Raw genomic sequence first — 144,179 nt, 5'->3', positions numbered from 1 at the left:
ATAGTCACTTGAGTTACCACGATTTGACTTCTTTTTGTCCCTTTAAGTAAAAAAAGAACAGGTTGGTAAGTATTTACATCACCTCAAGATGCTGAGTCCTTCCAAAGTCATGTTTTTGTGGTTCCAACTTTAGAACAGAAAAAAAAGTTTCCAGAACCTTTTCTAGTGATGACCAAAGTGTATAAATTTCAAAGACAAATATTTTGAGAAACAATGAAATAGTTTGCGCAAAAAAATGTTGATGACATTATTTTTGTAGAAAACCTAAAAGGCTGCCCTCAAATTTTGCTGCCAGCTGGTATTGCTGTCTCCCATGATCATTACTGTGGAGTAATGTAAACATTAATTTAAATGTAAAAAACGCTACCATAATCAGTCTATATATGGTTTCAAAAGGAAGGAGTTAAAAGTACTATTACTCTAGAAAGTATAATGTCCAAAGTAACAGATGTAATGGGTTATGGAAAGGGAGAGAACATATTTAAATACACAGAGTACCACTTGTTTCTGAACTGTTCTTTAATGTCCTTCATTGCAACCATACTGGATACAACAAAAGCATTTAATTTGTGTTCTTTACGCAATGTTCCACAGAAAGCCCTGTCATCCAAAAAGCAAACAAACGTTGACACACATTCCTCCACATAGACAGTGCAATTAAACTTAGGATGACTACATGAGAGTGGATGCTATAAATTAAGTACTACAGATTTCTAGTATGCTGTAAAAAGGCTCAGTATCAAAAAGTGTAAAGAACACTTAAAAAATAAAGATATATTCTAGTCTTTTTTTCCGGGTGACTTGTGCAAACATTGTTTTAAAAAGCTAAGCACTCTCAAAAATATGACTACATACATACTCTCAGTAACAAAACAAACAGTACCAAAATATTAAACTTTGGTGCGTGAAGAAACTACATGATTCAGACACTTTGGTTAAACATTGTAAGCATCTGGATCACAAAAGGCAGCAATGAATAAATAAATTTGTAGATAAAAGAAACAAATTGACACTCTTGTGCCCCATTGTTCCCTGGTATGTTGTAATGCAACCGAATAGTCCAGCAGAATATGATTTAACATTTCTCATATCAGTCAACAACCAACAATGAACAGTAAATAGTTCCTCTTAAGTAACAATGTCAAACAATCACTTCCATTATTATTTCATTCTCCTAGTCAGTATATTTCAATCTGCAACAACCATGCATAAAAACTACAACCAACACTCACTCACTCACTCACTCACTCACTCACTCACTCTCCACGTCACACCAGCCGTTTTCCAAAAACTAAAATGAACACATTGCACATGGTTGCATAAACATTTGCCAAAAGGCAGCTAAACACTACCAGAGCCAAAATAAGTGACCTCATTTACACATTTCAGACATTTCCTAAAAAGCTGGAATACTTTTCAGAGATAATTTAAGCATAATTGCTTTGTTAAGTTAGCATTTGTACTGTTAATATAAAGCAAAAGGAACAGTGGCCGAGACACGGCAATTCTTGCTCGCATTCCCTCGTAACATGAGCACAGCGACAGGAAGACGTTGCAGCCTTCAGCCCACCAGAGATTATTTTCACTTCTTTATCATTTCCGTCATTTTATTAAACAGCCACTAAAAACAGAAATATTGAATGACTAATTACTATACAGTAAGTCTAATACAGTTACAACATTTATTAATACATGAAACAAAGTCTTAAGGAATTAAAATTGTTCAGTCTCTGAAAATTTTAGAAACCAATCTTCTACAGAAATCTAAAAAACTGACTGATACAATTACAGTGATGCAACAGTTTAAGAGACAACAAATAAACAAAAACATGGCTACAAACTGTGTGCAAGAAGAGAAAGTACCAATAAGAATTCTAAAATGTTGAAGATGACACAATTTTAGTTCCCTACATTGTGGAGTTTCTTTGTCAGCCACTGCTGTACACTGGCAAGAACCAGGAGCCCTGATATTGGGCAGGTTAAAAGCATATTTACACCGGGATGCAGGTTAAAATGTGTGTTTTTTACGTAAGTACTGTTTCTAAACATGGCCACTGCAAAGCTGCAGACAACAATGCAAACTGAGTGCTTGCAAGTGTTAGCTATCCTCCAACACCATTCTGCAGATATATCTCCGAGTATAGTGAAATGTGTGGAGAAAATGCTACAAGTAATTGAATGCTAAGAAAATGGCTTACAGTGTTCAAATGTTCACGATGAAGTGCAAAGTGGGCTACAATCTGTCATCACTGATGGTTCGGTGCAGAAAGTTCATGCAAAAGTTTGAGAAAACTAACACTTTACAATTCTGTCCTCATCTAAAGAATTTCCTAAATTCGAAAATTTTTCTTTACGAAATTCTTACAGAACACCTGAACTACCAGAAGTTGTATACATACTGTTCTGAAAATGCCGGGTGAGGAACACAAAAGTGATCAAGTAGTCAATACTCTGAATTTTCTTGAGCAGTATAGTAATAAAGGTGTTGAATGTTTAAATCCAGTTGTAGCTGGAAATGAAATATAGATGGCTCATATTAAACCAGAATCCAGACAATAACTCATAGAATGAAGGATTTCAAGAGCACCAATAAAAGTGGATTTCAATCGAATAACTGGAGTGCAAAAAAATTATGCACACATTGCTTTGTGATGTGATATGGTTGCTCGTGGATTTTTTTCCACAGGCTAACATAATTAATTCAATATTGTACGACATTATGTAATATGTATGGAGCAGTCAAAACACTTGATATGGAAAGCTCAATAGGGAGATTTATTTTGGTTCACTGCCTGTCTACATACAGCTGAACAAACACAAGACCTCATTGCTTATACAGCTGGGAACAACTTTATAAACCTACAACCTCATCTGGTGCCTAGTGATTACCACTAGTTCCTGCATAAAAAATTAAAAAAAATGATTCAGAGACCAGGTTCCATGACAATGGCATTTAGCAATACTTGCCAAACCAGATGGTGGATTTTTTTGAAAATGGAATTCAGGAGCCAGTTTTTCAGGATGATAAACACACTGAACAAACAAATTTGGTCACCCCCACATATATCACATTAATACTGTGGAACACCATCTCCAGACCCAATAATGTCCCCAGTTGGAAGTAAGAGCATTTGCAAGTACAGGGTTTCAACAAATAGTTTTACTAACTATGGCAACCCGGTTCCTTAGGTCTGCAAAAATGAACCATTTGCAATATAATTGCGACTTTGTTATTACCAGTCATTACTAACATGATTCTGTGTAAACATCACATAGTGGTCTGTGGTGTGGTCTTTGTTTATATACTTGAGATGTGGAACTGTAAACAGAATGGATATGACAGTACAGTACACAGAGTGGCACTCACGACAGCTGTCTACCGAGCAACAGTTGCATCGTACATGTTGCTGGTAACATGGAAAATTACAGTAATGAGGAATATGTAGATATGCATTTCACATATGGTAGGGCTAACAGCAATGTATGGGAGGCTGCACGCTTGCACCGAGACGCATATTCTGCTCTAAGGCACTCCAAGAGTCAAATGTTTACGTGGGTGCATCAACATCTCTGAGAAACTGTTAGCTTCGCACATGCAGTGGGAGTGGGTAGGTCTGCACACATTATATCTGCACTTGTAAAATGCTTGAAACAGCAGCACATTCTATAGCAGTCCCGACAAGAAGGCTTTACGGTCCTGTCAGTGGATGCAACAACATTCTGTATGCAATCCTACATTTGACAAAAACAGATGAAGTAGGATTTACTCATGATAGTGTGATCCATTATCACAACTACAAGTTTGGAGTCATCTGGTCTCCAACCTCGTGCACGACTCCTGGGTCATGAACATTACCAAACAATCTCAGTGCATAGAATTACTTTCAATTTCTGTTGTGTCATCTTGCAGAAGTATTTGAGGATGTTTCCTTAGAGCGATGTCAGATGATGTGGTACACGTATAATGGAGCACCAGCATGTTTTGCTGCTACGGTGAGATGACTAATGCACTGATATGGCAAAAGATGTGATTGGGTGAGGAGAACCTGTACTGTGGTCTCTAAGATCCCCTTCTGTGAACCCCACATATTTCTTTGTTTGGAGCCACCTTAAGGATACAGTGACTGCCACTTGGTTAACACAGTTGAAGAATTGGAGTAGATACTTGTTAATGCTTGTCAAGATTTTCAAAGTGATCCAGATGCGTTTGAAGGACTTTAAATTCTTTGTGGGGATGGGTACCGGCCTGCATCCAGGCAGAAGGACGACGCTGAACACCACCTTTAACTACGAGTAGTCGTGTTCATTCAACACACTTGTACTTCAACTAAACTGTCTCTAATAACTTTTCTTCATGTTGTACAGTATTCTTACCTTTTCATAACCTGGATGATGATTACGCAGAATCAAGTTAGTGCTACCTAGTGGCCACAAAGTCACAATTATCTTGCAAATGGGTTGTTTGCAGACCTGTATACTTAAGATTCTTTGCTACTAGTATCACATACTTCAACTGCATGTGTTTACACCATTAATTATGATATACCCTTTAAGTCTGAAAATCCTTCATTTTTGAGTTATTAATCAACATATACAATTTAGGTGACTGGAGCTCGGCAACATATAAGCTAATAATAAATGCTCGAAATGTCCACCTTTTGCTTTTAAAAATGCATGCACTCATTGCATTAGCTGTTAGACCATATCAAATAATCGCCGACCGTTTTAAATGGTTTCACAGGTGTCTACAAGACGTTAATGAAGAGTTTCTGCATCTAGATGGTCTACTGCATAGACCAATTCTTTAAGGTGCTGCCAGAGATAATAATCCACTGAATTGAGGTCAGGGGAATACGCAGGCCACAGAACTGGTACTCCTCTACCCATTAATCTGTCGTCACCAATGGAACCTTTACAGCAGAGCGGTACGTCGGCAATATTCTACACCCAGTTTTGTTGCCCTTTGTGAGGAGCCATCCCGGACTCACATTTCTGCAAGATAATGCCCACCCGCACACAGCGAGAGTTTCTACTGTGTCTCTGTGCTTGTCAAATCCTACCTTAGCCAGCAAGGTCATCGGATTCTCCCTCCCGACTGAGGAGGTTTGGAGCATTATGGATTTTGATGATCTAATGCATCAGTTGGACAGATTTCGGTACGACATCCGTCAGGAGGATATCTAACAACTCTATTAATCAAATGTGTGAGAATTCCTAAGGGACTAAACAGCTAAGGTTGTCAGTCACTAGACTTAGACACTACTTAAGGGGGGTAGGACGTCAAACAGGCCGACTTGGAGCAGGAGAGGCACCACAGGACATTTTAATTTCCTCTGCCTATACTTTTACAAATAAATTCATAAAATGTTAACAGCATGACCAGGAAGCATTCAGGATTCATACTCATAGCAGTGGAAGCTCAAAAACGTAACAAAACACATTTTTTTTTTTACATGTGAAATTTCATCACTTTTTTCACTTACGACTGGCTGCATTTGTTGCTATAGGTACACTTTTCATCCTAAGTAAGAGAGATATTTTGATGACTTTTGCACAGCATACAAACCATAGTTACAGGTGTATGAAACTCTAGAAGTTATTTAATTTATGAAAAAATGAATGAACTGTTACATTTTAAACTTCATGTTTACAAAAATTCAAGTTTTACAGTTAATTATCTCAATTTTTTCCACAGTTTTTTAATAGATTTGGAAAAATTCTACAGTTTCATACACCTGTAAATACTGTTTGTATGTTATGAAAAATTCATTGAAGAATCTCTCTTACTTAGGAAGAAAAGTGTACCTATAGTAACAAATGCAGCCAGTAATAAGTGAAAAGATGATGAAATTTCACATGTAAAAAAAAGGTATTTTGCTATGTTTTTGAACTTTTACTGCAATGAGAGTGAGTCCTCAATCCTTCCTGGTCATGGTGACAAAGTTTTATGAATTTATTTGTAAAAGTATAGACAGTAGAAATCAAAATGTCCTGTGGTGACTCTCCTGCTCCAAGTCGGCCCATTTGACGTCCTACCCTCCTTAAACTAATTTATGCTAAGAACAAAACAAAACACACACACACACACACACACACACACACACACACACACACACACACATGAGGGATGACTTGAACCTCTGGTGGGAGGGGCTGCACTTCTATCAATCAATGCCGAGCTGAACAACTGCTTGCAAAAGGGCACAGGTTGACAAACGTGTTACAGACTTACTCAATGTCCGCAGCTCGTGGTTGTGCGGTAGCATTCTCGCTTCCCACGCCCAGGTTCCCGGGTTGGATTCCCGGTGGGATCAGGGATTTTCTCTGCCTCGTGATGACTGGATGTTGTGTGATGTCCTTAGGTTAGTTAGGTTTAAGTAGTTCTAAGTTCTAGGGGACTGATGACCATAGATGTTAAGTCCCATAGTGCTCAGAGCCATTTTTTGAACTCGCTCAATTTGCGAAGCCCTTTCTCTCGAATAAATTATCCAATTTTTCTGATATCAGTGTCTGCCACACGCTGTTGGAAAGTTGGGTGCACTCAGTCCTTGTGAGGCCAAACTAGAAGAAGCAGTGGCTTCGGTCACAAAAATGGACAATGACTGGGGGAGTGGTGTGCTGACCACACATGCCTCCCTACGTGTATCCAGGGCCACCTATCGGCTGAGGAAGATACAGTGACTGGTCGGTACCCGTGCGATTTCCAAGGTCTGTTCGGATGGAATTAGGAGTGTACTTCCTCCATCCTCTTTACATTAAATGCCTGCACTGGGCCATCAGTGCACTTCACACCTCGCACCATTTGAAAAGTAGCAAAATCGTTTCTCGCTGGCCGATACTGTGAGGGTGGTTTGAAAAGTTCTCTGAACTACCACAAGAGGTGAGTGCCAGCTCAACAAGTTGTTCACGTGATATTCATTGGACTCTTACCTGTAAACGTGTACCACGTCAGTGCTCTCAGAAGAGAGCTGCTGTGGCAGTGACACGGTTCTGTTGTTCCTGCTCAGGGATTGCAGAGATGGGGGGAGGGAAGAAAATAAATCGAGATTTTAGCACCGATGAAGTATTTCGTAAAGAAAGGTGTGAAAGCAAAGGACGTTCGTGCTGATTTCCACAATACACTGGGGGTCTCTGCTCTGCTCCTTCGTGTTCGACTGTTGCCAATTGGACAGATGAATTTAAATTTGGTCGGGACAGCTTGGACGGTTATATGCACAGTGGTCAGCCGAGATGTGTCACTACTCCAGAAATCACTGCAAAAGTGCACAAGATGGTCACAGATGATTGCCAATTGAAAGTGCATAAAATTGCTCGTGCTTGCCAGATGTCATCCAAAATGGTTTATCACATTTTAACTGAAGAATTAGAAATGAAAAAATTATCTGCAAGATGGGTGCTGAGACTCTTGACACTGAATCAAAAACACGTGCCGTTGCTATGGCAAAATTACACAAACTAAGGAATGAATTGTTGCCACACCCGCCTTATTCACCTGATATGGCTCCATCAGACTTCCATCTCTTCCCAAAACTGAAAATTTTTCTCGGTGCATGAAGATCCACTTCAAAAGAAGAACTGACAGCTGGATCTGACAACTATTCGGCAGGCCTGGAGGAAACTCATTTTCGAGATGGGATCGAGGCACTGGAACACCGTTGGGCTGAGTGCATTGATCTACAAGGAGACTTCATTGTAAAATAAAAAAAGTTTCAGTGATGTAAGTACTTTTTTCCCATTCCGTTCTGAGAACTTTTCAAACCACCCTCGCATACACCTCCAGTCAGCTGCTGTCCAGTTTCTCTGTTGTTTGACCCACAGTAGTACTGCAGCTTTACGTGCTGCTGTGAACACTAGCCTTTTACGAGGTATAGGGGATGGACAAAAATACGTAAACACCACAATAAATGCGCACCTGACCATAAATGCTTATGCTAGCCAAGCCTGCAGGTTGCTCTGTCGTATTTGACCTCAAACAACACCTGTGCAATGTTCTCAGTAAGTTGCAAGTGTCATTCACGGTCAGAACAGTGTTCTGCATAGTTGCGAGTGCACTGTGTTAGAGCTAAATGAATTCAAAAGTGGGCAAATTGTTGTGTTCATATGATAACTAAGGAAGTTGGAGTGTCTGGTATTTGCAGATTAATCCCATCAATGAATTATTTTGCATACAGGAAACATTACCTGCTAAGATGCAGTGTGGATGAAAGTGCACACATGTCGAGTGATTGTAAGGATGGTCAGTAAAGAGGACTGTGACAAAATACTAGAGGATGACGATAGCTGCCAGACACTGCCAGACACTGTCATAACACAAAGGAAGCTTCGTAAAATAGAAACTGCAGGGTAAGCTGGAATTCCAAAACCATTAATCAGTGAAGGAAATGCCCGTAACAGGATAATGTGCTACCACAACCATAAAATCTGGATTATGGAGTAGTAGAAAAACATCATTTGGTTCGACAAGTCTCGTTTCACAGTGTTTCTGATGTCTGGCCGAGTGTTTGTCCCAAGAGATCAGTGATAATTTGGGCAGCCGTAGTGTGGTACTCCACAGGTCCATAGTTTCTCTGCAAAAGGTCACATTATTGCTAAGGGTTGTGTGACCATTTTGGCCAATCTGGCCCACCACACAGTAAAATGTTTGTTCCACAATCTCCACAGTTCCGTGATGACAGGTCACCTATTCACACTGCTCTCTTCATCCAGAACTCGTTTTTGTGAGCACAGTGATGAATTTATGCATTTCCCTTGGTCATCACAGTGACTTCAAATGTCCAGTGCATGAAGCTGCTTTCACAATCTACATGTGGGAACTATTTGAGATGGAGCTGTATTCACTGACAGCAGGAATTTCACACTTGTTTGAAACCAAGTATCACTGACAAAGCATAAACATTTGTCTCTAGTCCTCGTAGATTAGGACCTTTTTTTGACCAGGGATCTTACACAGTGTTATGTGTCTGCAAGTGATACACTTTTTCTTGTAGACACACTGGACAGTTTGTGTTGACATACCATCAAAATTAGCAACTTTATTCATGGTGTGGTTAGGAGCACATCCAAACACCATAGCTCATTTCTGCCATTCTGTAGCATCTCTGCATATGAGATGTGGCAATAAAATAATGGGGTAGATACTGCAAAAGAATAAGTACACATGTGTCCATATTGAATGACCAATAGCTGTGAAGTGTGAAGCTTTCTCCACGGAATGCGGCATCTCTGGTGCCTGTAGAGCCACACGGCTGTAGACTACGTTTGTGTAAGAACTGTTATTTTGTTTTGCCAAAAACATGATAAGTGTAATAACAGAGCAACAAATTGCCATGAAGTTTCACATGAAGCTTGCAAATACTGCGACTGAAACCTATCTGCAATTAATAGAAGTGTATGATGAAGACTATCATGTAAGCGAGTTTCTGAGTGGTTTCCAAGATGGCTCAGAAGACACCGAATGTAACACACACTTGGGACACTCTTCAACATCAAAAATAGATACAAAATGAAAAAGTAGGTAATCTTATTCATTATGACCGTCGGTGGAGTTTTCGATCGACTGCAGAAACTGTAGATATTTACACAGAATGCGTAAGGCATATTTTACATATCCAATTTAAGATGAGGAAGTGGGGCTGAAAATTCTCACAATCAAACAAAAATAAGCTCCTGAAAGTACTTGAACTGACTCTTTCGATACCACTGAAAATTATCCTAATTTCTTGCAAAGAGGGATAACGTGATGAATCTTTGTTTTTCTGTTATTATCCATAAACTAAGTGCCAATCCATTCACCAAGACTGAAAAAACTCTAAGAATCAAATTGAGATTAAAAGCGGTATATTTTTATCTACACTAGGTTCCTCGAGGTCAAACTACTAATCAACATTACTGTCTTGAAGTACTTGCTCAACTGCATCGCAACAACACACCGGCTCATACCAAATTGTCTGTTAACAGGTTTTTAGTGAAGTGCAGCATCTCAGCATTAGGCTGCCCTCCTTGTTTGCCTAACCTAGCACCAAGTGCCTTTCATCTATTCCCCAAGGTCAAATGTGCACTAAAAGGAACAAGATTTCAGTCAGCTGAAGTAGTGAAAGAGAAGGCGGCACGCACAATGAAGGAGCTCACAGAGGAAGACATTCAGCACTGTTTCTCTCAATGGATCATTGTATGGATATAGAAGGGGAGTATATGGAGGGTGACAGTAACTAAATATATATGTTTTTGAAAACGTTTTACAGCAATAGCCTCTTATTACCACGACTTTACCAGCAGTGGAGGGCCACATGAGCACAAGGTAGCAATTCTCCACCATCTACATACTCTAATTTTTATGCTCGTTTACGGAGTGATTTATATTTCATCTGATGAGCTAAGTGCTGTAATATTAGTGGAAATAATGTAAGGCGTCTGCACTATTTGTTATGCCACAGTGGCAGTACAATACCACAGCTACACGAGCGACCACAGTCTTCTCCCCTCACCGATACAAATTCAGCCCATCGCTATTCCCCTTCTAAACTCACATCAGTATTGCCAAATGGATAGAGTATCTGCTTAGTAAGCAGGAGACCCAGATTTGAATCCTGGCACTGGTACAAATTTTAATTCATTGCTTCAGCCTACATCATTATCATAGGTACAAGTGAGACTCAATATGTCTCAGGAATATCAACTATATACAGGGTTATTACAAATGATTGAAGCGATTTCACAGTTCTACAATAACTTTATTATTTGAGATATTTTCACAATGCTTTGCACACACATACAAAAACTCAAAAAGTTTTTTTAGGCATTCACAAATGTTTGATATGTGCCCCTTTAGTGATTCGGCAGACATCAAGCCGATAATCAAGTTCCTCCCACACTCGGCGCAGCATGTCCCCATCAATGAGTTCGAAAGCATCGTTGATGCGAGCTCACAGTTCTGGCACGTTTCTTGGTAGAGGAGGTTTAAACACTGAACCTTTCACATAACCCCACAGAAAGAAATCGCATGGGGTTAAGTCGGGAGAGCGTGGAGGCCGTGACATGAATTGCTCATCATGATCTCCACCACGACCGATCCATCGGTTTTCCAATCTCCTGTTTAAGAAATGCTGAACATCATGATGGAAGTGCGGTGGAGCACCATCCTGTTGAAATATGAAGTCGGCGCTGTCGGTCTCCAGTTGTGGCATGAGCCAATTTTCCAGCATGTCCAGATACACGTGTCCTGTAACGTTTTTTTCGCAGAAGAATAAGGGGCCGTAAACTTTAAACCATGAGATTGCACAAAACATGTTAACTTTTGGTGAATTGCGAATTTGCTGCACGAATGCGTGAGGATTCTCTACCACCCAGATTTGCACATTGTGTCTGTTCACTTCACCATTAAGAAAAAATGTTGCTTCATCACTGAAAACAAGTTTCGCACTGAACGCATCCTCTTCCATGAGCTGTTGCAACCGCGCCGAAAATTTGAAGCGTTTGACTTTGTCATCGGGTGTCAGGGCTTGTAGCAATTGTAAACGGTAAGGCTTCTGCATTAGCCTTTTCCGTAAGATTTTCCAAACCGTCGGCTGTGGTACGTTTAGCTCCCAGCTTGCTTTATTCGTCGACTTCCGCGGGCTACGCGTGAAACTTGTCCGCACGCGTTCAACCGTTTCTTCGCTCACTGCAGGCCGACCCGTTGATTTCCCCTTACAGAGGCATCCAGAAGCTTTAAACTGCGCATACCATCACCAAATGGAGTTAGCAGTTGGTGGATCTTTGTTGAACTTCGTCCTGAAGTGTCGTTGCACTGTTATGACTGACTGATGTGAGTGCATTTCAAGCAGGACATACGCTTTCTCAGCTCCTGTCGCCATTTTGTCTCACTGTGCTCTCGAGCACTCTGGCGGCAGAAACCTGAAGTGTGGCTTCAGCCGAACAAAACTTTATGAGTTTTTCTACGTATGTGTAGTGTGTCGTGACCATATGTCAATGAATGGAGCTACAGTGAATTTATGAAATCGCTTCAATCATTTGTAATAGCCCTGTATTAATGAAAATGATGTTGAAAGTTGCTTTAAACATGTAGGCTGTCACATAACAATAAAATTGTTTTACAGATTCACTTCACATGTTTATGAGGGGTGCCCAAAAAGCATCCAGCTTATATTTATAAAATCAGTTTTTAATCATATACAACTCTTTGACACTAGTCACCTTCAAAGTAATCCCTTGCAGCTTCTACACACCTCTCTCGATGCTGCTGCCACTGCCCGAAGTATCACCAGAAAGCCTTTTTCAGTAAGGGGCACAGCTGCGCCATCTAATTCTGCGCAATGTCATCCCTGTTCTGAAATCCTTTCAGTCTTTTTCAGGTTATGGAAAAGCTAGCAATCACTCTGAGCTAGGTCATGGAACAGGGAGGCTGTAGAACACAGCCAGTTTGCGTTTGAGCAAAAAACTCTAAAAGAATTGAGAATGACGAGTGGGTGCATTACAATGGTGAAGGTCCCAACAGCCTGCTGCCCTCTAGTGTGGCCATTTGCATCTCACTGCTTCACAAAGGTGGCACAGAAACTTTTGATAATACTCCTTATTGACGTCAATACCTTCTGGGATGTACTCGTGATGGACAACGTCAATGGAGGGGGGAACTGTCGCGTTACTTTCACACTGCCACAGACCTGCCTCGCTTTTTTGTGTCTTGGGAATAATGGATGCTTCCATTGAAATTAGTAGAAATTTGTTTCTGGGTCGTACCCATAAACCCAGGAATCATCATCAGTGTTCACTGTGTTAAGAAAGTTGGGAATGCTGTTCACAGCGTCCAACACGTTCTGTGCAATCTCTCGAATGACATTGCTTCTGCTCAGTCAATCGCAACTTTGCCACAAATTTTGCCGAGATCCTCCCGACGTCCAAACATTTTGTTAAAATGAAATGAATGGATCTACTACTAATTTTAACCTTTTATGCAAGTTCTCTGATTGTGATTCATCTACCCTGAATTACCAGAGTCCTTACACGACCAGTAACAACTCCATTTGCACGTGTTGAGGGCCTACCTAAATACGCATCACTCTTCACTGATGAGCACCATCTTTGAAGCAGTTGCACCACTCTTTATGTGTATGGTACCCACTGCTTCCTCCCCAAACACTTGCCAAATCTTGCGGTCTGGTCGAACTTCAGAATCGCCAAGCTCAAACAAAATTTGGTGCGACAATTTTGTTCCACTTTTTTCCACAATAGAAGATCGAACGACTAACATTACCACATGTTTACTTGTCAACAGCTAGCCAACAGCTGTTCCATTTCTGCAGTCGTGGCAAAAAAAAAAAAAAAAAAAAAAAAAAAAAAAAAAAAAAAAAAAAAAAAAAAAAAAAAAAAAAAAAATCAGGCTTATGGTCTGTGTATGCCAACAGACAGAGAGCATGTGGGCACTGATACCACAGTTGGTTTCAACAATAAAAAATAAGGTTGGATACTTTTAGAACAGCCCTCATATTATTGAAACAATACTTATTTAAAAAACACAACTCATATTTTCGATGACCGGAGCACTCACCTGCCGCCGCTCGGGCTCCTTGATGAGCAGCATCTTCCACTGTCCCTCGAGCTGAAAAATGTGCGGAGCCTCTTATGAACTCCGACAGAACATATCAAAAGACCCTTCTCGATGAATCGTGGTTCTGCTAAGATCTCCCAAGGGTATCCCCATTCAACCTGGAAGGCCATTTACTTTATGATAGATGATGCATAATGTCAACTTTAATCAGGAATGCAGTATGTTAAATTTATAGTCAGCACTGAAAAATAAGTGCAAGTGGAAAATAAAACAAAATTAAATGATTAGCTATTTACTTGCCACGCTCCAAATAGGTCGTGCACTATGTACATTATCCTTTTATCCATCAGAAGAACAACATCTTTCTCGATAGTCATGTGGGCGACATAAGTATCAGTTGATACGTATTTATTTTTTTCCACTTCCTGGAACACACAGAGAGTGTAAACATCAGACAGTTTTCAGTTTGACATGTGAACAAATAATTTTCACCTCACGAAAGGGCAGAACAAGATGGCACTCACAGACAAATCAGGATACACCTAACTATTGTCATAAATTTGAGTTAAATTGTTACTTACATGATACTGGAAAGTACTGAGTGGAATACAAATAATGGAAAGAGTAAAAGTAATGTCTCATTGTGTAGCTGACATATTGAGCACACAGGAAGAACACAAGACTGAAAACATATCTCAGCTTTCCAGAAGTCATCAATTATAAAAATTTGCTAAGATTGTAAAAAAGGAAACAACAAACCAGTTGCAGGACCTGTGTCCCACCTTCAGGTGTCTCAGCAAAAACATTCACTAATTAGCGACTCAAAATCTGCACAGTATGTCCAGATTTTATCAACGGTTACAAATAATAACAGTTGTCAATGTCCCGTGAAGAGAAATGTGTGTCAAATGATTCCTAGCATGGGCATTGGGACATACAATGCTATTTGAATTTGCATAGCAAATTAGTGAATCTTTGCGCAGATGCACCTTAAGATGGGACACAGGTCCATAAACTGGTTGTACTTTCCTTTTTAGAAACAAATCATTTTTAAAACTGTAGTGGATTTTACTGTTGATGATGAATACCAACAGTTGTGGACGTACCATCAAGAGAAACAGGTGTCCTTTCCGAATTGTCTGATATATTTCAAAGGAGGAGGAAAATTATGTTGATGGTATGGACAAAATGAATAATTCTCAGAAAATATGGCACCATTCAGGATAAAACAGGACAAGACACTACCACTACAGGCCATTCTTTTACAACTGCAGGTCTTACCAACTCGGGTAAGAGGGAGAATAATCCTGTACCACAAATGCAGTCACATACAATTACTGTCATGACAAAGCACATGGAAATGAATGCAGAGTTAGGGAAATGTACAGAGAACTTTGTAATTTTTTTATTATATTGTTGAGTTACTGTGTAATATATTCAAATAATCTGACGATGACTTAGAAATAAGGTGAAAACTGCTAATGATAGCATATCGACACCTCAGGCTGAAGCATATAATAAAAGTTGGCCAAGTGTGAGCACAACTCGTGCACAGAAGGTGCTGTACAAACCGAACTGTTACAGTGCGAAAGCACTGTAAAAATATGTCTGATAAGGCCACACACAGAATCGTAGTTTGAGGGGGGGGATGTGTCTTGGCACTCTCTTCCTATTTGAGTTATGAACATTGGGTGACAAGTTTTTGGTTTAACCTAGGCCAGTGGCCATTTGCCATTTGTATAGCCATTCAAAGATGTCTTAGTGTAGCTATGTTACGGTATATTAACAATGTTCTGATTAATGGAGATGGGGTGGTGCCCAGGCAAATAGGGCAAACTAATTAATTTGTTTTGTAAAATATTTTAATTGGGCAAAAATTAATGTTCAGCCGGCATGTGTGTACCATTAGGATTTTACATGCAAAAACAGGCACCCTTATATTACTCCGGACTGAAGTGAGACTGGCAGCTCAAATTTTGGCCACCGGTGCATGGGACCTACATAAAAATAAGTCATAACAGTTTGAAAAAAATCTTACTTTGTTTGGAGTTACATATAAAAAACATGTTCTTCTGGTAGGTTTTTGAAGCTCACCATTTCTATACTTTAAACTTGTATGGTCTAGCTTTTTTTTATTTTACATAAAAAATTTTTTTTTGAGTTTTTTACGGATGTCTCTTCAATATTTGAGACTTTTGTGAATCAGTTCAAATTTTTTAAGAATGTAGACAAATACTGCTTACTTGTCGTCTTGTTTTGTGAAAGCTTTATCAGTTGCCCACAACATAAGAAACATGGTTCAAAAGGCAATTAAAAATCCTATACTGTATCAGTTTTCACCCAAAACAACAAAGATCTTAGAAAATGTAACAGACCTACTAAGGAGACTGCCTACACTATGCTTGTCCGTCCTCTTTTAGGATATGCTGCATGGTGTGGGATCCTTACTACACAGGGCTTACTGAGTACATCAAAAAAGTTCAAAGAAAGGCAGCAAGTTTTGTATTATCACGAAATATGGGAGAGAGTTTCAGAGAAATGATACACGATTTGGGCTGGAAATCATTAAAAGAAAGGCATTTTTCACTGTGACGGACTCTTCTCACAAAATTCCAATCATCAACTTTCTCCTCCAAATGCAAAAATATTTTGTTGACACTAACCTACATAGGGAGAAACAATCGCCACAATAAAATAAGGAAAATCAGAGATCATACGGAAAGATGTGTGTGTTCATTCTTTCCATGTTTTATACGAGACTGGAATAATACAGAACTGTGGAGGTGGTTCGATGAACCCTCTGCCAGGCACTCGAATATGATTTGCAGAGTATCCACGTAGATGTAGATGTAGGTTTAATGTCAAAACTGTGGTAGAGTAGAAGCTGAAAACCAGTCCGAGAGATGGACAACAATGTGATCCTATAAGGGTTTTGTTTTTACCAAGTGAGGTATGGAACACTAAAAACTAAATAAAATGTGGAAACTAGTGCCACAGTCGGCTCAATCAGGTGCCAGCTGTCAGGGCAATTCACAGGGTGTGCATAAAGACCCAATATTTGAATGTATGCTTCACTCATCACTCACAAAACACAGAAGCAAATAGAGAGTTCTGCCTACGTACGAATCAGTATTGCGGTGTCAACAGTTCCAATTGTTTCATTGCTTTGTGAAGAAAGAATAATGCGATCACTGTCTCACGTTAAATAAACACGTTTCTCGACACACACCCGGCAAAAGAAGTCTTAATGGCCTGACATCAGGGGAGGCCAGGGAACGTGAGGTGCGACGCTCATGATCCGTGTTGACTGGATACTGTCTTTCAAATTCTGAAGATACACTGTGTGATCAAAAGTATCCACACACCCCCAAAACGTGTTTTTCAAATTAGGTGCATTGTGCTGCCACCTACTGCCAGGTACTCCATATCAGCGACGTCAGTAGTCATTAGACATCGTGAGAGAGCAGAATGGGGCGCTCCAAGGAACTCACGAATGTGATCAGGTCATTGGATGTCACTTGTGTCATATGTCTGTACGCGAGATTTCCGCACTCCTAAAAATCCCTAGGTCCACTGTTTCCGATGTGATAGTGAAGTGGAAATGTGAGGGACACGTACAGCACAAAAGTGTACAGGCCGACCTCGTCTGTTGACTGACAGAGACTGCCGACAGTTGAAGAGGGTCGTGATGTGTAATTGGCAGACATCTATCCAGACCACCACACAGGAATTCCAAACTGCATCAGGATCCACTGCAAGTACTATGACAGATAGGCGATAAAACTTTGATTTCATGGTTGAGTGGCTGGTGATAAACCACAAATCACGCCAGTAAATGCCAAACGATGCCTCGCTTGGTGTAAGGAGCATACATTGTATGGCGAATTCCCGATGAACATCATCTCGCAGTGTGGGTAGTGCCAACAGTAAAATTCGGAGGTGGCGGTGGTGTTATGGTGTGATCATGCTTTTCATGAAGGGGACTTGCACCCCTCGTTGTTTTGCATGGGACTATCACAGCACAGGCCTACACTGATGTTTTAAGCACCTTCTTGCTTCCCAATGTTGAAGAGCAATTCGTGGATGGCAATTGCATCTTTCAACACCATCGAGCACCTGTTCATGCTGCATGGCCTGTGTCAGAGTGGTTACACGACAATAAAATCATTGCAATGGACTGGCCTCCGCGAAGTCCTGACCTGAATGCTACAGATTTGGGATGTTTTGGAGCACTGACTTCATGCCAGGCCTCACCGACCGACATCGATAGCTCTCCTCAGTGCAGCACTCCGTGAAGAATGGGCTGCCATTCCCAAAGAAAACTTCCAGCAGCAGAGGGAACATATGCGTGTGAGAGTGGAAGCTGTCATCAAGGGTAAGGGTGGTTGGTTGGTCGGTTTGGGGAAGGAGACCAGGCAGCGTGGTCATCGGTCTCATCGGATTAGGGAAGGATTGGGAAGGAAGTTGGCCGTGCCCTTTCAGAGGAACCATCCCGGCATTTGCCTGGAGTGATTTAGGGAAATCACGGAAAACCTAAATCAGGATGGCCGGACGGGGGATTGAACCGTCGTCCTCCCGAATGCGAGTTCAGTGTGGGTAAGGGTGGGCCAACACCATACTGAATTCCAGCATTACCAATGGAGGGCACCACAGATTTGTAAGTCATTTTCAGCCAGGTATCCAGATAATTTTGATCAGCAGGGAACACATACAGGGAGCAAAAGGCTACTTACAACTTATACAAAAACCAGACCGCAGCTATCAGAGTTGAGGGGTATAAAAGAGAAGCGAGATTGAGAAGGGAGTGAGACAGGGTTGTATCCTACCCCCAAAGTCATTCAGTCTATACACTCAACAGGCAGTAAAGGAAACCAGTGAAAAATATGGAGAAGAAACTAAAATTCAGGAAGAAGAAATAAAAAAACAAAGGTTTGCCCATGACATAGCAATGGTCAGAGACAGCAAAGGACTTTAAAGAGCAGTTGAACAGAGCAGAGCAGATAGTGTCTTTAAAGGAAGATATGATATGAACATCAAGAAAAGCAAAACAAGGATAAATGAATTCAGTCAAACTAGATCAGATGATGCTGAGAGAATTAGACCAGGAAATTTATAGCTGAAGTAGAGAGGATATAAAATGTAGACTGGCAATGGGAAGGAAAGAGTTTCTGAAGAAGAGAAATTTGTTAACATCAAATACAAGTGTTAGGAAGCCTTTTCTGAAGGTATTTGTCCATAGTGTTGCCAAGTATGGGAGGAAATTTGGATGATAAATAGTTTAGACAGAAAGAGAACACGAGGCTTTCTATAAATGGTATTTGGTGCCAGATGGGTCAAACACATAACTATTCAGTATGGCCTGTTTATACATTGCCCTAAATTTAGTGAATTAAAGACAATCAAAAATCTTAGAAGTCAATTTTCTCGGGAATTATTGATAGTTGCACTGAAGTGTTTTGGGGAAATTGCTATTTGAGTTCTGAACCTCATGCAGCATAAATATATAACATTAGAAAAACCCGATTGCCATGTGGTTTTCTTGTCAGTCACTGCTATTACATGGATTGTCAATTTCACAGCATAATAATGTCTCCAATTATTGTGCTTCACAATTGACACTTTCATTCTCAGCTACTATAGCTCCTCACTTTACTCCTTTATCTGATGTATTGATAACCCTTTTAATCTCCAAATTCTGTGGTTTCTGAGATTCTGGGAAGTTCAATACTATTTTTCTGCATACAGAGAAACCTCTTTTTTTCCAGGAAAATAGACACAATACACACAATCGTCACAAACAAACATGTTTCCATTTATTGAACACATGTAAATTGAGAGCCTTTATAAATGTTAAGAAATATTATGTTCCCAGACTTTTATCCAGTATTCACATTAGAGGGGGCAGCTGCCAGTAACCACCGATCCCTACACAGGTTTCCTTAACGATAGCAACACACAGGGTATGGACGGGTGGAACTTGCCTGCAGTAGCTTATTGCCCTCTGCCTCCTCACGGATGTATGGCCGCAGCAGGCCGTCCGGCCAGAAGAAGCGCGGCGGGCGTAACCTCAGCACCTCGTCACCCACTTCGGTGACACTGCAATGTGGGAAAATGTGTCAACACTATGACATTACAAAATGTTACAAACAACTTAATTTTTCCACAGATACACAAATAGCAATGTATCCTTTACATAATATGTCATTATTCCATCCTGGATTTTCCATTTTTTATGAATATTTATTTATATTCGTAGGTTATAAATATGTGAGTGAAGTGTGCTTTGACATGAGTGTCAGATGTGGCAAAATATACGCATTTAAGTATTATTTGAGGTATTGAAATTGTGCATGTATGTTTTATCAAGAGGTCACAAAGTGGCTGGATGGATTTATAAAATGTTGCATCATACGAGATGTGACAATAAAGTAGTGGGTCTGATGTGGAAAAAAATATTGCTTATCATTTTAGTCAAGTTTAGTGCTGTCTCCTTCAAAGTAGTTCCCTTCTGATTGCACACACCTTTTCCAGCGCTTCTGCCACTGATGGTAACATTTCTGGAACTCATCTTCTGTAATATCCTCCAAGACACTCATCACAGTTTTTTGGACATCTTGTATTGCTTGAAAATGGTGTCCCTTGACCGCCGTTTTGACTCTTGGAAACAGAAAAAATTCGCACAGAGGGATATCTGGCTGTGGTTGTACTGAAACTTGTTTTGAGGTTAAAAACTGCTGTACTGATGGAGCTGTACGGGATGGCGCATTATCATGATGCAGAATCCAATTATCAGGTATGTTGGCATGGACGTGAAGAACTCTTTTACGAAGTATTTCTAAAATTTCTCTGTAGTACCGTATTCACTCGAATCTAAGCTGCACCCAAAAAATGAGACTCGAAACTGAGGGAAAAAAATTTTCCCGAATCTAAGCCGCACCTGAAATATGAGACTCGAAATTCAAGGGGAGAAAAAAGTTTTAGGCCGCACCTCCAAATCGAAACAAAGTTGGTCCACTGTAACATGAGACACAATTTAGGCCAAATGAATGACAATACAGCTACAGTAGTTCGGTTCGAGTCGTAAGCTTAGAAGTTAAGCTTTACCAGGTAGCCATTGCTATGTGACAGGTGCTCCGTCCGTATTTATACGGGTACTCTTCCTTTTTCACATGTTTCGACTACTTTGAATTCATTACTTATTTTTCTTTGATCTGATAAGTGCCGTTCTCTTTGTTATAGGTGTTTACATCACTCTAAACTGAAAATGCATTACTGTACTGTGTCATGCATTGTTTGTCGCATTCTGCAGCTCGCGGCATGGCTTGCTTTTGTGCGCGCTACCGCCGCTTACAATTTAAAAAAAAGGAGAGGAATTGTCTCATTAGCGAAACAATGGCAAGAGACTGCTATTTGTTGTTACTTACACTGCTGCTTTCTTTGATAATGATCAACAAGAACCAAATAATAGACTGCGTATGATGGATGATGTTCTAAACGAGAGTTTAGTGAAAAATTTTCTCCGTTTGAAAATCTTTGCAGACGCCTCTTTAATACATTACATTCTGCACAGAGCCATTTTAGATTTAAAAATCTAGTCAATTTCCGTGCTTCATTTCTGACTGTATCACTATTAGGCACACGAATAATACAAATATAAACATGACATGACATGTATATTCTTCCGCGTCTGCTGTTGTCTCACTCTAGTTTTGCAGTTTATTAGGCAGACAGGATTTAAATGAGATAGCAGCAAACATGAAACACATACATAGCAAAATGTTTATATTTGAATTATTCTTATGGTGAAGAGAATACTGCATGTGATTCACAATTCATAAAAGTTCCTATTAGCAACCATCTCTTCTCACAGGTAGGAAAAAATTCAAATCGTAGAGTTGGCCATATTGACAAACATCCCAAACAGTCTTGCCAGTCGGATTTTTGTTGTACATTGAAATGCTGCTACATTCGAAGATGAATAATATGGAATTTGTATTTACTTCATTGGATAATGTATGAAAATGCAGTGGTCGGAACTCAGGGCGGCAAAAAAAAAAGCTCGTCTTCCACCTTTTTTTAAAAATTTATTTACCGACGCAGAGGTTTTGGCACCAGTACTTATTTTTGTGCCTGCAAAGCATGCCTGTGTAGCACTACATATATTCGATGGCAGAAGTTAGTTGTGGCGGCAACTACCAAATTTTTCAGAACTTCCGCTTACTTTGCTCTCGATTCTAAGCCGCAGGCAGTTTTTTGGATCACAAAAACGGAAAAAAAGCGCAGCTTAGATTCGAGTAAATACGGTAATATTGGTTAACTGTTTGTTCAGGAGGCACCAACTCTTTATGAACAATTCCCTCGGAATTGGAAGTTGGTGGTCGTCCACTGCGGTCTTCATCTTCAACATTCATTCTGCCTTCACTGAACATTTTATGCAAACAAAAAACTTGAGCTCTTGGCATAACCTCCTCTCTAAAAGCCTTCTGAAGCTTACTGTAAATTGTCATCACGTTTTTACCCAATTTAATGCAAAAAGAAATGGCATACCATTGCGCAATATTATGCAGTTCCATTTCCGTGGCAAGGGACACAAACACGTGTTAACTTATTACAACACAACTCACGACTGAGCAGTTGCATCGATGTGCCGCTTGGACTAGAAGCAGCTTATAGACCACAGTCAAAGATATTGTGCCTCCACAAGCCTGCAGGGTTGCCACATCTTGCAAAGAAAATCAGTCTCATTACTTTATTGTCGCACCTCGTGTGTTTATACATCATACATATAAATAAAAATGTAAATGTTCATTTGTTCAAAATTGTGTGTCTCCAAACGTTCTTGAACATTTGACACAATTCTACATGTAAATACATGCATGTCCTTACATAACTTGTAAGGACATTATGTGTACAATAAGCTAAAATACTGTTTTGTGTAGCAGATGTTATGATTGTGACTTTATTTTCATCGGTTATAGGCCTATTTTGGCTCAAAGGCCATTTTCAAGCACTCTGCAACACACAGTATGGTATTTAGATCATATATCTGTGAGTTTTCATAATAAATAATTATTTTGTACATTTAGTTCAAATTTTGATGAGGAGCGGGAGGAGGTAGATGGAGATGGGAAGGGAAAGAGGAGGAGAAAGGGGTGGAGGGGAGGGGGAGGAGGCGGTTTCATCTGCAGTGGGTTGGCAGTGTGGTAAGATATTATGCAGCTCGTGTGTCCACAATTTGCTCTATGAGCACGGGGGACTCTGAATTATTTCGAAATTGTGAATGAAACTTGTGGATGTTTGTGGACTCTTGATTTCAGTCAGGTCATAGAATTTCTCAAGTTATTTGAAAAGCATTTACAACTTAAAAGCAAATACACCAATGGCTGGGATGACATCTCAGCTGAATTCCTGACAGAATGCAGTATATTGGATAAACTTGATTATGGAAACAAAGTTATTGGCACCTTTCCAGACCCATCCAGGGCCTCCGACTCTATAAATCATTCCATTCTTCTACATAAATTAGAAACTTACGGAGTCAGAGGAGTGGCATTAGATTTGTTAAGATCCTGCCTTGCTGACAGGAGACGATGTGTTGAGCTGTATCATACAAGTGGGGGATATACACAAACAGTAAAATCATCTTATAAAATTATTAACTGTGGAGTCCCTCAGAGAATCATTATTGGGTCGTTTTTGCTTATTGTGTACATCAATGATATAATAATTCCACAAAATTCAAACCTTGTAAATAATGCCGACATATCTCTTTTTAAGCTGGGATTATACGAAACAGTTAGCAGTGCAAAACAATACAGAAAACATTAGCCTCACCATAGAACATCTCACCAAAAAGAAAAGGCACTAAATAAGGATAAGACAATTCTGATAGATTTTCAGCCAAATTATAAATCAAGACAAGTGGATACTTAGCCAGACTTATCAGTTGAAACAACTGATAAACACAGATTCCTGGGTACTACAACAGATGAACATCTTACAGGGAAGGAGCTCATCAGCTATATGTGTAAAAAAATCTCCTGTAGCACCTACCTGCTAAAACACCTTTCTAGCATAATAGCACCACCTGTCTTAAGACAAATCTATTTCGGGATCATAAACTCCCACCTACCGTATGGTATCGAGATTTGGGGTGGGGCACCAATGGTATACGTGGATAGGGCTTTCAGAGCACAGAAAAAAACCATTAGCATAATAGCTAATATTAGTAGACATCAGTCCTCTAGAGAATACTTCATTACGTATAACATATTAACATGTATTCATTGTATGTTCTCAAAACTATACTGCTTGTAAAAGAAAATATGGAACATAGTATAACCAATAGTGAAATCGATAACTATGATACAAGAAAAACAGAGGATTACCACATAAAATTTATTAATAAAAGAGCAACAGATCATAGTCCATTTCCTTCTGGAAGAAATTTTTATAACAGACTGTCAAATAAAATAAAATGGTTAAATGGAAACATATTTAAGACAAAATTAAAGCAACTGTTAATTGCTAAATGTTTGTACTCCCATCAAGATCTTTTAATGTTGTTGTGCATAATTTATCTTTATTTCCAAACAGTTATTAATGTTTATATGGCTATAAACAGACCATGTCCACAACTATAAAAGTCATTATGGACAAATAAACAATTTATTCATTTGTTTATTATTATTATTATTATTATTATTATACACATAGTACACCCTTTGTGAATCATGTGAAGCTTCTACAGTTCTTCCTGCGGTTTTTCCACAAGACCATTTTCTCACTCATGGCTTTCTTTCTTTCATCCGTCCACTCTGTACTGGTCCTTTTTGGCTCTTGTCTCTGGCTGGACTTCCCGCTTGTCTATTTTGCTTCTGTAGATGTAACAGTCTGCAGTGAGTGTCCTGAATGGTAAGTTGAGCATCAGTAAGGTCTCTTCGTACTTGTTCGGCCCATGTCATACCTTTCCGTGGCTGTGAGTATATGGCGTGTGAGTCTATACTCTGGGAGTCTGTGTATGTGTCCATAGAATTTAAGGCATCTGTTTCTAATGTAAGTAGCAATATTTGAAATTTTCTCTGCAGTTTTGTTGCATTGTAGTCTATATCCAGGTTCAGTTTTTTTGTGGTTCACGGATTCTCCTAATGATCTTTCTTTCTTCTTTTTGTAGAAGAATCTTGTTATGGAGTGACAATGTTTCTGCTGCGTATAGCACCTCGGGTTTAATGACAGTGCTGTAGTGCCTGATTTTTGTATGCATGGACATGCACTTTTTGTTGTAAGGTTGGTGTATTCAAACGTAGGCTCTCTTTAGTTTCTTTGATCAAGTTCCTTGAAAAAATTTTTCTAGTCCAGTGGGTTCCAAAATTACCCTCAGGTATTTAAAATGTGGAACTGTTTTTATCCATCCATATTTTGTGGTGAGATTCTGTATGTTTAAGAGTGTATACATAAATTCCATTTTCTCAAAACACATTTGCAAGCCAACATACTCTGCGCATTCCTCGAGTGTTTCTATTTGGTGTATTGCATTTTGTTCACTGTCTGTCAAAACTGCAAGGTCATCAGCAAATTACCTGTAATCGTGATGTGACACAAATACTATTGCAGGCTACTGAGTACAAATTCACTGATGATCATAGAGTCCATACCAATGATCATTAAGCATTACATCGTGGGTGTGTTCATGTGGAAAAAGTGTATAGTTATTTGGATTGTGCTGTTTGTAAATATGCTCTCTGCACAAAGATATTATAAATTTTGTACAGTTCATTCAGATATTAATCAGTGATACATTCAGTTTTGAGTATATGAGGCCAAAATTAACATAATTATATTGTGGTTATCTGAAATAAACATTTAAAGCTATCAAAAACAATCTGGCTTGGCCAATATTGTTATCTCTGGGGATTTTATTTAACCATTTCACCCTCAGTTCAATTATTATACATTTCACTAAACTGACTCACCAGTGGTGTAAGGGTTTGTATGAACATTATTGCGATAAATATTTGGGCATCAGTGTGACTATGTACAGCTACCCCTATTGATAATAGTGAGCCATGTTGAAAGTTGTAGGCTGCACATTCGCAACACTGTTGTCTTGTTGTATAGCAAGGTGATCTTATATCACAAGTGAGATACGCATAAGTAGAGTAGAAGCATCCAATGGGTGAAGTTGTAATACTTCCCATGTTTTGTGACTGGCTGTATAAAGTTACAAGTACTACACAATACTGAAGTAGACTAGGATTTGATGAGTATGTGTCTGGACACGCAATTATATGAGAAAGTGGCTGCCATCTAGAATAGACTGTTAGATCTCAAATTTTCCAGACAACGTTAAATGATGACATATAATGACTGACTAGTGCTGACAAATATATTTTATGGTTCATAAATCTTTGAAGAACATCATGACTTACCGCCAAGAGCTGCTGATAAAATTTCTTTATTGGACAACAAGTTTCAGTCCATAGACCACCATCAGGTTCATAAAAATATTTACATCATCACGCTAGGTGACATCAAGTCAATGGTGTCACAAATGAAAGCCATAAATACGTCACTTTTGTTATACAGTAATTGAAAAACACATCATCAGTCATAAAATGTGCTGAACAATGGATTATTCATTCTGCACTAACCATCAGCATTATTCTTATCAGCTGATGCTCAACAGCCAGAGTTTGTAGAATGCCTCTGCTCGTAATGTTAATGCTGAAAAACTTCCCAACAGACTAAAACTGTGTGCCGGACCGAGGCTGGAACTCGGGACCTTTGCCTTTCACGAGCAAGCGCTCTACCAACGGAGCCACCCAAGCATGACTCACACCCCATCCTCACAGCTTCAATTCTGCCAGTACCTTGTCTCCTACCTACTACATCTACACGATTACTCTGCAATTCACATTTAAGTGCTTGGCAGAGGGTTCATCGAATCACAATCATACTATCTCCCTACCATTCCACTCCCGAACAGTGCGCGGGAAAAACGAACACCTAAACGTTTCTGTTCAAGCTCTGATTTCTCTTATTTTATTTTGATGATCATTCCTACCTATGTAGGTTGGCCTCAACAAAATATTTTCGCATTCGGAAGAGAAAGTTGGTAACTGAAATTTCGTAAATAGATCTCGCTGCGTCGAAAATGTCTGTGCTTTAATGACTTCCATCCCAACTCGCGTATGATATCTGTCACACTCTCCCCCCTATTATGCGATAATACAAAACGAACTGCCCTCTTTTGCACCCTTTCAATGTCCTCCGTCAGTCCCACCTGGTAAGGATCCCACACCGCGCAGCAATATTCTAAGAGAGGACGAACGAGTGTAGTGTAAGCTGTCTTGTTGCATCTTCTAAGTGTCCTGTCAATGAAACGCAACCTTTGGCTCGCCTTCCCTACAATATTATCTATGTGGTCTTTCCAACTGAAGTTGTTCGTAATTTTAACACCCAGGTACTTAGTTGAATTGACAGCCTTGGGAATTGTACTATTTATCGAGTAATCGAATTCCAACGGATTTCTTTTGGAACGTGTGTGGATCACCTCACACTTTTCGTTATTTAGCGTCAACTGCCACCTGCCACACCATACAGCAATCTTTTCTAAATCGCTTTGCAACCGATACTGGTCTTCAGATGACCTTACTAGACGGTAAATTACAGCATCATCTGCGAACAACCTAAGAGAACTGCTCAGATTGTCACCCAGGTCATTTACATAGATCAGGAACAGCAGAGGTCCCAGGATGTTTCCCTGGGGAACACCTGATATCACTTCAGTTTTACTCGATGATTTGCCTTTTATTACCATGAACTGCGACCTTCCTGACAGGAAATCACGAATCCAGTCGCACAACTCAGACAATACCCCATAGGCCTGCAGCTTGATTAGAAGTTGCTTGTGAGGAACGGTGTCAAAAGCTTTCCGGAAATCTGGAAATACAGAATCAACTTTAGATCCCCTGTCGATAGCGGCCATTACTTCGTGCGAATAAAGAGCTAGCTGCTTTGCACAAGAATGATGTTTTCTGAAACCATTCTGATTACGTATCAATAGATTGTTCCCTTCAAGGTGATTCATAATGTTTGAATACAGTATATGCTCCAAAACCCTACTGCAAACCGACGTCAGTGATATAGGTCTGTAGTTCTACGGATTACTCCTACTACCCTTCTTAAACACTGGTGTGACCTGCACAATTTTCCAATCTGTAGGTACAGATCTATCGGCGAGCGAGCGGTTGTATATGAAACGTCACAGAAGTTTATCTGTGAACCTTGCAGAGCTAGCACTCCTGGGAGAAAGGCAAAGGCCCTGAGTTCGACTCTCGGTCCGGCACACAGTTTTAATCTGTCCGGAAGTTTCACACCAGCACACACACTGCTGCAGAGTGAAAATCTCATTCCTAGTGCTGACTGTTGATACAGCATGCATAAGTACAATGTTTATTAAGTTTTATGACTGATGATGTTACTTCTATCACTATGTGGCAACAGTGAGGAATTAATGGATTTTATTATGTGAGACAATTTATTTTATGTTGGCTAGAATCACGCTGTAAATATTTTTATGAATAAGACGATGGTATGTCGACCAAAACTGGTTGTTCAATATGAAAAATTTTATCAGCAGCTCTTCGCAGCGAATCACGATTTTGTTCTGCCACTGCAGTCAGCCGGCTTCTCGGTCAGTTGCACTAGTCACTTCTGTGTCGTGATGCCCAGGTGGGCACTGTGGCTGCTTTTTCATGTTGTGAGTCACCCCACAACTTACTGATCCAACTGCCACATATTTGTGTTTCTATGATTACTTGGTGGCATCTGAAGTTGAATCTTTAGGTTTCTAAATGGGTTGTACAATAAATAAGGAATTATTGGCAACTGAAAAGGACTTTTTATATCTGTATCACAAAAAGATTATTAGAAAAGGTGCATACATATGCCCCAATGTAGAAAAGTATTGAAACAACATTTTAGTAACACTTACATAAGAAATATGTAAATGAGCGTTATACGAGGGTTGACTGAAAAGTAATACCTCCACCTTTGTAACTCTTCAACAGTTGGCAGCATTAGTATGCGGCACTTACTGGCTTGTTCCGTAGTGTCTTCTCTACAACTCCAGTTGGCCTTAGCATTGAATGGTTGTGTTGTTACAGTGTAAAGTATGGAACCCTGTGCAGACGGTCAGTCAATGCGATTGCAGCAACGTGCAGTCACTGAATTCTTGACAGCAGAAGGTGTCACCCCAAGGAAGATTCATCAAAGAATGAAAGCAGTTTATGGTGATTGTGTTGAAATGAGTACTGTGCATCATCGAGCAAGTAAGTTTAAATATGTTGATGCGGGAACACCTGACCTGCGTGACAAAGAACTGGACATCCCGTGACAGCAACCACCAAGTTTCACAAACAAAATGTTGACAGATCGATTCATGACAATCGTCATATCACTCAGAGAGAAACTGCAAGCACAATTGGCACTTCACAAGAATGTGTGGGTCACATTATTGCTTCGCCTTTCTATCAGAAGATCTGTGCACATTAGGTACGCCAGATGCTGACTCTCGAAATGAAACGGCACAGACTTGAAGGAACTCCTCTCGCATTACAAGAGTGAAGGTGACTCCTTTCTCCATTCAGTTGTGAAAGGAGACAAAACATGGGTACACCAAACTTCAGTCTATGGAATATAGACACAAAGACTCGCCCCAGAAAAAGAAATTCAAGACGCAGCCCTCAGCTGGAAAATTCACGGCCACAGTGTTCTGAGAAGCAGACGGTGTTATCCGTGTTGATTTCCTTCATCGTGGAACAACAATAAATTCATAGCATTACATCACAATGCTGCGAACTCTGAAACAAGAATGCCAAACCACACACTTCACGTGCCACCACAGCAGAACTTCAGAGACTGAATCTCACCACCGTACAGCATCCTCCATACAGTCCAGATTTAGCACCGTCCGAGTTCCATCTGTTCCCGATAATGAAAGATGATCTACGGAGACATCATTATGCTCCTGTTGAAGATGTTGAGAGAACTGTGAGACTGTGAGTGATGACTACTTCCGTGACAGTTTCAGATAACTTGTTCATTGTTGGCAGTAATGTATATAATTGGCTGGTGGTTATGTGGAAAAGTGAATATTGGTAATTAAAGATCACATTCTAAGGTTTACTTCTGCATTTGATTTATTAAAATATTCCCATCCAAACCTAATTAATGAAGGTGGGGGCATTACTTACCATTCAACCCTCGTACATAAACTACTTTTAGAAAATGTTAACCATTACATAGTACTATGAATACAAAACGTGTCAAAAGTCACATACAGTATGTCACATGTAAATACAGTTATTATACAAACTATTCTACTTCAGAACATATGTATTTTGTTTTTTGTGATTATCTTTTCTTTGTGATACAGATAACCTAAAGATGGCCCTAAAATGATTTAAACTGGATGCCAACTAAAGAAGAATACAGATGTGTTGACATATGAGAACACCACATATGTCATTCATCTTCAACATCACCACCTGATGCAATAATACAGACACTTTCTTTTTTGCTACATTGAGAAAGTACAATATAATTAACAATTCCAGCTTCCTGTATCAGGAGCATTACAAATAAATAGTCCAAGGGGCAGGGGATGTCATGTGGTTGTGACTCACTCCTTCCTTCCCCCCCCCACCCCCCCCCCACCCCCCCCCCACCCCCTCCCCGCCAGACAGTAGACTCACTGTACTAGCCAATGATTGTTATGATTTTATGTTATCATTATAAATTTTTGTTGTCACTGTCATAATCCTAGGACAAATGTGGTGTGATGATTACACACACACACACACACACACACACACACACACACACACACACACACACTCACTCACTCACTCTTTTATTTGCAGGTTAGAGGGTGTTGGTGGTGGGAGATTAAGTCAAAAACTGCTACCCTTCCCTCCCCACAACTGAGCTCTAGATCCACACCTATCGGAAATGAACTTTAAACTTGGCGGTGGATATGTTATGAAGTGACCAGAACTGCTTAGGAATTAACTGCCACACACTCACCGCCTGACAGCATCTAGTGAGCCACTGGCAAAATCGATGACACCGGCCATGGGTCTCGTGACCAGGCCGACCATGCCCTTGCCGACACCCTAGAAGAAACCTTCTACGCCTTCCTCCCTGGCTCCTGAGATGGGTTTGGTAAACACACCAGTCACTCCATCAACTACACCCTGCAAAAGGAAAGCAATTGTTTTATCTTACACCGATACAGTCTGTCAAGTAAGACCACGATCGGCATTACACAGCCGGAAAAAGATATCATCTTATTTCTTTCAGAGCCTGATAAAAGAAACCTTTGTCCTTCATGCAACGTCCATAAAGCATTAGTTTACTCTAAATTCTTGACTGAGATTTAAGTGCTGTGCACTGTCAAAGTTGTGCATCTTTTTAACCAATTTATAGCATGTTGCCTACTTTTGTACAAATAACTTTCATTTCTTCACATATTTAGATGCTGCGGCATGACTATTTTCAGACTTTTGGCTGGCTACAGAGAAACACAGACTCAAAATGGGACACGTAAGCTGCACTCACATCTCTTCTTGTGTCCGTTAGTCAAGAATTCAGAATAAACAAATGCTTTATGAACATTGTGTTAAGGACAAAGGTTCCTTCTCTTTGGCAGTGAAAGAAGAGAGGTGATGTTTTTTAGCATCTGTGTGCAATTCCGACAACACTTTTCCTTACCACGCTGTGTATGGAACTAGTTTGTGATTTATAAGTCTTTGCAAAGTTTCCAAACCACTAGTCCACCATCTGTCACAATCATGGTAAAATTACCCTCTCATTAGTAGAATGAGAAATTCTGTGAATGGTACTTCAAGGTACATCTTTTGAAAATATTTTTTACATTTGTAAAACATTTTATATTTTGGTTTTCACATGTGCATTGCACATCTACATATACTAGAGAAATACAAAATGAAATAGCGTGGTATTATAACATCTCTGTTATAAATAAATGTTAATTTTCCTTTCAATTTAGTTTCTGACAACAATTACCTACTAAATATCCAAACAAATTCACAGGCTATCTTTCCCAACTTCTTTTAAGTATACAAAATTTTTAGTTTTCTGTTTCCTACTCTACATTTAGTTTTCAAGTGAATTTTTGCTGTACAGAAGAGCAAGAGCTTTAAAATTTAAGTCTGATGTGTCTTAAAAATTTCAAACAACTAATAATGTTTTGCTGACCATTATATACAGATTTAAAGGACTAAGTTTCCTGGTTACATAACCGTGTTTTATTTTATCTAATATGCAATCACACAGAAGGTTTTTTTTTTTAATTTAAAGATTTTAATGCTACTGTAAAATAATAATAATAATAATAATAATAATAATAATAATACATATGGATACAGCTTAAATTCTCTGCAAATAACCAAGAGCTGGGTAATTATTAGAGATACCACTGAATATGTGTTAATTACATTACTTTATTAATGCAGATTACCTTAGCCTAAATTGTGTGAAAAAGTCTTCTTATAACAACTTCTGAATCATCAGCATAAATATCCTTCAACTTATATCATATATACAGGGTGTACCTCTTAAATGTTTCAGTGCAAATATCTCTGGAACAACATCAGATATTGAAAATCGACTTTCACATGTATGAAAGTAAGGCAGGGACTCATGAAAGTACACACTATGAGGCATTCTAAAATGTCAGCAATTATTATTTCAATGCAAACTTATGTTTTTTTTTTTTTAAATGGGCACACTATAACATTTCCAATGCTATCAATAACATGAGAAATCACAAAAAGAATGGCATTGATTGCATCACAATATGTCAATTACATCCTGAGAAATTGCACAGCGAAGTCAATGTTCAAGATAAATGAAACATGCCATTATTGTGCATCCTGAGATGCAAGCGTGAACCCCATGTTGCTTATAATCACAATATGATTGACATACTACGATGCAACAAATGCTATTTACACTGCTATTAAGTGGTCTGGAAACAACACACATGTCCAGTCACGCACAATAAAAAATAAAGGATTTGCAAGTTTGTGCTTTATTGATATACTGCAATACTATAATGGACATATTGGTAACAAAAAACCAAATATCAACAGCCAGGGAACAGAGGGTTAAGCATTACAGGCCACTTAGGCAAACGACATTTCCCACAGTCTATTTATGACGAGGGAAGATGATTGTGACAAAATTGTAAAGTAATATTAGGTAGGGAATAGTCAAAAAACACATACTGTGGGCAATCATTGTGTTTCACATTTCTGCAGTGTTTCAAGGGAGAAGCGTGCAATTCGAGTAATTGGCATGGCACAATGGCGAGTAAACATCGTCACCTGCTGTGGGTGAGCCTTTTATGTTTCTACATCGCAGTCTGGTGGTATCTCGACTGTCAAGGAGCTGACAGACTCTCAAAGAAGTGGTGGTGGTGGTGTGTTGGGGCTTATGGGCGCTCAACATCGAGGTCATCAGTGCCCTGACACACATTAAAAGGAACGAATGTGAACAGACCTAAGAAAACTAAAGCACACACTCAAAGAAAGCAGGAAAAGAAGGAAAATGCTACATAAGAAAGTAAAACCTAGGGAAAGGGGAAACATAGCAACAAGAATGTCACAGGAAATTGTTATTGGCTGGCCACTTACATAAAATATGGGCGAGCTTGTCACACAGTGAGCAAATTAAAATCCTCTCCCTAAAATCTTTGTAAAAACATTTGACAGGGCACAGAACTTTAAAACTTTAACCACATTCGTCCGAGTGTTGCCTAAAAGAGATGGCAGGTCCGCCGGCAAGTCAGCCGCGACCCGCTGGTCAGAAAATAAAACGCAATCCAATAAAACGTGGCGCACAGTGACCTGGACGCCGCAAGCACCACACATTGGAGGCTCCTCTCGCCGGAGCAGGAAGCCGTGCGTCATAGGGCTGTGGCCTATCCGAAGCCGCGTGAGGAGAACCTCGTTCCATCGACGGGGCTGAAGGGAAGTACACCACACACGCGTTGTGGGCTTGACTATACGGAGCTTATTGTCAGTCACTTCCAGCCACTCATCCTCCCACCGATGCATGACCAGTGAGCTCAACAGCGAGGTGAGTGCGTGCAGGGGGAATGCACACTGAGATACTTGTGGGGCGAGACACGCCTCCTTGGCTGCGAGATCTGCCCTGTCATTCCCAGCAATGCCGACATGCCCCGGAACCCAGCAGAAAGCTACAACCTTCCCCAGTCGCTGTAGTCAGAGGAGGGCATCCTGGATGGTCTGGACAATTTTGTCTGCCGGATACAAACATTGCAATGAGTGAAGGGCACCGAGTGAATCGGAACGGACAAGAAATTTAGGAGAGGAAGAATGTCTCATGTGCTCCAGTGCCCGCAAGATCGCAAACAATTCTGCATCAAAGACAGTAAAAGTCTGAGGCAGTCGGACCTTGAGGACACGATATGGAAAAACAACTGAGCAACCAACAGAATCCCCTTGTTTCGACCCATCTGTAAAAACAGTTACATAGTCGTGGTGCTCAGATAAGATGGCAGAAAATGCTGCATTAAAAACGGTGGCAGGAGGGAAAGAAGGGAAACAACAATGAACAAAGGAAGCTCAAAAATGAAATGTCACTTACTTCTTGTCGAGCTTTTGAGGTGGATGTTATATTTAATTTATATCTGCTCCAAGTTACAAAGAAAGTGTCATCTGTATATCCACTGGAACAAATACCAGTCAGCCAATGATGAAGTCATTGATTGTTTTTCCTTCCACCAATAACAGCTGCAAAGGGAAAGAGTTCAACTTTTTCCATGCTGAGCACGGTTCTACAGAGATCTGCTTTGCAGGACCTCCACATAAAGAAGATCATTAACAGTTACCAAGTTACAATAAAGGTAAATTAACACGATGAATCGAGCGACACATCAAATTTGAGTCTTCTAACTTGGCTCCAAACACAAAACATTTCAAGGGGTAAAGAGTAGTTGTGTGACTGGATATCTGTTTTGTTTCCAGTCCACTGAATAACATTGAAAACAGGAATTTTGTTGCATTGTAGTATGTCAATCACATCGTAATTATGAGCAACTTGGGACTCGTGCTTGTATCTCAGGGTGTGCAACAGTGGGACATCTCATTTATTTCAAGTTTCAACTTCACTTTGGAATTTCTCGGGTGGTAACTGACATATTGTGATGCAAACCAATGCCATTCTATTTGTGATTCTTTATGTTATTGATGCCATAAGAAATAATTAGTGGCATCCATTTTAAAAACATAAGTTTGTGATGAAAGTAATATTTGCTCACGTTTTAGAATGCCTTATAGTATTTACTTTCATGAGCCCCAATCTTACATTCCATCCCTGAAATTCTATTTTCAATATCTATTATTGTTCCAGAGATACCAGAGATATTTTTGCTTAAACATTTGAATGGATCATGCTGTATAGAACCATGAAACAAGGTGGGGGTCACTATTGAGAGTTCAGTTGTTATTGAGGTGTGTGTGTGTGTGTGTGTGTGTGTGTGTGTGTGTGTGTGTGTGTGTGTGCAACGCCTCACGCCTCTTGCGCTGGTACTCCTTGTCGAACGTTAGTGCTGCTAGGCCTTTCCCTGCAGCGTAACATTTCTGGATGTTCACAGTGAAATATAATCACAACAGCATCTTCAGGCATTTATGTTATCAGGGTCGAAATTGTAAATGAAACACTGTCTTATGCTTCGTTCTTACTTTCTGTTCATTAATACTCTTCCAGTTCGCACATCTTTTTTAATTCCCTAATTTTAATCCATGTATGCACTCTGGAAACTACCCAGAAATGTCTTATATAGCATCACTGATTTAATTGTAGAGGGGAAAAAAAGAAAAGAAAAGAAAAGAAAAGGTATATTATGCATATATTGTTTCAGTAGTTAAGAACAGATTAATTTTTTTGGGAGGGGGCGGGGGTTTGGGAAAACTAACCAGCTCAAAGATTTTAGTCTAAAAAAAAAATCTGTGCCTTAGTGGGAGCTAAAAAGCAACACACAAGTCATTATTTGAAAAGCTACATCGAATGTCTATCATCCATCCCAAGCATGCGTATACAGGGCGAGTCAGGAGGAGAGGTACATGCTTTGAGGGTTGATACTAGTGGTGATTCTGAACAAAAAACTCCTCATAAACTTCTGCCCTTTTCTTAACTGTTTCCAGAAAACCAATGAAAACAACTAGTAATGGGAAACATGTGGCACCATCCTTACTAACCGCGTCAGTACACAGTTCACTTGTGCATGGTGCAGTTGTTTACCACAAGTCTCAGTCCAACAGTGCTTGTCATAGTGCACGGTACCACAGTGTTATTACAAGAACAATAAATACAGTTTTGTGTAGTGAAAGTGCCACGGATCTTCACACATGCAGAGTATGCTGACGTGGTGCTTGTCTACGGTTTGTCTCGTTGGAATTCCAGACCTGCTCTGCAATAATACCAACAAAGTTTTCCAAATTGCAGAGTGCCAGATAGCAGGGTGTTTAGCGTGAATGTGGTATACTTCTCAGCATAAATGTTGTCTCTGAACGTCCCAGACAACAAACTCTTAATGAAGTTGAAAATGTTCTTCAAGTAGTGTAACACAACCCTACTACTAGCTCTAGAAGAATTGTTGTGCAGCTTGGTATTCTAGAAACACGAGTGGCATGCACAGTACACGAGCATGGTCTGTATCCCTTTCACTGGCAGAGTGTACAACCAGAATGAGATTTTCACTCTGCAGCGGAGTGTGCGCTGATATGAAACTTCCGGGCAGATTAAAACTGTGTGCCCGACCGAGACTCGAACTCGGGACCTTTGCCTTTCGCGGGCAAGTGCTCTACCATTTGAGCTACCGAAGCACGACTCATGCCCGGTACTCACAGCTTTACTTCTGCCAGTATCTCGTCTCCTACCTTCCAAACTTTACAGAAGCTCTCCTGCGAACCTTGCAGAACTAGCACTCCTGAAAGAAAGGATACAGTGGAGACATGGCTTAGCCACAGCCTGGGGGATGTTTCCAGAATGAGATTTTCACTCTGCAGCGGAGTGTGCACTGATATGAAACTTCCTGGCCGATTAAAACTGTGTGCCCGACCGAGACTCGAACTCGGGACCTTTGCCTTTCGCGGGCAAGTGCTCTACCATTTGAGCTACCGAAGCATGACTCACGCCCGGTACTCACTTTGGAAGGTAGGAGACGAGATACTGGCAGAAGTAAAGCTGTGAGTACTGGGCGTGAGTCGTGCTTCAGTAGCTCAAATGGTAGAGCACTTGCCCACGAAAGGCAAAGGTCCCGAGTTCGAGTCTCGGTCGAGCACACAGTTTTAATCTGCCAGGAAGTTTCAGAGTGTACAACATCTGCATGAAGTAGATGCTGCCGCCCAGCAAGAATTCTGTCAGTGGATAATTGCCAACGATCGACTAAGTCCACATATTATGTTCACTGACGAGTCAACATTTACCCGCAATGGAATCAACAACACGCTCATCTCTCATGTGTGGACAAATCAAAATGTGCAGACTACTATGGAAATGAATTTTCAATGTTGTTTCTCAGTCAATGTGTGATGTCGTATTATTGATGACCCAACTCATCAGTCCAGTTGCTTTAGATAACTGTCTTACTGGGACACGGTATCTTGCGTTTCTTCAAAATGTGTTACCAGAATACATGGGGAATATCCCTTTGGCAACACGAGCTTGTTTGTACTTTCAGCATGACAGAGTTCCTACACATGCTGTACAGCCAGTGACACAGTATCTCCACACAACGTATCCCGGTCGTGGGATCGGTCACCGTGGGGTCATTGCTTGTCCACAGAGGTCACCCGATCTTACACCATTGGATTACTGTTTGTGGGGGTGGCGGAAGAGCGATGTTTACAAGTACAGAGTGGACACAAGAGAGGAACTTCTCACTCATATTTTACATGATTGTGCCCAGGTAAAGGAATGCAAAACTGAGCTCTGATCGGTGACATGACACCTGTCTACAAGAGCAGCAACATGTGTTGAAGTTGGCGGTGGACTGTCTGAACACCTTCCGTGAGGAAACGTTCACAATTAAACAAACCATATTATAACAGTATCTTAATTTACCAGTAGTATCACCCGGCCAGTAGCATTATCCCCCCCCCCCCCCCCCGCCCCGCCCCACCAAACACACACACACAAAGAAAATTTGTGCATTTCATTGAAAAATATTTCAAGAAAGTTTGGAATACTGTCTGTTTGAGGTGTACAAAAACCAGTGTGCAAATATTAATAAGTGACAGGAAAGAAGAAAGCACAGCTAAAAAAGTCATATAGATTTCCATTAGAATTGTACACAGCATATAATCATTGTCAGAAGAATGGCAAAATCTGCCACCTCCAAAGAAAAGGAAAACTTTATTGGACACCATTTATAATCTTGGCTACATGGCGTGTTAAAATATGGGAAGGAGTGGTAAATTCAGCTTTAAAGACAACTGTAAAAATGTACATTAGTTCCTTGTAATATTAATCCTCCCTGGGAGGAAAGCCATTTCTTTCTCTCTACACATACTAAGGTGACTATTTCTTATGTGATCAGGAACTTCAAATGTTCCCATATGTAGCCGAGTCACACACAGTCAAAGGATTTCTTGATGTCCACAAAAACAGTTTTCAGTGTTTTATTTTTCTCCAAATATTTCTCATAGCACATTATTGTGCATCAAGTATAGACTCAACAGCCTTTTTTATCTTTTTTTCAAGGACAGGCACTTAGATTTTTAGTCCACAAGATAACAGTGATACCTCAGTGGCCCATGATATGTGACACGAAGTTAACATAGTCTGTTCGAGTGTCACTTACCCATGGCACCAGTGATACGGGAGATGGCACCTGCAGCCCCGCCAACCGTGTGTCCGAACAGGCTGCGCACACCCAAAACCAGACCCTCGGCAAACTCCCCTGGACCTTCGATGGCTCCCTGTAGAAAAAGCATTTCAGATGTAAAAAAGATGTATAGTAGGTCAAGCAAGAAGAAGTAGTCCTTTATACTTTGCACACAGTGGACGAGGGTAGCATTTCTCTTTTTCTGTGCTAATAAAATGAGAAAATTGATAAAGTCCCTTGAGACAAAGAAAGATATACATTGAATTAAAGCACAGCAAGACAGAGATTCTGAAATCAGGTATGGATTGCGAGGTATATCAGGAGCAGATATAAACTCAGATCATTAATTAGTAATGAAGGAGAGAAGGCTGAAGTTAAACAGAATATTACGGAAGAATCAATGTCCAAAAGCAGTGAAATACTGAATAGTCAGCATGGTGAAGTGCATTTGAAATTCTCTGAGGCTATAGGCAGCGTTATATTGAATAGCACAGCAAGCAGTTCAGTTGAAGAGGAATTGATATACCTAAAACGGGAAATGAAAGAAGTGGGACAAATGTAGGTATGTGGAAGGTAATTGTGGAGGATCCTCATGTAACAGAAGAAATACTTTTCTGTGCTAATAAATGAAAAAATTGATAAAGTCCCTTGAGACAAAGAAAGATATACATTGAATTAAAGCACGGCAAGACAGAGATTCTGAAATCGGGTATGGATTGCGAGGTATATCAGGAACAGATATAAACTCAGATCATTATTTAGTAATGAAGGAGAGAAGGCTGAAGTTAAAGAGAATTTCATACTTGGAACATTCAGCTATAAGTTGGTATGTAAAAGTATTTTCTTTTGTTCACAAGTGAGCCATAATGGACCGTGAAGTAGTTGTCAGGTTGCGACAACGGTCAGTGATGGAGTTCCTCTTGGAGACCACACACACACACACACACACACACACACACACACACACACACACACACACACACACATACACAGTCTGGCCTCGGCAGAAAGAGACTGTGGTCATGCACGCGTGGGTAGCATTTGCAATGAAGGTCATTTTTGGCTGAAAGCATACTTGTTTGACAGTCTTTTCATTGTTTCTATCTGTGAATCGGCATTTCCGCTGTATGCCAAGTAGCAACTTCTCTTTTCACAATATTGTCATTATTTTATACTGGATTTTCCCTTGTTTGATTTTCAGGAGAAAATATAAATATAGCAAGACAAGTCACTAAGGAACAAAATTAGTAGAAAGTGCAGGGAAATGAAACGGGCAGCAGGAAAATTATATCAACGTTGAGAGTACAAGAGGGAAAACACTGTCGAAGAAAGAGAAGAGAGCAGATAGGTGGAATGAGTACACTAAAGGCTTCTACTAGGAGTGAAGAACTGTCAGGCCATATGATATATGAGGAAATGGAAGTTGATAAGGAAGATATAGAGGATCCAGTATTAAAGTCAGAGTTTGACAAAGGTTTGGAAGATCTGTGAAGGAATGAGGTGGAAGGGATCTACACTCCTGGAAATGGAAAAAAGAACACATTGACACCGGTGTGTCAGACCCACCATACTTGCTCCGGACACTGCGAGAGGGCTGTACAAGCAATGATCACACGCACGGCACAGCGGACACACCAGGAACCACGGTGTTGGCCGTCGAATGGCGCTAGCTGCGCAGCATTTGTGCACCGCCGCCGTCAGTGTCAGCCAGTTTGCTGTGGCATACTTAGCTCCATCGCAGTCTTTAACACTGGTAGCATGCCGCGACAGCGTGGACGTGAACCGTATGTGCAGTTGACGGACTTTGAGCGAGGGCGTATAGTGCGCATGCGGGAGGCCGGGTGGACGTACCGCCGAATTGCTCAACACGTGGGGCATGAGGTCTCCACAGTACATCGATGTTGTCGCCAGTGGTCGGCGAAAGGTGCACGTGCCCGTCGACCTGGGACCGGACCGCAGCGACGCACGGATGCACTCCAAGACCGTAGGATCCTACGCAGTGCCGTAGGGGACCGCACCGCCACTTTCCAGCAAATTAGGGACACTGTTGCTCCTGGGGTATCGGCGAGGACCATTCGCAACCGTCTCCATGAACCTGGGCTACGGTCCCGCACACCGTTAGGCCGTCTTCCGCTCACGCCCCAACATCGTGCAGCCCGCCTCCAGTGGTGTCGTGACAGGCGTGAATGGAGGGATGAATGGAGACGTGTCGTCTTCAGCGATGAGAGTCGCTTCTGCCTTGATGTCAATGATGCTCGTATGCGTGTTTGGCGCCGTGCAGGTGAGCGCCACAATCAGGACTGCATACGACCGAGGCACACAGGGCCAATACCCGGCATCATGGTGTGGGGAGCAATCTCCTACACTGGCCGTACACCACTGGTGATCGTCAAGGGGTCACTGAATAGTGCACGGTACATCCAAACCGTCATCGAACCCATCGTTCTACCATTCCTAGACCGGCAAGGGAACTTGCTGTTCCAACAGGACAATGCACGTCCGCATGTATCCTGTGCCACCCAACGTGCTCTAGAAGGTGTAAGTCAACTACCCTGGCCAGCAAGATCTCCGGATCTGTCCCCCATTGAGCATGTTTGGGACTGGATGAAGCGTCGTCTCACGCGGTCTGCACGTCCAGCACGAACGCTGGTCAAACTGAGGCACCAGGTGGAAATGGCATGGCAAGCCGTTCCACAGGACTACATCCAGCATCTCTACGATCGTCTCCATGGGAGAATAGCAGCCTGCATTGCTGCGAAAGGTGGATATACACTGTACTAGTGCCGACATTGTGCATGCTCTGTTGCCTGTGTCTATGTGCCTGTGGTTCTGTCAGTGTGATCATGTGATGTATCTGACCCCAGGAATGTGTCAATAAAGTTTCCCCTTCCTGGGACAATGAATTCACGGTGTTCTTATTTCAATTTCCAGGAGTGTATAATACTCTCTTGAAATTTCTAAAATAATTGGGAGGAGTGACAACCAAATGACTATACAAGTTAGTGTGTTGAGTCTATGAGATTGAAGAAATACTGTTCGAGTTCTGGAAAAATTAATGATTAGATACTCCCAAAGATAGCATCAAAGTTTTGAAAAATGTTGTCCAGAAAACAGCATTGTTTAAAAACAGTCTCCAGGAGCTTCTGACGTGAACCACTAGATTACTTATACACTGACAGAAAAAATATTGCATCACCAAAAAGGAGTTGTGTGACACAAACACTTTCTACATATGAAACATGATGTCTATTCAGATTTCAGGGCAGCCACATAAGAGTGGCACTTGTAGCAGCACTATGAGAATGCAAATCAGGTTTACTTCAAATACAAAGGGCATTCAAAAAGTTTTGCACAGTCGTCTCTAATTTTTTTATTTTTTGCAGGAGGAGAATGTTCACAAAAAATTTCACACTTGGAACATTCAGCTATAAGTTGGTATATAAAAGTATTTTCTTTTGTTCACAAGTGAGCCATAATGGACCGGGAAGTAGTTGTCAGGTTGCGACAACGGTCGGTGATGGAGTTCCTCTTCGAGACCGGCGATGACTCTGCCCCATCGATTCACAGGAAGCTGCTCCCTGTTTGTGGGGAGGACACAGTGGATCACAGCAGTATCCAGCGATGGTTGCAGAGGTTTAAAGAAGGCGATTTCTCTCTACTGGACAATCCACGATGCGGTAGACCATCGATGGCAGTGAGTGATGTGAATAAGGAGACCACTGATCAAATCATCCAAAATGACAGATGTGTGACGACACGAGAGCTTGCTGAAATGACTCATTTGTCATTGGGTAATGTGGTATCACTGGTACAGTCAATCATTATCATCATCAGTTATCTGCTATATTAGCAGGTCCTTTGCCTCTCCATTTTCTGCGATCCATTGCTTCCTTCTTAATGCTGCTGTATGTTGTACCGTCCATCACGTCATCCAGTATCTGGAATCTCTTCCTTCCTCGCTTACTTTTCCCTTCTACATAACCTTCTAAAACTGTTTTTATCAGTCCGTCATTCTTTTTTAATATATGCCCAATCCAATTTCTTTTTCTTCTCTTTATTACATCTAGTAACTGTCTTTTCTCTCCCACACTTCTCAGTACCTCTTCATTTTTTACTCTGTCCATCCAACTTATTCTTTCCATCCTCTGCCATGTCCAGATCTCAAAAGCCTCCAGCCTTTCTCTGTCTTTTTTCCTTATAGTCCATGTTTCAGCACCATATAGAAGAACACTCCATACAAGACATTTTATGAGTCTCTTTCTGAGTTCTCTGTCCAGACCGCTGCAGAAAATTCTCCTTTTCTTATAATACACCTCTTTTGCCATTACTATCCTTGTTTTAATTTCTGTGGTGCACTTCCAGTCGGTGTCTATCATGCTTCCAAGATACTTAAAGTTTTGCACCTGTTCTAGTATTTCTCCATTCAGCATAATTTTTATTTCCTTATTTCCTCATCAGCAAATCTCAAACACCCTACTCTTCTTCCTCCAATTTCTACTCCTTTGTCATCTAATGAGCATTGGTCAATCATATTTTCCAAGTAGAGGTTGAAAAGAGTAGGTAATAGACAGCATCCTTGTCTAACTCCTTTCCCTAGTCTGATCCAGTTTGTACTTTCTCCTCTCACTTTAACTGAAACTTTTTGATTAAGATATAATAAGTTTATAAGTCTTCTGGTTTTCCAGTCCACTCTCTTTTCCCTCATTATAGTCACCAGCTTGTCCCAAACCACAATGTCAAATGCCTTTTCTAGATCGATGAAGCACATATATAGGTCTCTTCCTTTTTCAATAAACCTTTCTCCCAAGATTCGTAGGAGCCCTATTGCATCTCTGGTGCCCGTATTCCATCTAAAGCCAAACTGCTCCTCACCAAGATTCTCCTCCATTACTTTTTCAAGTCTTTTATTAATTATTCTTAACATCACTTTGGCTGCATGTGAAATGAGGCTGATTGTCCTGTGCTCGCTGCATTTCTTGGTTCCTTGTTTTTTCAGTAATGGAATCATTACTGTTGTCAGAAAGTCCTCAGGCCATTCACCACTGTCATATTTTATTACATAACCTCAATATTTCTCTTATTCCATCTTGGTTCAAGTATTTTAGTATTTCTCCTGGTATTGTATCTGTACCTACCGCTTTGCCATTTTTCATTGCAGCAATGGCAGACTTTACTTCTTCCATTATGATGGTTGGTCCTTTCTCGTCATCACTTACACTGTCATGTGATTCAAGTTCCAGAGTTTCTGGTTTGCTATTTGTGTCATATAGCTCTTTTAGATATTCTTCCCACCTCTGGAGGATATCGTCACGATCTTTGTACACTACCTCTTCGTCTTTACTCAAAATTTCCATAGTAGCCCTTCCTGCTCTGTTTTGTTCCCATGCCATAGTCTTTACTCTGTTGTATAGTAAGTCGTATCTTCTCTTCCCGTCCAGTTCTTCAATTTCATCACATTCCTCTTTTAATACAGTCAATAGGGTACAGAAAAATCAGTGCACATTGGGTGCATAGATTATTGACAAGAGAAATGAAAACAATGAGGAAGAATGTGTGCGAGGATATCATGAAGACCTTAACTGAAGAGTGGAAACATTGTTTTGATGGTGTCATTACCCAGGATGAAACACAGTTGTTTTGTCCGAACCTGAGAGCAAACCCAATCTGTGGAGTGGCATCATGCGGGTTTCCCTTTGAAGAAGCAACCAAGACTTTCACAAACAGCAGGCCAAAAGGTGATGGCCTCCTTCTTCTGAGATCAGTGTGGTGTCATTTTCATTGACTTTATGGAACTTGGCTCCACAATTAACCAGGACCGTTACTGTTTGTCATTGGACAAGTTGCGACGTGCCATCGAGATCCACAAACCACAGCTTCAGGGCCAGCTCATCAGACTACACCATGACAATGCAAAAGCCCATACAGCCCTTATGACATAGGAGAAATATCAGGAAAAATGGCTTGGAAAATTGTTCCTCATCTTCCCTACAGTCCAGACATGGCTCCGTCTGATTTTTACCTCTTTGGTCATCTGAAGGCCCACCTGCGCAATAAAACATTTGATAGTGAGGAAGACCTTATTTCCTGTGTTGAGCTATGGTGTAAAAGTCAATCCCCAGAATTTTACCAGTGGGCATTTCCATCACGAAAAGAACATTGGGCCAGATGCGTCACAGCTGATGGAGGCTACACGAGTAGGCTCAATGTATAGCTAAATGTTCCAAGTATGTTCACAAAAAATTTCATTCTCCTCCTGCAAAAAATAAAAAAATCAGAGATGACTGTGCAAAACTTTTTGAACGCCCTTCGTACACAATGTAACGGTTGTGAGCATTAGTTACCTTTGAGACTGGACACGGTGAGTCGATGTTAGTCAAGAATGCCTTCAAGCGACAAAGATGTCATTATCAACACCTCACCGAGTTGGAACAAGTCGTGTAACAGAGCTATGAGAAGCTGGATGTCCCTTCTGTAATACTGCAAAAAGACTTGGCAGAAATACAGCCACTGTAAATGATTGCTGGCAGTGTCGGCAGCAAGAATGTACGGTCGGCCGCAAGAGGTGTTTGGCGTACAGCTTTTGCGCATTGTACTGCGTCTGCAGCAGCAATTTGAGCAGCAGTTGGCACCACAGTGACACAACAAATTGTTACAAACTGGTTACTTCGAGGATAGCTCTCTGTACCAGATGTATTGTAGTGTGCATTCAAATCGTCACCACCGACCACCATTTGCGACTTCACTGATGACACGTGAGAGCCCATTGCAGGGCAGGATGGAGGTCTGTTGTGTTTTCTGATGAAAGCTGCTTCTGCCTCGATGCCAGTGACGGCCACATGTCGGTTAGGAGGCGGCCAGTCGAGGGCCTGCAACCAAATTGTAGGTGTGTGTTGGACACACTGGACCTACACGTGGAGTTACAGTGAAGTGTGCAATTTCGTACGACAGCAACAGCACTCTTGTGATTATCCCGTGCAGCCCAACTGGAAATCTGTACGTCAATCTAGTGATTTGACCTGCTGTGCTGCCTTTCACGAACAGCATTCCAGGGTGTGTTTTCCAACATCATAACACTCACCCATATACAGCCGGCATAACCCGACACATTCTACAGCACACCGACACATTGCCTCGGACTGCTCAATCACGAGATCTGTCTCCAATTGAGCAAATACGGGACCCCGTCAGATGACAACTCCGGCACTGTCCACAATTGGCATTATCCACCCCTGTATTGAGTGACCGAGTCCCACAGGCATCAAACTCCATACCACAAATTGACATCCAGCATCTGCATAACACAATGCATACACATCTGTGTACTTGCATTCAACAATTTGCTGGTTACACCACTTCCTAATGTAGCAGCACTTCACATCTGCAACAGCTTGTCTTGCACTTACAAACAAATCTCACAATGTTACCTAGACAAATTTATTCCCAAACGTTCATTACTCTACATTAATTATATTTTGGTGTTCCGATTTTTTTTCGGTCAGTGTATATATCAAACAGTAATGGCTGTATAACACTCCTTTGGAGTACACCGAAAACTAGCTTCACATGTACAGATTTCACCAATAATAGCTTGTCGAGGACTATCTGCTACAAAGTCCCGAAGCTGGCTCGATCACAGATATGCTACAATACTGGCTAAGCTAAAGTTTTGTACAGTACAGAGGCCGGTGCTGACCTGGAAGGGCTTGTAGAAGAGGTCCTCCACACCCTGTGTGAGCCCCACAACGAGGCCGTACAGGTTTCCCAGCACGTCCAGCCCAAGCACCAGCACGTATATCTGTTTCAATGTCTGCCCCACGTAGTGTGACATCGCCTCCGACACCAGTTGCCACTGCGTCAGGAATGTGTACTGCCGCTCGAAGTAGGCCAGCCTGCGAACCGGAGGCACAGAGGTTGATGGGTAACTGGAAGACTCACTGACACTTCTCACGAATTTGAAGTAGTAATCGGTCTCGATAACAATTTTTTTTAAAATTAAAACTTGAAAATCGTGTCGACAGTAATGGGTCTTGATTGTACAGGGTGTTACAAAAAGGTACAGCCAAACTTTCAGGAAACATTCCTCACACACAAATAAAGAAAAGATGTTATGTGGACATGTGTCCGGAAACGCTCAATTTCCATGTTAGAGGACATTTTAGTTTCGTCAGTATGTACTGTACTGCCTCGATTCTGATGATCAAATTGTAAATTTTCACAATCAGCATGTGTGGGCTGATGAGAATCCACACGCAATTGTGCAATCACGTCATCAACACAGATTTTCTGTGAACGTTTGGGCAGGCATTGTTGGTGATGTCTCGATTGGGCCCCATGTTCTTCCACCTACGCTCAATAGAGCACGTTACCATGATTTCATACGGGATACTCTACCTGTGCTGCTAGAACATGTGCCTTTACAAGTACAACACAACATGTGGTTCATGCACGATGGAGCTCCTGCGCATTTCAGTCGAAGTGTTCGTACGCTTCTCAACAACAGATTCAGTGACCGATGGATTGGTAGAGTTGGACCAATTCCATGTTCTCCACGCTCTCCTGACCTCACCCTTCTTGACTTTAATTTATGGGGGCATTTGAAAGCTCTTGTCTACGCAACCCCGGTACCAAATGTAGAGACTCTTTGTGCTCGTATTGTGATACAATACGCCATTCTCCAGGGCTGCATCAGCGCATCAGGGATTCCATGCGACGGAGGGTGGATGCATGTATCCTCGCTAATGGAGGACATTTTGAACATTTCCTGTACCAAAGTGTTTGAAGTCATGCTGGTACATTCTGTTGCTGTGTGTTTCCATTCCATGATTAATGTGATTCGAAGAGAAGTAATAAAATGAGCTCTAACATGGAAAGTAAGCCTTTCCGGACACATGTCCACATAACATATTTTCTTTCTTTGTGTGTGAGGAATGTTTCCTGAAAGTTTGGCTGTACCTTTTTGTAACACCCTGTATATAGGTCACCACACTGTGTCTCAGGAATGCAACAAATAATAACCGTTACAGAGTAACAGGTACCAGTATTATACAATTTACCTACACAATAAAATACGGATACACAATAATAATAAAACAAAAAGGTTTGTATACCATTAGGTGATATGCAGAGATGATGAGTCGAGCACTGACAAGTGTCTGAAGACACCTACGGTAACTGATAAAGAGCGTGAAAAAGCTATGCGTTACGAAGGAGAAGCTCCAACACCTCACCTGCTGCATCACCGCACTAAGAGCCGACACGGCGTAACATACAATGGTAACTTATGTGAGAACTTAAAATATCAATCTAGATACAAATAAAATATGATATAAAGGTTTACATAAATGTAAACTGGGTCTTGTAGTAATTAATTTACATTTGCAAAAGGTAATTACAAATGTGCACAAAAACAGAACAGAATTAGTTGTAAGGACACTAAACTATCACCTACAGGCATTATGTGAAAGTTCAGACTGTGTCGGGAAGCAAAGATAAGCACAGAGATGACAGCCATTGCCACGGAGATGAGTCAAGTCGGTGGTGAGGAATGTCGCGTGCCAGAGATGTAATGGGAGAAGGATGCCATTCTTTGTGAACCACAGATGTGGTTTGATAATAGTCTGGATACGATCAAAACTGCTTACCACCAGCACGCAGTTTTTAACTTGAGATGTCACTATTTCAAATTATCTAATCATATCATACTTTTTTCAATAATGTTTTTAAGAATTATTGACTTCTGATGGAATTTTCTATGTTCGGGCTAAAACCTAAACTTTTCTATCACTTACAAAACCACCATCGCTTCAGGCTCATTCACAGAGTAATGAGTCACAGGTCCTGATAATGCCCTCGAGGCATAAGCTACAGGCCTACATTCTCCCCCTTGTTCTTGCAGGAGAACTGCCATGACACCAGAATCGGATGCTTCAGTTTGTATGAAAAATGGCAAACTGGAATTACAAATACCCAACAAGGGCATTACTCGAGGCACATCTAAATGCCTCGAACACTGCTTGCAATGAAATCAGTTCAGGATAGCAGCAGTTTGTGCAAAGTTTGGTAGGCATTTCTTAGAAAAATTACCATTCCAATAACACGAGTTATGTCTTTTTCTTCCACGGTATACGGAACTTGTAAACTGCCTGTGTTCTAGCTCGGTTGACCTTCACCCCTTTGGCAGACACAACCTGCCCTAGGAAGAAATCTCTTTTCATGCCAACACGGCCTCAGAGGGCTTTGCAGTCAACCAGCTTCCCTAAGTACCACTAGTCAAATATGGGATAAAATTTCAACAGCCCAAACCGAAAGTCTGAGCTCTTATAGAAATGAACATAAAAATCGGGCCTATGTGCAGGTGGCAGATTTCAGTTTATTTGAGTGTGTGGGACCCATAATCAAATACCACCAACAAGATACTGAATATATGCAAAGAAGAGCAGCACAAATGGTTGGTCACGGATTTAGCTGAGCCACAGGGATCTGTCCAAAACAGTTCTGTGAGCACATTTTGCATACATGCCATGGATTTTTGTGAAAATGCCGGGATAAAATCATAACAAGTGTTTTGTATTAAAATGTAATTTAATTATAAATATGTTTAACACCCTGACACTTAGATAAATCACAAGTTTGATGCAAATAGTATTGGCTGGCAGCCTAGTGATATTTGGTGGTTGTGATACATACTTGTCTGCCAAAGTTGTGTTGCCACCTATGTCTATGTTGTTGTTGTTGTTGTGGTCTTCAGTCCTGAGACTGGTTTGATGCAGCTCTCCATGCTACTCTATCCTGTGCAAGCTTCTTCATCTCCCAGTACTTACTGCAACCTACATCCTTCTGAATCTGCTTAGTGTATTCATCTCTTGGTCTCCCTCTACGATTTTTACCCTCCGCGCTGCCCTACAATGCTAAATTTGTGATTCCTTGGTGCCTGAAAACATGTCCTACCAACTGATCCCTTCTTCTAGTCAAGTTGTGCCACAAACTCCTCCCCAATTCTATTCGATACCTCCTCATCAGTTATGTGATCTACCCATCTGATCTTCAGCATTCTTCTGTAGCACCACATTTCGAAAGCTTCTATTCTCTTCTTGTCCAAACTAGTTATCATCCATGTTTCACTTCCATACATGGCTACACTCCATACAACTACTTTCAGAAACGACTTCCTGACACTTAAATCTATACTCGATGTTAACAAATTTCTCTTCTTCAGAAACGATTTCCTTGCCATTGCCAGTCTACATTTTATATCCTCTCTACTTCGACCATCATCAGTTATTTTACTCCCTAAATAGCAAAACTCCTTTACTATTCCTAATCTAATTCCCTCAGCATCACCCAATTTAATTTGACTACATTCCATTAACCTCGTTTTGCTTTTGTTGATGTTCATCTTATATCCTCCTTTCAAGACACTGTCCATTCCGCTTCAACAGCTCTTCCAAGTCCTTTGCTGTCTCTGACAGAATTACAATGTCATCGGCGAACCTCAAAGTTTTTACTTCTTCTCCATGAATTTTAATACCTACTCCGAATTTTTCTTTTGTTTCCTTTACTGCTTGCTCAATATACAGATTGAATAACATCGGGAAGAGGCTACAACCCTGTCTCACTCCTTTCCCAACCACTGCTTCTCTTTCATGCCCTTCGACTCTTATAACTGCCATCTGGTTGCTGTACAAATTGTAAATAGCCTTTCGCTCCCTGTATTTTACCCCTGCCACCTTCAGAATTTGAAAGAGAGTATTCCAGTTAACATTGTCAAAAGCTTTCTCTAAGTCTACAAATGCTAGAAACATAGGTTTGCCTTTTCTTAATCTTTCTTCTAAGATAAGTCGTAAGGTTAGTATTGCCTCACGGGTTCCAACATTTCTACGGAATCCAAACTGATCTTCCCCGAGTTCCACTTCTACCAGTTTTCCCATTCATCTGTAAAGAATTCGCGTTAGTATTTTGCAGCTGTGACTTATTAAACTGATTGTTTGGTAATTTTCACATCTGTCAACACCTGCTTTCTTTGGGATTGGAATTATTATATTCTTCTTGAAGTCTGAGGGTATTTCGCCTTTCTCATACATCTTGCTCACCAGGTGGTAGAGTTTTGTCATGACTGGCTCTCCCAAGGCCATCAGTAGTTCTAATGGAATGTTGTCTACTCCCGGGGCCTTGTTTCGACTCAGGTCTTTCAGTGCTCTGTCAAACTCTTCACACAGTATCTTATCTCCCATTTCGTCTTCATCTACAGCCTCTTCCATTTCCACAATATTGTCCTCAAGTACATTGCCCTTGTATAAACCCTCTATATACTTCTTCCACCTTTCGACCTTCCCTTCTTTGCTTAGAACTGGGTTGCCATCTGAGCTCTTGATATTCATACAAGTCGTTCTCTTCTCTCCAAAGGTCTCTTTAATTTTCCTGTAGGCAGTATCTATCTTACCCCTAGTGAGACAAGCCTCTACATCCTTACATTTGTCCTCTAGCCATCCCTGCTTAGCCATTTTGCACTTCCTGTTGATCTCCTTTTGAGACGTTTGTATTCCTTTTTGCCTGCTTCATTTAGTGCATTTTTATATTTTCTTCTTTCATCAATTAATTATTTCTTCTGTTACCCAAGAATTTCTATAAGCCCTCGTCTTTTTACCTACTTGATCGTCTGCTGCCTTCACTACTACATCCCTCAGAGCTACCCATTCTTCTTCTACTGTATTTCTTTCCCCCGTTCCTGTCAATTGTTCCCTTATGCTCTCCCTGAAACTCTCTACAACCTTTGGTTCTTTCAGTTTATCGAGGTCCCATCTCCTTAAATTCCCACCTTTTTGCAGTTTCTTCAGTTTCAATCTGCAGTTCATAACCAATAGATTGTGGTCAGAATCCACATCTGCCCCTGGAAATGTCTTACAATTTAAAACCTGGTTCCTAAATCTCTGTCTTACCATTATATAATCTATCTGATACCTTCTAGTATCTCCAGGATTCTTCCAGGTATACAACCTTCTTTTATGATTCTTGAACCAAGTGCTAGTTATGATTAAGTTATGCTCTGTGCAAAATTCTACCAGGCGGCTTCCTCTTTCATTTCTTCCCCCCAATCCATATTCACCTACTATGTTTCCTTCTCTCCCGTTTCCTACTGACGAATTCCAGTCACCCATGTCTATTAAATTTTCGTCTCCCTTCACTACCTGAATAATTTCTTTTATCTCATCATACATTTCATCTATTTCTTCATCATCTGCAGAGCTAGTTGGCATATAAATTTGTACTACTGTAGTAGGCATGGGCTTATTGTCTATCTTGGCCGCAATAATGTGTTCACTATGCTGTTTGTAGTAGCTAACCCGCACTCCTATCTTTTTATTCATTATTAAACCTACTCCTGCATTACCCCTATTTGATTTTGTATTTATAACTCTGTAATCACCAGACCAAAAGTCTTGTTCCTCCTGCCACCGAACTTCACTAATTCCCAATATATCTAACTTTAACCTATCCATTTACCTTTTTAAATTTTCTAACCTACCTGCCCGATTAAGGGATCTGACATTCCACGCTCCGATCTGTAGAACACCAGTTTTCTTTCTCCTGATAACGACGTCCTCCTGAGTAGTCCCCGCCCGGAGATCCGAATGGGGGACTATTTTACCTCCAGAATATTTTACCCAAGAGGACGCCATCATCATTTAATCACACAGTAAAGCTGCATGTCCTCGGGAAAAAATACGGCTGTAGTTTCCCCTTGATTTCAGCCGTTCACAGCACCAGCACAGCAAGGCTGTTTTGGTTAATGTTACAAGGCCAGATCAGTCAATCATCCAGACTGTTGCCCCTGCAACTACTGAAAAGGCTGCTGCCCCTCTTCAGGAACCACATGTTTGTCTGGCCTCTCAACAGATACCCCTCCGTTGTGGTTGCACCTACGGTACGGCCATCTGTATCGCTGAGGCACGCAAGCCTCCCCACCAACGGCAAGGTCCATGGTTCATGTCTATATTATCACTGTTTCCTGTATTGCCTTCCAACAGCATCTGTACACGACCCGTACATGCAACGAATATAGGTGGTCCCTGGGTCACCTACATTTTAATTTCCATTTCAATTTAAACACTGCTGTAGTTCTCACATTTGCTTATCAGTGGACTTTTTGGATTCGTTTTGACACGAACTTTCCTCCGACTTGCATTTTGTATAATTCTGAGCATATTTACAAGTCATGTGATATGACATCTTTCATTATTTTGTAACTTTCAATTTAATACCAATATCCACTTATACAGGGTATATCAAAATGAATCATTTGATTTAAAAATATCTTAACTATGATGTTGTTTGAGGTATGTGCATGAACAGCTCTGACGTTTCTCACAGTTCCCGCTAGGTAGCAGCAGTGTGCGTCCACGTCAGTTCTAGTAAAAATGATTTCGGGACAACAGAAAGTGTTTTGTGTTCTATGTTTTACACAGTGCAGGTCAGTTATAACTGTTCAGAGTGACTTTCGTACTAAGTACAGTGTGGATCCTCCTATGGCACGAAGCGTTAGACAGTGGCATGTACAGTTCCGAGAAACAGGTTGTTTGTGTAAAGCAAATTGCTGGGCCATCCCTGAGTATCTGACACAGATGTCGAATGCATCCGCCACAGTTTCACAAAGAGTCGACAGAAATACGTTCACCGTGCAGCTCGACGTGCCCCCGATGTCCGTCTGGCGTGTGTCGCGTCAACGTTTACACGTGAAACCGTACAAAATTCAACTATTGCAAGCTCTTAGTGAAGGTGATAAGCAACAATGTGTGGAGTTCTGTAATTTCATTCTTGACAACATGGAGGGTGACAGTTATCTTCCAGACTTAGTGTTTAGTGATGAGGCAACACTATGGATCAATGCGAGTCCTTAGTCTTCAGTGATTTCATTATTGGCTCAATCTCCCCCTCGACAGTATCAAAGAGGAGTATTTCAGACATCAATCTCGGAAATGCATTTTACGAGAGAGTGACACAATTCTCTGTAGAAACTAAGTTTTTATTTAATTCACCAACAATGCTCAGAAAGTGACTGTTAAATACTGTACATATATCTGACTTATCAGTAACAGAAATATTTTTACTACAAAATGACTTTATATTGCCGATCTTGTGCTGCTGACTATATGGTTTTAATTTTATCCTGTGATTTACCTATTCTATTTGCATACCACATACTCTTTGCCTTGCTAATAACATTCTTCAGCATCGTACAATACTGTTTGTAGTGGGCTACTGTAGCTCGATTGTGACTACTTCTAACATTTTGATGTAATTCCGGCTTTGTTATATATGGTAACTTTATCCCACTAGTCAGCCCCCCAGGCTGCCATTCACTGCTACTACCGCATTCACAATGTTCTAATGGAAAGCAACTCTCAAAGAGCATGAGAAATTCGTTAAGGAAAGCATTATATTTTTCATTTATGTTATCGGCACTATAAACATCCTGCCATTCTTGTTCCTTAATGAGGTTTAAAAAGCTCTCTATTGCTATTGCCTTGGCTTCCCTACATAGTTTTTAATTATATGTGACATTTGTTTGAGTACAAAAGCCTTTTACTGTTAAAATTTGTGCATCATGGTCTGAAAAGCCATTGACCCTTTAACTAACAGAATGCCCATCTAATAATAGAGAATGAATAAAAATATTGTCTATGACTGTGCTACTGTTCTCCTGCACCCTAGTTGGAAAAAACACAGTCTGCATCAGATCATATTAGTTTAGGAGATCTACATACATTCTTTTTCTTGCACAATCATGTGCAAATTTAATACTGAACTCACCACATATAACTAATTTTTGGTATTTCCTATAAAGTGAACCAAGAAATGATCTAAAATCAGAGTTAGGGGAGCTATAAACAACAGCAATTAGAAGTTTAATTTCATTAAGTTCACTGGCAATGCACAACATTCAAATATCTGTTCAGTTCAGTGCCATGATACATCTATGAGCTCAAACGGAATACTTTTTTTTTTTTTTTTTTTTAACATACATGCCCACTCCCCCACTCCACGAGGAACTCCTTGAAAAACAGCTAACTAATCTGCATCCTGGTAAAGGAAGACTCTGAATTGTCAAATTACTTAAGTGGTGCTTCGATATAATCTATAAACAGTTCACTAACTTCATCTCTAACACCTCTTAAATTTTGATGAAATATGATAATTCCTTCTCTACTTGGATACCCGACCTCCTCTGAAGGCGAGTCCTTAGTTAGAGGGACTTCCTTTAATTCAGTATACCTGTCAGCTACTTCAATCTAAAAAAAGGTGCAGCTCTAACATCAACTACTACAGGAATACTTTCCATGAGTAAACCTTATTGCTTTAAAGACTCAAACGCAAATGTATAAAACAGCTTCAAGAGTCTGATTACTTCACATATGAGTTAATGTGTTAAACAGGGTATTACAAAAAGGTATGGCCAAACTTTCAGGAAACATTCCTCACACACAAAGAAAGAAAATATGTGATGTGGACATGTGTCCGGAAACGCTTACTTTCCATGTTAGAGCTCATTTTATTACTTCTCTTCGAATCACATTAATCATGGAATGGAAACACACAGCAACAGAACGTACCAGCGTGACTTCAAACACTTTGTTACAGGAAATGTTCAAAATGTCCTCCGGTAGCAAGGATACAAGCATCCACACTCCGTCGCATGGAATCCCTGATGCGCTGATGCAGCCCTGGAGAATGGCTTATTGTATCACAGCCGTCCACAATACGAGCACGAAAAGTCTCTACATTTGGCACCGGGATTGCGTAGACAAGAGCTTTCAAATGCCCCCATAAATGAAAGTCAAGAGGGTTGAGGTCAGGAGAGCGTGGAGGCCACGGAATTGGTACACCTCTACCAATCCATCGCTCACCGAATCTATTGTTGAGAAGCGTACGAACACTTCGACTGAAATGTGCAGGAGCTCAATCATGCATGAACCACGTGTTGTGTCGTACTTGTAAAGGCACATGTTCTAGCAGCACAGGTAGAATATCCCGTATGAAATCATGATAACGTGCTCCATTGAGTGTAGGTGGAAGAACATGGGGCCCAATCAAGATATTACCAACAATGCACAAACGTTCACAGAAAATCTGTGTTGATGGTGTGATTGCACAATTGCGTGCGGATTCTTGTCAGCCCACACATGTTGATTGTGAAAATTTACAATTTGATCACGCTGGAATGAAGTCTCATCCATAAAGAAAACGTTTACACTGAAATCAGGATTGACACGTTGTATTAACCATTGGCAGAAGTGCACCCATGGAGGCCAATCAGCTGCTGATAGTGCCCGCACACGCTGTACATGGTACGGAAACAACTGGTTCTCCCGTAGCACTCTCCATACCGTGACGTGGCCAATGTTATCTTGTACAGCAGCAACTTCTCTGGCGCTGACATTAGGGTTATCGTCAACTGCACGAAGAATTGCCTCATCCATTGCAGGTGTCCTCGGCGTTCTAGATCTTCCCCAGTCGCGAGTCGTTGGCTGGAACGTTCCATGCTCCCTAGGACGCCAATCAATTGCTTCGAACATCTTCCTATCGGGACACCTTCATTCTGGAAATCTGTCTCGATATAAACGTACTGTGCCACGGCTATTGCCCCTAGCTAATCCATACATCAAATGGGCATCTGCCAACTCCGCATGTGTAAACATTGCACTGACTGCAAAACCACGTTCGTGATGGACACTAACCTGTTGATGCTACGTACTGATGTGCTTGATGCTAGTACTGTAGAGCTATGAGTCGCATGTCAACACAAGCACCGAAGTCAACATTACCTTCCTTCAATTGGGCCAATTGGCGGTGAATCGAGGAAGTACAGTACATTCTCACGAAACTAAAATGAGCTCTAACATGGAAATTAAGCGTTTCCAGACACATGTCCACATAACATCTTTTCTTTATTTGTGTGTGAGGAATGTTTCCTGAAAGTTTGGCCGTACCTTTTTGTAACACCCTGAATATCTCACTTTAAGCATGTAACTGAGAAAAAATTACAAAAGGTTTGAAATTATGCTTTAAGTTTGTTAGAAGTCGGTAAGTGCTTACATTATAGAACACTGCATGAATAGTCTGGAACAAAGCGCTGCATTTTAAGTAGATTTTCATGTACCTCAATGTTTATGACTTTATAACTCCTGAAGTATGAGCCATATAATTTACTACTGTAGTACATTCAGTAGTATACGTGGATACTGCTTGCAAACAGAGTTGCTGGTAAAGAAGTACACAGTACATCATTCCTGATTATACAGTTTTACTGCACAAGCCATCAATATGCAGTGAACGGTAAACCTTTTTCTTTTCATCATTTGGTAGGGGCTGTCGGTGAGAAAAAAGTTTTGAAAAAGTTTGATGTTATATTTAAAGTCAATTGGAAGTCACTAAGTGCTCTCATGCTCAAATCCTGAATGAATAAACTCAGGGTATTTAGTGTGTCAGTTTTCTGCCTCAATACAAACACACACTGAGTGCAATACTTGTCTTATTGTGATAATCTTCTAACATAAGATTATACCTCTTAATGAGTATATTATGACAGTTTTTTTAATTTTTTAAATTGAGTCAATAATTACATGAAATACAGAAATTCAAACTTTTTTTGTCTCTGGAAGTTAACAGGTACACAATATGCAAGTGGTACTGGGTCCTGGGGTCATCACTTGGTAATAGAAATAATGAGTTGCCAAGTGCTTTTTTTCTAATATTATGACCAATTTCACTTTCATCGTACTGTCTTCAGACCCACAGGAATATGAAAAATAAAATAACTGACTGTCATACAATCCTAAGGCACACAACACTGTTACAGCACCACATTTAAAACATACCTGGTAGTATGTTTTGTGCATCAGGTTATTTGATGCTTAGTTATTGAACACCCACCACAATGAGACCTCAGAATAGTTTCATAAAAAAAAAAAAAACTAATAATTCTCCAAAACAGGATTCCGGGGTGTTTTTATTTCATGGTGTGTCACAATTTTTTCAAAGTGTCTTCATAGCACTGCGCACTGATTGTGCTTTCACACTCGAGGAAGTCATTAGGCAGAGGGGCCCTGCAGTTGAAGAAGCAGATTGTCACGAAATTACTGGAACCTGGTGAACAGCGGGGGAGACATGGGACGCTTCCACTGATGGCTTTGCTGTTTGCCCCTGGGCTCGAAATGGTGGTACCACGTTTTGTCCTCTGTGACAATATGGGACAGAAATGTAAGCCCTTCCTCACGATACTGCAGCAGATGACTCAGACTCGATGCCATTCTGTCCATTTCTTATCCCTCCGTCACATGATGTGGCACCCACTGTGCACAAATTCTGCAGTAAGGCACACAGTCTTTGACAATACCATGCACGGATGACAATGATGTTGTTCGGTTTGTGGGGCACTCAACTTGACGGTTATCAGCGCCTGTACGAATTCCCAACCTTCACTCAGTCCAATCTCGCCACTTTCACGAATGACAATGAAATGATGAGGACGAGACAAACACTCAGTCCTTTCGAGGCAGGTGAAAATCCCTGACCCTGCCGGGAATCGAACCCGGGACCCCGTGCTTGAGAAGTGAGAATGCGACCACGAGGCCACGAGCTGCGGATAGCACGCACGGAGCCACAGGTAATACCGATCTGAACAGGAATTTCATCCTCTGCGTTCGACTGTTTGCCCGAATAAGGCCACCAATCTGCCTCCTTACATCGGGAGTAATGCCTCGACAGGTCCGTCACGAACACGGATTGTCTCGCAGTAACGAGTGCCATTCCCAGAATTTCCTCTGCCACTCACGAACATGCATCAGAGACGTGCAGTATTTACTGCACACGGTGGAAGTGCGATGACGAATTCCGCATAGTTCGGCACCCTCAGTCGCCTGAAAACAAACCGTGTTCACTCTGCTTTCCTCCGTGTCAATAGCTGGATGAACACACCAGAGCAGTCCGCCAACAACCGAGGTCAAAACCCAACGACTGCATGCATCTCTGATATATGGCACTTGGCCACTCCCCTACAACACTGGTGACTACTGAAATGTAACAATAGTGGGGCCAGCTGTCAGGCAGACTATGTACTCATATTATGGGGAGCTTTTCATCTTTATTTGACTGCCCTTCATATTTTTGTTAACTGTAAGGATCTGAAGAGGGGAAGAGGGAATGTAAACTGACTGTTACATAAGAGATATAAGCAAACTGGATGGACAATAAAATCTGTCGTACAGCCACTGATTGCAGATTTCTTGCAAGAGAGACAATGTAAATTTTTGCAAAAAGGTGTTGTCTTTTTGCAGTAATATCTAGTTAGCAACTTTGTTACTATTTACAATGTAAGACTGCAGTCCACATTAAGATAACATCACTTATACATAATAACCGAACTGTAATGAAATCTAGCAGAAGGTGGAGAGTTCACCAAATCCACCAAAGAGAACCATATGTGTAACCTCTGCTGATCCATCTGAAGATGAAGGTTAAGTCCACAGAATGAGTTGCAGAAGAGAAGTGACTGACACAGACAACTGTTTTAATTTGTTTTCCACTGGGTGCCACAGTCAAGAGAGGGAGGGGAGGAAAGATCACCCATTTACACTAAGAAAACAAATTTCTCCCATGTTCTTTTCTTTTTGCACATTAGCTACCAGCCTTCCTTGTTAAAATTTTATGAACCGTCGCATTCACCAGGAAGATCTGGGCGAGATGGTGTAATGAAGCAGGGTTGCCCACTGCTATCCTGTTTTGGTTTTACACTCCTTCAGTAACTTATTTAAGCAATGAAATTTTTTTTTTCTTTTCTTTTTTTTTTTTCATTTTCACTACTCAGATTCCAACTACAGATTCTGTGGCCTTCAGCCTCATAGTACAGAATGTAGAAATAGTTTAAATAAAATTCCCCTAGTAAAATTTATTATTTCAGTACATTCTAATGTCTATTCTGAAAGTAATGAGCTAATTAGTTTTATTGGAAATGCATCCTATTAAAAGTTATGAACAATGACGTATATTGTGCAGTACATATTAAGTAAAATTCGAGTGAGCTAATAGATCAAATTCAGCTATAAGACTGCATCCAAAAGAAAGCCTAAATTTTACTGATTCCAGCAAAGTGTTTAAATTAACCTAAGTCTATTAGTTAACTAGATATTAACACTTGAAATCTGTAGCCTGTATGACTTTCAGTGCCAATTGTGACCAAACTACTAAATAATTCCGAGATCTGTTTCGATACTTTTGCTACCTTTATTTTTCTATGTAAAATGACTCCAGTCTCAACTTTGTAAGTGCATTAATTAAGAATTAAGTACATTTGAATATGTAAAAATTATTGTTCGAGAGGGCTGCCATGGTTATAAGTCAGGAATTCCCACTGCAGATGCATAAGTTAGTTCCGCATATTTAAATTGATACAGCTCACTCATGTTATTTAAATAATAAAACCCAGTAGTTAACTTCAAAACCAATTAGAAAGTATCATTTTAACCCTGGGAAATTATAAACTATAATATATTAACAGAAATAGTCAAATATTCAAGCACTCGTCTATATAAGGTCCGAGCTGGTGCAGTTCTCAGTTAGTTCTCGGTCAGATTCTTACGAAGCAAAAAAAGTGCAGCAAATCGGTTAATTTTTCCGGTCGGCACCAAAAAATTGTAATTGTGAACGTTGTTAAATACTGGACGTTTTTGACCTACCTAATGTGACGATTAAGTGTAAGAGGCCTGGTCACACGAATATTGCGTGTGTGAGTGATAACAAATAAATCGCACTGTGGCTGACATAAATGTACGTCAATGAATACGGTCTTGACTTTTGATTTTGGGAAACTTAATCTAGGATCCTGGCTTCTTAATTTCAGTGTGATTTAGGTGAAACAGACGCAGCTACCGGGAAGACAATATTGAATAAGCAAAGCAAGGTAGGTCAGGAACACTGTGTACTATGTACTGGGTGAGGAAATGTTTCAATACCGGTACATCCGGCTGCGATGTGAACTTTAAGAGGCACTAATACAAGGATACAGCCCGGCATGTTACAATGGGGTACTCACTTGAAGATGACGTCCTGCATGTCTGTCACCGTCACACCCAAGCTCTGCAGCAGCACGTTCAGGAACAGCGGCGTCTGTGTCAGCTGGTTCGAGCCCGAGTCGCCTCCACTCAGAGAAAAGCTCAGGTGAACCTGCGAGCGAAAGTTTCCACATCACCTGCCAGCACAATATAAGATTACTCGAGGAATGTCATTTTAACTAAGCACCGAGGGGCGTGCCTATGTATAGAGTGCACCGACCGCAAATAACATTGTCTTGTACCATTGAATTGTTGTTTTATAGCTGTGAGCCCATACCTATTCCTTCCTTGTTGCTTCAGCTAACCTAATGATAATTTGCATTGTCATATGTTGAAGAGAGCAGAGTAGAAATATGTAATGAACAGCGAGTTAAATAAGGAGGGGAGGGGGGGAAATCCTACCCATGCGATAAAATGTTTCAGATTCCAAGCTAGCAGCACAATCTCAAATCTCACAGTTAGGTAGTTATCCATTAGATAATTAGTAACCGAACAAGTGGTTGGCTGGGATCTGATTCAACTGCACTGTTTAATGTTCCAAGTGGATCGTTACTGTGGGGTAACACCTTTACATAACAACAGAGTGATACAATGGAAGTTTATTTCTTGGTTGTTTAATTAAACACCGATTTAGTGTTTATAGTGTAAGTTTAGTTAAGATTAAACTATGATTTTGTTCATACATCTTGGTAACATAAAGACAGATATTCAAATTACACTGTGGGTCCACTTGTGTAATGAAATGCAGCACTCCTGCTTGAGGGTCAATTTTTATTTCATCAAATACAAACTGATTGGGCAACCTACACACTGTCGCAAAGAGAAAGATCTACTGTTTCAATTACTACTGCCGACGGATGCTCTTGTGCCAACGGACGACAAGTTTGCATCAGTTGTCACTTAAGGTGCAGTTTTAAGGTGCCATTTGCCGAATGTGCACTACTGTTTCCAACTTGTGCAGGGACTTGCTTTAAATGAAAAAGATACTGAATTTTGTGGCAATGCTGTAAGAAAGATGGCGGATGAAAAGTTAGATCAATTTTTAATCTTAGTGGGAAGTTGAATACACACACTGTTCACATATAGGGTCTGCTAAATCACCAAGAATCACTGCAACACGAGAGACTCCTCGAAGCTAAATGTGTTTTTTGCCATCCTCATTGCCACTTCAACATCTGAGCATTTTCAAAATGATCTCTTCCGCAACAGTGGATAAGTTGCATGGGAGAAGAAGGTCTGGGTCTTGTGTCCTAAACAGTGTTATCTCCTTGCATCGTGCCTCATGGCTTTTTCTCGTGGGGCTCTGAGGGGAGGGTGGGGGCCAAACAAGCAAATGAAGCAGTTTACCTCATGGCTCTACCAACAGCTAAAGCTGAGCTGCAGAACTGAATCGCAGCTGCAGGACACTCTACAGCATGAGAGACAAATCTTTGCATATGAGACAAATTTAGCAACCTCGTATGTATTCACCATGTGGCAGCAGAACAGTTACAACAAGTGTCTTTAAACTTTAAAATTTTCTGTTTCCACATGTACATAGTTTATTCAAATCCAACTTTTATTGCATGAAATACAAATCAGTTAAACTTGATGAATCTTTCTGAATAACCCTGCATTTTAAAACCATTTTCTTCTTCCATTTTTGATACCGGATTTTTAATACTAGATAACATGTAGGTAAAATGTAAAATCACATTCAAAACTCAGATTACATTAGCGGCATGTCTGTCAGGGAGGGCAGCAATCTGTCACCGATTCTTTTGTGTACGGGAATGTGTTATTGTTAGGTGAGTGTCGGGAGATTTGGGATGACTTGGAAGGATTTCTATTTTGTGCAATTAATGGCAGCTTGCTTTAAATCTGGACATATTCAAATTAATCCGTAAGGTAAGAGACACATTCCTGTAATGTTGAAATACACTCTTACTGGTATTTTCTCATGTTGATAAAATATCTAGGTGTAAAACTGAGAAACAACACAAACTAGAATGGGTACACAAGGTCAGCTGTAGGGAAAGTGAGTGGCCAACTATTGTTTACCGAGAGACTTCTATGAATTTGCAGCATGTCTACAATGGAAAATGTGCACAGAAAGCTCATGTAACCCATTTTTGAGTACTGTGTCAGAGCTTGGGATCCCCACAATCAGATTAAAGAAAGATGCTGAAGTAGTTCAAAAGGACCACTTGTCAACTTGATCAGTAAGAGTACTACAAAAAAATGGTTCAAATGGCTCTGAGCACTATGGGACTTAACATCTATGGTCATCAGTCCCCTAGAACTTAGAACTACTTAAACCTAGCTTAACCTAAGGAAATCACACAACACCCAGTCATCACGAGGCAGAGAAAATCCCTGACCCCGCTGGGAATCGAACCCGGGAACCCGGGCGCGGGAAGCGAGAACGCTACCGCGCGACCACGAGCTGTGGACAAGAGTACTACAGAGTACAGCTTTGTGACCTAGGATGAGAATCAGTGGAGGGAAAAAGACAGGTCACTTTGCAATATGCTACTGGGGAATTTTGGACTACTAGCATTTGCAACAGACCGCAGAACAATTCTACTGCTTCCCCCCCTTCACACTGTACAAGGACATGAAGGATGAAATAAGGGAACTCTACATCTACATACACATTCTGCAAGCCATCGTACGGTGCATGGCGGATGGTACCTTGTTCTGCTACCAGTCATTTCCTTTCCTATGCCACTTGCAAATTGAGCAAGTGAAAATGACTTTCTATACACCTTTGTATGAGCTCTAATTTTTCTTATCCAGTCTACAAACCATGGAAAATTGAGGATGGAATGTAACAATATCATGAAAAGGAAAGGTGCTACACGTCATATAGTGGATATGCTGAGTCACAGACAGGCACAACAAAAAGACTGTCAAAAATTACATTCCATGTGGCAGTGGCATTTCTCAACAAGAAAATGTGCCATGTCACAAGGCCAGAAGTGTGATAGAGTGGTTCGAAGAACACGGTGGCCGGTTGATGTGCTAACCCCTCCCCACCAATTTTCCAAAACTGAACCCAATGGAACACATCTGGGATGCGGATGAACGTGGCATCAGAGCTCATCCCCCCTCCCCCCCCCCCCTCCAGAATTTATGGGAATTAGGCGACATGTGTGTGTGTGCAGATGTGGTAGCAACTCCCTCCAGCAACCTACCAAGGCCTCATTGTTTGCATGACACAATGCATCACCACTATTATATCACCTATTAGATAAGTGGTCATAATGTTCTAGCTGATCAGTGCACTCTGTATGCAAACATTACAGGGTTGCTGTCCTTACTCATCCATGTTAACTTATGTTATTTTACATTTCGATCAAGCTGTCATTCATCACTTGAAATAGAAATTCTGTCCAAGTCATCCAGTATGCTTTTATGATCACTCAACAAAGATACTTTCCCATACATAGTAGCAATTTCAGCAGTAACACATTGCTGTTAATCCTATACATCAGATGATTGTATGCAGAGAACAAGAGCAGTCCTATCCCACTTCTTTGGGGCACACCTGGCCATACCATTCTCTCTGATGAACAATCTCCATCAACCACAAGATGCAGGGTTCTATTATTTAAGTCATTTTCGAACCACTCACATATCACGAAATATACTTTGCGTCCTCTAACCTATGTTAATAGTCTGTGATGGGGCACTGTGCTAAACACTTTTAGGAATATGGAATTTGCCTCTCACCTTTCATCGACAGTTCATTGGACAGTGTCCAACGAAAGGTTAAGCTGATTTCCCACGGTCAACGTTTTCTAAAGCTGAGCCAATCTGTGTACAGAAGCTTTTGTCTTGCAAGGAAACTTATTATATTCACTTGCACATGCACAAACCTCTAATGCTTTTTTCCCCTCATTCGACTTGAAAGCAGGACACGAAAGAAAATGGTACAAAGTCCCTCTGTCATTCACTGTACAGTGCCTTACAGATCATATATGTTGAGTACCGTATTTACTCGAATCTAAGCCACACTCGAATATAAGCCGCACCTGAAAAATGAGACTCGAAATCAAGGAAAACAAATTTCCCGAATCTAAGCCGCACCTGAAATTTGAGACTCGAAATTCAAGGGGAGAGAAAAGTTTTAGGCCGCACCTCCAAATCGAAACAAAGTTGGTCTACTGTAATATGAGACACAATTTAGGTAGAATAAATGACGATACAGCTACAGTAGTTTGGTTCGAGTCATAAGCTTAGCAGTTAAGCTTTTCCAGGAAGCCATTGCTATGCGTCAGGCGTGCTTCGTCTGGTTTGAATGGGTTGCTTATTTTTCTTTGATCTGATAAGTGCCGTTCTCTTTGTTATAGGTGTTTACGTCACTCTAGGCTGAAAATGCATTATTGTACTGTGTCACGTGTTGTTTGTCGCATTCTGATAGTAAGTGTTTACGACCTGTCGCCGCTCGCGGCATGGCTTGCTTAGGTGCGCGCTACCGCCGCTTACAATTAAACAAAGAAAGGAATTGTCTTATTAGCGAAACAATGGCAAGAGACTGCTATTTGTTGTTAATTATACTGATGTTTTCTTTGATAATGATCAACAAGAACCAAATAATAGACTGCGTATGATAGATGTTCTGAACGACAGTTTAGCTAAAATTTTTCTCCGTCTGAAAATCTTTGCAGACGCCTCTTTTGTACATTACATCCTGCACAGAAATTAGTCATCTTAGATTTAAAAATCTAGTCAATTGCTGTGCTTCATTTCTGATTGTATCACTATTAGGCATCAGAATAATACGAATATAAACATGACATGATATGTATATTCTTCCGCATTTGCTGCTGTCTCACACTAGTTTCATAGGTTCTTAGGTAGACACGATTTGAATGAGATAGCAGCGAACACGAAAGAATACATGGCAAAATGTTTATATCCATGTTATTCTTATGTTGAAGAAAATACTGCATGTGATTCGCAATTCATTAAAGTTCCTATTAGCAACCATCTCTTCTCACAGGTAGGAAAAAATTCAGAACGTACAGTTGGCCATATTGACAAACATCCCAAATAGTCTTGCCATTCGGATTTTCGTAGTACATTGAAATGCTGCTACATTCGAAGATGAACAACACGGAATTTGTATTTACTTCGTTGGATAATGTATGAAAATGCAGTGGTCGAAACTCGGGGTGGAGAAAAAAGCTTGTCTTACACCTTTTTTTTTTAATTTATTTACTGACGCAGAGGTTTTGGCGCCAGTATTTATCTTTGTGCCTGCAAAGCATGCCTGTGTAGCGCTACACATATTCGATGGCAGAAGTTAGTTCTGGCGGCACCTACCAACATTTTTCAGAACTTCCACTTACTTTGCACTCGATTCTAAGCCACAGGCGATTTTTTGGATTACAAAAACCGGAAAAAAAGTGCGGCTTAGATTCGAGTAAATACGGTAACTGAAGATGTAGAAGTTCTGCTGCACCTGTCACAGACAAGCTGGATAAAGCACTCTTACTTCTACTTGAATCCAGGAAGTCACCCACATGGTGACAGCTGACATAACCAACACGGGTAATTCGGCAGCCAATAGCTTCTTCCACACTCCCAAAGTGCGAGACAGTATTAGCGTTCTATCGGAGGTCAAATGATTTACTAGCTATCTCATCTTAGAGAGCTGTGGGAGTGCAAGTTAAAACGAGTTATTGTTGTGTATTAGGTATTTGATTAAAAGAAACACTGTGTCATTTGATTTTTGCAATTGAAATCTGCATAAATTTATTACCGATTCATGGTAGTGTACAGTGATACAGGAACAAACAAACAAACAAAATGTTTGAAAATATTGTGAAATTTTTGAGAATGGGCAAATAAACAAGCATAATAAAATTCGAATTGTGTCCATGTCCATCACTTGTCACGGATTATTGAATAATCGACATAAGTAAAAAGTTGTGTAAGAAACTTTTTCATAAAGATCTCACGTGCTGGAAGCATTTTGTTAGTGATGTTGAGGTGAAAACTGCAATAAACAACTCAATGAACTGAAGACAGCCAACTACAACACAGGAATTCTAAAGTTCATGGACACTTATGACAAATGCTGAAATATGAGAGATGATTATGAACAGAAGTACAGCACGTTTTATATTTTGTCAACATTTTGTTGATAAAATACACTTTTTTAATTTATTACAGCCAAAAGCACATTCCTTTCTGGAGTACTGTCTTAGTTGATGTGGAACAAGGTTGAAGGTCTTCTGCAAAATGATGAATGTAATGATGTTTCATGACAGGCTGACAGGCAGCAAAGATGGAAGCTGTGGTACTTCAACCTTAAATGAGGTTCAGTTCATCAGCAACTATCTGGACAATGAGACAGATCTGATAGTTCGAGATTCTTCCAGGTATCTTCACTGTATGAAGGACGTTCGGTAACTAACAAGAAAAACTGCATTAGGGGAGAAAACTGTAGGAAAAGTTGGCAAACTATCAAGCAATTTTATCAGTTATTTGAAAAAAAAAATAAAAGCAAACATAACCTCTTTTGTTCATTTCAAAATATCAGTTCTGTATGAACACATACAATGGGAGAGCAATATTCAGTGATAAAACAATATGTGAAAAAGTCGGGAATTTATTCAAGAATGCTCAAATAGTACAGTGAAAGATGTTTAAGCTGTGGAAGCACATATAAGTGGATTGAACAGATTAAATTAGTCAGTGCAAGTGACACCCTATTCATCACCCCCGCCTGAAATCTTAACTTATGCACTACATCATTGTATAAACCGAAAAAGAAAAAAAATATAAGAAAAATTATGAAAATTGGTAATTTGTGAAAAATCAATATTCAAACTATGTCTTTTATGAGTCTAGACACACAAACTGTGTTTGAGCTGAGTCATAAGATAACTGGTAAGTCCATAAAGATGCCAATGTGTGTTTGTTCTGAACCTGAAACAATGTTTTTAAATTGAAGGTGATAAGTTTCTAGAGAACATAATGTCAGATGAGATGTGCATATGTGGTGCATTTCAATAATTATTCTTGTTCTTGTTTTGTGAATAAAACCACCTTTCCTTGCTGCAACTTCATTTATTTTTCTCAGAAGTGTTTCACCTTTTTCTCGCTTTTAGGCATCTAGAATGATACAGTTTTGTTATTTTTAGATTATTGAACAGTTCACATCATGTTTTTTTATGTAAATAAGTAATAACTTACAGTATGCTGTGATCTGTTTCTCAGATCACAACAAATTGTAACTAATTACTTATTTACATAAAAAACATGACGTGAACTGTTTGATAATCTAAAAATAACAAAACTGTATCGTTATAGATCCCAGTGAAGACACCTTAGAGCAAGAGAAAGGTGAAATGCATCTAGGAAAAATAAATTTCGTTGCAGCAAGAATAGATGTTATAAAACAAGTATTTCTGTGCTTGCTGCAGTGGATGACCACACAAACAAACTTATTATTCTTGTTGTTCAACAAATGTTAATAAAAATGAAACCACTGTGAGTGAAGGAGGAAATATGAAGAACAATGTCAATGACATTCATTGCAGAAAGAAGTAGAAAACAAATGTTACAAGCAGAGATTTCAGGTAAGTTATGCCCTAACATGAGTTTGTAGTGCAAATTATTGCCAACCCTTGAAAACGTTTACTTTTTTTTTTACCCTTTGGACAACTCACCTCTACAACAATCTACCACATATTTTGGTAAAAGCAATGAGGAATTTGCAAATTAGGGACTGGTAATAGCGCTCCTTCAGCAAAGACAGTCAAATGTAAATTGTGGCTGGTTGCTGCCATACTCTATAAACATTCTCTCCAAAATGTATTGAAAGTTGTCTTAAGTTCTCAGCCTACTTTCACTACTTGAGAAGAGTCTCATGAAAAATGAGTGATTGTAGGACAATGAAAATCTGGGAAAGCATTTGGAAGGACATGTGGAAGAGAAGTAATGAATATACCACAGGGGGGGGGGGGGGGGGCAAAAAAAAAAAATAAATAATTTCCACTTGGGATGATAACATCTGTTAAGTGCATACCATGTTTACATTCCAGCTTACAAACAGTGCTCAAACTGATGGTCATCTAAATCCGTGACAGGCTGAAAGTTTGTACAGATACCACTTAGCTATTGTTTGCAGCACTTTACGAAATGTGGAGCGTGTAATATTCAGCTGTTACGAGACACTGCTCGAAAATCGCACATTGCGATCAGCATTCCCTGCCTCAGCACAATTGGCCATTTGCCTCACTCAGTCCCCAAACTGCCAGTTAATTCCAACTTCTAATTCACATTCTTCAACCATAGTGTGGGAAGAGGACCTGTTTGTATCCCTTTAATGCGTAAATACTTGCAAAGAACAGCAGCTGTACTGCAATTGTTTTGATGAAACAGCTTTGGTTATCCAGACCCATGTTCACTGTCTGCAGCTGTAATGGAAACGTATGCTTGTGTTTTGACCTTATGTCGCTGTACCACCACCTGCTCTTACAAGGAGACAGCATGACCATGGGGTCGGGGATTTGTCCGCAATTTTGTGTGGTGAAAGAGGACCCCTAACACCTCATGTGGTTAAAATATTAGGACGATCCAAAGTTTCTTAGGTGCCTTATGAGTATAAAATGTTAGTACACTGCTGAGCCACCGTCTGGCCTAGGCGTTTAGGGCTTGGAGTCTTACGCCAGAGGTCTCATGTTCGATTCCTCCTGTGGCACTTTTTTCCCCCTTCTGTTTCATTTTCTTTGGTTATTCCACCAATTATTCAGAAAGATTCAAAAACCTACATTATCTTTAACGAATTGATTGAATAAAAGATATTTTCTTTTTGTCCGACAACACAATTCATGGCAGTGGGTTTCCCAGTTTTCATTGTAAAGTATATGAGGAGAAACATTGCCTTTTTAATCAGAATAACAAAGTCGATTGGAAAACATTCAATTTTTATACATATAATAATTATAAAGAAGAACCGCAGTGGTAATTATCGTTAAAAAAATAAATCTTGCGCAACATATAAAAGCGGATTTTTTACAATCACAGAGCATTTGCAATAAATCTGTACAAAAACATGCCCCATTAACATTTACGAAAATGTTTCGAGTTTGACAATTTTGAGGCAAAGCAGGCATATTGAATCATGTCTCGGAATATTGGTGACGATAATTGATGGTGAATTATAGAATGAATTTTTATACAATCTTCCCAGGAATTAATTTCACTATTCTTCTGTAACAATGCACTGCAATTTTGCAAGCAATAGAAGAAAAAAAAAGTGCTGGAGGAGGAATCGAACTCGAGACCTTTGGCATAAGGGTCCGAGCGCTAACCACGTATGCCAGATGGCGGCTCGGCAGTGGACTAACATTTTGCACTCGTAAGGTGCCTAAGAAACTTTGGATTGATTTTTCTCGGGATTTTCCAAGTAGTGCGTCCTAATATTTTAACCACATGAGGTGTTAGGGGTCCTCGTTCACAACACAAAATTGCGGACAAATCCCCGACCCCATGGTCGTGCTGCTGTCCCCTTGTTAGTGGCAAGTCATTACACTAACACGACTAACAATGCAAATCTTGCAGTGCACGGTCTGAGCATCATTCCTGTAAAGTTGGGTACCCGTATGGTAAATAATTTTGCATCTACACTGACAAAGTTGGGTACCCATACAGTAAATACTTTTGCATTACACTGACTTAAGGGCAGTTAGAACGGAAAATCCTTTTTTACATTTTTGGATTTTTATCTCATTAAAAAATTTTCAATTTTCCGAATAAAATGATTATATATATAAACTCACATGGAAAGTACAGGGTGATTCAAAAAGAATACCACAACTTTAAAAATGTGTATTTAATGAAAGAAACATAATGTAACCTTCTGTTATACATCGTTACAAAGAGTATTTAAAAAGCTTTTTTTTTCACTCAAAAACAAGTTCAGAGATGTTCAATATGGCTCCCCCAGACACTCAAGCAATATCAACCCGATACTCCAACTCGTTCCACACTCTCTGTAGCATATCAGGCGTAACAGTTTGGATAGCTGCTGTTATTTCTCGTTTCAAATCATCAATGGTGGCTGGGAGAGGTGGCCGAAACACCATATCCTTAACATACCCTCATAAGAAAAAATCGCAGGGGGATAAGATCAGAGCTTCTTGGAGGCCAGTGATGAAGTGCTCTGTCACGGGCTGCCTGGCGGCCGATCCATCGCCTCGGGATAACGTTTCATAACTAACCTTTTTCGTAGGACTCGCCATACAGTTGATTGTGGAATTTGCAGCTCTCTGCTAGCTCTGCGAGTCGATTTTCCTGGGCTGCGAACAAATGCTTGCTGGATGCGTGCTACATTTTCATCACTTGTTCTCGGCCGTCCAGAACTTTTCCCTTTGCACAAACACCCATTCTCTGTAAACTGTTTATACCAACGTTTAATACACCTCCTATCAGGAGGTTTAACACCATACTTCATTCGAAATGCACGCTGAACAACTGTCGTCGATTCGCTGCTGCCGTACTCAATAACACAAAAAGTTTTCTGTTGAGCGGTCGTCATCTTAGCATCAACTGACGCTGATGCCTAGTCAACAGCGCCTCAAGCGAACAAATGTACAACTAAATGAAACTTTATAGCTCCCTTAATTCGCCGACAGATAGTGCTTAGCTCTGCCTTTTGTCGTTGCAGAGTTTTAAATTCCTAAAGTTGTGGTATTCTTTTTGAATCACCCTGTATTTTATTTTTTTAAACATAAGCTACACCGGTTGAAAATATTAAAATTGTTACATGCATTACTTCCACATCTAATAACATTGATAATTATTTATATAGAAGGCTGTGGATTGCTATGTTATAAAGGTCATGTCCAGAAGAGGATGGGCACCAGGTTGAGGGAGTTGAAACAAAGTTTGAAAGACAAGAAACTTTCTGATGGTAAAACTATAAGAGGCAGGCTGACAGACAAAATGATTGATGAACTATGGCAGTATTATGGGATGGCCATTAGAAATAATACTGAGGATTGTTGGGAATGAAGCAGGCATTATGGGCTACCTTTTTCCACAGACTGTCAACTGCTGAAAAACAAGTACACCACCTTTGCCCTCCTGGACCTGATTTGTGGTGCAATTACCGCATCACCCGGTACTCAAAGAGTTCATACAGCCATAAATATTCCATCCCAGCAGCAGTCTTGAATATCATAAAACCTATTTACAGAGACCTGGCAAATCCTGAGTTACTGAAGAAGTATTTGCACGGTCAGACTCTAAATCCCAATTAGCCGTGTGGTGTCAGTGATACTGTTATTGCTTTTAATGATGGCAACATTGGTAGGGTGAAAGTGCTACATCATATGGGAATTAACCCTGGAGCAAACGGCATCAGAGAAATTGCACGGAAGGACAAGGTTCGCATCGATAAAGCAGTGTATGCAGCACAGTTGGCCACTAAGGAGCCAATAAAGAAGAAAAAACTTGGAAAAAGATCAAGAGGATGATATTCAGTACGGTGCAGAATGCTTCCGAGTGACTAAAAATACACAATTAAACATATGTTGAGTAAGTTACAGTCTTTTGAAACTTTAGAAGCCATTCCTGAAAACTTACATTTCCTGTTGCATTTTTCCCTAAACCTCAGAAACCACTTCGATTAGAGTATTCAAATTTTCAGTGAGTAATAACATACATATCCTGAGTCAACTAAACTAAAAGAAGAACATAATGTTATGTAAAATTAAAATTATTTAAGATAATGTACAATAAGTACACAAAATTTTTACCGTGCAATTAAAAAATTGCATTTCCAAAAGCAGCGTCTCAAATGCAATTATTGTAGTTCAGTAGACTCGGAACATATAGTTTAATGTCCTGTAAAAGTTTCATGTCAATGGTTACAGTAGTTCCTGAAATACAGGGAAGCCATGTCATTAAATTTAACATTGTTGGGATAGGGCGTTCCAACTCCCCTGAAGTAGTGAAAGTTTAATCTTAACCGCCCTGTACTCCATAAATGTAGCAACTGTTCACGGGTGTTTTTTTTTTATTTTTTATTTATTTATTTATTTATTTTTTTTTTTTACCACTGGATACGGAGAACAGGTCTACGAGAACCTTTTTGCATCAAAACTACTTTCTGTAATATTGATCTCTTCCCCTAGGGATACACAGACTACAAACTGACAACGTTTCCAAATATTAAAGAGAAATACAATTAAGTTTTTCTTAAATAACACTTTTTTACAATGAGCCAAAATGATTTCTGTTAAGGGAACACTAAAAAATATTTACGCATCATAATAGTTTGCTCGGTTCACGTGTAGCATCTCACCTTAAGCGGTGAGAAGTGCAGGAGATCGTAAAAGTTCTTCTGCTCCTGTGAAGACTGCATCGACACGTGACTCTGGAGAGGCTCCTCGACCACCTTTAAGTCGGCTGCAAACTGTTCTGCCTGAAAACAAGTTAAATGTCGTTTTAGTTCAAAATAACATTTATTCAAACAAATGTCCTTATAAATGCTGTTACCAAAATTTTAAGTTTCGCAAAGACAAATCTGAAATACTTGGAATAATTATAGGTAACTAGAGTCACTGCAGTAAATTGAGTGCATAAACTACTCTAACTCCACCAGACGAAGAGCATCAATTAATTTGATCAGTACAGCACACACATTTACCTCCTGCGCGTCACTGAGTTCGTCTGCCATGAACAGCTGGATGAGGCTGTTGATGAAGCCCAAGTCGAGCTTTATGTGGAACTCCTGGATAAGCACCTTGAAGTACTTGAACTGCTGCACAGGGCTGTGCTCCATTATCCTCTGCACAATGCTCACCTCCGCGAAGGGCTTCAGCGCTGTAAAACAGAGTTCACGATCACATTAGATCTCACTTTCATTGGCTGTGGTCACGAATACACAGTCCGGGCGCACTAATGTGATCACTGTCTACGTTTGATATCAGCGTCCAATAACCACTTTCAGGTTGTGCCGCTAAAGCGGAGTTATTGAATGCAGTTTTCCGAAATTCCTTCACCAGGGAAGACGAATGGAATATTCCAGAATTTGAAACACGAACAGCTGCTAGCGTGAGTTTCTTAGAAGTAGATACCTTAGGGGTTGCGAAGCAACTCAAATTGCTTGATACGGGCAAGTCTTCAGGTCCAGATTGTATACCGATTAGGTTCCTTTCAGGTTACGCTGATACAATAGCTCCCTACTTAACAATCATATACAACCACTCGCTCACCGTTAGATCTGTACCTACAGATTGGAAAATTGCGCAGGTCGCACCAGGGTAGTAGGAGTAATCCATCGGACTACAGACCTATATCATTGACGTCAGTTTGCAGTAAGGTTTTGGAGCATATATTGTATTTAAACATTATGAATCACCTCGAAGGGAACGATCTATTGATACGTAATCGGCACGGTTTCAGAAAACATCGTTCTTGTGCAACGCAGCTAGCTCTTTATTTGCACGAAGTAATGGCCGCTATCGACAGGGGATCTCAAGTTGATTCCGTATTTCTAGATTTCTGGAAAGCTTTTGACACCGTTCCTCACAAGCGACTTCTAATCAAGCTGCGGGTCTATGGGGTATCACCTCAGTTGTGTGACTGGATTCGTGATTTCCTGTCAGGAAGGTCACAGTTCGTAGTAATAGATGGCAAATCGTCGAGTAAAACTGAAGTGATATCAGGTGATCCCCAGGGAAGCGTCCTGGGACCTCTGCTGTTCCTGATCTATATAAATGACCTGGGTGACAATCTGAGCAGTTCTCTTAGGTTGTTCGCAGATGATGCTGTAATTTACCGTCTAGTAAGGTCATCCGAAGACCAGTATCAGTTGCAAAGCGATTTAGAAAAGATTGCTGTATGGTGTGGCAGGTGGCAGTTGACGCTAAATAACGAAAAGTGTGAGGTGATCCACACGAGTTCCAAAAGAAATCCGTCGGAATTCGATTACTCGATAAATAGTACAATTCTCAAGGCTGTCAATTCAACTAAGTACCTGGGTGTTAAAATTACGAACAACTTCAGTTGGAAAGACCACACAGATAATATTGTGGGGAAGGCGAGCCAAAGGTTGCGTTTTATTGGCAGGACACTTAGAAGATGCAACGAGTCCACTAAAGAGACAGCTTACACTACACTGGTTCGTCCTCTGTTAGAATATTGCTGTGTGGTGTGAGATCCTTACCAGGTGGGATTGACGGAGGACATCAAAAGGGTGCAAAAAAAAGGGCAGCTCATTTTGTATTATCACGTAATAGCGGAGAGAGTGTGGCAGATATGGTACGCGAGTTGGAATGGAAGTGATTAAAGCAAAGACGTTTTTCGTCATGGCGAGATCTATTTATGAAATTTCAGTCACCAACTTTCTCCTCTGAATGTGAAAATATTTTGTTGAGCTCAACCTACATAGGTAGGAACGATGATCAAAATAAAATAAGAGAAATCAGAGCTCGAACAGAAAGGTTTCGGTGTTCGTTTTTCCCGTACGCTGTTCAGAAGTGGAACGGTAGAGAGATAGTACGATTGTGGTTCGATGAACCCTCTGCCAAGCAGTTAAATGTGAATTGCATAGTAATCGTGTAGATGTAGATGAATATGTTTTATGGTCCACTGAACAGAGAGCCATTAACGTATGTACGTAAGGAAGGGATCCGGGCTGGAGGGGGGAGCATTATGAGCTGGGGAACGTTTTTGTGGTGTTCCCTGGGTGATTTCGTCATTCTGGAAGGCACAATAGTTGAAACATGTATGCATCTATCCTTAGGGAAGACCTCCACCCTATACGCAGTTTGGTTTTCCTCGGTACGATGGCATCTACCAGCAGGACAATGCAAAGTGTCGCACAGCTCAAAGCTTATCTGCACAATACAAAGAGCACCGAGAGAGAGTATCACACTCCCGTAGTTACGAAACTCTCTGGGTTTAAACCCAATTGAGAAGGCACGGGACCACCTCGATCGGGCCGCTCGTGCTACGTATCCTCAGCTGAGAAACCTACAGCAGCTAGGCACAGCACTAAAGTTGGGTTAGCTTGGCTTGGCATCGCTGTTGGTACCTTCCAGAACCTCACTGACTTCCTTCTTGCACATCTCCAGTGGTCTGTCCTCCAGAAGGTGGTTATTTAGGCTTCTCACAGGAGGTCGCATTAGTGCGAGCGGACAGCGTAGTTATGCAAGCAGCCACCCTCTCGTCTGTTGCTTTTACTTGTACTCAGTAGACACTCTCCATCACATCAAAATAAAACTCTAAAGCTATAATAGTAAGAGAATTTTTTGGTACACAAAGATGACCACAAAAACTTTCTATCATTTGGGAACCTGCAACTCACGAAAAGAACATTGTAGCATAAGAAACAGCTCAGTCCCGTAGCCAAAGAAGCCCACTGCAGTAAGAGCACTATTTCAAATGTGTTTCTACTCCTCCTAAGATAACTCAGTAAGACATCAAAGCTTCCAGTAACATCACACGAGCAGTACGAAAATGTGTCTCAGCAGTGACACATGAACACTGACTACAATTGACAATGTTGTTGATAACATCAGTGGGAAAAATATATATAAAAACAAAGACACAAACACACACGCGAATTTCAAGCTTTCGCAATCTGAGGTTGCTTCATCAGCAAAGAGGGAAGGAGAGGGAAAGACAAAAGGATATGGGTTTTAAGGGAGAAGGTAAGGAATCATTCCAATCTGTTGAGAGGCCAGACAAACGTATGGTTCCTGAAAAGGGGCAGCAGCCTTTTCAGTAGTTGCAGGGTCAACAGTCTGGATGATTGACTGATCTGGCCCCGTAACACTAACCAAAATGGCCTTGCTCTGCTGGTACTGCGAACGGCTGAAAGCAAGGGGAAACTACAGCCATAATTTTTCCCGAGGGCATGCAGCTTTACTGTGTGATTAAATGATGATGGCGTTCTCTTGGGTAAAATATTCCGGAGGTTAAATAGTCCCCCATTCGGATCTCCGGGCGGGGACTACTCAAGAGGATGTCGTTATCAGGAGAAAGAAAACTGGCGTTCTACGGATCGGAGTGTGGAATGTCAGATCCCTTAATTGGGCAGGTAGATTAGAAAATTTAAAAGGGGAAATGGATAGGTTAAAGTTAGATGTAGTGGTAATTATCGAAGTTCGGTGGGAGGAGGAACAAGACTTTTGGTCAGGTGAATACAGGGTTATAAATACAAAATCAAATAGAGGTAATGCAGGAGTAGGTTTAATAATGAATAGGAAAATAGGAATGCGGGTAAGCTACTACAAACAGCATAGTGAACGCATTATTGTGGCCAAGATAGACACGAAGCCCACGCCTACTACAGTAGTACAAGTTTATATGCCAACTAGCTCTGCAGATGACGAAGATATTGAAGAATTGTATGATGAGATAAAATAAATTATTCAGGTAGTGAAGGGAGACGAAAATTTAATAGTCATAGGTGAATGGAATTCGATAGTAGGAAAATGGAGAGAAGGAAACGTAGTAGGTGAATATGGATTGGGGGGGAAGAAATGAAAGAGGAAGCCGTCTGGTACAATTTTGCACAGAGCATAACTTAGTCATAGCTAACACTTGGTTCAAGAATCATAAATGAAGGTTGTATACATGGAAGAAGCCTGGAGATACTGACAGGTTTCAGATAGAATATATAATGCTAAGACAGAGATTTAGGAACCAGGTTGTAAGTTGTAGGACATGTCTAGGGGCAGATGTGGACTCTGACCACAATCTACTGGTTATGAACTGTAGATTAAAACTGAAGAAACTGCAAAAAGGTGAGAATTTAAGGAGATGGGACGTGGACAAACTGATTAAACCAGAGGTTGTACAGAGTTTCAGGGAGAGCATAAGAGAACAATTGTCACAAATGGGGGAAGAAATACAGTAGAAGAAGAATGGGTAGCTCTGAGTGATGTAGTAGTGAAGGCAGCAGAGGATGAAGTAGGTAAAAAGGCGAGGGCTAGTAGAAACCCTTGGGTAACAGAAGAAATATTGAATTTAACTGATGAAACAACAAAATACAAAAATGCAGTAAATGAAGCAGGCAAAAAGGAATACAAACGTCTCAAAAATGAGATCGACAGGAAGAGCAAAATAGCTAAGCAGGCATGGCTGGAGGACAAATGTCAGGATGTAGAGGCTTATCTCACTAGGGGTAAGATAGATACTACCTACAGGAAAATTAAAGAGACCTTTGGAGAAAAGAGAACCACTTGTATGAATATCAAGAGCTCAGATGGAAACGCAGTTCTAAGCAAAGAAGGGAAAGCAGAAAGGTGGAAGGCGTATATAGAGGGACTATACAAGGGCGATGTACTTGAAGGCAATGTTATAGAAAGGGAAGAGAACGTAGATGAAGATGGAATGGCAGATACGATACTGCGTGAAGTGTTTGACAGAGCACTGAAACACCTGAGTCGAAACAAGGCCCCAGGAGTAGCCAACATTCCATGAGAACTACTAACAGCCTTGGGAGAGCCAGTCCTGACAAAACTCTACCATCTGGTGAGCAAGACGTATGAGACAGGCGAAATACCATCAGACTTCAAGAAGAATGTAATAATTCCAATCCCAAAGAAAGCAGGTGTTGACAGATGTGAAAATTACCGAACTACCAGTTTAATAAGTCACAGCTACAAAATACTAACGCGAATTCTTTACGGACAAATGGAAAAACCGGTAGAAGCCGACCTCGGGGAAGATCAGTTTGGATTCCGTAGAAATGTTTGAACACGTGAGGCAATACTGACCTTACGACTTATCTTAGAAGAAAGATTAAGGAAAGGCAAACCTACGTTTCTAGCATTTGTAGACTGAGAGAAAGCTTTTGACAGTGTTGACTGGAATACTCTCTTTCAAATTCTAAAGGTGGCAGGGGTAAAATACAGGGAGCGAAAGGCTATTTACAATTTGTACAGAAACCAGATGGCAGTTTTAAGAGTCTAGGAGCATGAAAGGGAAGCAGTAGTTGGGAAGGGAGTGAGACAGGGTTGTAGCCTCTCCCCGATGTTATTCAATCTGTATATTGAGCAAGCAGTGCAGGAAACAAAAGCAGTTGAATGGAATGGACAGTGTCTTGAAAGGAGGATATAAGATGAACATCAACAAAAGCAAAATGAGGATAATGGAATGTAGTCAAATTAAGTCGGGTGATGCTGAGGGAATTAGATTTGGAAATGAGACACTTAAAGTAGTAAAGGAGTTTTGCTATTTGGGGAGCAAAGTAACTCATGATGGTCAAAGTAGAGAGGATATAAAATGTAGACTGGCAATGGCAAGGAAAGCGTTTCTGAAGAAGAAAAATTTATTAACATAGAGTATAGATTTAAGTGTCAGGAAGTCGTTTCTGAAAGTATTCGTATGGAGTGTAGCCATGTATGGAAGTGAAACATGGACGATTAATAGTTTGGACAAGATGAGAATAGAAGCTTTCGAAATGTGGTGCTACAGAAGAATGCTGAAGATTAGATGGGTAGATCACATAACTAATGAGGAGGTATTGAATAGAATTGGGGAGAAAACGAGTTTGTGGCACAACTTGACAAGAAGAAGGAGCCGGTTGGTAGGACATGTTCTGAGGCATCAGGGGATCACAAATTTAGTATTGAAGGGCAGAGTGGAGGGTAAAAATCATAGAGGGAGACCAAGAGATTAATACACTAAGCAGATTCAGAAGGATGTAGGTTGCAGTAAGTACTGGGAGATGAAGCTTGCACAGGATAGGGTAGCATAGAGAGCTGCATCAAACCAGTACCAGGACTGAAGACCACAGCAACAACATTAAATTCTCAAAAATCTAATTTCACTTGCCCATGTCTTACTTTTTTCCTTTCAATCTGTGTACAGCTAATACCAATTACAAAGATCTTTTGAAAACTGCATAAGCCAAAGTTTAATTGTTTAAGCCAAGACAAAGAAAGTCCTGCAGCTACAAGAAACTGTAAACAACTTTCACAAGTACATTTACTACTGTTTTGGTGTTTGTGTTCTCACAATAACAATACTCGTGTCACCAGAAAAATTTGACTAATTCTGCCTCCACATTCATACAAATGGAAGTTCATTTTGAGAAACAGGCACAGTAAGTCTCACCACTCCCGAGCGGCCCTCCTTTACGCTCTTACCGTTGTCGGCAGCGACACTCCTGGGTGGCGGCACGGGCGCCAGCACGACGGGGAACATGCAGTCGAACATCTGGTTGTCGATCTGCAGGCGGTTGATCTTGGCGTGCAGCTGCGTCTGGTGCGGCGACGTGCGCAGCTGCATCCACAGGCCCGTGTGGTAGTTGCGGCGCAGCCTGCGCCGGCTCGGCCGTATCATCTCCTCCGCCTTGAAGTCCACCTGCCGGGTGGGGAGTGAACGAGACACTGGTTTACACTTCACTGTCTTCTAAAAGCTTTTGTAAATATTAAAAGAGAGACATTTCCCTGGCACTCTGCTAACTTTTGATACTCGAGCCAGTGTAGGCATAAAGTGTTTCGGAAGAGCACACACACTGATAGATACTTACATAAGAACTCCAATCCTCACCCACAAAAAAAAAAAAGAGGTGTAATCAAAAGTTTAGTGGACAGGGCAAAACGGATTTGTACGCCGGAACATCTGGATACGGAACTGAATCGTCTGAAACCGGCCTTCGATAAGAATGGGTACTCAAACAAAGAAATTAATAGAGTTTTAAGACCTAATTACAGCAGGCCAAAGGACAAGGATGGTACACAGCAATGGAAGAACACGGTGTCTTTACTTTTTATTAGTAAGATTACAGATCGAATGGGAAAAATTTTGCTGAAACGTAAAGTGAAACCGGTATTCAAACCTACCAAAAAAAAGAGGACAAGTACTTCATTCTGTTAAAGATAGAAGGCCACCATTATCATAGCGGTGTGTACAAAATTCCGTGTACTTGTGGCAAGGACTATATTGGTACTACGAAAAGAAGTGTGAATACGAGGGTAAAGGAGCATAAAAATCTTTGCCGACTGGGAAAAATAGATAAATCGGCTGTTGTGGAACATGCACTTCAGTCAGGTGACCGTGTAGTTCAGTTTTCTGAAACTACAATTTTAAGTGCTACCACGAACTATTATCCACGACTGTATAAGGACACTATTGAAATTTATAAACATGAAGATAATTTTAATAGAAAAGAAGACGCCTTGAAATTAAGCGAGATATGGACAGTGGCGTCACAGAATCAATAAGTGATTTTTATCTATGACGGACTATTATCGATAGTTACATTTTATCTTTGACTAGTTTTCTCTCTGCTACTACGTGCAAGCTAGACCACACCCACTTTCCTGGGTATTTAGGCCGCTCTCCGACGCCCGACTTGTCAGTCGGCAGGACTCGCCATACTTCTGAAGATGTCCAACGTAGTATTGGACGAAACATTAGGAATATAAGAATTCCATGGACCACGGCCATATAACCCGGAAGAATTATCAACAACAGTACCATCCAGTCGTGAAAGCCTACATTGCATGACTGGTTGGAAATGCTTATTTTCAGCTACTCGGAGGCCATTTGCAGGCATTAACGGACTTCACATTCCCGAACTGTGACGCAATTTTTACGAGTGACAATGTGCCACGTCTTCGGGCCACAGCTGTTTGCGACTGGTTTGAAGACATTCTGCACAGTTCTCGCAAATGATATGGCCACCCAGATCGCCCAATGTGAATCCCGTCGAATGTTTACGGGGAGGTCAGTTTGTGCACAAAATCCTGCACTGCAACAGTTTTGCAATTGTGGACAACTATACAGGCAACACGGCTCATTATTTCTGCAAGGGACTTCCAACGTGTTGTCGAGTCTGTGCCACCTCAAGCTGCTGCGCTACAACCGGCAAAAGGAGGTCCGACACCACACTTTGAATTGTCCTATGACTTTTGTCACCTCTCTGTATACAGAAACTCACTCCTATGTGAGGAGAAGTGAGGAAGTGCTCACCTCGACCTTGCCGTCGACCAGGACCGAGGTGGGCGGCTGCTGCCCCACGGCCGCCTCCTGCAGGTGGCGCTGGTACGCCAGCTCCAGCGACGCCCCGTCCCGCACACTCAGTGGCTTGAAGCGCCTGCCGTTCCATTTGCACGTCTCCCAGATGATACCAGAGCTGTTTTGACAGTGGATATTCATTGTTTTAGGCAACAGATATAGGACAGCAGATTCACAACAGCATACTGACAGAATGTATAATGTAACACAAAATATTATTTGTGTAGTAAAATTTTATGAATGACCAATTTTGGATGACAATTGTTTTCAAAACACAAAGGAATTACAGACATTGTCTGCACACGGGGGATTGATTTAAACCTACGGTCAAAGTCGAAAATCTGTGCCGGACCGGGATTCAAACCTGGATCTTCTGCTTACAGCAGAGATGCTCTGACAAACTAAGCCACCCGGATTAACTGGTCAATGCAACATTACGGCCTACCCTAGCATGCCTCCCGTCAGATGAAAATTCTCAGCTTATCCACACACTACAAATGTAGTGCCTCTCGTCCATCTTCCTCGTTACTCGTGGCACTTTGTCGATCCCCGTAAGACTTCGATCCCGATGTGCATCTGCACCGAAGAGATCATTGGCCATCCTCAGCTTAACTATATATGTTTGGTGCCTGTTCTTTCAGACGTGCCTGAGAGAACAGACACCATTTTGATCCAGCAGCCACTACGAATTAAGACACACATAAATTACAGATATTGGCTGTGAGCACACATTAATTTAAACTAATGGAAAAAGTAGAAAATTTGTGCCGGAGTAATGCGAGTAATGCCACGAGCAATGAGGACACTACATTAGTAGTGTGTGGATAAGTTGTGAGTTTTGATCTGACATGAAGTGTGCCAGGATAGTCTGTGCAGATGGTCAGAGCATCTGCCTAGCAAGCAGAAGATCTGAGTTTGATTTCCAGTCTCGCACAAATTTTCGACTTTCGCCATCGGTTTAAATTGGTGCCTGCTCGCAGCCAAGCTCTGCAATTCATTTGTGACTTAATTTATAGTGGCTGCTGGATTAGAATGATGTCTGTTCAGTTGCTTTGTCTTGGCCTTCTCGATGTCAGGAATCGTGTCAAAACATTTTCCTTTAATGGAGGTTTTAATTTTTGGGAAGAGCCAGAAGGCACACGGTGCTGAGCTTGGTGAGTAAGGCAGATGTGGACAGATGGAAACACTTTTTCTGGGCAAAAATTTGCGAATTTAAAGTGAGGTGTGGTACAGAGCATTGCAATGAAGAAGAAGGAAGGCACTGGCCCATTTTTCTGGTCTCTTTCCTCACACATTTGTTTACAGCTATTCCCCTTGGAACAAACTCTGATTGCATAATGTCCTCAAAATAAAAACAGTGAGCTTGACTTTGAAATTTGATTTTGAATGACACCCATTTTTAGGGTGAGAAGTTTCACTGGTTTTTCACTGTGAGCTCTGAATTTTTGTCTCAGGGTCGTACCCACAGACAGAAGTTTCATCTCCAGTTGCAATTCTCGACATGGAGTCCAGATCTGAATGAAGGCGATCCTTCAACTCTGTGCAAACTGACACACAATTTTCCTTTCATTTATGTCTGGGAAAAATCTTTCACTCAATTGTCTCATTTGGAAATTTCTGGTTAAAGTGCTTTGCACAGATCCATATAGGATGGGAAGTCCTTCAGTAAGCTCTTGAATAGTCATTTGTCTCTTCAAACAAAAAATGTTTGTCAGTTTTTGCACGTTTTCTTCTGTTTTTGAGGTTAATGGATCTCCCAATCATTGCGCATCTTCTGTTGATTCATTTCCACTTTTATATCCCTCGTACTTCTTGCAAGTCCGCAGCTCACGGTCTTGCGGTAGCGTTCTCGCTTCCCACGTATGGGGTCCTGGGTTCGATTCCCGGTGGGGTCAGTGATTTTTCCTGCCTGGAGATGACTGGGTGGTGTTGTGTCGTCTTCATCATCATTGTTCATCCCCATTATGGTCGGAGGAAGGCAATGGCAAACCACCTCCGCTAGGACCTTGCCTCGTCGGCGGTGCGGGTCTCCCACATCATCCCCTACGCTCCACGGGGTATGGGACATCATCATCATCATCATCATCATCATCATCACCACCATCACCACCACATCTTGCAAACAGTCTGATTACATGATTATCACTGTACACCAATTTCAAAATTTCATGAGTTTATTTCACACTTTTTTGCAACTCCAAACAGAAGTTAATGTTCATGTCTAGCTCAAATTTCACGATGAATGACAGACATGGTAAACACGAACTGACTCAAGTATGTCTAGGCACTGGCTGACAAGTCAGAATGGGTTGAACTTGATGCTGCCTGCATCAGTGGATCAAGCTACAGTATTTACTCTAATCTAAGCCACAGTCGAATCTAAGCCACACCTGAAAAATGAGACTCGAAATCAAGGAAAAAAATTTTCCCCGAATGTAAGCCGCACCTGAAATTTGAGACTCGAGATTCAAGGGGAGAGAAAAGTTTTAGGCCGCACCTCCAAATTGAAACAAAGTTGGTCCATTTTAATATGAGACGCAATTTAGGTCGAATGAATGACGATACAGCTACAGTAGTTTGGTTCGAGTCAAAAGCTTAGCAGTTAAGCTTTACCAGGTAGCCATTGCTATGCGTCAGGCACTCCGTCTGTATTTATACGAGTACCCTTCCTTTTTCACGTGCTTCATATGGTTTGAATTGATTGCTTATTTTTCTTTGATCTCGTAGGTGCCTTCTCTTTGTTATAGGTGTTTACGTCACTCTAAGCTGAAAATGCATTACTGTACTGTGTCGTGCATTGTTTCTCGCATTCTGTTAATGTGTGTTTACGACCTGTCGCTGGTCGCGGCATGGCTTGCTTTTGTGCGCGCTACTGCCGCTTACGATAAAGAAAGAGAGGAATTGTCTCATTAGCGAAACAATGGCAAGAGACTGCTATTTGTTGTTACCTACACTGCTGCTTCCTTTGATAAGGATCAACAAGAACCAAATAATAGACTGCATATGATAGAAGATGTTCTGAATGAGAGTTTAGGGAAAATTTTTCTCCATTTGGAAATCATTGCAGACGCCTCTTCAGTACATTACATTCTGCACAAAAATAGAGTCATTTTAGATTTAAAAAACTAGTCAATTGCCGTGCTCCATTTCTGACTGTATCACTGTTAGGCCTAAGAATAATACAAATATAAACATGACATGATATGATATGTATATTCTTCTGCATTTGCTGTTGTCCCACTCTAGTTTCGTAGTTTATTAGGCAGACAGGATTTAAATGAGATAGCAGCAAACATGAAAGAATACATGACAAAATGTTTATATTCGTATTATTCTTATGGTGAAGAGAATACTGCATGTGATTCACAATTCATAGAAGTTCCTATTAGCAACCATCTCTTCTCACAGGTAGGAAAAAATTCAGAATGTAGAGTTGGCCATATTGACAAAAACCCCTAACAGTCTTGCCAGTCGGATTTTCGCAGTACACTGAAATGCAGTGGTCGAAACTCGGGGCGGAGAGAAAAGCTTGTCTTGCACCTTTTATTTTAAAATTTATTTCCTGACGCAGAGGTTTTGGCGTTAGTATTTATCTTTGTGCCAGCAAAGCAAGCCTGTGTAGCACTACATATATTCGACGGCAGAAGTTAGTTGTGGTGGCACCTACCAACATTTTTCAGAATTTCCGCTTACTTTGCACTCGATTCTAAGCCGCAGGCAGTTTTTTGGATTACAAAAACCGGAAAAAAAGTGCGGCTTAGATTCGAGTACGTACGGTCGTACAAATTACATGACGTGTTGTAGCGTCAGGAGATCCTGCTAAATAAATTCATTCATCGTATTTTTTGATCACACCTCGTATTCAGTATTCCACAATGGAACGTAACACTCTGCAGTGGAGTGTTTGCCGATTTTAAACTTCCTGGCAGATTGAAACTCAGACCCTTGCACTAATGACTTCTAACAAGTTGTCGTTACGCCATTACCTAGCCAAACTGACGTCCACAACTCACTACTGTGCGAGCCATAAGTCTGCCACAACATTCTGTTGCCTGGGTAAGTGCTGAGACACAAGTCTGTATTTGGACACGGAGGTGAGCCAGTTAGCACACATTTCAGCCTACTACTGCTTGTAGAGTTGGAACACAGCAGCTATAGCACAGCACAAGGGCCATGCCGCCATAGCGGTAAGCTAGATTACACCGTGCCCGGGCTCGGTGTGCGCCGCTTCGCCAGTCTGTGTGATCGAAAGTGACACCCCGCCACAATGAGGCCGGGTCAAGCAGCAATGAAAATCAACCCCTCTGGTCAAAAGACGTACTCCGTCATCAACCTCGTGAGGATCACCCAGCCTTAACTACTACTAAATGCTAATCCTGCCAAAAGCACGGGTCTACGGACTGTGTCCAGTTCTGATCTTACCGAGAACCGAACTGGAGTCTTCCAGCTGGAGGTCTATTGCTGGCTGACTTCAGTCAACTCCAGAATGCCACTTGGGAGCCACCAGTTCACCAACTGCATCTGAGGGCACCTCGTTCGTGATCTACTGAGACCAGCTGTCTGTTTCTGGCAAGTGTATGCCTTTGGCTGTCAGCAAGCCACTGGTGCTGCTCCAGCTGTAAAGGCCACCGACACGAGTGACAGACCACCGGCATGCCACCAGTGTCATGCCGACACAAGCTCCGTTGCCTGAAGCCACCGTACTACATCTACATCTACATCTACATCCATATTCTGCAAGCCACCTGACGGTGTGTGGCGGAGGGTACCTCGAGTACCTCTATCGGTTCTCCCTTCTATTCCAGTCTCGTATTGTTCGTGGACAGAAGGATTGTCGGTATGCCTCTGTGTGGGCTCTAAGCTCTCTGATTTTATCCTCACGGTCTCTTCGCGAGATATACGTAGCAGGGAGCATTATACTGCTCGACTCCTCGGTGAAGGTATGTTCTCGAAACTTTAACAAAAGCCCGTACCGACCTACTGAGCGTCTCTCCTGCAGAGTCTACCACTGGAGTTTATCTATCATCTCCGTAATGCTTTCACGATTACTAAAACATCCTGTAACGGAGCGCGCTGCTCTCCGTTGGATCTTCTCTATCTCTTTTATGAACCCTATCTGGTACGGATCCCACACTGCTGAGCAGTATTCAAGCAGTGGGCGAACAAGCGTACTGTAATCTACTTGTTTTCGGATTGCATTTCCTTAGGATTCTTCCAATGAATCTCAGTCTGGCATCTGTTTTACCGACGATCAACTTTACATGATCATTCCATTTTAAATTATTCCTAATGTGTACTCCCAGAAAATTTACGGAATTAACTGCTTCCAGTTGCTGACCTGATATATTGTAGTTAAATGATAAGGGATCTTTCTTTCTATGTATTCGCAGCACATTACACTTGTCTACATTCCCCGCACCATGTGTCAATTCGCTGCAGATCCTCCTTCATTTCAGTACAATTTTCCATCGTTACAACCTCTCGATATACCACAACATCATCCGCAAAAAGCCTCAGAGAACTTCCGATGTCATCCACAATTTCATTTATGTATATTGTGAATAGCAACGGTCCTACGACACTCCCCTGCGGCACGCCTGAAATCACTCTTACTTTGGAAGACTTCTCTCCATTGAGAATGACATGCTGCGTTCTGTTATCTAGGAACTCTTCAATCCAATCATACAATTGGTCTGATAGTCCATATGCTCTTACTTTGTTCATTAAATGACTGTGGGGAACTGTATCGAACACCTTGCCGAAGTCAAGAAACACGACGTCTACCTGTGAACCCGTGTCTATGGCCCTCAGTCTCGTGGACGAATAGCGCGAGCTGGGTTTCACACAATCGTCTTTTTCTAAACCCACGCTGATTCCTACAGAGTAGATTTCTAGTCTCCAGAAAAGTCATTATACTCAAACATAATACGTGTTCCAAAATTCTACAACTGATCGACGTTAGAGATATAGGTCTATAGTTCCGCACATCTGTTTGACATCCCTTCTTGAAAATGGGGATGACCTGTGCCCTTTTCCAATCCTTTGGAAGGCTACGCTCTTCTAGAGACCTACGGTACACCGCTGCAAGAAGAGGGGGCAAGTTCCTTCGCGTACTCTGTGTAAAATTGAACTGGTATCCCATCAGGTCCAGCGGCCTTTCCTCTTTTGAGCAATTTTAATTGTTTCTCTATCCCTCTGTCATCTATTTCGATATCTACCATTTTCTCATCTGTGTGACAATCTAGAGAAGGAACTACAGTGCAGTCTTCCTCTGTGAAAGAGCTTTCGAGACGACACCTTCTGTTGCTGCACAAATTCTGTTAAATTCACTTGTCACTGTTCTCACTGACTGTACAACTCCTCGATGCCTGAAGTGGTTCACTGTACCTGCTCCCCTGTTTTGCATCCTACACTAAGACTGTGGCCTGTCACAAAGTTAACAATAATACCGAGCGAGGTGGCGCAGTGGTTAGCACACTGGACTCGCATTCGGGAGGACGACGGTTCAATCCCGTCTCCGGCCATCCTGATTTAGGTTTTCCGTGATTTCCCTAAATCGTTTCAGGCAAATGCCGGGATGGTTCCTTTGAAAGGGCACGGCCGATTTCCTTCCCAATCCTTCCCTAACCCGAGCTTGCGCTCCGTCTCTAATGACCTCGTTGTCAACGGGACGTTAAACACTAACCACCACCCAAAGTTAACAATACTCCGTGACCACCCTAACCCTGCTACATTATTTACGCCCGTACAAAGTTTGCATTTTACATACGAAGTTCACACCTGTGATAGTTATGCCCATATCTGTTATGACAGTGAGGAACTCTTATTAACCCTTTTGCTGCTGTGGCCATGTATATACATCCTGCTATGCTGTTACACACCTGCTGTGGACTTGTATACACATGCCATTCAGGTTTGCCTATGGTGCTATGAACACCTGTATGCTTCCTGAACCTCTTACTGCTATAGGCAAGTTATTTCCATATTTTAGAGAATAAAAAAAAAATTACAGTATTTACTGAATGACATGGGTGCCTCATTATGTGCTATCATTTGCAAAAAAAACCTGCTTTTGATATCCTTAATCATTTATGAGATATGCACTAGGGTGTGAATGATGACACTGTGTGCAACCATCACTTGGATTTAACCCAGCAACTCAAGAATGAAATGAGATACCATTCTGCTCTGATTTTTAAATAAAATTTTGATATCTACATTTCATTCACTCTAATGTATGAGCCGACGTCAACCATATATGCAGTTTATGTATTTTTTTCCCCCCACCTTAGCAAACTCCTTAAAATTTCACGCAGTATTTTGCTTAATTTGATGCAGCATAGTAAGATGTGCAAGAAACAAATTTTTTCACCTAATAGTTTTAAAAAAATCTGAAGATACATATTTCATATTGGCTGTGATGCCGTATCTCAGCATAGGCACCAGCATTTGGCGAGCAGTGCAGCCATAATGAAAGCCCCCTACGGCATGGAATGCAGAGAGTATGTCCATAGTAGCAACAAGGTTATGGATCCCACCACAAAATGCTTTTTCCCAAACTGCTGTGTGGATTATAACATGCTGTAAGTTTAACAATTCTGTTGTGCCCAAGGGACTGAAATTACTTAAATACTAATATTAAATGAAAATTTTATTTCAAAATAAAAATCAGAGTATGCATGAAAATGCCTTTCTTGAATGACATTATGTAGTTACAATCTTGAACACCAGTGAAATGATAAGGTGCATTTAGTAAATTTTCTTAAAGACAATGCACACTCTGCAATCACGATAAAAAGTACCTGTTAGCAATAAATTGCTTGTGTACAAGAAGCGGCACTTGAAAACTGTATAAAATATATAATTCAAATGCTATGTACTGCACCTCAACAAAAATCTACTTATTTTCTTGAAACAAAACTCTCACCTTGCGATTCCAAGGTACATGACCTCTGTACGAGCAACGTTGTTCACCAGGGACAGTCCGACACCGTGTACTGACAGCTTGATGTCTCTGTCAAATGGCTCCAGGTCCCCAGCGGCTTGGCACGCAGTCACTATCGCCATGTCTTCCGTGAAGAGAAGAATGCGCTGCAAGCCGTCCAAAAAGGAAACCCACCACAGTTCTGTATTGTCTGTCAACTGCGTCCTGTCAACTGCATCCTGCACAAGGGGGGTGGGGTGTGGGGTTGGGGGGTGGGGGGGGGGGAATTAACAAAAATTGACATACCAAGTACAAAAAGCTGACATGAATTATTGTATCTTTTATTAGATGTATTAATGGACTCTCCTCTACATCTTCATAAAGCAATTTTATATTTAAGACTGAATAATTATAACTTCCCTACAGACTTTCCCTCCCTGTCTAGCGTTCTGAATGGAGTTATTTACTCTGGAGGGAAGATATTCGTCATAATACAAGAAACTGAAAATCCTCACCAACTAAAAAATACAAATTAATAATTAAATAGCACTCCTTATGAATCATTGCCTGAATATTCCAGAGTTGAAATGTTATGTAAGCTATATGGCGATAACAGTGTTTGTTGTAAAGTTGAAAGAAAACAGTAGTATACCACAAACAGGTCTCTGTCTTGACAGATTTAGGTAAATATTTTCTTTGAAAAATACCATTTTTATAAGGCAAATATTCATTTAGGAATAGGGGACAAGCAGCTTCTACTTAGCATAAGTGAGGAGGCAGCAGGTTTCTTCAAAGTATCAGCTTTTTTTTTTTCTAATTTACTTGTGTAAATTATGTGGCATGAGCATGAATAATATTAAGCAGTATAGTAATAATTTATAGGTAGTAATAGGAAAAAATAATTTTATTTAATTTCAATTTCAGTGGTATTTTAAGGCCAATTTCAGTGCTACTGTTCCTGCCAAATCTGGAGTTGTTATTTTTGCCAAATTCAGAGTTCCTGTTCATATCAATTTTGGAGTTACTGTTTTTACCAACTTAGGAGTTATTTTCCAGTCAGATTCTCATTTATTTATTTTTGACAAATTCAGTGTCCATCTTTTCCATAATTTATTTATTTATTTATTTATTTATTTTTTTGTCAGTAACTATCAGTTATGAATACTTGTAAACTATCGTCTTCAGATTTATGACAGTTTTTTGTATGGGAAATGGCAAATTTCGTGATTTTTGCAAAAACTGCCATTTTCGTGGTATTTGATAAAAATTGCTGATTTTGTGTTGTTTTACTGAACACCCCAAATTTTGCATTGTTTTTCAGGTTATCTTTGTAAAAAAAATTTCCTGTCCCTATTTATACGCAATATTTTGTACAAGTGGGCATAGATAATTGTAAGATTTGTGTATATACAACAGCTGCACTTTTTTGATTATTTATTACTCAGCATCTGATTTTGGCCTATACTGGACCATCTTCAGAGTATCTATGTTACAAAGAAAATTATGTTGCTAGAAATGCATACACATGTACTGTTATAATAAGGCATTAAAACAAAGTTCTAGTAATATATAAACAATGACTAGATGAGCATTAAAAAAAATTACTCCTTCATAAATAAATTTCTCCTTTATTGTCTAGCACATTTATAACATTAGCAGAAAATTACCTCAGTGAAAACGATATCATCACATAGGAGTTTTTTCTGTCCTGCCTGTGGTTGTGAAGAAGACCACATGTTACCTGTTGACTAATCCAATGTGACTCACGGAAAATCAGTCCTAGTTTGAAAATGTGACATGTTTTCTAGATTGATGTAATGCATAGGCAATGCATTACAGATAATGGACATTTATGCAACATTACCTACTGCAGGAAGTACAATTAATTTCAATACATCCACAACATACCATGGCAACTATACTACACAATGGTAGAGCTTAATTTATGGATCCAATGTAAATTTAAAACCAAAGGAAGGTTCAGAGTGTCTTCACCTAATCTTTTTAGTAATGGATGGCCTTACTGTCAATTCACTGTTGACCACCATGTTAATGTAAATAAAAATTATAGCTGACCATTATCCAACTGCATACAATATAGTCAGTTGGTACAACTATAAATCACAGTAAAATTGCAACATATTTGTCAAGCAGTATTCAGTTTAGCCAATTGGTAGAATAATGAAGTACATTAAAATCTTAACATTACGGTCATTGAAATAGTTAAAATTTATTATACAACATAGGAAGTGATTTCTATGAATTAATGTAATTAGTTGTGTAGATGCTTTATGTAAAATGATGTGTAATACAGGTAGCCTGAATCAAAAAATGGAAAATCAAGGTGGAATGCAACAATATCATGAAAAGAATGGTTGCTATTCACCATATAGTGGAGATGCTGATGCAGACAGGCACAACAAAAAGACTGTCAGAAAACGAACTTTTGGCCAATAAGGTCTCCATCAAAAATAGATCAAACACACATACATACATTTGAAATTTGGAGATAGATTGATCTTATAGTATAGGCATTGTTTAAGAAGCAATTTTTGTGTTTCCATCTTTAAGGGGGTGAAGTAAGGGATGAAAGAGTTTTTTGAATATACATCACTATTAATGTAATTTTGAAGCTATACTAGGAAAACTGGTGTTTGGTTTCTTAGTCAGGAATAAAGAAATGTGTTTCAGCACTTACGGAAAAAAAATGGTTCAAATGGCTCTGAGCACTATGGGACTTAACATCTATGGTCATCAGTCCCCTAGAACTTATAACTACTTAAACCTAACTAACCTAAGGACATCACACAATACCCAGTCATCACAAGGTAGAGAAAATCCCTGACCCCGCCGGGAATCGAACCCGGGCGTGGGAAGAGAGAACGCTACCGCACGACCACGAGCTGCGGACACTTACGGAAATCTGACCCCTGATGGGGTGAAATAGTTGGCGAAAGTCCTTTTTGAAAACAAATCATTATTAAAGGACAACTGAAGCATATTCAAAGCTGAAATATGCTGCATCTACGACAAATGATATTTGACTTCTGAATTAAGGAGCTGAATTAGGGGATGAAATTTTTTAAAAATATTTCATTATATTAAGAAAATTTGTATTTGACTTCTAAAGAAATGTGTATTAGGCGATGAAAGTTTCTATGGAAATGTCACCCCCAGAACTCAAAAGGCAGGATTAACAAAGACCTCCAACTCTAGCAGCCAGAACGGCTTTTTGTTCAGAAGTACATTCATAAAAAAACATGTTTCTATGGCCTCAGTTACCATGAAAAGTTTAAGTGATGTTTTAATTTCTGAACAACATAAAAATTCAATTAAGGGGGGGCTGTGAAGATCATACAGTCAACACGAGTGGAGGAGCAGGTGCTATGCTAGTATGAAATTAGCAAACAAGTGCAGCTGTTTTACATACTGTGATCATTTGTTGTGAATGCACAATACAGATTAAGTTTGGAAGATTTCCTCATCTTTCATTAACCCTTTCACTGTTGTGACGTGTGTACATGCCCTGGTCCAATGTTTCCCAGGTGCTGTGGATGTGTATATGTGCACTGCTTGGTTTTATCTACAGTGCTATTGATGTCTGTATGCATCCTGAGCCATCAACCTCTCACTGCTGCAGACAAGTTACTTCAATGTCTTGATGAATAAAAAAAGTTTTGAGCACATATACAATACACATGCCTATTTGTGCACTATCATTTGCAAAAGAACTTAATTTTGATATCACGAACCATTTATGAAATACGAAGATCTTAACAACCACATTAGACCCAATTCACAGGGGTGGCAATGGGCGCACCACACAGAGCTGTCCATCAAATACAAAAATCAGTAACTCGAGAACAAAATGAGATATCTTTCTGCTCTCATTTTTAAATAAAATTACAATATCTTTTTTACATTTCATAAACTGCAATTTATGAGCTAAAATTGACCATATGCAAAGCTGACACAATGAATTTTTACCTCCGCAAACTCCTTAAAATAGCACGCAATATTTTACTTGATTTCATGCAGCACAGTAACTGTGCCATATTACAAAAAGAAATTGAGACCAGTATTGAGTTAATGATATCAGACTAATACACTGCAATTGGATAGATAAAAGAAAACAGTCACCAAACAGTGGCAGGAGAACACACATATAAAAAAAGCTTTTACTTGTGAAAGCCTTTGGGGCCAGTGGCTCCTTCCAGCAGAAGGGTCATAGGGGAAGGAAGAGGGGTGAGGGAAAATAACTGAAGAGGTTTGAGTTTGAAGAAGTCACCCAGAAGGCCAGGTCAATGGAGACTTACTGGACAGGATGAACAGAAAAGACTGATTGTTGGGGACTGCACCAGACGAAATTGGAAAGCCCGAGAGCTTAAAGGTGGAAGACGGGGTAATATGCAATACAGAGATCACTGCTAAATCACTGTGCAAGAGCTATCTCTGTCTTGCACCTTATCCTGTCTTCCACCTTTAAGCTCTCAGGTTTTCAAATGTCGCCTGTCGCAATCTCCAACAACAGTCTTTGCTACTCATCCCATCCAGTATGTCTCTCCTGACTCGGGGCTCTGGGTGACTTTTCCAAACTGCCAGGAGGAGTCACTGGCTCCAAAAGGTTGCATAAGGAAAACCTTTCTTTATACATGCGTTCTCCTGCCGTCACTTGGTGAGTAGATTTTTTATCTATCCAGTTACGTCATACGGTCAAAAATTGATTATTTTTTAAAATATCGATATGTAAGGTGCATGAAAATTAAATTTATTCAGCAAATAGTTTTCTTAAAATGATAAATATTTCATAGCAGTTCCAATGCCGTCCCTCAGCACAGGTATCAGAATTTGTCAAGGAGTACAGCCACATCAAAGCTGTTCTCAGCTTGGAATGCAGATAGCACGTTTGTAGCAGTGGAAGGATTAATATAATTGTATGTTGTGTAATTCCACATATCTAGAGGTTCTCCTTGATAGGATCTACTGAACAGAATTAATTAATTAATTAATTAATATGAATGCATGATGTCTGTTATACGAATGTGCGGTGAAGAAGTTAATTAATCAAAGAATGAATGAAAATGGGTTAAGTTTTGTTTCACTAATGTGTGTTCACATATTAGGTGACATCAGTACATACACCCAATTCTGGTCTTTCACTGACAGTCTGTATTATTGCCCTAAATGTATCGAGCGGGGCTCCCACTGGAATATAGCAGAAATTTAATGAAGATGAATTGGTGCAAATGAAGCAGTTGTGGTGCTCAAGAACCTCTGCAACGAAAGAGAGGGTACTTCCACTCTGTTCTTTTATTCTGTTCACTAACCTTACGTAGATCAACTGATATTTCTTTCTTTTTGGGTGAAGTCCACTGCAACTCTCTAGCTCCGGCTGGATCCTCCCAGGTAAACATCACTTGTTCATGTGGCTTCAATGTCCTGCAAAAGAATGGAGCAATAAGCTGCCATGACTGACTTGCAACATCTGTTCATTGTTACAGTGATCCGAGTGTCCCAGCCACTGTGCAAACACACTAAGTTTCTATGTGTCTCAACGCAAGAAACGCATGATACAACAGTAGGATAGTGGAATACTCTCCAACTAATATAAAACAGTGAATATGTATATATGTAAGTGCAATCATCAGTGTACATCTCACCAGGTAAACAAATAAATGAAAGGAGGAGTAAGACTTATGTCCATCAAAGTTCCCTGGTGGCCAAGGGGAAGTACATGAGAATTAAAAACACCATCCACATTTTGCTGAAGACTCTTAGAAGATCAGTATTTAGCAGTAGTGCTACATACCACTTAAATAGGGAATAACAGAATTACTTCTATGTCCAGTTCCACTGTAGTTTTACTTCCATTTAGATGCTGGATAATAAGTGAATGATTTTAAGCCTTCCCCTTTCTGGTAAGTGATTTTTAAACTACCGGGTGATCAAAAAGTTGGTATAAATTTGAAAGCTCAATAAACCACGGGATAATGTAGAGAGAGAGGTACAAATTGACACACGTGCTTGGAATGACATGGGGTTTTATTACAACCAAAAAAATACAAAAGTTCAAAAAATGTCCAACAGATGGCACTTCATCTGATCAGAATAGCAATAATTAGCATAACAAAGTAAGACAAAGCAAAGATGATGTTCTTTACAGGAAATGCTCAATATGTCCACCATCATTCGTCAACAATAGCTGTAGTCGAGGAATAACGTTATGAACAGCACTGTAAAGCACGTCCGGAGTTATGGTGAGGCATTGGTGTCGGATGTTGTCTTTCAGCATCCCTAGAGTTGCCAGTCAATCACGATACATTTGCGACTTCAGGTAACCCCAAAGCCAATAATCGCACGGACTGAGGTCTGGGGATCTGGGAGGCAAAGCATGATGAAAGTGGCAGCTGAGCACACGATCATCACCAAACGACGCGCACAGGAGATCTTTCATGCATCTAGCAATATGGGGTGGAGCGCAATCCCGCATTTTGGTTCTAATAAAACCCCAAGTCATTCCAAGCATGTGTGTCAATTTTTACCTCTCTATCCACATTATTCCGTGGTTTATTAAGTTTTCAAATTTATACTGACTTTTTGATCACCCAGTGTATAAGGTGAAAATAAATTAAACCAACAAACTGCAGGGATGGATTCTTTATTGGAAATGAAGGAAAAAAGGTTGAATGAACACGTGTCCAGAAATGCATCATTGCCATGGTAGCCAGTGCTTACAAATGACAGTTCCTCTGACTATGTGCCGTGTGTTCCTCGTTTGTTACAGGCTGAGTGATTGATGCAGTATATTGTAAGCAGCAGAATGGTCCAGTATTCATATCAGGAACAAGCCAAGACAGTGTGCGCATAGAGCAAAGCAGATGGAAATGGCCGAGAGGCAGCACAACTATATAGAAACAAGTACCTACACAGACACCAACCAGACCACACCACACATGTCGACCCCTTTTCGGGCATTTGTACAATCGTGGGTTCTTTCAGAGACACGAATGCGCAGAGAGGCTGTGGACTGTGAATACACCAGATTTGGAGAACAAGGTTCTACAGCGTAATGAGACAACCCTAGTAAAATTTCCAGGTAAGTGGCCCACCAATGTAGTGTAAGCCAAACCATTCTTTTGTGTATCTATTCTGCTGCTTACAGTACACTGCATCAATCAGACAGCCTGCAACACCCAAGGAACACATGGCACATGGGCAGAGGAATTTTCATTCATCAACACCATCTACGGTGGCGAAGATGCATTTCCAGACACATGCACCTTATTTCCTACATTTTCAGTCAGGAATCCATCCCTCCAGTTTGTTGGTTTTATTAATGTTCACCCTGTGTACCTCAAAACTCACTTTAGTGTATGAAGTGAGTGTGCCTAGTGTATTTTTGTTGTGAACACTACATATAAATGGAGGCTATGGCAGTAAAACTACGGCAGATGCATAACTGATGGACCAACCTCTGATGCATACAGGAAAAGTGTGTCTGTGGCATAATACCAGACAGTCATCCATTTTGCTCTAAGTTTCCTGACACTTGAAGTTTTCACTCTGGACAACCAACATTTTTGTTTTCGTACATCAAACCCTTAGACTTGACGTCTGTAATAACCCCAACAGCAGAGAATGTATGTGCATAAAGATGCAAGTGTTGTTGTTGTGGTCTTCAGTCTTGAGACTGGTTTGATGCAGCTCTCCATGCTACTCTGTCCTGTGCCAGCTTCATCTCCCAGTACCTACTGCAGCCTACATCCTTCTGAATCTGCTTAGTGCATTCATCTCTTGGTCTCCCTCTACAATTTTTAACCTCAACGCTGCCCTCCAATACTAAATTGGTGATCCCCTGATGCCTCAGAACATGTCCTACCAACCGATCCCTTCTTCTAGTCAAGTTGTGCCACAAACTTCTCTTCTCCCCAATCCTATTCACTACCTCCTCATTAGTTATGTGATCTACCCATCTAATCTTCATCATTCTTCTGTAGCACCACATTTCAAAAGCTCCTATTCTCTTCTTGTCCAGACTATGTATCATCCATGTTTCACTTCCATACATGGCTACACTCCATACAAATACTTTCAGAAACGACTTCCTGACACTTAAATCTATACTCGATGTTAACAAATTTCTCTTCTTCAGAAGCGCTTTCCTTGCCTTTGCCAGTCTACATTTTATATCCTCTCTACTTCGACCATAATCAGTTATTTTGCTCCCCAAATAGCAAAACTCCTTTACTACTTTAAGTGTCTCATTTCCTAATCTAATTCCCTCAGCATCACCTGACTTAATTCGACTACATTCCATTACCCTCGTTTTGCTTTTGTTGATGTTGATCTTATATCCTAATTTGAAGACACTGTCCATTCTGCTCAACTGCTCTTCCAAGTCCTTTGCTGCCTCTGACAGAATTACAATGTCATCGGCGAACCTCGAAGTTTTTATTTCTTCTCCATGTATTTTAATACCTACTCCGAATACTTCTTTTGTTTCCGTTACTGCTTGCTCAATATACAGATTGAGTAACATCGGGGAGAGGCTACAACCCTGTCTCACTCCCTTCCCAACCACTGCTTCCCTTTCATGCTCCTCGACTCTTAAAACTGCAATCTGATTTATGTACAAATTGTAAATAGCCTCTCGCTCCCTGTGTTTTACCCCTGCCACCTTTAGAATTTGAAAGTGAGTATTCCAGTCAACATTGTCAAAAGCTTTCTCTAAGTCTAAAAATGCTAGAAACATAGGTTTGCCTTTCCTTAATCTTTCTTCTAAGATGCAAGTACAAGATGCTTAAAAAAGAATATATGTATTACAAAGAATTATGTTGTCAAAATTATTGATTGCTGTGCCCTGGCTCTGTTACCGGAGGAACGAATACATTGCCTAGTTTACATTCATTGTTGCAAGATGTCAGTTGTCTCCTGTTCACATGGTTACTGTTACTTGGTTACTGTCACATGTTACAAAATGGATACTCTGCAACAGGAATCATGTCGAGTTCTCAAGTTTGCGATGTAAAATTCCATGATTACAGTACAAAGATGAATCAAGTTGAAGTACCAATTTGAACCTACAAATGTGGAATAGTCACAGGTGCAATTGACAGTCTGTAGGCACAGGGTGTCTACATAAAGGAAGGAATCCTGGCTGCTCTAGTGTTTCTGATGAAAATGTCTCACAAATTTGAATTGCTTTCCAACATAGTGCTACAAAATCAACTCCTCAGTGCAATCAGGAGCTACAAGCATGTACAACAACAATTTTGTGTTTTTTGAGAAATCATTTGGTTATGAAGCCGCATAAGTTACAGGTGTTACAGGCTTTCTGTCATAACAACAAACACAAATGAGTGGCATTTTCTGACCAACTCCACAATGATAACACTTTCAGACAATGCATTCATTCAGTGATGAAGCAACTTTCCATCTTAGTGGGAAAGTAATCAAACATCATGTTCAAACTGAGGCCTATGGATCCCTCATGCACGCACTGAACACGTACAACATTTACCCAAAATCAATGTGTTTTGTGTGATATACCATTCGTCTGTTTATGGACCATTCTTCTTTGATGGAAACATGGATAATGGTAAGTAGTATCTTGCTATGTTAGAAAACTGGCTGTTCCTGAGGCTGAATGAAGACAACTTCATTTTTCAACTGACTCCCACTCTTTTCAGTCTGTACTGAGAGAATATGACTGATTACAGTCCACTACATAAAAAATGAGGTACAAATTGGAGGAAGAAGCATATAGTATGTGTCTGATGTTTATTAGTTATTTGAATGCTCCATGGAACACAGTTCTGACCTCCAATTATTAAATGGGATTCGACCCTGCACTTCCCATTGTATGATGCAGAATGAGTTATTTTTACAAATATATTACAGCTTCTCAGTAAAAAAATAATGAAATATGGTGACCATTAATACAGTTTTATTTCCCTTATCTTTTTCACGAGGGCTATCCACAAAGTACATTACGTTTTCGTTTGTGTCCATTAGGGGCGGAGTTAGCGCGGCCATCTTGGTGTCATGGCATTCCGCCGCTCAGTCGGCATCCTGCCGTGCTAGTGAGAGGTTCGTGCTGTACTCTGTTGAGTTACTGTGACAGTTTGAAATGTCAGCGTTAATTGAAAATGCCGCGAAGTCTGAAGTGCATGCTGTAATAAGGTTTCTGACTGCAAAAAACTGTACACTGATAGAAATCTATTGGCAGCTTTGTGAAGTGTATGGGGACAACATAATCACTGAAGGTGAAGTGCGTCAATGGGTCATAAAATTTAAAAATGGCCGAACTAATGTTCACGACGAAAAGCGAAGTGGTAGACCCAGCATAGTGACTGCCGAACTTATCCGAAAAGTAGATGCCGCGGTCCGTGAAAACCGTAATTTCACAATAACTGAACTTTCTATGAGTTTTCCACAAATTTCACGAAGTTTGTTGCACGAAATTATTACCGACAAGCTTGGTTACCACAAGTTTTGTGCAAGATGGATACCAAAAATTTTGACGGAGATTCACAAAAATCAGCGAATGGCTGCAGCGTTAACGTTTTTGGACGCTTACGAGAAAGATGGTGAATCATTACTCGATCGCATCGTTACTGGTGACGAAACATGGGTTAAGCATGCGAACTGCAAGACAAAATTGCAGTCAATGCAGTGGGGCACACAAATTCCCCCAAAAAACCCAAGAAATGCATGCAGACAATGTCGGCAAGGAAGGGATGGCGACTGTCTTTTGGGACAGAAAAGGTGTGATTTTTGTGGATTTCCTGGAAAGAGGCACTACAATAAACTCTCAAAGGTATTGCCAAACTCTGCACAACCTCAGAAGAGCAATACAAAACAAGTGCAGGGGAAAGTTGGGCTCAAAGATCTTGCCGATTCATGACAATGCCCGGTCCCACACGGCAAATGCCACTCGTGAAGTTCTCGAATCTTTTAAGTGGGAGTTGTTTCCTCATCCACCGTACGGTCCCGACCTGGCACCGGGCCACTTCCACTTATTCCCAGCAATGAAGAAGTGGTTGGCTATGCAGCGTTTTGATGACGACGCACAACTTCAAGAAGAGGTAACCACGTGGTTGAAGGCACAGGCGGCCGAATTTTACGAGGAAGGAGAGAACTGAGGAAAGGCTACCAACTGTACTAGAGTGGAAATGAGGAGGGAAGGAGAAATGGAGTCAGAATAGTAGTAAGATATGGATTAAAAGAGGAAGTGGACAGAATAAGTGATAGGATGATGAAGATCAAAATATCACTCAAGGGAACGACCATAGAGGTATGTGCTACAGGTGGGTTGCACTTCCGAGGAGAAGCAAGAGTTTGAAGAGGGAAAGTAGAAGCGGATGGGAAGGAAGAATATGATAGTAATGGGGGATTTAAACACACACGTTGGAAGAGAAAGACAAGGCTGCGAAAGTGTGCTTGGATCAGAGTGTTAGGGCTGTTGAAATGAGGAAGGTGAAAGACTATTGGAGTTCTGTCAAAGGAATGGCTTGCTGGTTGGGAACTCTTGGTTCAGGAAAAAGAGAGAGCCACAAGAATACCTGGTAGAGTTGAGACTTAAAGAGAAAGTCAATAGTTGACTTCATCCTGTACGATAGTGAGATGAATAGGAACATCATTGACATTAAGGTAATACCATCAGAGGCCTTGGATAGCAACCACCGTTTACTGGTAATGAACCTGAGAGGGACTAAGGATAATAAAGGGACAGAAAACCAAGAAAGATGTATAAGGGTATGGAAGTTGAAGGAGGAAGAAAGCAGGCTACAGTACCCACATGTAGTAAAGGAAAGTATCCCAAAAGATGAACCAAAAATGGTAGAAGAGGAATGGGATGGATTCAAGGGAACATTAGTAAGTGCAGCGGAAGCAATATGTGGGAGGACAAGCAAAAAAAAGAGATGGAAAGAAAAACCCTGGTGGATTTGACAAAACAAAGGATATAGTACAGAAGAAGAATAAAGCCTTTAGGGTATGGTTCCAGAAGAGAACAGTAGAGACAAGAGGAGACTATCAGGGAAGAAAGAAAGAAGCAAACAGAGTGGTGGCAGAGGAAAGAAGAAAGTGGGTGGAACAACAGTGGGCCAGAATGATGGAGGTGTTACATGGGATGATTAAAAGTAAAAGGAAGAACAGTACAACAGATTATGCTTGAATGGTGAACAAAAGTGGACAAGATGTAGAGAACAAGGAGGAACTCAAGAATATGTGGAAGGAGTATTTTGAAGAACTCCTGAACCTGAATGGAAACCTGGATGAGGAGGAACAAGCAGAGGGAAAAAAAGAGGAGGAACAGCAAATTAAAAACTTTACTTGGGGAGAAGTGGAAGAGGCATTGGGCAAGATGAAGGGAGGGAAGTCACCAGGTCTGGATGAGCTAAGTGTATAGATGGGTAGAGCAGCAGGAGAGGTGGGGATACAATGGCTATATCGAGTAATGAAAGTTGTGTGGAGACAGAAGATGATACCAGAAGACTGGAAGAAGGGAATAATTGTCCTGATCTTTAAGAAGGGAAATAGAAAAGAGTGCAAGAAGTATCGGGGGATAACATTAACGAGTCACTGTGCAAAGATTTTTGACAAAATTTTGGAAGCACGAATTTGGGCAAAATTAGAAGGAAGAATGAGAGAAGAGCAACATGGCTTCAGAACAGGAAGATCCATAGTGGATCTAATTTTTGCTGTAACACAACTGCAGGAACAGCACTATGAATATGGAATATATCTACCAATGACCTTCCTGGACACTGAAAAAGCATATGATAGTGTATGTAGAAGCAAAGTGGGGAAAGTCTTGGAGAACAGAAGAGTAGCAAAACAGATATTTGGAGGATAAGGGAAATGTACCAGGGAAGTGTGAGTTGTTTGAAAGTGGGAGGAGAGAGATCAGCTCGGATTGAACAGAAGAATGGCTTGAGGCAGAGAAGTGCACATTCACCGTTACTCTCCATTGTTGCGATGGATGATATAATGAGTACAGTAGCACAAGTAATTGGTGAAAGGAAGATGAGAGCTATCGTGTTTGCAGATGATCTGATGATTTGGGGTAATAAGGAGGAGGAAGTACAAGAGCAGTTGGACATATGAGAACAAACAGTTCAAGAATAGGGGATGAAATTTAGTAAAGTCTGAGTGAAGTCATTATCACAGCAAGAAAGAAGGAGAGTGGAACAACTGGAATAACAATTGGTGGGAAACGATTGAAGAGAGTGGAGAATTTCAAGTACCTAGGAAGCCTGATACAGGAAGATGGAAAACACGTCAGAGAAATAAACAAGCGGGGGAGAAAAGCAGAAGCATTTTGGAAGAGTGTCAGAAGCTTGATATGGAGCAAGGATGCACCCCAAACCTGTAAAAAGGTCATATACTGATCATACTATGTCCCAATCCTGACATATGCATCAGAAACATGGGTTATGAAGGGAAGAGAAAAAAGCAAAGTACACTGTAGTGAGATGAAATTCTTGAGAAACAGTATTGAAGTGACAAAGATAGACAGGTTAAGAAATGAGAGGGTCAGATTGTTAACGATGGTGGAACCATTACAAGAGGAGATAGAGAAATCGAGGCCGAGACGGTATGGACACGTTAAGAGATTGGAGAAGAGGATATCCAGGGGATAAACAAGATGAAACTGGAAGGAAAGAGACTGAGAGGAAGACAGAGACAGATGGCTGAAAAGAGTAGAGGAATGCATTCACAAGAAAGGAGAAGACTGGACCGAGGTGAAGACGCACAGATGGTGGCGAGACAGAGGACGGTGGAGAGGCCCATGTTCCGTACAGACCCAGCCAGAGGCTGGAAACTGTCCAAGATGTTGATGAACAAGACAATTGACCACCACAAATTGTGTTCAAAATGACAACTAGGAGTGGCAATACACACTTCCACTCTGGTATGAAGTGACTGCTGCACACATACTAGCATTTCAGGAGAGAGGTCAGAGCAGGCTGCAGTAATATGTCATTACATATCATCAAGTGTAGTTGGTATGTCGTTGCAGACAGTGACTATCAGCTTTTCCCACAGAAAAAAAGTCTATAGGCATCAGATCCAGGGAACTGGCTGGCCAAGGAACAGGTCCTATGTGCCCAATCCAACAATATGGAAACAGTTCGTGAAGACGTGCTGGGCTGGAAACAGTAACTTTGGTACCACAGATTCCTCCTAGTCTGCAGAGGAACGTCTTCCAGCATCTGTGAAAAATGGTCTGTTTGGAGGCTGTGATGCTCGGATGCGTTCAGTGCTCTGTCTATGAAAAACAAACCTATCATCTGATCGTTCACTATCCGATGCCATTATTTACACTCCACGGGAAGTTCCACCTAGAGAAGCCAATGGCAATTGTCAACAGACCAACAGGGCAGGTTTCGACAGTTTACCTGACCACGACTGGTAAATGTGGCTTCATTGCTAAACGAGATACACAATACTTCTGGAGTATCCTGCTGTAATGGCCATGTACAGAAGTTAACTGATTTCCATAATCAATCCCATTCAGCACTTGATGGAGAGAGATGTGAATAGGATGGAACCTATGGCGACTCATGTCACTTTCTCCTGGGATTGCACAGGAGCTAATATGTAGATCCACTGCAACAGCAGCAAGAATGTTTATTTCTTTCTCTTCTGTTGTCACTTGTTTCCTTCTGTTACGTTGTCTAGGTGTCACACAACCACTTTCACATAATTAGTTGAAGAAGCTGATAAATAACTGCCAAGACAGTTGAAATCTATTGGGATATCTTGTCCCATACACCATACAAGAACAAACTGCATTCTTCCTGCACTGTCCATTTAGCATGAGCACGTCTGTTTTCTCTGCACTGGTAAATCCCATTTGTCCACACAAAACCTACTGCGTGGACAGTCACTCACTAACTGACTTGCAATTCACAATGCACTCAAGGAGAGAACGCGCGCACGTGTGCGCACTGTAAGCAAACATATGAACACTGTACCTACCAACCATGCACATTGAATGGCACAAACAAGTGTTGGCATTGAAACTTTTCAAAATATCATATCTTATAAATGACTCACACTACACTCCGGCAACAACTACCAATCACATTCTAACTTACCCTACTTTTAGTCTGTTAATGTCCATAGACATTGTTTCATTTAAAAATGTGTATTTTTGCACAAAAAAATACACGTTCTAAGTACTGTTACAATCTGTTTATTGGCTAACAACATAAGCTCCTTACTACCAATCCATTCCGTGAAAGCTGCACATTAATAGCTCTTTCATTTCCACAATATTTGTGACGCAAATTTTATGTGAGTCATCCCCACATAAACCAATTTTTCTATGGAGTAACAAGGGTTATGAAGTATATATGATTTTAGTTTGTGTTTGAAGTTAATTTTATTGTCTGTTACATACTTCACATGCCTAGGTAGCTGGTCAAAGAATTCTACGGCTACCTATTTCACTGCTTTCTGTTAATATAATGTAAATGGACAGATAAAAAAGATCTACTCATCAAATGGTGACACAAGATCACACACACCAAAGGATTTAACTTTTACAAGCTTTTGGAGCCAGTGGCTCCTCCTGCTGGCGGAAGAGTTGAAGGGCGAGGAAGAGGGATGAAGAAAAAGGACTGGTGAGTCTCCCATGACCTGGGCTTCTTGGTGACTTTTCTAAGCTGTACCCCTTTCCCTAAACCTCTCCAGTCATTTTCCTTCACAATTCTTCCTCCCCCTTCAACTCTTCTGCCATAAGGAGGAGCCACTGGCTCCAAAAGCTTGTAAAAGTTAAATCCTTTTGTGTGTGTGTGTGTGTGTGTGTGTTTTCCCCTGCCTCCGCTTGGTGAGTAGATATTTTTATCTATCCATTTACATTACATCAAACAATGGAAAATCCAGGATGGGATGTAACAATATTATGAGAAAAAAGTTGCTACTCACCATATAGCAGAGATGCTGAGTCACAGATAGGCACAAAAAAGACTAACACTTATAGCTTTTGGCCATTAAGGCCTTTGTCAACAATACACACACACACACACACACACACACACACACACACACACACACACACAGAGAGAGAGAGAGAGAGAGAGAGAGAGAGAGAGAGAACTCATGACTGCAGTCTCAGGCAACTGAAACCACACTTTCATTATATTATCAGTAATTGATTCTTTTCATTGTTATGTCACTCCTTTCTATGCCACACAAGGGCTGAGTGATGGATAGAGTAAATCTTTGCTCCTTTTAGTATTCTATTTATAAATGTTAGTGCCATTTTCAAACTGTGACTGTTGACAACAAATTTTGTAAGAGAATAAATTTATCAAGAGGCTGTTGTCAGTATGGTCCACTGTTTAAAGATCTCTCAATAAGAGCTTCTACAATGTACACTACATATGTCATTACATGTTTCTGTGCAACAAACACATTTTCTCTTAATGACAAGATGCCCCAGAATATGGTACCGTAAGACATTTGTAAATGAAAAGAAGGAAAGTCAACTTTTTACTTGTTCATCCCCACAATCTAATATTATTTGTAATGCAAAAGTACATTTTTGTTACATTATCTACACACCAGAAGACACAAAAAAACCTAAAAAATATTTTAAAGTGAGGAGACACTAAATACATGTAACGTTTTTGGTACAATTTGTTAACTGTGACTGTGTAATGGTCAAATGCAGAGCTCTCCAGGAAAACCTGCAACAGTGATGCACAGCACTGCAAGCATACATCAGTTCTAAATGTTTTTCGTTGTTCTAATCCACCAAAATTCCTATCAAAGGAAATACATTTTAAATATCTCTGGAAATTTCAAAATCATTGCTTTCCTGGGAACAATGTGGCTGAGCTAAAAATTAAAACTGTCGGCTGTTGATAGCGCAAAACTTCCAACATACATCACAATTCAAAAACTAAAGATATTAGCCATTCGGTATATTATTTCTATGTACATATTAATAATGCTACTAGTTATTACTAGCTGCAAACTGAGGCACACAAACAGTTTGCTGAGTAACGATTGGAAACTCAACATCCCTGAACAGTAAGAAAAGTAAGTAGGAGACGTACCTGCTCTCCTTACATCCCTTCTCGGTGAACTTTATTGGTTCACGAGTATGGTTTATGATGAGTGCTGGTGCCATTCCTGGTTCATATGGTGTAAACTTCACATACGCCGCACCCTCTGTGATCTGGACATCCACATTGACACCTCCATACTGCAAAATAACCAGTCTAAATTTGATTTATGCTGCAAACATAGTAAAAAAATCAGAAAATGATGTTCTACATACAGACAACATGAAATGTAGCAAAGTGTAGAAAATGCACTTGCTCTGATATAACACACACAGTACATAAACAAATACCTTTTTTTTTTTTTCCTTTTTGCAATTTAGTTTCGGACTATGATTACCTAGTAAATACCAAAATTGCTCTAAGGGCTATGTTCATCAGATTCTTATCAAGCATACAGTAATTTCCGTTTCTTATGGAGTACTGTAAACTGGGTATATTTTGACTGATTTTCACTTTGAAATGCGATTATCAAGAGTGTTTTCTTTAATTTCAGTGATATTTATGTTAGTGAACACAGGGGCTTGAATGAAAGTATTACATACTAATTAGTACAATACAGTTTCCAAAATGCAGAGAAAGGAATAAAAAAAAAAATTTGGTGGTCAAAGTTACCACGAATTTGGGGATACATTGGCCAACCAGTACTTCCACCACAACTGTCAAATACCATTCCATTTGTGGTCAACATTTCAAACATACGTGAAACTTCGACCACCCAGGAATAAATAGCCTAAAATTTCTTATATGCTCTATTAAGCATCATGAAATAAAGAAAAAATTCGAGTACAGTACATGTACCACACAGTATGATCCATCACCAAAGTTATAAAGATAATGAGAGGTACTAGGATGGAGTACCACACACATCCAGCTCCAGTTTCATCCATCTTAAATCTAAAGCCTTGTTACCAAACATCCAGTGCAGTCACAACTAAAGTTATCTGTTCTTCATTAATCAAGTCAATTGTCGCCAAGCAAACTTCATTCCTTGTTTCCAGAGATATTGACATTATATAATGGGCTTTCAAAGGGAAATGAGCCGGAGGCATAATTACAGAAACTAGTACCTGTACGTTAGAAGTATTGACCCTGGCTGTTGAGACACTCGTCCCACTGTGACACACAGTCACAGCACTCCCGCAGAAATTCAAATTGGAGGTTCTCATCCACCCCTCCATACAGTCCAGACCTCTCCCTCTGTGATTATGCCATTTTTGGCCCCCTTAAAAAGGCTCTGAGGGGCAAATGATTCACCTCGGATGACAACGTCCAGCTGTACATGCAGAACTGATTAACATCACAGCCCCCGGAATTTCTGAGACAGACATTCACCGTCTTGTGTCACAGTGGGACAAGTGTCTCAACAGCCAGGGTCAACACTTCTAACATACAGGTATTGGTTTCTCTGTAATTATGCCTCCGTTTCTTTCTTTTTGAACGCCCTTCATATGTTACACCTTTACACTACCTGAACCACAACAGCTTGCAGTCTGAGCAATGTACGAGTTACATTTGTTTTTCTTAGTTGTGGACACACTAATGATTACAAATGAGTCTTTCTGTATTTACTGACAATAAATGTTTATATCCCTTAGTTGAACAGCATCACGACAGCAGCAACACTTTTTAGTAAATTGTGCATCTGTAATTCTGGGGCAACAATGACCAGTGGTCAAAACAGAGAATATATGCACATTACCTCAGAAATTGTAATATACTGGCAGATATATATACATGTGAACAAAAAATTAATCAGTGATCTGTTTTGAGAATTAATTGAGTAACATACATGATACAGTTGAAAACACCAATGGTTTTGCAGTTAAATGCTTTCAATGGAATTTGTACAACCTGATGTCCAAAAGGGCACGATCATTGGCTTTTCAGGTAAGAGTGTAAGCATTTCTGGAATGGTTACGTTTGCAAACTGACTGTATGCCGGTGTGGTTAAAAGTATCCTATGCATGGCAGTATCCAAAACTGGTGTCGAAATAAATGTGGTGCACCACGGGCCATAGACAGAAGGGGTGACTGCAGAGATGTGTACAGGTTAGCACATGTGCAAGTGTTGAGCGTCTGATCATTCAACTGTGTCTCCTCAATGACTGTCAGCAAACGTTGCTGCATTGGGCCACTGTAGCGTGCACCCATGCTAACTATTGATCATTGGTGACAAAGGCCGTAATTTGTACACCAGTATCAAAACCGGATGGCCACTGAGAGGCAAGCGGTGGCCTATTCAGACGAATCACTTTTTATGCTGCATCAGCGTGAAAAATCCTGAAAGCAAATACTTCGCAACAATCATCGCAAGGGTCCAGGCTGGATGAGGGAATGTTATCATCTGGGGAAAGTCTTTGTGGAATTCCTGTGTAATTTCATCATTCTAGAAGGCACAATGGATCAATGGAAGTATGCAAGTATCCTTAGTGACCATGTCCACCCCTACACACAGTTTATTTCTCCTCGGCACACTGGCATCTGACAGCACAATGCAACAAGTCACACAGTTCACAATGTAAGTGCACAGTTTTAAAAGCACCAGGATGATTTATTGTACTCCCCAGATTCATATCCATTTGAGAATTTATGGGACCACCACGATTGGGCTGTTCACGCCACAGATCCTCACCTGCCAAACCTAGTGCAGCAGGCCGTGGCATGAGAGTCAGCATGACTCCACATCCCTGTTGACACACTCCACAACCTCACCGACTGTTCCTCCACATCCACAATGCAAAAGGTGATTATTTTGGCTTTTGACAAGTGGTCACATTATTGCACCACGTATTTCCTCCTAGAGCCATTACTTCTGTATTTTTTTTATTCATTATTACACCACAGTTCATTGCTTTAGCTTCCGTAATGTCCACTGTTCACTGCAACTTTTTCTCATCTGGTGTTGCAAGAAACATGTCAGCAACCCTCACGCACTATATTCTTCTTTCTCCAATTTTTTTTCCTTCGGCGTCTAGTCGGGAGCAGGCAAGCGTATTCTCTAAGTACAGACTGAAAAGGGTAAGAGATAGGCAACAGCTTTGTCTTACTACCTTTCCTAATTCAATTCAGATGATACTTCCTCCTCTCACCTACACTGTCGCTTTTTGACTTAAATATAACAAATTTACAAATTGCCCGATTTTTCCAATTTACTCTCTTTTCCTGTAATTATACACCGCACGAAAACAAAAACGCAATGCCAAAAAGTAATTAACTTAGTGTAATGAAATTTCGGGAATGCATTTGTCTATGTAACATATGAAAGTAATTAACATTGCAAGGGCAGAGGTTAATCCATGCGTGAGATGAGCCATTACGAACAAGTGTAATCGCCAGAATGTCAATCCTCTGGGCTCGGGTTCAATTCCCGGCTGGGTTGGGGAATTTTCTCTGCCCAGGGACTGGGTGTTGTGCTCTCCTCATCATCATCCAATCGTCCTCATTGACTGTACGTCGCCAAAGTGGCACCAAACTGAAAGACCGGCACCCGGCAAACGGCCTTTCCGCCGGGGGGTATGTTAGTTTGTGGGATGAAATTCCATGTTGTTGCACTTGGTCAGTCAATACAGGGACAGTTAATGCCATGTCTGAAGCTGTCATCCCATGATGTCCCATTTGTGCTGTGTGACTGACAGGCCAAGGCAACATGTCGACACCGTGTAGTGCATGTTGGGTTACAACAGCAGTGTGTGTGAGAGAGACAGAGAGAGAGAGAGAGAGAGAGAGAGAGAGAGAGAGAGAGAGAGAGTGTGTGTGTGTGTGTGTGTGTGTGTGTGTGTGTGTGTGTGTGTGTTATCCTGTTGGAAAACACCATCTGGAATGCTATTCATGAATGGCCAGACAACAGGTCGAATCAACAGAGTGACATTCAAATTTGCATTCTGGTTGCACGGGATAACCAAGAGTGCACTCCCACTGTAATACGAAGTTGCACGCCAGACCACGGCTCCAGGTGTAGGCCCAGCGTGTCCAGCATGCTGACACCTTGGGTGCAGGTCATAAACTGACCTCCTCCTAACCGACACACAGCCGTCTGCTGCACCGAGGCAAAACCAGCTTTCATAAGAAAATACGAGGTGCATTCAAGTTCTAAGGCCTCCGATTTTTTTTCTCCAGACTGGAAAGAGATAGAAACATGCGCATTGTTTTAAAATGAGGCCGCATTCATTGTCACCGCGTTCATTGTCAATACGTCCCAGAGATGGCAGCACTGTACGGCAGATGGAATTTTACCGCCAGCGGCGAGAATGAGAACTGTTTTAAATACTTAAAATGGCGACGTTTTCCTTACTTGAACAGTGTGCAATCATTCGTATCCTGAATTTGCGTGGTGTGAAACCAATTGAAATTCATTGACAGTTGAAGGAGACATGTGGTGATGGAGTTATGGATGTGTCGAAAGTGCGTTCGTGGGTGCGACAGTTTAATGAAGGCAGAACATCGTGTGACAGCAAACCGAAACAACCTCGGGCTCGCACAAGCCGGTCTGACAACACGATCGAGAAACTGGAGAGAATTGTTTTGGGGGATCGGCGAATGACTGTTGAACAGATCGCCTCCAGAGTTGGCATTTCTGTGGGTTCTGTGCACACAATCCTGCATGACGACCTGAAAATGCGAAAAGTGTCATCCAGGTGGGTGCCACGAATGCTGACGGACGACCACATGGCTGCCCGTGTGGCATGTTGCCGAGCAATGTTGACGCGCAACGACAGCACGAATGGGACTTTCTTTTCGTCGGTTGTGACAATGGATGAGACGTGGGTGCCATTTTTCAATCCAGAAACGAAGTGCCAGTCAGCTCAATGGAAGCACACACATTCACCGCCACCAAAAAAATTTCGGGTAACCGCCAGTGCTGAAAAAATGATGGTGTCCATGTTCTGGGACAGCGAGGGCATAATCCTTACCCATTGCGTTCGAAAGGGCACTACGGTAACAGGTGCATCCTACGAAAATGTTTTGAAGAACAAATTCCTTCCTGCACTGCAACAAAAACGTCTGGGAAGAGGTGCGCGTGTGCTGTTTCACGCAGACAACGCACCCGCACATCGAGCTAACGTTACGCAACAGTTTCTTCGTCATAACAACTTTGAAGTGATTCCTCATGCTCCCTACTCACCTGACCTGGCTCCTAGTGACTTTTGGCTTTTTCCAACAATGAAAGACACTCTCCGTGGCCGCACATTCACCAGCCATGCTGCTATTGCCTCAGCAATTTTCCAGAGGTCAAAACAGACTCCTAAAGAAGCCTTCGCTGCTGCCACGGAATCATGGCGTCAGTGTTGTGAAAAATGTGTACGTCTGCAGGGCGATTACGTCGAGAAGTAACACCAGTTTCATCGATTTCGGGTGAGTAGTTAATTAGAAAAAAAATCGGAGGCCTTAGAACTTGAATGCACCTCCTACAACAGGCCTCCACCCTGCCATCCAATGAGCTTGACACCACTGAAGCAAATGGCGACAGTTTGGGGTCACTGGAACGCATGCTACAGGGTGCCTGGCTCAAAGCTGTCCTTGAAGTAACCGATTTGCAACAGTTCGCTGTGAAGCCAACTACTGCTCAAACTGCTGCCATGGATGAAGTACAATGTACTTTAGCCATATTCCAAACACGATGGTTTTTCCCTCTCCACAGTGCCACGTGGCAGTCTGGAGCCCGGTCCTCTGGCAATTGTACATTCTCGTAACCACCACTGCCAGCAATCGTGTACAGTGATTACATTCCTGCCAAGTCTTTCTGTAATATTGCAGAAGGAAAATCTGGCTTCTTTGTGGCCCTATTACATGTCCTTGTTCAAACTCTGTGAGGTGTTGATAATGGTATTTTTTTCACCTTAAAGGCATTCTTGACTGGCATACACTCATCATGTCTTATCTCAAAAGTAAATAATGCTTGCAACTGTTACAGCATTTATTTAAAGAAAACACAATTTTCATCCTCATAGAGGAACTATCAGCTCTAGAAATTTTTACAATATTTCAATCACTGATCCATCTAGTTCCTCTTCAGGTGCTGAGAATTTTGCTGTTTCGTGCACTCGCAGTCTCGACTCCAACCACACTTTCAATTATTGTTTGTCTCACACTGCTGTATACAGCAGAGTTCGATTCCTTACTCCCACTACATCCTTTACAGAGCCCACAATGACATTCCATGAAACACAAATTGTTTCAATGTTTTCCAGATCTGATGCATGTGAAGGCTGTTGAGATCTTAATAGATTGAGTGTTGGACTCCAGGCCTTGATTAAATTGAAACCTTTGTCCCCATTTATTATAGGTTTTCTAACATCTTTATTTTGACAGACTCCTTATCTACCTTACACTGGCCCAGTATCTGCAAAGAAATGTGGCATTTAAAGTATTTTGCTCCCTTTTAGTAAAAGTCTCCTTTGTAATGTTAAAGGTGCTCTTAAGTCCCCATAAGCTGGGTGCAAATCACATTCTGTGCAAATGTGGCATGTCTTACATGGAGGCAGACAACCAAAACAACTGAGGCAAGATGCAAAGATCATCAGCAACATACGCAACAATCAATCAAATCGGCTGTTGCTGAACCCTGACTGGAATACAATCGTGAAATGAAGTATCAGGAGAACAATATTGTGGCACAAATGCCAAGTTTCAGGAACAGTGTAATTAAGGAGTCTGTGAAAACAATATGTCAGAACACCAAATAAACAGGAGTGGCAGTTTCAATCTAGACAAAGCTTGAGAGTCCAGCAGTCAATTTATTTTGATCCTGCAGGCCATCACATCTACCATACATGGAAAAGTTGAGAGAATACACATTTCATGGAATAACAGCACGGGCTCCGAAAAACAATAGAGCATCGATGGGAGTAGTGGGCATCAGGAATCAAACTCGGTTATAAAATGCAGTGTGAAACCAACTATAGTTGAGAGTCTGGTTAGAGCCCAGGCAGAGAGTACATACAACAGTAAAACTCCCAGCATGCAATGAAGGCATCTTGGCCGATCACTGAAATACTGTGCCTAAAACGGAAACAACAACCTGGCAGAACAGATAGAAGCATACTATTAATCAGTTATGACAAGAGAAACTGAGAGGTACATACAACTGTCTATCTTTTGATAATGTATGCTGGCTTGTACCACATACTGTGGTTTGTTGAATTGGAGAGGGGACCAAATATCATCATCATTGGCCCCATAGGGTTAGGGAAGGAAGTTGGCTGTGCCCTTACAAAGGAACCATCCCGGCATTTGCCTGAAATGATTTAGGGAAATCACGGAAAACCAAAATCAGGATGGCTGGATGTAGGTTTGAAGCACCATCATCCTGACTGCAAATCCAGTGGGCTAAGCACTGTGCCACCTCACCTACCATATTTACTCGAATCTAAGCCGCACTTTTTTTCCAGTTTTTGTAATCCAAAAAACCGCCTGCGGCTTAGAATCGAGTGCAAAGTAAGCGGAAGTTCTGAAAAATGTTGGTAGGTGCCTCCACAACTATCTTCTGCCGTCGAATATATGTAGCGCTACACAGGCAAAAAAGGTGTAAGACGAGCTTTTTTTCTCCGCCCCGAGTTTCGACCACTGCATTTTCATACATTATCCAACGAAGTAAATACAAATTCCGTGTTGTTCATCTTCGAATGTAGCAGCATTTCAATGTACTACGAAAAGCCGACTGGCATGACTATTTGGGATGTTTGTCAATATGGCCAACTCTATGTTCTGAATTTTTTCCTACCTGTGAGAAGAGATGGTTGCTAATAGGATCTTTTATGAATTGCGAATCACATGCAGCATTCTCTTCAACGTAAGAATAATACGAATATAAACATTTTGCCATGTATTCTTTCGTGTTTGCTGCTATCTCATTTAAATCCCGTCTGCGTAATAACCTAAGAAACTAGTGTGAGACAGCAGCAAATGCGGAAGAATATACAATCATGTCATGTTTATATTCGTATTATTCTTATGCCTAATAGTGATACAATCAGAAATGAAGCACGGCAATTGACTACATTTTTAAATCTAAGATGACTCTAATATCCATGCAGAATGTAATGTACAAAAGAGGCGTCTGCAAAGATTTTCAAACGGAGAACATTTTTAGCTAAGCTCTCGTTCAGAACATCTATCATACGCAGTCTATCATTTGGTTCTTATTGATCATTATCAAAGAAAGCAGCAGTGTAAGTAACAACAAATAGCAGTCTCTTGTCATTGTTTCACTAATGAGACAATTCCTCTCTTTTTATTTTATTGTCAGCGGCGGTAGTGCACACAAAAGCAAGCCATGCCGCGAGCGGCGACAGGTCGTAAACACTTATCAGAATGCGGCAAACAATGCATGACACAGTACAATAATGCATTTTCAGCCTAGAGTGACGTAAACACCTATAACAAAGAGAACGGCACTTATCAGATCAAAGAAAAATAAACAACCGATTCAAACCAGATGAAGCACGCCTGACGCATAGCAATGGCTACCTGATAAAGCTTAGCTGCTAAGCTTACGACCCGAACCAAACTACTGTATCGTCATTTATTCTACCTAAATTGTGTCTCATATTACAATAGACCAACTGTGTTTCAATCTGGAGGTGCGGCCTAAAACTTTTCTCCCCCCTTGAATTTAGAGTCTCAAACTTCAGGTGCAGTTTAGATTCAGGAAAATTTTTTTTCCTTCATTTCGAGTCTCATTTTTCAGGTGTGGCTTAGATTCGAGTGCGGCTTAGATTTGAGTAAATACGGTAGTCACATACCATGTATCCATTTGTGATGGCACTTATGGAGCACTATGGATGGATGGATGAATAAATCAGTCTCTTCCTCAGTACAGACAAATGCAGGCTAGACTTTTACTCTGTGGGTTCCATACAAACTTAATAATGAATACCAATAGTTCACCTACAGGTTTTGATGAATGAGTTTGCGAGTATCAAAATATGTGACATAAATGGCTAAATCTTTTGACTGCATTGACTTAGAAGCTTAAATTTTTAAACTACCAAAGGATCTTAGACCTTAGTATTTCATTTTCAACTTAAGGGGGATTGGACGTCAAAGAGGCCGACTTGGAGCAGGAGAGGCATCACAGGACATTTTAATTTCCAGTGTCTATAATTTTACAAATAAATTCATAAAACTTTGTCAGCATCAGCAGGAAAGATTCAGGATTCACACTCATTGCAGTGGAAGTTCGAAAACATAACAAAATAAATTTTTTTACGTGTGAAATTTCATCATTTTGTCACTTACTAATGGCTGCATTTGTTGCTATAGGTACACTTTTCTTCATAAGTTACAGAGAGTCTTCGATGAATTTTGCACAGCGTACATACCATACTCACAGGTCTATGAAACTCTAGAATTTATTCTATTTGTGAAAAAACGAATGAACTGTTGCATTTTAAACTTCATGTTCAGAAAAAACACTAATTTTATACTTAATTACCTCAATTTTTACCACAGTTTTTAATAGATTTGGAAAACTCTTGAGTTTCATACACCTTTAAGTATGGTTTGTATTCTGTGCAAAATTCATAGAAGAATCTCTCTTACTTATGAAAAAAAGTGTACCTGTAGCAAAAAATACTGCCATTAGTAAGTGAAAAAAATGATGACATTTCACATATAAAAAAATCATTTCGTTATGTTTTCAAACTTCCACTGCTATGAGTGTGAATTCTGAATCCTTCCTGGTCATGCTGACAAAGTTTTATGTATTTACTTGTAAAAGTATAGACAGTGGAAATTAAAATGTCCTGTGGTGACCCTCCTGCTTCAAGTCAGCCCGTTTGACGTCCTACCCCCCTTAATACCTTTACGTGTTCCTGAGGAAAAGCGGTCTCAAGAGACTGACAGACACACACGGACAACAAAGTGTATACATTAGAGTTTTGTTGGAACAAGTTAGAGCCAAGATGTGCACGCCTTACCTTGTTGTTAATCCTGAGCAGAGTCGTGTGCACCGTGCCAATGGAGAATGGGGCAGTCATGCCCGACTGCTCGGGGACTCTCAGCCGCAGTTTTCGGTCACCATTGCTGGGAGACCGTGGCCACAGGGCAGAGCACTCTCCAGGTTTCACCTGCAAGTAATTTGACAGTTATTCGCTGAGACTATGAACACTGTGCTGGCCATTCTGATATAGTGAGTTTAAGACCATAATGGATGAGAGACTTGAATGCATTTAATTATTATTGTTCATCATTTAATTATGGATATTTATTGCTTGAGGAGGAAGATGGTATCTTGCACATGGGCTTGTTATCTACACACGTCAGCAAAAGTTAGGAATATCATAGAGTTCAATAGAATGACTTCTCATAATACACACGCCGAAGTTTGTACATGGCCAGTTTTGTAGAACCAAACTGAGGAGCAAATCGCCAAGATCATGGAATGAGTCAGTCTATGAAATTACAACATAAAAGTAATAAGAAAATGTTTATGAACCCAAAAAAGACAAGCCATAAGTTTATGCAAATGCAGTCAACAATATAACACAGAAATCAGCTTAATTTTTCAAGGAACTCCTCGACAGAATAAAATGAGTGATCCACGAGGAAACTCTTCAGTTTTGACTTGAAAGGGCACGGATTACTGCTGCGATTTTTGAATTCTTGTGGCAGCTTACTGAAAATGGACGCAGCAGTATACTGCACAACTTTCTGCACAAGAGTTAAGAAAGTGCAATGCAAATGCAGATTGGATTTCTGCCGAGTATTAACTGAGTGAGAGCTGCTAATTCTTGGAATAAGCTCATAATGTTAGCAATAAACGACAGTAAAGAATATATATATTGAGAGGCTAATGTCAGAATACCCAGAATAATGAAAAGGGGTCGACAAGATCTTCACTAACTTACACCACTTACTGCCCGAACCATCTGTTTCTTAGCCAAAAATATCCTTTGAGAAAGGGAAGAGTTACCCCAAAATATAACACCATGCACCATAATTGAATGAAAAATAAGCAAAGTAGAGTACTTTTCATGTCGAACTATCACTTACTTCAGATACAGTCTGAATAGTAAAAATTGTAGCAGTAAGTCTCTGAAAAAGATCCTGAATGTAGGCTTTCCACGACAATCTATCTGAACAACTAGAAAATTGAACTGTCCAGTTTCACTAATCATATGCCCATTCTGATAAATTAAAACATCAGGTTTTGTTGAATTGCGTGGTAGAAACTGTAAAAAATTTATACGAAGACAGTAACTAGTTCTCGAAAGAACAGTTACTGTTGATGACCGTGCAGCCCCTCCCTGGAATAAATTATGACTAACTGACAACCTCAGCTGCCGACAGGTTGTCAGTTAGTCATCATTTATTCCAGGGAGGGGCTGCACGGTCATCAACAGTAACTGTTCTTTCGAGAACTAGTTACTGTCTTCGTATATATAGTTAAAGGCTACCCAGCCATTGACCTTCGTCTGTGCGAATGCGCACAGGTTGCCCAAACTCTTACGGGAATCGCCAAAGCGTGCGCGAGTAACGAGAGGGTGGGCAAATGTCTATAATGTGCAATACATATGTAGAATTGTGGACAGTTGGGAATGTGAGTCTCACAAGAAGCGTGCAAGGGATAAGTCCCTGCAGTCGCGCTATTCATCTGTGTCCTCGGTGGCTCAGATGGATAGAGCGTCTGCCATGTAAGCAGGAGATCCCGGGTTAGAGTCCCGGTCGGGTCACACATTTCCAGCTGTCCACATCGAAGGTATAACAACAACACCTGTCGGCAGCTGAGGTTGTCAGTTAGTCATCATGTAAAAAATTTGTCTTACTGTGATTTAGCGTTAGTTTATTTTCTACAAGCCATGAACTTGTGTCATGAACTGCACATTTGAAAAAAGTGCCAATGTTGCACACAACATGTCTTACTACCAAACTAGTGTCATCAGCGAACAGAAATATTTTAGAAACACATGTAATTCTAGAGGGCATATAATTTATATAAATAAGGAACAGGAGTGGCCCCAGCACTGATCCCTGGGGCACCCCATTTCACCTTACCCCACATCACAGCCATTCTCAACATTGTGAATAATGACCTTTAGCTGTCTGTGGCTAAAGTAAGAAATGTAATAATTGTGAGCTACTCCCCGTATTTCGTAATGGTCCAACTTCTGGAGCAATATTTTGTGATATACACAATCAAACGCATTAGTTAAATCAAAAAAGATGCCTACTGTTCGAAACCTTTTATTTAATCCATCCAGTACCTCACAGAGAAAGGAGACTATATCACTTTCTGTTGTTGAACCATTCTAAAATTGAACTGTACATTTTTATAGCAAATTATGTGAGATAAAATCATCAATTATCCTTACACACACAGTCTTTTCAATAACTTTAGCAAACACTGATGTCATAGAAATAGTTGTAAAATTGTTGATGTTATCGCTGTCTCCCTTTTTATAAAGAGGCTTTACTACTGAGTACTTTAATCATTCGGGAAATTACCATTCTTAAAGGAAAAATTACAAATATGGCTAAGTTCAGGACTAACATGTGCAGCACAGTACTTTAATATTTTGTCAGGCACTCCATCATATCCATGAGAGTCCTTAGTCTTCAACAATTTAATTACTGACTCAATCTCCCCCTTGTCTGTAACATAGATGAGTATTTCAGACAACAGTCTGGGAAAAGCATTTACAAGAGAGAGAGATATGATTCCCTGCAGAAACTAATTTGACTTTATCAGTAACAGAAATATTTTTACTAAAATTTGTGCATCAAGGTCAGGAAAGTCATTCACCTTTTTATTAACAGACTGCCCATCTAGTAATGAAGAATGAACAAAAATATTGTCTATAGCTGTGCTACTGTTATCCTTCGCCCTGGTTGGATAAAACAGTCTGCACCAGATCATATAAGTTAAGGAGGTCATCCAACATCCTTTTTCTTGCACAATTAAATAGAAAATTAATATTGAAGTCACCACATATAACTAATTTCTGGTACTTCGTACAAAGTGAACCGAGAACTCTCTCTAGCTTGAGTAGAAATGCTCTGAAGTCAGAGTCAGGGGACCTATAAACAACAACAACTAGAAGTTAAGTTTCACTAAATTCTACTACTGCTGCACAACATTCAAATACCTGTTCAGTGCAGTGCTGATACATCTACAGACCCAAATGGAATACTAAATTTAATGTCTTCAATGTACAAACAACTCTAAAAAACACAGTGTGCAAAAGTTTAGCAAACTGTTATTTGACCAGAAACAGCATGAGACATCATTAAAACAACTAATTTTAATAACTGAATAACAGGACACAACTTTATCAGAACTTAACTTCAGAACTGCTACAGCTGCAACTGCACACCGCAAAATGAAAAAAACTGCTAATATTTGGATAAACAATTGGAAACTACTAAATTTAATATCCGAATACAGTGCACAAACAACATTGTCAGTACTTAGCTTCAGAACCACTACAGCTACAACCACATCTCGTGAAACGTAAACACACTGCTGACACTTCGATGAATGACGTAAGCACACTCACAAATGACAGACCACTCAAAACAATAATACAAAAAGAAAGAATGAGATGAATAAAAATCCACTAATAAGTTACTTTAACAGCAAATATTAACACCAGTAATCTTTAAAATAAGTGTCTGTTATCTAAAACCTTTTAAAATATTGGCAAGTGATTTAAACAGCAGTCCAGCACATATGATGTCACACACTCTATACAGTGTCTAATATGTTGCAAGTTCTGAGATTACGGGTAGTTTCCTTGAGCAGTTAAACAGAGAACCAACTCGTGGCGATAACATATTAGACCTTCTGGTGACAAACAGACCCTAACTATTTGAAATAGTTAATGCAGAACAGGAATCAGCGATCATAAAGCGGTTACGGCATCGATGATTTCAGACGTAAATAGAAATATTAAAAAAGGTAGGAAGATTTTTCTGTTTAGAAAAAGTGACAAAAAGCAGATTTCAGAGTACCTGTTGGCTCAACACAAAAGTTTTGTCTCAAGTACAGATAGTGTTGAGGATCAGTGGACAAAGTTCAAAACCATCGTACATTATGCGTTAGATGAGTATGTGCCAAGCAAGATCGTAAGAGATGGAAAAGAGCCACCGTGGTACAACAACCGAGTTAGAAAACTGCTGCGGAAGCAAAGGGAACTTCACAGCAAACATAAACATAGCCAAAGCCTTGCAGACAAACAAAAATTACGCGAAGCGAAATGTAGTGTGAGGAGGGCTATGCGAGAGGCGTTCAATGAATTCAAAAGTAAAGTTCTATGTACTGACTTGGCAGAAAATCCTAAGAAAATTTTGGTCTTATGTCAAAGCGGTAGGTGGATCAAAACAAAATGTCCAGACACTCTGTGACCAAAACTGTACTGAAACAGAGGATGACAGACTAAAGGCCGAAATACTAAATGTCTTTTTCCAAAGTTGTTTCACAGAGGAAGGCTGCACTGTAGTTCCTTCTCTAGATTGTCGCACAGATGACAAAATGGTAGATATCGAAATAGATGACAGAGGGATAGAGAAACAATTAAAATCGCTTAAAAGAGGAAAGGCCTCTGGACCTGATGGGATACCAGTTCGATTTTACACAGAGTACGTGAAGGAACTTGCCCCCCTTCATGTAGCGGTGTACCGTAGGTCTCTAGAAGAGCGTAGCTTTCCAAAGGATTGGAAAAGGGCACAGGTCATCCCAGTTTTCAAGAAGGGATGTCGAACAGATGTACAGAACTATAGACCTATATCTCTAACGTCGATCAGTTGTAGAATTTTGGGACACGTATTGTGTTCGAGTATAATGACTTTTCTGGAGACTAGAAATCTACTCTGTAGGAATCAGCATGGGTTTCGAAAAAGACGGTCGTGTGAAACCCAGCTCGCGCTATTCGTCCACGAGACTCAGAGGGCCATAGACACGGGTTCACAGGTAGATGCCGTGTTTCTTGACTTCCGCAAGGCGTTCGATAAAGTTCCCCACAGTCGTTTAATGAACAAAGTAAGAGCATATGGACTATCAGACCAATTGTGTGACTGGACTGAGGAGTTCCTAGATAACAGGACGCAGCATGTTATTCTCAATGGAGAGAAGTCTTCCGAAGTGAGAGTGATTTCAGGTGTGCCGCAGGGGAGTGTCATAGGACCGTTGCTATTCACAATATACATAAATGACCTTGTGGATGACATCGGAAGTTCACAGAGGCTTTTTGCAGATGATGCTGTGGTGTATCGAGAGGTTGTAACAATGGAAAATTGTACTGAAATGCAGGAGGATCTGCAGCGAATTGACGCATGGTGCAGGGAATGGCAATTGAATCTCAATGTAGACAAGTGTAATGTGCTGCGAATACACAGAAAGATAGATCCTTTATCATTTAGCTACAAAATAGCAGGTCAGCAAGTGGAAGCAGTTAATACCATAAATTATCTGGGAGTACGCATTAGGAGCGATTTAAAATGGAATGATCACATAAAGTTGATCGTCGATAAAGCAGATGCCAGACTGAGATTCATTGGAAGAATCCTAAGGAAATGCAATCCGAAAACAAAGGAAGTAGGTTACAGTACACTTGTTCGCCCACTGCTTGAATACTGCTCAGCAGTGTGGCATCCGTACCAGATAGGGTTGATAGAAGAGATAGAGAAGATCCAACGGAGAGCAGCACGCTTCGTTACAGGATCATTTAGTAATCGCGAAAGCGTTACGGAGATGATAGATAAACTCCAGTGGAAGACTCTGCAGGAGAGACAATCAGTAGCTCGGTATGGGCTTTTGTTAAAGTTTCGAGAACATACCTTCACCGAGGAGTCAAGCAGTATATTGCTCCCTCCTACGTATATCTCGCGAAGAGACCATGAGGATAAAATCAGAGAGATTAGAGCCCACACAGAGGCATACCGACAATCCTTCTTTCCACGAACAATACGAGACTGGAATAGAAGGGAGAACCGATAGAGGTACTCAAGGTACCCTCCGCCACACACTGTCAGGTGGCTTGCGGAGTATGGATGTAGATGTAGATGTAGATGTAGTTAATTTACATACGGTGTTAATGGCCTTGCCGCAGTGGCAACACCATTTTCCATCGGATCACCAAAGTTGAGTACTGTCGTGCTTGGCTAGCACCTAGATGGGTCACCGCACAGTCTGCCGAGTGCTGTTGGCAAGCTGGATGCTCTCAGCCCTTGTGATGCAAAATGAGGAGCTACTTGACTGAGAAGAAATGGCTCGGTCATCGAAACTGACATATGGCCGGGAGAGCGGGGTGCTGACCACATGCCCCTCCATAGCCGCATCCAGTGATGCCTATAGTCTGAAGGTAACAGGGTTTTAGGTCAGTACCGATAGGGTCTTCCGAGAACTGATCGGATGGACTTTAGTTTTAGTTTAGTAATGCATATATAGCACAATGACGTAATGTTAATGATGACTTTGGATTAGTTCTGTAAATTGATTGATTCATTCATTTCATATGGTCCATCTTTGGACCATGTTATTCCAACTGTCTTGCTTTACATGTTCTGATGTTTGCCCAGTGATCTCACATTTGTTAGCAGTGTTGCTCCTTCCTCTCCTGGGTCCAAGCCTTTCTTTTTTTTAGTTTTGGCTTTTCTTGGAAACCCTGCCACTCCATGAGTTTCTCCTTGAGTGGGACACGCTCCGAGATGTCATCATGAGTGATCCCCACTTCTTTAAGATCTTTCTCCTCCTCTGTGAATCACTTGAATGTAGGTGATCATATGATTGGTGAGTCTTCCAGGGCTCATTCAGATCATATGCCCATAAAACAATCATTTTCCAGATGGTATTGGTTATCTTCTCTATGTGGGAACACAGTTCATGATTATTATGGCTTTATATTCCCCATTCCCTTTGATGGGACCTAAGGTCTTCCTCAAAATCTTCCTTTCCTTGGCCTCCAGTTTTTCAATTAGGCCTTTTTTGTTCATTACTAGGCATTCAGAAGCATATAAGATCTCTGGATGGACAACACTGCAGTAATGCCTTAACTTTGCATTGAACGATACTGATCTTTTGTTGTAGATGTTTTGAGTTAAATGGAATGCCATTTCCATTTTGTTCATGCGTGATATGAAGGCTTCTTTCTCTGATAAGGTGGCTGTTATCCATTCTCTGAGATAACTTTTCAACTTGCTTAATTTTGTCATGACCCACTCCAAGCTCCCTTGGTGGTGCATTTATGTTTGTTATAAACTCAAATGAAATTTGGAGGCCAGTCTTCTGTGCTTGTACATCAAGCTCATTAATCTGTCTCTCAACTGCTTCCATAGAATCAAAAAAAAATTGCAAGATCATCTGCAAAAGCGAGACAGCTGATTTCAAGATTTTGTTTCTTTTAACCCAGCCTGACACCATTTTTAATTCCTTGGTTTTCCAGTTCTTTGCACCACTCACAAATCATCTTCTCGGGGGCTCAATTGAAGAGCACAGGTGAGAGCCCATCTCCTTGCCTCACTCCAGTCTTTATTTCAAAAACTTCTGATGTTTCTCCTCTAAATTTCACTTTTGAGGTTGTGTTGGTTAATGTTTGTTGGACTATCACTTTGGTCTTTTTGTCTAGGCCAAGTTGTTCTAGAATTCTGATCAGGGTTTACGATCAATCGAGTCATATTGAAATCCACAAAGGTCACAACAAAATTTTTATTCCTGAGCTTCAGGTATGAAAGAATGGATTTGAGGTTTATTATCTGTTCGACACATGATCGCCCCTTTTGAAACCATCTTGACACTCTCTTAGCTGTCGGTCTAGCTGTTCTTCTGTCCTACTTTGCAGAGCTTTTGACAGAATCTTATAGGCTGTTTATACAAGAGAGATACCACAATAGTTATTTACATCTGTTCTGTCACCTTTCTTATAAAGAGGATGAATTAGAGCATAATTCCAGCCATGTGGGAGTCTTTTGGTTTCCCAAATCTGGCTGATAATATCTGCTAGTTTATTTATTGCCTTATCCCTTGCTTACTTCCAAAGCTCAGCAATTGTAGAATCTTCCCCTGGTGCTTTGTTGCTTTTAAATTATTAATATTTTTTATGTATTGTACACCAACATTGGATTAGTTACTTACAACATAGATATAACTTACAGATTATATATTCTACTTAACTGTAATACAGCGTTTTTGATTTGGATAAGATGTACTGATGTGTATTCCACTGCATACATTTTACTGCCATTGAATTGGCTGAAACTGGTTATCTATGTAACAAAACTTGTGATCTAGGTAATGCAGTGTTCTAAAAGGATGCTACTCTCAGACATAGACCACCTATTGCTTCCACTGACAATGCCAGGTAATCATAAGGTTTGCATTTGTAACACAGTCACCGAACATATTAGCTCTTCACACTGTATATCTGGACGAGAAGTATCTTATTACAAGACACTTACAATTTTACTCTCAGATGCTGACTGACTAATATCAATTACAAATTAATGCAAACTCACTCCTGATTCACATGGAAGTTTACATTTCAGCAACTAACCACGCACTAATACTGGTTACACGATGCTGGTAAAATGAATTTGAACTATGGACTCACTCAAGCACTGTCCTGAACACCTACTTACAGACATACATAAAATCAAAAATCAAAATTGGTTAGTATTTTTAAATTATGAACATCAAAAAGAGCAAACTCAGAGGAAACAAAATCAGAATAAGCAAAGGGGCAAGTCTGTTTAGCTATGATCTGTATTAGCAAGAAAAAGATGAATTATACGGTCTGTTTCATGGAATCGATTTCTGCTTCCACTTAAGTTGCCAAAAAATTGAAATTTCACACTTATATGTATTTTATGAATTTCAAATTAATTTGCCTGTTTGTAACTTAGCGTGTTATCTTTACAGTAAGTAACAATCTGTCTTTTCATACATTGTTGATATTCCTACCTGGCATTTCCATTGTTTTATTTTGATCTGAGGACTGGTCTAAAAAGAAGTATCATGATTTTACATCATTCTGTTACATGCTCCTCCCTCTGTTCTATCTGTCTCTTCCAGTGTACATCTACGTCCACACACGTACTCTGCAAGTCATCGTATGGTGTGTGGCAGTGGGTACCCTATACCAATATTAGTCATTTCCTATCCTTGGAGTTTTGCTATTTGAGGAGCAAAATAACTGATGATGGTCAGAGTAGAGAGGATATAAAATGTAGACTGGTAATGGCAAGGAAAGGGTTTCTGAAGAAGAGAAATTTGTTAACATTGAGTATACATTTAAGTGTCAGGAAGTTGTTTCTGGAAGTATTTGTATGGAGTGTAGCCATGTATGGAAGTGAAACATGTACGATAAATAGTTTGGATAAGAAGAGAACAGAAGCTTTCGAAATGTGGTGCTACAGAAGAATGCTGAAGATTAGATGGGTAGATCACATAACTAATGAGGAGGTATTGAATAGAATTGGGAGAAGAGGAGTTTGTGGCACAACGTGACAAGAAGAAGGGACCGGTTGGCAGGACATGTTCTGAGGCATCAAGGGATCACAAATTTAGCATTGGAGGGCAGTGTGGAGGGTAAAAATTGTAGAGGGAGACCAAGAGATGAATACACTAAGCAGATTCAGAAGGATGTAGGCTGCAGTAGGTACTGGGAGATGAAGAAGCTTGCACAGGATAGAGTAGCATGGATAGCTGCATCAAACCACTCTCAGGACTGGAGACCACAACAACAACATATGCCTCTGTATGAGCCTAATTTCTTTTGTCTTATCTTCATCATAGTTACACGAAATGTATGTTGGCAGCAGCATAATCATTCTACTGTCACCTTCAAATGCTGGTTCTCTAAATGTCCTCACTGTGTTCTTTGAAAAATAAAATAAATGGTCACTTTGACTCCAGGGATCAGGGTTTTGCATTTGAGTTCCTAAAGCATATCCGTACCATTTGCGTGTTGTTCAATCCTACCTGTAACAAAATTAGCAGTCTATCTCCAAATTGCTTCGATGTCTTCCTTTAATTTGATCTGGTGTGGATCCCAAACACTTGAGTAGTACTCAAAAACAGGTTGCACATGAACCACACTTTCCTAAGATTCTCCCAATTAATCAAAGTCTACCATTCGCTTACCTATCACAACATGCTCGTTCCACTTCATATCTATTTTCAGTGATACACCCAGATATTTAAGAGACATGACTGTGTCAAGCAGTACACTACTAATGCTGTACTTTAACATTACGGTTTCGTTTTCCCTACTCATCCACATTAACTTCCATTTTCTGCATTTAGAGCTAGGTGCCATTCATCACACCAACTAAAAATTTTGTCCAAGTTATCTGGTATCATCCTACAGGCACCTTCAGCACTTTCCTGTACATCACAGCAAACAACAGCAGATTGCTGCCCAACCTGTACACCAGTCATTTATGTATACAGAAAATAACAGCTGTTGTTATCACACTTCCCTGAAGCACTCCTGACAATAGCCTTGTCTCTGATGAACACTTGCCATCAAGGGCAACATAAAGGGTTCAATTACTGAAGAAGTTTTCGAGCCACTCGCGTGTCTGAAACCCTATTCCATATGCTCGTACCTTCACATTGTCATACACTGCACTCTACTCCCCCTGCCTGTGACTGAAGCGAGATCACAGGTGCCACAGCCCTTCCCCGGAGTGTCTTCTGCCTCCCCCTCCCACCTGTCAGCCACCTCTTCCCCCTTCCTCCCCCTTCTCTCCCCTCCTCCACCCCCACCCCACTGGTCATGAGGCCTCATTGCAGTCATGCAGTCATGTTGAAATGCTGCCACAATGCAGTTAGCTGGAAGGGTGTGGCCATATGTGTATATGTACTGTATAGCTCCAAAAGAGGATTGACCCAGAAGGACTGTCGGGCAAGTCCACTCCTTTAACTATCAGCAACATTTACCTTCGTCCAGGGGTCGGCTGTGCGCTCCGCTTCTTGGCACTCAACGAGGAATTTTGTTTCATTGATGAGGACGAAGTAAGGTGTGAACGTCACTTGTTTGGTGAGGCCTGAGTAAGTCAGCTGGATATGAACTCCAATCTGGAAGAGAAAAACATCTGTACATTAGTAGATATTGCCTAGACCTTTATTCTCAGCATATCAGTACTCAGCGAATAAGCCAAATTACAGCAGGTGAATGAGATACAATGTGCTCCTTAGTGCTCTCTTATTACTGTGTTCTGTTGTCTAGTCCTTTGTGTGAGAAAAACTAGAAAATTCCACTGCCCAGTACATATAGTCACACAAAATGAAGATTGGATCACTGTTGCCTTTTTAGAGACCATATCCTGTGGTACAGTAAAGCTTGAGCAATAAAAAAAATTAAACAACTGTAAGGTTACAGGCAGTGGTTTAAAACTATCATAAATTTTGATGATTAAGATCTGCCACTTCATAAAAAAATTATGTAAACTAATACTTGACATGTGGAACCAGTAGCTAACAATGAAAGATCTACAAGAAGTTTTCATACAACCAATTTATAAACAAAAAGGTGATTTTATAACACATCCAAACAACACAAATATCCCTTTGGTAAACACAACACACAAAATCTTAACCAATATACTATTATCAACTGTCAAAATCTACAAAAAAGATATATTCCAAGATGCAAAATCACACTTATAAAGAAACAATTCGACTGTGGATCCTGTATTTATAGAAATCAGTGTTGAAGAAGTAATGTGAATACTATTGAGACATGTCTGCACTGGTTGCTGCCTTCAAGACAGACTGACAGTGTTAAACTACTTATGGCAGACTATGAGAACATTTAGAATTCCAAATGAACTTATAAATCTAACCAAATATGTACACGAAAAGCCACTTTCAGAAATTAAAAAAAATCAAAATTTTCAGTGCAGATGTCTTTAGCATCCACTCAAGTGTCAAACAGGGAGACATTATTGCCTAGTAATTGAAATAGCAATCTGACACCAGGTGCACAAGATAAAAAAAATAGTATACCAGTATTGGGTTATGCTGACAACACAGTTACTTTGAGAGGCAATAGAATAGAAATCATAGTTCTCACACAGAAGATAAAGTTCTTAGATGTATTGGTTTGTAATTAAATGCAACAAAATAGATTGTTCTGTAGTCACACATCCTCCCACAGATAGTGATAACTTTGAAGACCAAACACAAACATCGGAACAAGCAGGTGAATGTAAATATCTGGGAACATTCTTTAATATAGAAAATGATGTATGGATGAAATTAAAATTAGAATTCAAAGGAAATAAAATTTATCATGTCCTGAGAAATATCTTAAAGAGGACAAATATCTCTTCAAAAAACCAAAATTTGCATCTGCAACTCACTCACTCACCCCGTTCTACCATATGCATGCAGAACAAGTACACTAAGTATTTTGAGAGGTGGTAGTGGCCACCAACTGTCTAGTAAACACGGGCTCATAAATGAAAAACTTAAGAGCTATGAGCACTAGTTCATCTTCAATACTCAAACACATCTGCTCTTCTGCAGTCTCTTGGGATTTCCTTATTTTGGGAGGAGTTAGCAGAGACTATAACATGAAAAAAATGTATGGTAAACATAGTCTCTAAAATGTATACTTGTAAGAGCTATGAGTATCTGTTCAATAGAAAAGACGCGTTTCACAGTAGTAAAGATACTCTACCATTTCTGAGAAGATGACGGTCAAAGTTTCCAAAGTACTTTATGAGGCTTTTAGTGCGTAACAAGTTCAACCGAAGCTGTGACACAGCAGCTAATATCATGGCTTCCAAGTTTTTCGTCCCATGTTCAAAATCTGATTATTGTTTTTATTTATATTTTATATATATTTTTTTCATATATCTACCCATGTCCAAATGAGACTACTACACAGATGTGTAAAGCAATCAGTGAATGAGAAAGTTATTTGAAATTGTTTTAGGTGAAAATCCTGTAGTGTGCCTCCTCAATAACATTGGTGGTGTTGGGTGTCCCCAAGAAGTGGGTTTCAGTTGACCAGCAGGTATGCCCATTTATCCCTGCAGCCTGCATGAAACGTCCTTTACTCATCCAAATCCGACCTGCCCAGCTGGTTTTGGCTTTGTCCCCTTGAGGGGCAGGGGGGAAAGACAGAGGGGAGGGGGAAGCTGAGCCCGAAAACTTTGAAAAATAGATCTCCAGGACAAGTGTATTCTGGAAGAACCAGTCAATATTCTATGTGAGTGTGACACTGTGAGCCCTGAAACTGAAGATCTAACTGGTGGTGGTGGTGGTGTGTGTGTGTGTGTGTGTGTGTGTGTGTGTGTGTGTGTGAAGATCAGAAATCTTGGGTAAAGACATGGTGGAAAAGTTATTGATCTCAGCAACTGTGGGGTGTTTACTGATGAAAAAGAACTCTTGACTGCAGAAGAAACTGTAGAGGATGCTGGTGAAAGGCATAGAGCACATGCAATCATCGAAGAAATGCCTTTCAGTTCACATGAAAAAGTGAAGTTTCTCTAGAACTGAAAGGAAACTGAAATCTGTACTTTTTATAAATGTATTCAAATGAGACTTTCATGCAATGCTAAAATTTTGGGCAAGAAGTTCACGAGATAAAAGAAGAATCTTTGTACATTACTACGATCTGCAGTGACTTTCCAACATCAAATATCTGCTCTAATTCTGGACTTTACCCTGATTTTATGGTAAATATGGATCAAACCAAAGGTGAATATTGCATCAGCATTAAACAAACATTTTCACACTGAGGTGAAAAAGTCACAGAACGTGCTGTCAACCATTTACATTACATTACATTCAGCCATAAAAACATAGCTTTACTCAGAAATACATTATCTGATCAAAAATATTGTAATCTCTAATTCCACAATTTTAAGAGAGCTGAGTGTGATTTTAATGATTGGCTTCTGAACTATAAGGAGAGGGACTGACTTCAGTCACAATAGCACAACAATAAACTACTGCCTAACTCTATTTGGCATAATTATTTATTTACTACTAAATTAATGATATATAATGGTAAGGTTCCTCCGAAATAAAAAATGACATCCTTTAACTTTGATTTATTGTATTTCAAACAATGGAAAACATATCTAACTGTATCATGCTCATTACTTTGATGATACTGACAAATTTTAAAGGTCATTCGCTCCATAATTAGTGATTCAGCATTCCTAGACCAACAAAATATTTCTGTCAAAGTTAAACACTTCACAATCAAGTTATCATATTTCAGGGTCACAACTCTCTTTACACATTCACTCAACTGAGTATGCACCACTACTGTCCTGTCACACTCATTACTAAATCACATTCTCGATGCAATGTGACACAATGCACTGTCTGTCAGAAAAAGCAGGAGACTGCAGAAAGTTCTACAAGTTAAGGCTCACCAGCTAGCACCCTGCTCCTAGATAGTTCACCAGTAAGGATATTGACCACTATAGCATTACAGTATTCGGACACCCCTATGTAATGCAGTACTAACTGCTAGATGTGTCACAAGAGCAGAGCCGCTAGTATAAAGGAGGCAGGGAGTAAAGTGTTGTCAGTAGATAAGCAGGAACAGCAGCATGTGTGGTATTGATAGCAACGATGCCACGGAATAGTTTCTCAAGTTGGCACTACGAGAGACACAGACGACAGCGCCCTCTAGCCCGCGATGTCGAGGTCTACGAGCTCTGTGACTGCTTCAGCCCATTTCATCAGGTGCAGCCAGCCAGGACACTTTGCTTCAGCATCACACCTACGTACAAAGTTATGTAATCGTTTATCACCTTGTTTTTGCACCAGTAAAACATTTTCTTGCAGTACCGACTTGTATTACCTTTTCCTGTTCCTACCCACGCATTGCCTCCCAGGCAGGATACAAAAGAATGCGTTGGTCGGGAGAGTTTAGTGATTTCTGAAGGTGGACTAGTCACAGGATGTCACATGAGTAACAAATCCATCAGGGGTATCTCAGCCCTTCTACACCCAATGATGTGATTGTGAAGTGGAAACGCAAAGGATCAACTAGGGGTAAAATGAGACCACGCAGATCTCATGTACTGGCGAAAAGAGACTGTAGAGCAATACGGTGGATGGATTAAAAAAAAAAAAAAAAAAAAAAAAAAACCGCATGAAATCAGCAGAATGAGGTGGGTCGTTTTTCAAGCTCAGGGTGTGGCCTCATTAATGGACTTACGGAAAGTCAAAAGATATAAACACGTTTTATAGTGTTGTGTACTGGACACAGTTATGAACTGGAGGAAGTAAAGCTGTGATGAAGTCTAGTGTGTCATGCTTGGGTAGCTCAAATGGCAAAGCACTTGCTTGCGAAATGCAAAGGTCTCGAGTTCGGGCCTGGATTTAAGGAATAGATAAGAAACAGCGACTGATTATATCAAACATTGAAAACTCCAGGAACAAATATCAACAATGGCTCGAGCTATCAGAGTTGGCGACCATCTGTGCGTGAGGTGTGCTCGTCTGTGTGTACAAATGAATGTGTTTCTCTTTTGCTGATGAAGACTGTGGCTGAAAGCTTTACGTAAGTGTCTTAATTGTGCCCGTCTGCAACTTAACGTGCCTTCTTTACGACTGACTGTACCAGTGTGGCAATGCACCCTGTTATAAAGCAGGATCTGCGAGGCAATGATTTATGGACAATAATATTCATGAACTGGACTGGCCTGCCCACAGTCCTGATCTGAACCCAATGGAACACCTTCAGGACAAGTTACAACATCAACTTCAATCCAGACTACTACCGACTCTGATTTTGCCTCTTGAGTAATAATGGACTGTTATACCTCCACAGAGATTCAGACACCTCACCGAAAGTGTCCCCAGCAGGGCTCAAGCTATCTTAAAGACAAAAGGTGGACACACCTAACAGGTACACAGCTGCTGGGCTTTATTAACAAAACAGAGAGTGCATCCTGGTGGCCACACACCCCGATGATCATCCAAAGCTAAAACATTTCCTTATGTGATATAACAAAAATAAAAGTTTTGACAAGAAAGGAGGATATGCAAGAGTAATGGTTGATTCACACTGGGCAAACAAATGTTTGCTATTAACTTAAGATTTGAACTAAAAGACATTCTCTCGACAGTGATTCATCCAATATACAGGGAGGATCAGAAAATACCACACAAAAAGTTTTTCTCCCCTGGTACTGCAGTTGGAATGTTGAAATTTCATGTCAATATAATCTGAAGTCTATGCTACAGAGGGTATTTTGTTTTCACATGCATCTCTAGTGAGAAAAACCTGAATGATGAAACAAACACAGTGCGCATATTACTTTCGTCAACTTGTGAGGTGCAGCAAAGTGTAGCTCGATATTTGTGGGCCAAAGGGCATAAACTGAGTGAAATTCACAGGGACACTCTTGAAGTGTATGGGGACAACTGTATGGACTGTCCAGGTGGTGTGCATTTTGCAAGAGGGCCATGTAAACCTTAGTGATTCACCACACTCCAGGCGGCTGGTAACATCTGCAAACCCACAGAATGTCGGAGCCACTGAGGCAGCAATTTTGAATGACAGGCCTGCACAACTGCAAACCTTGTTGCAGCAAACATTTCATATGGTCCAGTGTATGATACTGTTCATGACATGCTCAAATTTCGTAAAGTTAGTGCTCGCTGGGTGCCTGAGAACCTGACAGGCAACCACAAGTGCCAGCAAATGATGACAAGCTCAGATCACTTAATCTGTTATACCACAGAATGGCATGACTTTCTGAAAGGAATCAACATTGGCAATGAGTCGTCAGCGTACCACTACACTCCCAAAATCAACCAGGCCTCTACGGAGTGGAAACATGCTTGCTCCCCAGTATAAAAAATAATTCAGGGCTACTTCTACTGCCAGGGACGTGCTTGTGACAGTGTTACGGGATATCTGTGGTGTGTTATTGGTGGACTCTGCTGGACAGGGGACCACTTTGAATGCTGCAGCCTACATTAAAACTTTGGTTAAGATGCGTGGTGCCCTTCATGACAAATGCCACAACATTAATGCTGACAGTGTCAAACTTCATGACGATGTTCATCCCCACATTGATGCTCATGTTCATGAGGAAATTGCCAAATTTGGGTGGGAGATGCTCCAGCATACACTGTACAGTCCACACCTTGCACCCCGGACTTTCATCTGTTCAGTCCTCACAGAAATTCCTGACCAGACAACGCTCTGCATGTGATGCAAAAGTGAAATCAGCAGTCTGCAGGTGTCTATACTGCACTAAAATGGACTAACACAAATAGAAAATATTAAAACTGGTACCACGATGGGAGAAATGTGTCAGGGACAATGGTGACTATGTAGAACAGTAGGTAAAATACGTAAGTTCATTTGTGATTTTTTCTGTTTTGCTACCTATTGGACTTTTTGGTGGGAAAATTATTGTGTAATGTTCAGCAGTCTGCAGGTGGCTATACTGCAATAAAATGGACTAACACAAATAGAAAATATTAAAACTGGTACCACGATGGGAGAAATGTGTCAGGGACAATGGTGACTATGTAGAACAGTAGGTAAAATACGTAAGTTCATTTGTGATTTTTTCTGTTTTGCTACCTATTGGACTTTTTGGTGGTAAAATTATTGTGTAATGTTTTCCAATCTTGCCTTGTATGAAGTGGAGTATTGCATGGTAATTTGTTTTCAACAGCTGAGAAATGCTGTAGCTGTATCTGACCAATTCATCTCACTTCTTCAGCCATCTGGATAGGACTGATGCAGCTGTAACAAAAAGCTGCTAAACAAAAAAATTGCTAACATAAACAAACTGCTGCCCCAACACTCCACTGGATCAACAAGCTGTGGCAATCTGTTTCTGTTCTGTAGCAGTGTGCTACAGTACTGTGACTATGGGATATCACTGTGCACCAAGACCACCCGTGCACGCACGCACGCACACACACACGCACACACACACACACACACACGCACACACAAACAAAACCTGAAAAAGAAAAGAAAATACCAATACTAATAATTCTGTTACCATTATGACTACTACTCACATTTTGGGGTGTCAAAGAATTAGCTATCTTCTTATTTACATTAGAAAATCTAAAGGTCTCATAGTATCAAAGGCAATAAAATTATTTATTAACACGAAACTTCTCTTTAACAAAGTAAAAACCCTTTTAGATGTGACCAAGCTTAAGGCAATGGTGAAATCAACAGTGAAGAGCAATGAGATCCACTTACTGTGGCTACGACTGCACGTACCTGGTAAACAGTATCGCCATACTTGCAGTTCACAACCCCTGAACTGCCAGCAACATCCAGCGAGAACTTATCGGACCACTCGCCGTCTTCCTCCTTCACCGAAGCTTTCTTCTTGCCGAAAAATGCTTTGGCTCGGAACGAGAAGAGTATTGGTCCCTTGAAGTCATCTGAGTGATATAGCACATTGGTTGTTTCATCCGATTGCTGCAAAATGAGAAAGAAGACAATGTGTTCGGTGGCAGCACCAGCAGTAATAATGAAGTTTTACATTTAAACAGATCCTTGCAAGTTCACTCACAGATAACTACCCTACGATAGAATATTTGGAGCCACCAGAGATATATTGTCGGGCCATTTCATGACATGCTTCTTACAAGGAGATGTCCCAGTGGTGGGATTGACTTTTTGAAACTATCTATCCAATAATGTAGTCTGAAGTCCCAGGTATCACACGTTGCAACCATTCGCCCTGGTGGACTGTCCTTTACAAGTCATCAACAAATAAAATTTCAGAAAATTATATGATGCTCTGCAGCTTTAAAAAGAGACCCATTAAACAGACTGGTTGCATAGTTTAATGGTTAGGGTACAGTCCTCACATGCAATAGGTTCTGGGTTTGTATCTCATCAAGTGCTTTGATTTTTTTATTTTAAAATCTTTACTGAAACAATTTTGATCATTACTTTTATTCAGTTTATTGGTTTAAATGTATTTCTTTATTTCTATTCCTTTGTTACATCATATTAACCTTCATAGTAGCTTTATGATTTGTTCTCGTTTCTCTTTCACTTGGAATCTTTGTTCATGTGGTTTAACTTCAATTTAATATCTTCCACTTTTTTTTCTTACACTCCATTTTCATCCGCTTTACTGCATTCATTATTTATATTTCTCATTTTGCTGGAATTTTGTTTTACTTATAAGCCCTTATTTCATTTAAAGTTTCATCTGCAATAATAATTTATGTTTTAAATGTTTGTAAGATGATTACTGTCCAAAGAAAAAGTACATCTTTTAGTGAAAAATACATTCTAACACCAATGCACAGTCAATATGAACAGATTATTTCATCTATGGATTTTAACTGATAAATCAACATTTTCAAATGTTAAGTATTGTGACAGATATATAAAAATAATTAAATTCACATGTGTAAATATTGCTAGTGGAAAAATAATTATAGGAAGAAAAAATGGGAGTGACAAAGAGATAATATGTTGATCAAAATGGCATGGCAAAGGAATAGAAATAAAAAAAATACATTTAGAAAACCTCTCCTTGTCAGTGGTATTTCAGTGTGCAATAATCACAGATACAACTAATTTAGCTCAGAGGATGGTTCAGTAAGTGCTCTTGTTTCAATAGTGATGTTGCGGCCCTTGCAATCTGGTGTTCCAATTGCATGTCTTCATCTCTCAGTCGCTGCTAAAATAAAACATGAGAGTGATTCATACAATAGTTCTGATTTGGCAGCCATTTCTGTAAATCCATAAGTTATGTTGTTTTTGTCAAGATGGGAAAGTATTGCAGTAGCATTCAGCAATTTTTTTTGTGTATGGGAAAACACATGAATATATAGAAGTGAAACTGGATGTCGTTTCTGGTGATGCATCACCACCAATGACCACAGTTACACATTGCCCAACCAATTTAAACGTGGTCACCCAGGATGACTGGAAGATGAGATTACTGAATAAATTATTGAACAAAATCCATGATACAACATAGTGAAAGATGGCCAAGTGCCAACGGGGATGCTGATTAATATATTACCAAATAAAATGGCAATGAAAAAACAGTCTGTCCAACAAGTGCACCAATTGCTAACTGTTGACAGAAAATAGGCGAGGCTTTCAATTTTGGAGCTATTTTTGGAGCAACTGAAGCAAGATCTTCACGATTTTTTTTCTTTGACTCCACATTATACCCCTTAAACTGAGCAACAATCAAATAACTGCTTGCTTCTGATCAATGCGCCTCAAATAAGATGAAGACGGTTCCATCACCCAGAATATTTATGGCAATGAATTTTTGGAATGAGAAGGGTGTCATACTTTTAGCCTTCTTAGGAAACAGACAATTGGTCACTGAACAATACAACAGTGAAATACTGGAGCACTTTGACATGGAACTGAAAGAAAGTCGAGTCCATTTGGTGGAGATGAAATGCTGTTTCATCATGACAATGCACTAGCATACTCATCTGGTGTTGTCACCACAAAACTGCACAAATTGAATTATGGACTGCCACCACCCCTACCTCCCCCTCATCACTCACTCACATTTTTCTAGTCGGCTCCCTGTAATTTCCTGTTGTTCCTAAACACGAAGCAGTTTGTTCCCGATAAAAATTCAGTGCAAGTGTGGAGATGATCATTGAGGTAGAGACATATATTAGAAAGGTTTACATTTATTATTTTTTAAGAAGTTAAAAAAATTAACGAAGATGGTAGGAAAGTGTACAGTGGGGGTGTGACCCCCTAGTATTAAATGCTGAAAAGATTTGTCACTGTTGATATTTATTAATGAACATTGTTGTGTCCTGTTACAGAATCTCTGAGAATACCTTGACTGTCCGTAGCATCTTTTTACAGAGAACGACGAGATGGCATGACTGTTTAGTTTACAAGAACAGGTCCAGGTCGCTTTGCAGTTTGAAGTGTGGTGATCTTCTTCAGTGAAGGTGGTGGGGAGTTCACAGCCCTCATGCCACACATCTGATGCTAAAACCATTAGGAATTGTCAAACAAGCAACCAGTATTGCCAGATGCTGAAGGAATATGTCTGGCCACTGATGTCACAGTGGGACAATGTTGTGGATATATTTTTCCAGTAAGACGGAGCACCACCATATTTTTCTTGCATCATTCATGACTAGCTGTATGAACATTTTTCAGGACATTGGCTGGGACATTGTGGACCTCACGAATGGTCTCCGAGAAGTCTCATCCTCACCTCGTGTGACTACTACTTGTGGGAGTGGCCCAAAAAGAGGTGTACCGAACAATCCCCAGCACTCTGGACGATTTAGAGGAGCAGATCACAGTTGTCCTCTAAACTGTACCTTTGATTTTTACACAGAAATCAATTGCTGAAAATTCCTGTATGTTTACGTTGTTTGGTCACCAACACAGGAGTGTATACAGAATTGTAGTTTAGTTCACATGCACTCATGGTCCTGAGAACCTACTACAACTTCCATGTGCCAATATTCATTAATAAAAAATTTATGGACATTTAAACCATCTGCTTAGCTGAGTGGTAACGTGTTCACCTGCCACCCAACAGGCCCGGGTTCAATTCCCAACTGGGTTGGAGATTTTCTCCGCTTGTGGACTGGGCGTTGTGTTTACACCACCACCACCACCACCACCACCACCACCGACACCGACACACAAGTTGCCCACTGTTTCGTTGCCCAAAATAAGACTTGCAACTGGTGACCAAACTTCCCCAGTTGGGGCCTCCTGGCCATCAATAGCATATGACCATTTCATTTTTTTCTTGAACATTTAAAACTAGGGGAGTGGCTTCTCGCCACCCCACACAACCCTTACAAGGAACTATTTTATTTCTGCAGATAAGAGAAAGATTTAAGGAACTGTACCTTCATTTCTAACACAGGCATTTAATGAATCTTTTCTGCAACCAGATGTAACTAAAGACAGAACTATAATTACTATTTGTGGCTTTATCACTGCAGGAAGCTGCAACTGAAAACTGTGTGATACTCCAATTGCATCACGAGGTAGTATGTTATTACTGGTATGCATCCAAAACAAAACAGAAGATAAAGGCTAGAAATTACTATAGCTATATTAAATACAATACTGCTTTCACTCATTCCTTCATCTGGGAAGAAGTGCACAACACAGACAATTTCCTTTTCCACAGCAGTATTAGGTCTTAGCGTTTACTGATTTACCAACTTCCACACTCAGCCCTTGAAGGGAGGTCTGGCCATACTCCCATAACAAGATCTTTAATGAAGGAAGATGTCAACATTCTCTACATAAAACTTTTTGCTTACTTCTAACTACAAAGGTGAATGACCAAGCAGTTCTAAATTTTTCTTTATGATGTGAAGCTGTATGTGTATCTGGTTACATCTAACTATTCTGAATCCAGATGAATTATGTATTTTAATTCAAACTAGTGTATATATGAGGAATTTTTTTATTGTACTTACATTAAATTGCCTGTGCTTTGTAAAGCATGAAATGATATGCAATTACCATATATATTATTGAAAGCATATTTCCAAAGTAATATTTAAAATAGAGAGAGACAGAAAGAAGCTAAATATCAAAGCAGCTGTGAAGCAAGCCCATGTAATATTTTGTATGTAACCAGAATTTAAAATAAGTTGTGGATCAAAAAGTGGAAAGAGACAGAAAAGATCTCTCATTAATTTCTTTCTCACAAATGGTCAGAAAACCAAGTTAAAATATTGCATACTGATTAAAAAAATTGCAAGTGATGCAGTACTTTGGTGTGCTGGAGTACAAATGACAAAAAAAAATTACATTAGACTGCTAATTTTCCCATGTATGTCTGGATAATTTATTACTTTCCCTCTTGCCATGGACTTTGCAGTAGGTCTGTTCACTCACTATCTTAGAAACTTTTGCCAATTCCATCTTTCAAGTGCCAATTTTGTTGAAGAAATCGGAGATCTGTAATGTACTACTCGACACACTTGTCCCCTGCCCCAGTTTTGAAAGAGTAATGTCATTCATTAAAGAAGGCACCCTCCCCATGAACCATGGACCTTGCCGTTGATGGGGAGGCTTGCGTGCCTCAGCGATACAGATAGCCGTACTGTAGGTGCAACCACAACGGAGGGGTATCTGTTGAGAGGCCAGACAAACGTGTGGTTCCTGAAGAGGGGCAGCAGCCTTTTCAGTAGTTGCAGGGGCAACAGTCTGGATGATTGACTGATCTGGCCTTGTAACAATAACCAAAACGGCCTTGCTGTGCTGGTACTGCGAACGGCTGAAAGCAAGGGGAAACTACAGCCGTAATTTTTCCCGAGGGCATGCAGCTTTACTGTATGATTACATGATGATGGCGTCCTCTTGGGTAAAATATTCCGGAGGTAAAATAGTCCCCCATTCGGATCTCCGGGCGGGGACTACTCAAGAGGATGTCGTTATCAGGAAAAAGAAAACTGGCGTTCTACGGATCGGAGCGTGGAATGTCAGATCCCTTAATCGGGCAGGTAGGTTAGAAAATTTAAAAAGGGAAATGGATAGGTTGAAGTTAGATATAGTAAGAATTAGTGAAGTTCGGTGGCAGGAGGAACAAGACTTCTGGTCAGGTGACTACAGGGTTATAAACACAAAATCAAATAGGGGTAATGCAGGAGTAGGTTTAATAATGAATAGGAAAATAGGAATGCGGGTAAGCTACTACAAACAGCATAGTGAACGCATTATTGTGGCCAAGATAGATACGAAGCCCACGCCTACTACAGTAGTACAAGTTTATATGCCAACTAGCTCTGCAGATGACGAAGAAATTGCAGAAATGTATGATGAAATAAAAGAAATTATTCAGATTGTGAAGGGAGACGAAAATTTAATAGTCATGGGTGACTGGAATTCGAGTGTAGGAAATGGGAGAGAAGGAAACATAGTAGGTGAATATGGATTGGGGGACAGAAATGAAAGAGGAAGCCGCCTGGTCGAATTTTGCACAGAGCACAACATAATCATAACTAACACTTGGTTTAAGAATCATGAAAGAAGGTTGTATACATGGAAGAACCCTGGAGATACTAAAAGGTATCAGATAGATTATATAATGGTAAGACAGAGATTTAGGAACCAGGTTTTAAATTGTAAGACATTTCCAGGGGCAGATGTGGACTCTGACCACAATCTATTGGTTATGACCTGTAGATTAAAACTGAAGAAACTGCAAAAAGGTGGGAATTTAAGGAGATGGGACCTGGATAAACTAAAAGAACCAGAGGTTGTACAGAGATTCAGGGAGAGCATAAGGGAGCAATTGACAGGGATGGGGGAAATAAATACAGTAGAAGAAGAATGGGTAGCTTTGAGGGATGAAGTAGTGAAGGCAGCAGAGGATCAAGTAGGTAAAAACACGAGGGCTAGTAGAAATCCTTGGGTAACAGAAGAAATATTGAATTTACTTGATGAAAGGAGAAAATATAAAAATGCAGTAAGTGAAACAGGCAAAAAGGAATACAAACGTCTCAAAAATGAGATCGACAGGAAGTGCAAAATGGCTAAGCAGGGATGGCTAGAGGACAAATGTAAGGATGTAGAGGCCTATCTCACTAGGGGTAAGATAGATACCGCCTATAGGAAAATTAAAGAGACCTTTGGAGATAAGAGAACGACTTGTATGAATATCAAGAGCTCAGATGGAAACCCAGTTCTAAGCAAAGAAGGGAAAGCAGAAAGGTGGAAGGAATATATAGAGGGTCAATACAAGGGCGATGTACTTGAGGACAACATTATGGAAATGGAAGAGGGTGTAGATGAAGATGAAATGGGAGATATGATACTGCGTGAAGAGTTTGACAGAGCACTGAAGACCTGAGTCGAAACAAGGCCCCCGGAGTAGACAATATTCCATTGGAACTACTGACGGCCGTGGGAGAGCCAGTCCTGACAAAACTCTACCATCTGGTGAGCAAGATGTATGAAACAGGCGAAATACCCTCAGACTTCAAGAAGAATATAATAATTCCAATCCCAAAGAAAGCAGGTGTTGACAGATGTGAAAATTACCGAACTATTAGCTTAATAAGTCACAGCTGCAAAATATTAACACGAATTCTTTACAGACGAATGGAAAAACTAGTAGAAGCCAACATCGGGGAAGATCAGTTTGGATTCCGTAGAAACACTGGAACACGTGAGGCAATACTGACCTTACGACTTATCTTAGAAGAAAGATTAAGGAAAGGCAAACCTACGTTTCTAGCATTTGTAGACTTAGAGAAAGCTTTTGACAATGTTGACTGGAATACTCTCTTTAAAATTCTAAAGGTGGCAGGGGTAAAATACAGGGAGCGAAAGGCTATTTACAATTTGTACAGAAACCAGATGGCAGTTATAAGAGTCGAGGGACATGAAAGGGAAGCAGTGGTTGGGAAGGGAGTAAGACAGGGTTGTAGCCTCTCCCCGATGTTGTTCAATCTGTATATTGAGCAAGCAGTAAAGGAAACAAAAGAAAAATTCGGAGTAGGTATTAAAATTCATGGAGAAGAAATAAAAACTTTGAGGTTCGCCGATGACATTGTAATTCTGTCAGAGACAGCAAAGGACTTGGAAGAGCAGTTGAATGGAATGGACAGTGTCTTGAAAGGAGGATATAAGATGAACATCAACAAAAGCAAAACAAGGATAATGGAATGTAGTCTAATTAAGTCGGGTGATGCTGAGGGAATTAGATTAGGAAATGAGGCACTTAAAGTAGTAAAGGAGTTTTGCTATTTGGGGAGCAAAATAACTGATGATGGTCGAAGTAGAGAGGATATAAAATGTAGGCTGGCAATGGCAAGGAAAGCGTTTCTGAAGAAGAGAAATTTGTTAACATCCAGTATTGATTTAAGTGTCAGGAAGTCATTTCTGAAAGTATTCGTATGTAGTGTAGCCATGTATGGAAGTGAAACATGGACGATAAATAGTTTGGACAAGAAGAGAATAGAAGCTTTCGAAATGTGGTGCTACAGAAGAATGCTGAAGATTAGATGGGTAGATCACATAACTAATGAGGAAGTATTGAATAGGATTGGGGAGAAGAGAAGTTTGTGGCACAACTTGACCAGAAGAAGGGATCGGTTGGTAGGACATGTTCTGAGACATCAAGGGATCACCAATTTAGTATTGGAGGGCAGCGTGGAGGGTAAAAATCGTAGAGGGAGACCAAGAGATGAATACACTAAGCAGATTCAGAAGGATGTAGGTTGCAGTAGGTACTGGGAGATGAAAAAGCTTGCACAGGATAGAGTAGCATGGAGAGCTGCATCAAACCAGTCTCAGGACTGAAGACCACAACAACAACAAAAGAAGGCACCTGGCAATTCCAAGAATGATTTTTCTTATAAGGGGACTTCAGCAAAAGGTTTTAAAAAAGTGATCTGCGAACAGAAGTAATGCAAAGTAATACGCAGCCAATCACTAAAATTGGGACACAATGAAGAAGGCACGCAACAGATGTCATACTGGAACGAAGTGTATTACATGTCTGATAACAAGCCTTGCTGTGGCCACGTGTGTGTGTGTGTGTGTGTGTGTGTGTGTGTGTGTGTGTGTGTGTGTGTGTGTGTGTGTGTGTGTGTGTGTTTGTGTGTGTGGGCACACACGTGCGCTTGAAAGCTAGTGTGAATAATGCTCCTGTTATGTTTTTCTATGATCCATACATAAGTCTGATACAGATGAACAGTTGCCTTTGCTTTATTTTACGTATCGCACATTTATATATGCAGATTATTAACATTTAAATAAAATGCCCTGTTACCACCTCGAGCTGCTGATAAAATTCTTCATTTACACAATCAGTTTCAATCAACTGGCCATCATCAGGTTCATAAAAGTATTAACTACATCGTTTTAGACAAAACATAAAATTGTCAGTGTGAGAGGATAAAACCGTGAATTAGACACTGTTGTCATATCATAATATAAAATACATCATCAATCTATAAGAACTGTGTGAGGTTGCGCACAATTTAATACAAATTACATCATCAGCTTATAAGGGGTAATGAAAAAGTTTCTGTTCACTGTACGGTCCAAAATCCTAAGTCCAATCTCACAAAATTTCCAAGAGCACAAAGGCACTCTTCTCACCAATGCACCATGTTTAAGATACCCCATTTGTTATAAAACCATGTCCTGCTATGTTAAGACGTCTGGAACTACCGGCTGCACATCCTCGTCCGACAGGAATCGTTGACTCTTCGAGGTCTTTTTCGAGGCACCAAAGGGGTGATAATCATACGGGGAGAGATCAGAACTGTAGGACAGGTCCTCGAGAGTGTCCTATTTGAGTTGGCATAACTTGTGCATCATGACATTTGCAATACAGAGACTTCTGTTACCTAAAGTTCCTGCATCCCTGGGTGGTTTGTGACAGACCTGCTGTCCCGTACAAATTCTTCATGCTCCGACGGATGTCTACTGGCATTTATGTCCTTTGGCAACCGAGAAAACAGTAGTAGCATGTTGGTCCTGTTTGGATGCAATTGGTAATAACACAAGCACAGCTCATATTTCCACATTTATTGCACTTATGCCAAAAAGACACGAATGCTGCACTAATCCCTTGCCTACATGTCAGTGCTTATACACGTACATCAGATTCTTGCTGTGCTGCGTACTCGCTACAGCAGCACCCCTCAAAATGGAAACATTGAGATTGCTCCTGGCATATAAACTGTGCTAAGTAGTGC

General features: G+C 40.5%; 1 protein-coding gene across 1 annotated transcript; it reads right to left on the bottom strand.

Moving 5' to 3' along the window:
- Nucleotides 1–30,790: 30,790 nt before the first annotated feature.
- Nucleotides 30,791–116,642, bottom strand: LOC124552662 (vacuolar protein sorting-associated protein 13-like). The gene is made up of 13 exons (XM_047126986.1): nt 116,497–116,642; nt 106,571–106,719; nt 94,823–94,934; nt 89,499–89,734; nt 81,527–81,689; nt 79,696–79,912; nt 73,239–73,414; nt 72,894–73,013; nt 60,568–60,698; nt 46,177–46,372; nt 38,460–38,577; nt 35,169–35,219; nt 30,791–30,801 (listed from the first exon to the last, which is right to left on the bottom strand). The coding sequence occupies exons 1-13, from the start codon at nt 116,554–116,556 to the stop codon at nt 30,791–30,793; spliced, it is 1,740 nt and encodes a 579-aa protein (XP_046982942.1). The 5' UTR covers nt 116,557–116,642.
- Between the last annotated feature and the right edge of the window lie 27,537 nt (nt 116,643–144,179).

This window comes from Schistocerca americana, chromosome 10 (assembly GCF_021461395.2).
Source record: "Schistocerca americana isolate TAMUIC-IGC-003095 chromosome 10, iqSchAmer2.1, whole genome shotgun sequence".
In the NCBI taxonomy this organism is placed as follows: domain Eukaryota; kingdom Metazoa; phylum Arthropoda; class Insecta; order Orthoptera; family Acrididae; genus Schistocerca; species Schistocerca americana.
The sequence above is the reverse complement of the archived record's forward strand: the minus strand, read 5'-3'. Positions and strand labels throughout refer to the sequence as shown.

Excerpts from the sequence above, each read along its gene's own strand:
- LOC124552662 (XM_047126986.1), bottom strand. The coding sequence starts at position 116,556 with ATGACTGCCCCATTCTCCATTGGCACGGTGCACACGACTCTGCTCAGG. Across the intron at positions 106,720-116,496 it reads TGCTCAGGATTAACAACAAG|TATGGAGGTGTCAATGTGGA; the intron begins GTAAGGCGTGCA and ends GTTATTTTGCAG. Across the intron at positions 60,699-72,893 it reads TGCACTTCTCACCGCTTAAG|GTTCACCTGAGCTTTTCTCT; the intron begins GTGAGATGCTAC and ends TTTCGCTCGCAG.